The sequence below is a fragment of the Saccopteryx leptura genome, chromosome 1 (genome assembly GCF_036850995.1).
Source record: "Saccopteryx leptura isolate mSacLep1 chromosome 1, mSacLep1_pri_phased_curated, whole genome shotgun sequence".
Taxonomy (NCBI): domain Eukaryota; kingdom Metazoa; phylum Chordata; class Mammalia; order Chiroptera; family Emballonuridae; genus Saccopteryx; species Saccopteryx leptura.
Genome location: NC_089503.1, coordinates 253,198,862 through 253,343,040, shown reverse-complemented (window position 1 = coordinate 253,343,040; position 144,179 = coordinate 253,198,862). Strand labels below are relative to the sequence as shown.

The 144,179-nt window shown below is 39.6% G+C and overlaps 2 protein-coding genes and 1 pseudogene across 2 annotated transcripts; 2 read left to right on the top strand and 1 right to left on the bottom strand.

Annotated features, from left to right (window-relative positions):
* Window positions 1–2,685: 2,685 nt before the first annotated feature.
* LOC136379437 (zinc finger protein 699-like) lies at window positions 2,686–18,263 on the bottom strand. The gene is made up of 6 exons (XM_066346797.1): window positions 17,864–18,263; window positions 14,951–15,003; window positions 13,617–13,749; window positions 10,909–11,007; window positions 10,332–10,521; window positions 2,686–5,170 (listed from the first exon to the last, which is right to left on the bottom strand). The coding sequence occupies exons 1-6, from the start codon at window positions 18,012–18,014 to the stop codon at window positions 3,013–3,015; spliced, it is 2,784 nt and encodes a 927-aa protein (XP_066202894.1). The 5' UTR covers window positions 18,015–18,263; the 3' UTR covers window positions 2,686–3,012.
* A 69,185-nt stretch (window positions 18,264–87,448) lies between these two features.
* Window positions 87,449–107,888, top strand: LOC136379444 (zinc finger protein 699-like). Its single transcript, XM_066346810.1, is given in 7 exon segments — window positions 87,449–87,868; window positions 94,016–94,071; window positions 96,071–96,197; window positions 98,288–98,386; window positions 99,144–99,327; window positions 100,527–102,666; window positions 102,668–107,888. Coding segments are annotated over 6 exon segments (2,697 nt in total). The 5' UTR covers window positions 87,449–87,868; window positions 94,016–94,023; the 3' UTR covers window positions 102,767–107,888.
* On the top strand, window positions 105,318–117,613 carry LOC136388281 (olfactory receptor 7E178-like; annotated as a pseudogene).
* Window positions 117,614–144,179: the final 26,566 nt, after the last annotated feature.

The following is a 144,179-nucleotide window of genomic DNA, read 5'->3' as shown; positions in this document are numbered from 1 at the left end:
ATGATCACTGCACATTTAGCAATGAGTTAATCAGAAACAAAAAATAATAAAAGGACCACCCCTATCTAGCTATGAAGAAACACACGCCCTCACTTAGTGATGGAAATAACATTTACATCTAAAGCAAAATAAAAGCACCACAGAAAAAAATAGAGTGGAAAAGTATTAGAGGTAAATTTAATACCTTAATTATTCATATCAGAAAATACAAACCAGAAACCATTGAACAACTTAGCCAACTTTCCACTTTAAACATGAAACACTGATATTTGCTTCTAGACCAAATTTCTTATACACTTATGTCTTAGGAATTTTTTTGTGTGTGGGACAGAGACAGAGAGGGACAGAAAGGGAGAGAGATGAGAAGCACCAATTATTTGTTGCGGCACTTTAGTTTCTCATTGATTGCTTTCTAATATATGCCTTGACTGGGGGCTATAGCAGACTGAGTGACCCCTTGCTAAAGCTAGCAAACTAGGGCTCAAGCTGGTGAGTCTTGCCCAAACCTGTGTTCAAGCCGGCAACCTCAGGGTACTGAACCTGCATCCTCTGCATCTAAGTCCAACGCTCTATCAACTGTACCACAACTTGGTCCAGCTCTTAGAAATTTTGACTTGTAATAAGCAATATTTTTGAAGATGTTAACACATGGTTTATGTACAAGGGGTTTCTCTCAATTGTGAGTTCTCAGAAGTCTTAAAAAAAATAAGGGAGCCCTGGCCGGTTGGCTCAGCGGTAGAGCGTCGGCCTAGCGTGCGGAGGACCTGGGTTCGATTCCCGGCCAGGGCACACAGGAGAAGCGCCCATTTGCTTCTCCACCCCTCCGCCGCGCTTTCCTCTCTGTCTCTCTCTTCCCCTCCCACAGCCAAGGCTCCATTGGAGCAAAGATGGCCCGGGCGCTGGGGATGGCTCTGTGGCCTCTGCCTCAGGTGCTAGAGTGGCTCTGGTCGCAACATGGCGACGCCCAGGATGGGCAGAGCATCGCCCCCTGGTGGGCAGAGCGTCGCCCCATGGTGGGCGTGCCGGGTGGATCCCGGTCGGGCGCATGCGGGAGTCTGTCTGTCTCTCCCTGTTTCCAGCTTCAGAAAAAAAAATAAATAAATAAGGGAAAGGAAAAGTCAGGCTACAAACTGGAACCAAGGAGAAGGCAGCAGTGGGATCCAAGGGAGTGAGTGGTAATGGGACCGGGCCTGGCAGTAGCACAGGGAGAGAGATGAGGGCCATAGCATAATGGGGACATGGACAAACTGGGCTGGTTGAAAAGCAGCTGTGGGGAGTGCAAGAGGCTGAGGTGCCCTGGGGGCAGGTGGAGGCACAGCTTTCTGCCTGTGTGTGCCACCACGGAGGACCAGGACTGCAAGATGGTACTGAGCACAGCTTTAGAAATATGGTAGTTTGGAGCGAGAACCCCATCTGAAAGACTTTGCAACACTGCCCCCTGGAGGCCAAAGAAGAGGTCTGTGCCCCAGGCTTTTCTTGCAAGATGACAATCAGGGAAGGAGGACTGCAAGGATACTGTTTGAGGAGGCTGAAATGGAATGACTTGAAGAAGCCCACAGCAAAATAAAGCCTGTTGGGAAATCTGCATTATGGCTCTTGCCTCTGGAGCACCAAGGTCCTGGAAAGGGTTGAGTACATTTTTAAATGGAAGTGATCAGGCTCCACAGCAGCCCTGTGATTGCGCCCCATCTAGTGTAGCCATAAACATATAAATAGACAGGGACAGCCCAGTATGATTATAGAAATGACAAAAGAAAGTACAAGAACTGGGAGAGGCCAGGAAAAAATGGCCTCAGAGCTAGCCAAGAGCTTCTCTTTAAAAGAGGAATTTTTTTTTTTTTTTACAGAGACAGAGTCAGAGAGAGGGATAGATAGGGACAGGAACAGAGAGAGATGAGAAGCATTAATCATTAGTTTTTTGTTGCGACACCTTAGTTATTCATTGACTGCTTTCTCATATGTGCCTTGACTGTGGGGCTACAGCAGACTGAGTAACCCCTTGCTCAAGTCAGCGACTTTGGGTCCAAACTTTTGAGCTTTGCTCAAATCAGATGAGCCCACGCTCAAGCTGGCAACCTTGGGGTCTCAAACCTGGGTCCGGAAGAGAGAATATTTGAACTGAGTTTGGCAGAATACGCAAGAGCAAGAAGTTTCCATTTGACTAGAGTAAGGGGAATCAGACAGCAAGAAAACTGCAAGAAGGCTAAGCAATCATCTTCACTCATGAAAAATCTTATGAACACTGGATGGAAGTCAGGACAGAGTTCAAGACTCACTTCCGCCATGAACATGTTTGACCTGAGAAAACACTCTATTTCTGAAGTTCAGACTCAGCATCTGTCTCCCTGCTCTTTAATAGAAATGGGGCAGTGGAGGGAGGAGGAAGGTACTACTGGACTTGATAGGTCTGAACTGCTGCCCCTCAACCCCAAGACAGCTTAACTCAATGACATTTAACCCAAAATTGACCTTTCTGAGCTCTAAAAACATGCAGAAAAATGTAATTTGCATCATTATGGGCTTGAGAAAAACCTTATGATCAGCTTAGGTAGGCTGGGTCTGATTAGCTGAGGGCTAATTCTTTTAAGTTGAGATGCAACCATTTTGCTTTCCTACCTAGGTAATGGGGGCTGACCTCTAGAACAATTATTTTCCTTTCAAAGAAGTATTCACAACAAAATGGTCTGTTCCATGTGTCTCATTTTTTTTATTGAATTTACTGAGGTGACATTGGTTAATAAAATTGTAAATTTCAATGTAAAAAGAGGGAGAATTAACTACTTTGTCAATAGAATGTCTCCACTGTGTGAGATCTCATATGTTGCCTAAGATTTGGAAAGATCTGCAAATGTTCCCATAGTCCTTACATTTGTATGTTTTCTCTTGGGTTAATTTTCATGTGTGTTAGAAAGCAGACAAGCCAAAGGCTTTCCCACACATTCATTGGGCTTCTCCCCAGTGTGTGTCCTCATGTGAATCCTAAGAACTGAGGAACAGATAAAAGGCTTTCCTTCATTTTTTACATTCATGAGGTTTCTGCTCAGTGTGAGTCCGTCTATGCACTGTAAGTTGGGAGGAACTAATAAAGGCTTTCCCACATTCTTTACATTCATAGGGTTTCTCCCCCGTGTGTGTCCTTATGTGAATCCTAAGAGCTGAAGGATAAATAAAGGCCTTCCCACATTTCTTACATTCATGAGGCTTCTCCCCAGTGTGCGTCCATCCATGCACTGTAAGGTGGGAGGAACTAATAAAGGCTTTCCCACATTCCTTGCATTTATAGGGTTTCTCCCCAGTGTGCTTTCTTATGTGTCTTCGAAAGGATGGAAGAGAACTGAAGGCTTTTCCACACTGTAGACAGTCAAAAGGCTTCTCTCCAGTGTGCATTCGGGTGTGTACAGTCAGGCCTGAAGAGTGACAAAAGACTTTCCCACACTCCTTACATTTATATGGTTTCTCCCCTGTGTGTGTCCTTATGTGAGTCCTAAGAGCTGAGGCAGAAATAAAGGCTTTTCCGCATTTCTTACATTCATAAGGTTTCTCGCCACTGTGAGTCCGTCCATGCACTATAAGGTGGGAAGAACTAATAAAGGCTTTCCCACATTCATTGCATTTATAGGGTTTCTCCCCCATGTGGTTTCTTACATGTCTTCGAAAGGATGGAAGAGAACTGAAGGCTTTTCCACACTGTAGACAGTCGAAAGGCTTCTCTCCAGTGTGCATTCGAGCAATGTGTATAGTCAGGCCTGAAGAGAGACTAAAGGCCTTCCCACACTCCTTACACTCATAGGGTTTCTCCCCAGTGTGAATCCGTCCATGCACTGTAAGGTGGGAGAAACTAGTAAAACCTTTCCCACATTCCTTGCATTTATAAGGATTCTCTCCACTGTGCAGTCTCAAGTGTGCAGTGAGAGATGAGCGATGACTAAAGGCCTTCCCACACTCCTTACACTCATATTTTTCATACTTTGTCTTGACAGTATGATCTCTAACATGTGCTCTGAAGGATGAGGGACAGCTAAAGTCTGTTCCACACTCCTTACATTTATAAGGCTTCTCTCTATTTTGATTTTTCACATGCGTCTTAAGGGAACTGAGGAGAGAGAAGGCTTTCCCACATTCCAGACATTCATAGGGTTTCTCTCCTGTGTGTTTTCTCATATGGACACTTAAGGAGGTGGGACAATTGTAGGCCTTCCCACACTCCTTACATTTATAGGGTTTCTCTCCTGTGTGCTTTCTCATGTGGATACTTAAGGAGGAGGGACAATTGTAGGCCTTCCCACACTCTTTACATTTATATGGTTTCTCTCCAGTATGGATTCTTAAATGTATAATGAGGTGAGAGGAAGCACTAAAGGCCTTCCCACACTCCCTACATTTATAAGGCTTCTCTCCAGTATGGATTCTTAAATGTATTTTGAGGTGAGAAGAAGAATTAAAGGACTTCCCACATTCCTTGCATTTGTAAGGCTTATCTCCACTGTGAATTCTTTTATGTTTGGATAGTGAGGAGGGGCAACTCAAGACCTTTCCACATTCCTTGCATTCATAAGGCTTCTCTCCACTGTGAATTCCTTTATGTCTGGACAGTGAGGAGGACCAACTAAAGGCCTTCCCACATTCCTTGCATTTGTAAGGCTTCTCTTCACTGTGAATTCCTTTATGTTTGGATAGTGAGGAGGAGCAACTAAAGGCCTTCCCACATTCCTTGCATTCAAAAGGCTTATCTCCACCGTGAATTCTCTTGTGCTCTGTGAGGGATGAAGAACAGCTGAGGGTTTTGCCACATTGCTCACATTCACAGTTTGTCTGTCCAGAGTGAAGCTTCATATGCGCCCTGAAGAATGAAGAACAGCCGAAGGCTCTGGTACACTGCTGACATTCGTAGGGTTTGTCTTCCACGGGGGTTTTCATATGCTTCCTGAAACAGGAGAGGGAATGGAAAGCCTTCCCACACTCCCTGCACTGGTAGGGTTTGCTTCCCTTGTGCAAACTAACGTGGGTCTTCAGGGAAACGTGATCTGTGAAGACCATTTTACATTCACAGCATTCACAGGATTGTACCTCAGCAGTTCTCTGGAGTACATTATGATTTGAAATTTGGCCAAAGATTTTTCCGCACTGATTTTCTTGGTTACATTTATAGATGTTCTTCATCACATGAATTCTTTTAAAAATAAAAAGCAAAATATTAGTAATAAATACATTTTTTTTTTTTTTTTTTTTTTTTTAAATTTTTAAATTTTTTTTTTTTTTTTTATTCATTTTTAGAGAGGAGATAGAGAGGGAGAGAGAGAGAAGAGAGAGAAGGGGGGGAGGAGCTGGAAGCATCAACTCCCATATGTGCCTTGACCAGGCAAGCCCAGGGTTTCGAACTGGCGACCTCAGCATTTCCAGGTCGACGCTTTATCCACTGCGCCACCACAGGTCAGGCCAATAAATACATTTTTAATGTTTTCAGTAACTGTGTATGTTTTTCACCCTAAGGCCATGGTTCTCAAAGTGTGCGCCCTAGATTTCCAGATGCACCCTATGGTATTCCAGAAAAATATGTGCCTGTTGGAAACCAAAAGAGCAACTGTGTTTTTGGAGTTTAGAATTTGGGGGACAGAGGTGTGGGGAATTGGCTGTAAGCTGACAGGTTGTCTAACCCCCACCTTACTTGCCAACTTAGGTTGCAAAAGGCTCTTAAGCTGTGGTACTAGATTGTTTATACTACCCCCTGTATTTTGTGGAAAGTCTGGAGGCAAGATGCTTTTATCCTTTGTTTGGTGTAAAGTTAAGATGATATGTATGGTGGGGTTTTTCTGCACTCAACACAATAAAGAATAAAAAGAGAGGAATTCTTCAATGTATTGACAAGAAAATGAGAGTCTCCTTTTCAAATATATGCCCAATATTGAAGAAATCACTAGGACACATCCAGTTTATGTTGCTAATTAACATAAGAATAAAAAACTTGACACATTCATGCCTGGACCAGCTGAATTTACTAAATCTTACTAAGAATGTATGTATATATATAAATAGATACCTTTTTTTCATTTTCTTATTTTTTAACCCTTTTTATAAATTTTAAAAAGCATCACTCAAAAAATGTAACATAAAAAAGTTTTTCAATGTCAGAATAAGTTTAATTTTGTCATATTTATTTTGTTTAATTACCATAAAAGCATACGTAGACTTTATTTTTTTCTTTAAGATTTGACTTATTATAACATAGTTCTTAAAAATTTGTATATAGTGTGCCTACAATTATCTGTAAGATTTTAAATGCGCCCCAACTTCAAAAAGTTTGAGAACCACTTGCCCTAAGGGTTTATGAGCTGAAAGTTTTCACAGACAGTTCTACAATAGTATTTATCAACAAGTTTTGTTTTCTTTCATCTTTTAAAATTCTTTTACAAGTGGAAGGATGGGAGATAGACTCCTGCATGCACCCTGACCAGGACCAACCTGGCAAATGTCATCTTGGGTCTATGATTTGCCCATCTGGGGCCATACTCACAATAGGTAGAAATATACTGTGAAAATATGCAGAGTTAGAATAATAATTAGAGACAGCAAAGTGACCTAAGGTGAAAGCTCTTAGTGGATAAGAGTCTAGGTGCCTCTCTGACCCATACTGAAAACTGTTCATGCTGGAGACAGCAAAACAGCAGGATAAGATTCAGTACCAGACAATGTTTAGGCTCTCAGAACAGAGGACAGAAGTCAGCATGTTCTTTGTCCTTTATTTCACCCCCTGGAAACTTTTGCAGTCTGTTTTCTTGAGTTATTTGTACTGGCTAATAAATATCTGAGTAAGGCTGGGGATGGGGCTTTAGCTCTTCAGTCTGTTGATCAGGGCTGTTGCCTCCCCTCAGCCCCTCAGAGAATTTTATCTGGTCTCAGTAGTTTTTGTCACCATGACATGTGGGGCCCTGTGTGAGGAATGGGAACCAAATGACAGGTTTGCTACTCTTGAGTAGTTCATTGTCATCATGACAAGTGGTTCCCCATGTGAAGAAACAGGAGAAACGGCCTCCAAAGCCTGGCAAAGAAAAAGGACATCTGTTCATCCCATTTGGTAAGAAACACAAGCAGCAGGGGAATAGCCATTGAATGCATGTGGTGAGGTCACTTTTAGGGATCAGGCCAGGGGATTTCTCTTTCCCTTCTTCTCTCCTTCCTCATGAGGAATTCCCTTTCTTCTGGGCAGTGGAGTCTTAAGTGACAGCTACAGGGACTTTTTTGAAATGCAGTGTCAGATCCGAACTGAACTGCCCTCTTGCTCACAATAAGAAAACAAAGCCCTTGGTATCTGAAGGAGAGAAGTTTAGACTTAGAAGATTGGAAAAAAGACTTTTACCAAGGGGATGGTTGAAGCAATATGGATGGAATATAAAATGACCCCATAGAATTGGAAAGGGCCTGTAAAAACTGTTCTCACCACCTAGCCCAAACCTCAGACCAGCTGCCCTTAGATACTTCTTCAACTCTAACCAGCAGGAAGGAGCTACAGAAGAAGAGACCTTCACCCTTTTTCCTTAAACAACAAAAAGCTGGAAGGTTAGGTTTGGGTCCAGGGCTCCTTTAAATCTAGAACCTCTTTAAAAGAGTCTCAAATTCCCCTCACCGTCCTTCTTAAGCAACTACCCTCACTCTGGGAAGATTCTGGGAAGAGTCCTTAGGACAATGCCTTCAGGACAGAACTCAGGGTTGGAAAGGGGGACAGTCTGTGACCAAGGCCACAAACCTGTTACAACTGTAGAAAGAAAGATATTTTTAGAAAGATTACAGAAATAGCCTAATAGCAACAATGTAGCCTGGCTTTTGAGTGTGCCCTGAGAGACTAATTAAAACTATATCTAAAAATTCCATTAAAAGTTCCCGCAAAACAGATTTTAAGAAGCAAATCTTACTAATTATTATTCTTGTTTTGTTTATGCAAATTACCAGGCCAAGTTAAAACTGGGGTTAGTACTATAACTAGAAATATCTTAATTTGGCTATTAAAAATGACTATGGGTAATTTTAGGAAGAAGAGAAACCAGGTCATTTAGATATCTTAAAGACCTTTTCTGGAGACCTGGGAACTACTGTAATCACTAGAACAACAGAAAAATGATTAATACTACTGTAAAATATAAAAGTATTCCAAAATTTTTTAACCAGGTGGTCTAGAAATACACTTGATATCACTACTATTTTAAATAATGTGTTTAAAGGTTATAACAAAAAGTGCTTGTTTTGCCTAGGTTTACAAAAGATTCCTGTTATCTGTTATATCTTTAAAAAATATGTTTGTTTGCCAATAAAAGTACTGGTTTCTAAGGGTCTTAAAATATGTTCATAAAAGTAATTTTATACTAATTACTAACTTAGTCCTCATTGAATTTAAGGTTTTTAGAAATTGAGAATTCTGATTAATTAGAAAGAAATTGTATGGTTTTAATGATAAAAGGTATAAGGTTTAGAGATATTTTTAAAAGGAAAAGGAAGAAAGTAAATAAGTTCTGAAAGATAGTTATTTCTGAACAGATAAGAAAGTTTATGAAAGTTGCAGAAGGTATGTGTAATTTGCAGAAGGTTTGTGGAAAATAACCAAAAAGAGAAGGAACTAAAAAAGTAGACATAGGTGAAAAAAGGAAGAAAGGATTTTAAAAGAAGGATTGTTCTGAAAGAAAAATAAAAAGGAACATTAGAACATTCTTAGGGGCTTCGGGAGCTTGAGAAATTCACCGAAACTTTACAGGTATTGCAGAAAGAGCCAATGGCATCCTTAAGCCCAAACTACAGAAACAAAAATCGGGGAGACAGGAGGAGAGACTCACCCCACAAAAACAATTGTATAAGGCTCTTTTTACTCTTAATTTTTAAAACATTTCCTCATCTGGACTTACTGCAGCTGAAAGGCATTTTATACCAAGAAAGCAACAGCCTAAGCCTCTCGTGTTGTACTGGGACATATTAGCTGGCCCTAAGTGGCAGAATCTAGTCAGACTGCTAACATCGGGGTAAGAATATGTTGTAATTTTGTCATCAACAGGTCCTCTTTGGATACCAGTGAGAAATGTGAAGTCTCATCATGAATTAGCATCCACCTGTATAAAGCAACCTGGGTTCCAGAAATTCAGAAGCTGATAGTGAATCCACCTACAAAAATGAACCCAAAAAAGAGGACATCTAACATGCTACCAAGTACTCAGGGCATGCCTGACATCACCTGGGACACTTTGATACATATAATGAGGCATGCTAAAGAACTTTTACAAAATACAGACACAGCTGTGACCCCCAAAAACCTGTTTTTCTCTAAGCTTGGACTTTAACTTCCACTGCAACCACCCAATCATCTTTCTTTATATTAATCTTTACTAAAACAAAAAGGGGGATATATAGCAATTAGAGACAGTGTGGTGCTGTAGGGTAAAAGCTCTTAGTGGAAGAGAGTCTGGCGACCTTTCTGACCATGTACTAGAAACAGTGCATGCTGAAAAAAGTGAAGCAGTAGGATAAGATTCAGTAACAGAAAATGTTTAGGCTCTCTGAACAGAGATTAAAGTTAGCACAGACCTGGTCCTTCACTTCATTCCCTGAAAACTTCTGCTGTATGCTTCCTTGACTTATTTGTACTTTCTGATAAATATCTGAGTAAGGCTGGGGGCTAGGCCTCAGTCCTTTGGTTTGTTGACTAGGACTGCTGTCTCCCCTTGGCCCCTCAGAGCATGTCATCTGGTCTCTGAGTAGTTCATTGTGGCTGCAATACAAACTGAACTATATTTAGTGCCTGATATTGGCTCTGCTGAGCCAACTTCAGGGACCAAGGTTGATGTGCTAGAAGCAATCGAGCTATGGCTGGAGGAGGCAAGAGGCAAAGAAAGAGAGAGAGAGAGAGAAAAGAGAGAGAGAAAAAGAGAGTAGGAAAAGAGGGAATGGAGGAGAAGCAGATAGTTGCTTCTCCTGTGTGCCCTGACCGAGTATCGACCCTGGGACATCCATATGCCTCTATCACTGAGCCAATGGGCCAGGACATTTTTTATTGTTTGTTTTTTTTTAATTCAATGAGGTGACATTAATCACTAAAAGTACATAAATTTCAGTGAACATCTCTATAGCATTTGAACTGCATTATGTATCATTGAGTTTCTGCCTTATGGGAATTTTCTCATAACCGCTTATAACAATTATATCAAATATTGAAAATCGCAGTCTCATTTGTCTAAAAATATCTTATAAAAATTCTTTCTGAAATTATAATTTTTGACAAGTTTTATATACATGTTCTTTACATTTCATGACATTATAAGATAATATAATGAGGCACTACCTCAAATGGAACTCACCTCAAATGTTTCTCATAGTTTTTGTTCTTAGAGTCAATACCATGGTATTCCCAATTCTTGTATAAAATAGATGACTGTGCATCATTTTTCTTGAATCTTAATATTTCCTGTTTATTGGATACTGTTTCTTCATAAATCTCTTGTGAAGTGACTGATCTTAAGTTGAGTGTCTTAAGTTGAGTGTCAAAATCTGAAATGAAAGGCAAAGGCACCTTTGAACAAAGGGCTTTGGGCAGTGTGACTATTTCAAGACTCTGCTTCCGAAAGCACAAGGTCAAATGATAAGAAACTGAATGAAAAATAATTCCATGAGGATTTTGATGGATGGTAATATGAACAGGGTACAATTGGTAGAACAAAACAAAGAGAAACAGGGTAAAATGTACATGACCAAATACCAACTTACAAAAAGAAAAGTCTTTTCAAAAACAATGAAGGTTGTTAATAAAAAGTCAAATAGTAATCAATGGTGTATGTGAAAAATTGTATCTCAGCCAAAACAGCTGTTTTTGGCTTTCATTTGATTTTTTCAAATGAATATCCCTCAACCTAGACAGTTTCTCCCAAGAACACTTGCCTTCCTGGCGCTCCCCCTGGACAGGCCCTCTCTTTGTCATCTCCAGGTCCTCCTCCTGCTTCCACTGGAAGATCAGGCAGGGTGTATGCAGTGCGTACCCTGTTAAACAGAGAGGCATGTCACATGCAGGAAAACAATGAGGAACCACAAACATTTCAGGAGACAAGGCTGACACTTTGGTCTTCTATTCTGCAAACTTAGCACCAAGTGTGACTTTAATTGCAACAGAATGTTTAACAAAAATATGTTTATGGAAGAGAAGTAGCAACAAAGCCTCTGATGTCTAAAACTGATCTGAACCTTGGCCGGATAGCTCAGTTGGCTAGACCATAGCCCCAAAGCACAGGGGTTGCAAGTTTGATCCCTGGTCAGGGCACTTTCTCTCTCTCTTTCTCTGTTTCTCTCTCTCTATTCCACTCTCACTAAAGTCAAAAAGTAAAATTTAAAAACTGATCTGAAATTCATTTCTAATGCTCAGTATTACTAGACTGGTCTAATACTTACAGTCAGGACATTTTCTACTCCTGCTCAACATGAGTAATCTCACAGAATACCAATCTTACACAAGGTTATTCTGAGACCTGGTACAGTGAAAAACAAGGAAAAGGTCCACCCACATGGCCGAACAGTCATTCTCTTTAGAATTTATCCAAAGAAGTTGGAAACATGCCCATACAACACCTGCACACACATTTATAGCAGCTTTATTCAAAATTGCCAAAACTTGCCAGCAGCAAAGATGTCCTTCTGTAGGTGAATGGATAAATAATAATCTAAAAAATTGAATAAAAAGGCATAAAAAAACTTTAAATGTGTTACTAACTGAATGAAACCAATGTGAAAAGGGTACCTACTGTAAGACTTCAAATACATGACTTTCTCAAAAAGAAAAAAATGATGGACACAGTAAAAAGAGCAACAGTTGCCAGGGGATACAAGGGAAGGAGGGATGAGTCAGCCAGACAAAGAGGACTTTTAGGACAGTGAAACTATCTGCATGATATTACAGCAGTGGGTGTACATCATCGCATATTTGTTCAAACAACAAAGGTACAACACCAAGAGTAAAGCCTAATGGAAGCTATGGACTCTAGGTGATGATCATGTGTCAGTGCAGGCTCATCAACTGTGACAAATGCAGGACTCTGGTGGTGTGTGCTGACAGTGGGGAGGCTGTGCATGGGGTGGTAAGGGGTATACGGTAAATCTCTGTATCTTCCATTCAGTTTTACTGTGAACCTAAAACTGCTCTAAAAATAAACAAATATATTTGTTAAAAATTTTATGTCTACCTAGAATTTCAGAATGTTGCTTTATTGGAAATAGGGTCACTGCTGATGTAATCAAGTAAAGATGATGTTACATTGAATTAGGGTGGGCCCTAAATCCAATGACTACTGTCCTACAAAGAGGGAGAGACTTAGAGACAGAGAGAAATCTGTGTAAAGATGGAGGCAGATTTAGAGAAATGCATCTGCAAGTCAAGAATACCAGGACTGCTGGCCACCACCAGAGCTAGGAAGAGACAGGCAGGATGTTTACCATAGAGCTTCAGAAAAAGTATGGTCCTGCTACCATCTTGGTTTCAGACTTCAAAACGATTCTTTTGTATTTGATCATCCAGTTTGCAGTACTTTGTTACAAAAGGCCTCAGAAACTAATACAGCTTGATCCATAGATCCATCCTCCACTCAACCAAAGGTCAAATCCTGTAAAATGTACCAACACCCTCTGTGACACCTCATGGCTTCCTGGGTCATGTGTTTTTCTCACTTGACTGAGTAATAAACCCAACTTCTTTAACTTTTATGTTTTCCTGGTGGTCCTTTGGTAAAGGGCATTGAAGTCAGCAAAATTCTCAAGAAGCCCCAAACCATAAGCCTCACTGTGTCTCGCAGTGACCCCTGAAGTCTATGCCCACACTTTCAACCCTCAATAAGCCTTGAGGCTTTCAATCACAATAAAAAGGCAGTTCAACACACAGATGTTTATTTTCATGGTAAAGCCACTACACTACAAATATTGATTGACTTACAACCTATGCAAGTTATGAACATTTGACTTTATGACCACAATCGCTAGGCATGACTGCTTTGCATCTGGCAGCACAAGCATTATCCAGCTGGGCGTATGACAGTGCAGACCAGCTTCCAGCAGCACTACCATCTATGCATGCAACATTTCAACTGTTATCCCAAACTCGGTACAGCAGTTTGTGTTTTGTGTCTTGGATATTTTTCATCAAACCCCTCCCAAGATGTCTACAGAAGAAATTGTCTTTGCAAATATTAAAGCAGTTGTACTGGTAATGCAGTGTTTTACTTAAACCTGACAAATGTAAAAATAAGAAACAAAATGGTGTAGAGATGATACAAACAGCATAAAATGAACAAAGAAAATTATGATATATAACAATGAAAGATAATTATGATAAAATCTGACTTAAAGATTTTTATAACATCATTTTACAGTACTGTACATATAGCCTACTCAACTTACGACCAAATTGTGTTACGACTGGTCTGTCAGAACCAATTGTGGTTGTAAGTCGAGCACTAGCTGTATATGTTTCTTAGGGTTCCTGACTGTGTCCGTCATATTTACCAATGTATTCTTATCCTTCAGCCCAAATCCTTAAATAAGGAATAAAGTCAATTTGTCAAATTTTATTTCTAAACAACTTAACCTAGAAATGTTGCCTTTCTTACCTAGTGAGGCCAGGTTCCGGAAGGTCTCCAGCATCACATCTCTGTAGAGGCTCCTCTGAGTGAGATCCAGCAAAGCCCACTCCTCCTGGCTGAAGTCCACAGCCACATCCTCAAAGACCAAGACCACTGGGTCCTGAAACATCCCATACACTCTTTTCAGAATCGTACCAATTTCGAGTTCAGATGATACTGACAATACTGGGCACAGTGATTCCATTTACAGGATATTTGAAGATTGTATGGTCTCCTAACATCAACCCCTAGACTTAGCCATCAGATCTCTTTCTCTTTCCCCCACACATGCTCCTGATTGAGCAAATCCTGTATCACAGACATCACAATACTCCTAAGAAACACAATTACTATCCCCAAAATGTGGTGGTCAGCAATTCCAGTCTTATCATGATCCAGAGCAGTCCAGAGCATATAGGAAAAATTAGAGAAAACTATATACATGAAACACAATAGGTCCTCGAATGTCTTCTTTTTGTTACAGTGTTAATGAGATGCTATGGGAACTTTACTCTTATTTATATCAATTAGTCTATATTGAAATTGGTTTTATTATCTGCTGTGTTTATTAAATATACAGAACCTATCGACAATGTTAAGTGAGGACAGAGTTGTAATTTCTACCCTGACACCAACAATTTCTTGTTCCAGAAACAATTTCACCTTCTTCCTTCTCTCTCAGAGCAGTGATTAGTGCAACATGAAACACTGGGTCAAATCTGGATGAGGTTTCAATGAATAAAAACACAGCATGGAATGCATAAGAATGAATTCACAATGAAATAGACACTTAAATATTAGACTTGAAAATTTATTATTCCAGAAGAAAACATAGGCACTAAAATTTTGGTATTTCTTATAGCAGTATATTTTCTGATCTATATTCTTGAGCAAGAAAACAATTTAAAAATGGAACCACATCAATTAAAATGTTTTTCACAGAAAAAAACCACAACAAAATGAAAAGCCAACGTACTGAATGGGAAAATACTTTCGCCAATAATTTAATAAGGGGTTAGTATGCAAAAATTATAGAGAACTTATAAAACTCAACATAAAAAAATAGGCATACAATCCAGTCCTAGCCAGGTGGCTCAGTGGATAAAGAGTCAATGTGGAGTGCCAGATATCACAATTCGACCCCAAGTCTGGGCACATACGACAAGCAATGAATGAGTACACAACTAAATGGAAAAACTAAGTGACATACTTCCTATGTGGACTAACACAGAAGCAGGTTGCAGATCCCTGCTCTAACCAATCAGATCAATTAACTGGTGAAATGAAAATATTCTCTTGGAAAATTATTAGATCTTACTGACCTGTGTCATGTTTTTCTGGAACTTGGCAGTGTTTTTTTTCTCACCCATGTTCCCTTTATGAAGAAAGACAAGATGTTGAGAAGTTACAGCTCAGGTAATAGAGTCATGATCCTCTAGGTCTCCCCACAATTTGCACAATCATGAGCTGCAGCACACTATAAGGAACCACTCCCCTCAAACACCACCATCTCCCCACACACACAATACCCTCACATGCACACACACAAGCCCAAGACACCAAAGCAAACACATACTGCTCCATTAAGAAGGTGGAGAATCTTACCTCATCTAGAACTAGAAAATTATTATCTGGTTCTTGTTAATTTTTTTTTAAGAGTCCCATTTTGCAAGATAAGTTCACTGCAGTCTAAAAGTTTAACTGGCATTTTGCCCATGACATTAAGAAGCATAAAAAGTATCAGGCAATACTTTCAATCTTCAGAATACCCTAAGAATACACACCGTCTCAGACTCAAAAAGCACTGACATAAATACCACTTTTGGATGCTCCACTCCCAATATTACTTCTGCATCTTTTGGTAGGCTAACACACATTACTGCTTAGCTCCAGATTAATGGGCTTCCCCCATGAGCTGCACAGTCCCTGAAACCTGCTTTTTTAAAAAGTGCATCAATTGCCTAAGTTCCACACATAGGAGGCAGAGAAGACTGCCATACTGTAATTCTGCTGCAAAAGTTCACCTCTACAGCAGCAGCAACAGAAGAATACTTAAGTTGGCAATGTGAGTCATCTGAAAGTAATATATACAAATTTCAAATAATAAAAACACAACTGTTCCTTTCACTGCAGTGGATCATGTATTTTAAAGTCAACAAAAACTGTGATATTCTTTACTAATTAATAACATATTCCATTTGAGCAACCATGATGTGAGAATGACTGTGAAGAGATGCCCATACCTTTGCAAAGAAATTACTTATTTTTCATAGGAACTCTGATAATCATATTATTACTATTAATACTTATTGAATCTTACAGTCAACTAACTATACACTCAATGTTACCCAATTAGAGAGACACTCTGTCAGTTGTGTATGCAGGTGTATTTATCTTCAGACCTGAAATGCCCAGTGAGTATATTTTTCTGAACATACACTTATCATTTCAAAGTTAATGAGGATATTATTCCCTAACATTACCAAGGTCTGGCCTAGAACTTTGTTGGGCACACTATGCAGAATAGACAAATGAAGTATTCTATTCAAATGTTTTGTCTTTGAATACCTTCTCTTTACTAAGACCTATCTCTTAAACAAGGTAGCTTCCCTTAAGGCCCCTACCTCCTACTTCTTCATTTCATATTCACTTAGGTAACATCTCCCCTGATCCTACCACATTTAGTCACAGGGGATACAGCACCAAACAAAATAGAAGAACCCTGAAACACATGGACTTCATCATTTCTTGAAGAAAGGCAGTCAATTAACAAACTATCAGGTGGTTGCAGATGCTATATATAGTGAAGCACATTATAGGGATAAGGAACACATATATTTTACTTTAGTAAGTCAGAATTACTCATATGGCAGGACAGAAACAGAAAATTAAAATACTGTAACTGTTTCACATAACACTGGAAATCCACAGCTGGGGTTGTGTACATACATTTATTGGCCTATAAATATCATCAAATCCCAGAGAAGAAAAAGTCAGTAAAAATGAGCTAACCACAGGAGGTTGAGGAAAGAACGGTATAAATGGTTGGGAAAAAAAGTGAAAACAAAGCAGAATTAATGGTACTTTAAAACTAATAAAGAAAATCAGAAAAGCTTTCAATGTGTCCTTTGAAAACTAATGTCATCAACAAACCTGTAGCAATTTTCTTTAGGAACAGAGCCCAGACAAATGGAGATATGAATTAATTATAATTACACATGTTACAGAAAGATTACAACAAAAAAGTTAAGGGAATAGATATGGAAATATACAAGTAATGATCTAATTTTAAGAGAGAGATATACAACTTTATAGCAATGATAAAATAAACACAACACTTTATTATATATAGTCATTAAAGAAAAAAATATTCAGATCTTTAAAACATAGCCACAAAGGAAACAGAAGTTACAAATTGTTTAAGCAGCTGGCTCACCAAAAAAAAATAAATTTCAACATTCCATTTTAGGGGCAAAAACACTGTTTTTCTGAGTATTTCTAAAACCAGAAAAGCACAATTAAGAAAAATTCATACACATTAGTACAAATAATATATTAGTGCAGTCAACAAATGAATAATAAAGATATTAATCACGAACCTCATTCATTTTTTGAGTGGAAATGTGGTTGGAAATAGAATCATCAATTAATATAATTCACTTTATCAACAGAAAAAGATCATATCACTTATCCCCTTAGATACAAAGTAGTTACTGATCTATAATAATGTACATTGGTGATAACAATTTAACCCACCAGAATTAAAAGGGAACACATTTTACTAGAGAAAAAAAAAATCTACAAACACATACAATAAGCATCGTATTTAATGGTAAAATGGTAGAATAATTAATTCCCTCTGGGATCGGGAAGAAGACAAGAATATAAATACTATGCTATTCAACATAAACTGGATGGAGGTCCTGGAAAGTGCACTAAAGAAATATAAGGTACAAGGTAAAAAACTAACAAAAAACAGCTAAAACTGGCAGATGATCATACTTTATGCGTGAAATTCAAAAAAAGATCTACACACAAATGATTAAAATGGATAGCCGCATTTGGCGACGACGCCAAATATACTTAATAATTAGTTCACTTGGATGCATCTGGATATAATGTAGCAAACGGGTGCCCACAGGCAGGGTAACATAAAAATTAACTAGTATCTCCTGCACCAGAAGGGAAGGGGGAGGGGGAAACGTAGTGGAACCCAATGCCAGCCCCTTGCTCACCAAATAACGCGGAAATTCGCAGACTGGCGCAGAGACGACCAGGTGGGGCTCTAGCTCCTGGGATGGAAAAGGCAGGGATGTTTTTCCTTTCTGGAAAGAGAGCAAAGGACGCTTCTAGAGGCGAGTTATAAATATAAGGGTTGTTCTCCATTTCCCTTTGCTCTCACCCGACTGGATCCAGCCTAGAGTAACCGATTTAGGGAGTTGGGGAGGAGCAACAGCCACACGCGGAGCGGCCCAGGGCTCTGTGGTAACGCCCCAGCAATCGGAAACCCTGGGTACATGGTCCTAGTGGCGGCCACCCTCTGATCTCTGGCTTCCCCAAGGTGGAGCTCTCCGCCTCCGCCACCAGACCTGAGGCAGGGCCGACCCAAGCCGAGAAGATGGCGGACCCAGGTGAAAACGGAGCTCAGAGGCAACTGATGGTGCAGCAAGAGCCGGCTCACAATTTGCGCACGCGCAAAAGCACACTTTTGCTTTTGCACCACGCCCAGCGAATGGGGCGGGGCCTCAGGAGTTGCACAATACTGTTATGTCTGCAAGGCGTGGAGGGATCATAAAAGGGGCTATGGAGAGAGGAATGGCTGGCTTCCTCCAGGGAGAGATTCCATTGCATCCTGGGGCCAGGTCAGCACAGTTGAGATTGGATGGATGTGAGATGGGATTAGGGTGGAGGTTTGATTGACTAGTTTTATGGGGCGAGACTTAGTTGAATATTCAGCAAGGCAAGGCTAGGTTGAGGGGTGGAACTCAAGAAAATTGGTGCTACAGGTGGGGTTACACTTAGGGCAGTAATGGGCAATCTTTTGAGCTTGGTGTGTCAAAATTCACCAAAAAACCGAGCGTAACTCGGATGGTGTGTCACTTCAAGAAAAATACCATAATTTTGTGATATTTATAATTTAAATAACAAAAATGTATAATTGTAATATATAACTGTATTTAATAAACCAAAAACTAATTATTTAACTTACCTGCTTAGTGACTTTTTTGTTCATCTGTCAGTTTCTTTTGTTGGTCTTGATATTATTTAACTTGTGTGGGGTGCTGTGAACTAAGATAAGTGAGGGAGAGGGAGAATTCTTGAACTAACCTGCCTATTAGTGACTTTTTTTGTTGCTGAATTTCATTGGCTAAATCTTCACTTAAAGGTTGGTATTTTGTACACTTCAAGCCCAAACAAACGCTACTAACTTTATTGGTCAATCTGTTTCTTTTGTTGGTTTTGATAATATTTAACGCTGAGAATAAGGTCTCACAAAAGTACAAAGAGGGAAAAATTGTGAGTAAAGCCATTGCAATATTTTTCAGGGTGCTAAAAGTATCTGGTAATCCATTCCAGACACTCCAAATTTTCTGTTTGTAGCAGCACTTCTCTTGATTCTCCAAGCAGCATCTTTCCAGATTCTCAAGCTTTGACCTCAAGTCAACAAACACCTGAGCCCAGATGCTGTCTTGAAATTCTGCAAGTTGCATCTTATGTAAATTAAGATGGCTGCTACTATTTCTAATGGCAGGAAATGGCACCCATTGCACAGGCCCTCACCTCTCCCAGTCTCCCCTTTACTTATCTCAGTAATGATGGTCAATTAGAAATCCACGACACCCCAAAACAGTAGATTGAATGATGGTTGCTGTGGTTATGTGGTTTCTGGTAATGGCGATCACAGGGCCCCCAGAGATGCGTCCCTTGCAACATTCCACTGCTCCCTGCTCTGCTGGCCAAATATGAGCTCAAAGATCACCAAATGGCCTAACAGGAAGTCCCAGAACTAGATGCTCTGTGCCAGAGTTCTGTCGTTTTGGCCTACAGACCTCCAGCACAGTGTCTACACTACAGCAAATGTTTTATCCTCGGCTCTTGCACTGCCAGATGCTGGAGCCGAGGATGAAACGTCCTTCTCAGCATGTGGCCCAATACGTCTTTGGTATATGACCGCGTGTCATCAAAAATGTCTACGTGTGTCAGTGCTGACATGCATGTCATAGGTTTGCTATTACAAGCTTAGGGCCGGCCTCCTATATAGGCTCTTAAGAGTCAGAGATCAGACAAAAATTTAAACCTATACCAGTCTCTGAATTCTTTGTTCCATTTACTCAGTGCTTTCATCAGACCTTTAGTGTGCCCTTCCATTGCTTTGTTAAAAACTGCTCAAGTAGAGGAAGGCAATTGATAATTATTTATGTAAGTTTATTCACCTGGAAACCTTGATGACCTCTAATGTTGTCCTTTCCTAAATTTGGACTTAATAAATAAATAAAATGTTCTGTACAGATTTTCTAATATTATGTTTTTTTTCTTGTTTGTGTAGTGTCTCTTCAAGTAAGAAAGAAATAAAGAATTATTTTCTTAGTAAAAATTATCAGTCTATTTGCTTTAGGTTGTGGCCTTTATTAAGTTAATAAAGTCTCTTTTAAATCTGGTTTATGTGTACATGTTATCAATTGTTGATTAATGCTATCAAATGTTTTCGTATCTATTGAATTGATAATTTTGCTCCTTTAACTTACTTTATGATATCGATATAAAATCTTTAATTTTATATAGTCTGAGTCTATACTTTTAAAGGAATGGTTTCTGACCTCCCGTCAAGATGGCAGCATAGGTAGGTACTTGCATCCTCTCACAACCATATCAAAATTACAACTAAACTACAGAACAACCATCATACAGAGTTGCGGATATTTAGCTGAATATAAATCCTACAAGCTCAAATTTAAAATAATAAAAACACAACTGCTCCTTCCACTGCAGTGGATCAAGTATGTATTTTAAAGCCAATAAAAACTGTAATTTTTTTACTATATTAATAACATGTTCCATTTGAGCAACCATGATGTGAGAATGACTGTGAAGAGATGCCCATACCTTTGCAAAGAAATTACTTGTTTTTAATGAGAACTCTAAAAATCATATTACTAGTAGTAATTAAAAATTCAGAAATCTTACAGTCAATTACACACTCAGTGTTACCCAATTACAGAGCCACTCTGTCAGGTGTGTATGCAGATCTGTTTATCTTCAAAGTTGAAATGCACTATGTGATATTTGTGAACACATACTTTTAACTTTACTGTTATTGAGGACTTTATTCCCTAACATTTACCAGATTGTGGCCTAAAAACCTGCTGAGCATACTACAGACAAATGAGTATTCTATTCAAATGTTTTATCTTTGAATACCTTCTCTTGACTAAGACCTATGTCTAGAACAAGGTAGTTTCCTTTAAGGCCCCTACCTTCTTCTCCTTCATTTCATATTCACTTAGGTAAGATTTTCCCTGATTCTGCCACATGCAGTCACAGGATACAGCATTGAACAAACCAGAAGAACCCTGAAACACATGGTCTTTTTCTTTTTTTTCAAGGAGGGCAGTAATTAACAAACTATCAGGTGTTGACAGATGTTATATAAAAATGAAGAACATTATAGGGATATGGAGATGCACACATATTTCTCTTTAGTGAGTCAGAATTACTCATATGGCAGAACAGAAGCAGAAAATTAAAGTAATTGTTTCTTATAACACTGGAAATCCACAGCTGGTGTGGTGTGTATATATTTATAAACTTAAAAATATGCCCTGGCCAGTTGGCTCAGCGGTAGAGCGTTGGCCTGGCATGCGGGGGACCTGGGTTCGATTCCCGGCCAGGGCACATAGGAGAAGTGCCCATTTGCTTCTCCATCCCCCCCCCTTCTTCCTCTCTGTCTCTTTCTCCCCCTCCCACAGCCAAGGCTCCATGGGAGCAAAGATGGCCCGGGCGCTGGGGATGGCTCCTTGGCCTCTGCTGCAGGCACTAGAGTGGCTCTGGTCACGGCAGAGCGACGCCCCGGAGGGGCAGAGCATCGCCCCCTGGTGGGCAGAGCATCGCCCCTGGTTGGCGTGCCGGGTGGATACCGGTCAGGCGCATGCGGAAGTCTGTCTGACTGTCTCTCCCCGTTTCCAGCTTCAGAAAAATACAAAGAAAAAAAAATATCATTAAATCCCAAAGAAAAATATAAGTATCAATGGGGTAACCACTGAAGCTTGAGAAAAGAAAAGCATATAGGGTTAGAAAGAAAAGTAAAAACAAGGCCCAATAAATGACACTTTCAAAACAAAGAAACAGAATCAGAAAAGCCAGCAATGCATCTTTTGAAAACTATTGAGGTCGAGAAACCCATAATAATTTTCTTTAGCAACAGAGCCCTGACAAAAGGAGTTATGAATCAGTCATTATTACACATTACAGAAAGACTGCAACAAAAAAATATGATGGGGATATGGAAATGTACAAGTAATTAATTAATTTTAATTAATTTCAATAGAGAGACAGTACAACTTTCCAGCAATAATCTAAAATAAATACAACACTTGACTATATCCAGTAATTAAAAAAAAAATCTCAGCAGTTTAAAACACACCCACAAAGGAAACAGAAGTTTCAAATTGTTTTATCATGTGGCTCACCAAATAAGTAAAAATTTTAATATTCCATTATAGAGGTGGAAATACTGTTTTCCCAAGTATTTCCAAAAGCAGAAAAGTGCAATTAACAAAAATCTCTTACACATTAGTAATAATATATTATCAGTACAGTCAACAAATGAAGAATAAATATATTAATCACAAACAACATTCATTTTGTCCTAAGAATAAAATATGGTTAAAAATGGAATCAGCCTGACCTGTGGTGGTGCAGTGGATAAAGCGTTGACCTGGAAATGCTGAGGTCGCCGGTTCGAAACCCTGGGCTTGCCTGGTCAAGGCACATATGGGAGTTGATGCTTCCTGCTCCTCCCTCCCTTCTCTCTCGGTCTCTCTCCTCTCTCTCTTTCCCTCTCTCTCTCCTTTCTAAAAAATGAATAAATAAATAAATAATTAAAAACAAAACAAAACAAAACAAAAAAATGGAATCATTAGGTCCTGGCCCATTTGCTCAGCTGTGAAGTGTCGGCCCCACGTGTTGACTTTGGTCAGCACACGGGAGAAGCAACCTGCTTCTCCACCCCTTGACCCCTCCCCTCTTCTCTCTTGCAGCCATTGATCAATAATTAGAGCAAGTTGATCTCCAGTGCTGAGGGTGGCTTCATGGCCTCGTCACAGGCACTAAAATAGCTCGGTTGTCCCATGGAGCAGTGGCCACAGATAAGCAGAGTATCGCTCCTTACTGGTCATGGGTTATGCAGGAGTCTGTTGGTCTGCCTTCCTATCTCTAACTTAATAATAATAAAAAAAAGAAAATGTTATAAAAATGGAATCAATTTATATAATTCACCTTATTAATAGAAAAAGGTCATGACTCATTCCCTTCAATACAAAGTAGTGACTGTCTATATTAATATTCACTGATAATAACAATTTAACTCACCAAAACTAGAAGGGAAAATGTTTTACTGGAAAAAAATATCTACAAACATACAACAAACATTGTATTTTATGGTGAAATGGTAGAATAATTCCTGCTGGGATAAGGAACAAGGCAAGGATGTAAATTCTATGCTATCCAACATGAACTGGATGGAGGTCCTGGAAAGTGCACTAAAGAAATACAAGATACAAGGTAAAAAAAAAAAAAAAACAGCTATAACTGGCAGATAATCATACTTTATGTGTGAAATTCAAAAAAGATCTACACACAAATGATTACAATGTTTAGCTGCATTTGGCGATGACGGTTACAAATATACTTAATAATTAGTACACTTGTATGCATCTGAATATGATGTAGCAAACGTGTGCCCACAGGCAGGGTAACGTAAAGATTAAATAATATTTTGTATGGCCAGTAGTTGGTGCTGTCGTGGCCATGCAGGTGCAGGTTCTCATTGGATTCAGGCTGTTGCAGACTGCAAGTGGCAAAAAGCCTTTGTGAAATCAAGGCTTAGCAAAAGGCTAAGTTTTCCCCCCTCCACCTCCATATTGACTATGATGCTGAGTATTTGCACCCACTTCACTTGCTTGCTTAAGTTGCTGGAAGCAATTTACATGCCCTTCCTCTTACTCTTTGTTTGTTCAGATGTTGGTTTGGTTTTGCTTATGCATGGTGGGTGGATTCCTGTTTATTGCCTTGGGAGAGTTCCTGTTTTTGCCTCAGATGTGTAAGTTTGTATAAAGGACTTTCTTGATTTGCATATGATTATATAATAAAGCAAACTGGGACTATGGGGCACTCAGATATTGCCATCAGCATTGAAGAGGCCTCACGATCACATCCTTTTTTCTTAATAAATCTGTTTTCTTAATCCCACACTGTTCTCGCTCAAGATCCAGAATTACAAACTGTGCTGTTCCATGGCAAGTGGTGTCCAAACAGGGGACTTGAGCATGAGAAAACTAAACTGAAGGCACGTGACAAACTCCCTAAGTTGTGCACAGTGAGTTAAGAAAGTTTTGGGTGAGCCTGACCTGTGGTGGCGTAGTAGATAAAGCGTCAACCTGGAAACGCTGAGGTTGCCGGTTCAAAACCCTGGGCTTGCCTGGTCAAGGCACATATGGGAGTTGATGCTTCCTGCTCCTCCCCCTTCTCTCTTTCTCTTTCTCTCTCTCTCTCTCTCTCTCCTCCCTATAATGAATAATTTTTTTTAAAAAAGAAGAAAGTTTTGGGTGAAAGTATAGTTGGGAATAAAAAATTATGGGACAATTAGGGTCAAACATTTTCATAAGAATAGTTAAGCAGCTAGAATGCTTTTTGCAATATGTTCAGGACGTTTGCCCCTGGTTTCTGGAAGAGGAAATGGTTATTTCTGCTACAGGGGAGCAAGTAGGTAAAGTTCTGAGAAGGCAGTGGTGAAGAGACTATGGTAGGAGGGATAAAAGTGGCAGTCTCTCTGGCAGTTGGTGCTGTACTTTGCAGCTTGGGGGTCAAGGAATGTAGGACAGCATGGCTGCCTCTGGTTCTCTCCAGCTGTTTAGTCTGCTGCTCAGCTGAAGTTGCAGTAGGGGAGAAATCTCAGCATAGTCAACCTGAGCCACCAGTTACAGCAACTATAGAATTTGAGAATGGATAAAAGACTCAGGTATTAGGAAAGTTAAAGCTTTTTCTGTTATGGTCTGATTTTCTTTAATGTTTTAAGTAAAATCTTCTGAACTGTCATTTTGTTTTTTCCTTATTCTTTGCCAGAAAAGAGGGTAAAGTGGGTGCCTGTTTGGATGTTGCTAAACAAAAATCTCATATGGCCATCTTGAGATTTTTTGAGAGAGATTTCTGTTTAGTATTTATCCTTATTAAAATAGCCCATGTAAAATCAAGCAGGCCACGTTTTAATCTCTAAAATTCTGGGTTTCACTCTTGATTTGTGTGATTGTATGTGAGGTCTTTGTTTAAGGTCTAAATATGTCTGTTTTTGAGGCCTGAATTGATTTCTTGCATGCAAAGATTGAAAATTCTGGCTCTAATATTGAAAAAAATAAAATAATTTTAGAACTTATAAGAAATGCTCATTTAAATTTAAATAGAATAAAATATAGATCCTTAAGACTTACTAATTTGGTTAGTGCATTGTGACGTGTGTTGAGAGGAGCCAAATAGCAATTCAAGTATTAAAATTAATCAAAGTTATTTGTTACACTTGTGTTTTTGTGTGTAAATTGTCTTGTTTATCTGTAAGGCTATACTCAGGTAGGTAAAACAAAGGAATGGAGCAAAATTAAGCAGGGCCCTAATAAGTCATTTCAAGAATTTGTCCCAAGCTGCTTCAGGCAGTTAGAGGAATAGTGTAAGGATGCTAATTCTGCTTTTCAGGCCACATCCTGCAAAAGGGACACTGAGAGAATCAGGATTTGGCTCTTCTGATTTTGCCTATTGGATTCAAAAGATAGGTCAGAGATGCCCTGAAATGGAACTAACAAAGCAATGGTGTAAATTTAAAAGACTTTTAGATACCGGAGCTGATGTATCTGTTATTGCTAATCTACACTGGCCTCTTTCTTGGTCCACTTATGCAGCAGCCACAGAATTACAAGGTATAGGGCAGAGTAAATCCCCTCAATAAAGCTCTAGTTTTTTACAATGAGAAAATAAAGAAGGTTATTCTGGAATTTTTAAGCCTTATGTCCTCTTTGGATTGCCAGTTACTTTGTGGGGTAGAGATGTTTTGAAAAATATGGGAGCATTGCTTGTCAGTCCTAATAGTTTAGTCCAGGGGTTGAAAACCTATGGCTCACAAGCTAGATGTGGCTCTTTTGATGGCTGCATCTGGCTTGCAGACAAATCTTTATTTTTATTTCTTTTATAAATAAATTTTTATTTTAATGGGGTGACATCAATAAATCAGGGTACATATATTCAAAGAAAACATGTCCAGGTTATCTTGTCATTCAATTCTGTTGCATACCCATCACCCAAAGTCAGATTGTTCTCCGTCACCTTCTATCTAGTTCTCTTTGTGCCCCTTCCCCACCCCCTCCCCCTTTCCCTCCTTTCCTCCCCCTGTCCTCTGTAACCACCACACTCTTGTCCATGTCTCTTAGTCTCGTTTTTATGTCCCACCAATGTATGGAACCCTGCAGTTCTTGTTTTTTTCTGATTTACTTACTTCACTCCGTATAATGTTATCAAGATCCCACCATTTTGTTGTAAGTGATCGATGTCATCATTTCTTATGGCTGAATAGTATACCATGGTGTATATGTGCCACATTTTCTTTATCCAGTCTTTTATTTTTTTTACAGTGATTAAAGCCTCTAAGCAAACTCTTGGCCAATACAGCAAGAATCCATAAAAAAGTAATGTCCTTAACATGTTCACCAAGTCCAAGTTGGCCCCAACACTATGCCAAATCCCTGAAAAATGCAACCCAACACCAGTTCAGTCTGTTATGAGCTGTCACAAGGAGCAGGAGTCCAGGAAAAGTCCACATCCAGGAAAAGTCCGCATGGCACTGGAAGTGTTGTCACAATTCTATACTTTGCAGCTCATGTCCAAGTCCCAATAACTGCTGCTTCTAGCTGGTAATGATTCAGGTAGACTGGAAAAGCCATCTGCAGCATGTGTGGATATGGAGCTTCTGTTCTCCTCTGCCTGGAGAGATGAGACCAGGTTGCATTTCCCTGGAGCTCTGCGACTGTGGCTTGGTAAAGAGAACATTGGGATACACTAAGTTCCCGCCACGTGAGTCTCTCCCGGCTGCCGTTTGTTCCAGGGAGCTGGGCAGCCCTCTCCGCATTTCCGCTTTTTCTACCAATCTCGGTGTGGTTCTTCAGTGTTCCTTGGTTGAAGGGTCCTCTTAGTTTAGTCAAAAGTTGGTTTTTCCAGATGATAGTTCTTAAAATTAGTTTGTAATCCACTTTGGTTCTGGGAGGTGGATGTTGGTACATCCGCCTACTCCAGCGTCATCTTGTCTTCTCACAGATAAATCTTTAATAAAAAAAATAATAACATTAAAATTATAAAACATTCTCATGTATTACAATCTATTCATTTTCTACTGCTCATGCTCATGGTTGCGGGTGGCTGGAGCCAATCATAGCTGTCCTGCAGGACAACACCAAATTTTTATTGGATAATGCGTACCAGACATGGGTTGTTGTGAGGCCAAGAAGTAAATTTTTCTCCTTTTAATCAAATAGTCAGCTAGCTAATTGCAGAAAACTTTTTGATGAAGAAGATGGCTAAAAGAAAAAAAGATGAGGAGTATCATACTTTTCAGCAGGAATGGATACAGGAATTTACCTTTGTGGAGAGAGCAGGTTCTGCAGTGTGTCTAATATGCAATGATAAAATTGCATTGATGAAATGGTCAAATATAAAGCGGCACTTCAACACACGCCATACTACATTTGAATTGAAATATCCAGTGGAGGACTGCAGGAAGAAAGCATGTCAAGAGCTACTGTGCAGAGTGCAAGATAGCCAGCAGCAACTCCGTGTTTGGACCCAACAAGGTGACTGGAATTCTGCTAGCTTTGCTGGTGCTTTAGCAATTGTGAGAAATGGAAAGCCATTCACAGATGGAAAGTATGCCAAAACATTCATGCTTGATGTTGCCAATGAACTTTTTGACGACTTTTTGATAAAGACAAGATAATCAAATGAATAAAAGACATGCCTCTGTCAGCAAGAACTGTTCAAGATCGTACCATCATGATGACAAATCAAATTGAGGCAACAGAAGTGAAGGACATAAATGCAGCACCATTCTTTTCTCTTGCTTTGGATGAGTCAACAGACGTAACCCATTTATCCCAGTTCAGCATGATTGCAAGGTATACTGTCAGTGACACATTACATGAGGAAAGTCTTGCTGTTTTGCCTATAAAACAGCAAACAAGAGAGGAGGATTTATTCAAGTCTTTCATTGAGTTGGCTAAAAAAAAAAATCCACCAATGAATAAACTTATTTTGGTGTGTGCTAATGGTGCTTTGTGCATGGTGGGGAAAAACAGGGATTTGTAGCACTTTTTAATGAACATGAAAAGAGACCCATCCTAAGTTTTCACCGCATCCTACATCAGGAGGCACTTTGTGCTTAGATGTGCAGTGAGAAGCTTGGTGAGATGACATCACTGGTCACTCAAATGGTCAACTTTATTGTTGCCTGAGCTTTAAATGATCACCACTTTAAACACTTCTGGATGAAGTTGGGAATAATTATCCTGGTCTGCTACTGCACAGCAATGTGCATTGGTTGTCAAGAGGGAAGGTGCTCAGCTGTTTTATAGCTTGTCTAAGCAAAATCTGGACTTTTCTTGAAATGAAAAATATCAAGTTAGCTAACATTGAGTGGCTCCTGAAGTTCTACTATCTCATGGACATGACTAAACATCTGAACCAGCTCAATGTGAAAATGCAAAGCATTGCAAAATACAGTCTTATCCCTTCAACAAGCAGTGTTTGCATTTAAAAACAAGCTGGAACTCTTCATCGCCAACATTGAAACAGGTCGTTTACTACACTTTGAAAAACTGAGAGAGTTTAAAGATGTATGCACAGCGAGTGACCCTGCTCAACATCTTGATCTCCAGCAGCTTGTGGGCTTCACATCTAATCTTCTGTAGTCATTCAAAGTGTGGTTTGGAGAATTTTGTGAGAGCACTCGTCTGTTTAAGTTTATCACCCATCCACATGAATGTGCAGTGAACAGCACCAACCTGAGTTACATCCCCGTTGTCTCCATCAGAGATTTTGAGCTACAAGCTGCTGACCTGAAGGCCTCAGAAATGTGGGTGAATAAGTTCAAGTTACTGAATGGAGATTTGGAAAGACTTGCATGACAGCAAGCAGATTTGGTGAGCAAACACAAGTGGGGAGAAATAAAAAAACTTCAACCCACAGACCAGCTGATTGTCAAAACTTGGAACACGCTTCCCATCACATACCGCACACTGTAGCATGTGAGTATTGCTGTACTGACAATGTTTGACTTTACATATGCATGTGAGCAGTCTTTCTCACATCTAAAGAACATTAAGACCAACCTACTATCACGTTTAACAAATGGAAGTCTCAACACCTGATTGAAGCTTTACCTCACCACGTATCAGCCAGACTACAAAGCCATCAGCAAAACCATGCAGCACCAGACGTCGCATTAATGGTAAAAAGTACTTTATTCATCATTGGTTAGCAACAGCATAACAACATTATTAAAAAGAATTTAGAGATTTATTGTACTTTAAAAGTGTTGGTCTTACATAAAATGCACACATTTACTTGTATTTAGTGTTAAATATATTGTATGGCTCTCATAAAATTACATTTTAAAATATGTGGCATTCATAGCTCTCTCAGCCAAAAAGGTTCCTGACCCCTGGTTTAGTCAATACTCAAGTGCTTAATCAGAAATTTTTGCCCACTAAGGGACTAGGGAAAGAACAGCAGGGAATTCTCACCCCAATCAAAGTGGCACCCAATACTGGAAGGAGTGTATTAGGATATCTAAATTTAGCTTAGGGTACTTCATAGCTCCTGATACCCCAATAATGTTTTGTGCAGACCCAATTACTTGGAAATTAGATAGTCTTGTAGGGGTAGACCAATGGCCCCTTTCTCAGGAGAAACTTAAGGCAGCTGCTCAATTCATACAAGAGCAGTTACAGCTTGGGCATATTGAACCATCTAATAGCCCATGGAATACACCTATATATGTCATTAAAAAATCAGGAAACTAGAGGTTATTACAACATTTGAGAGCAATGAATAAGACTATGGAAATTATGGATTCTCTCCAGCTAGGACTTCCTTCTCCCACTACCACTTCATAAAAATTTCATCTTGTAATTATTGACTTGAAGGATTGCTTTTTTATCATTCCTATAATCCCTCATGATTGCAAGAATTTTGCATTCAGTGTTTCTTTACTTAATTTCCAGGCTCCATTGGAGCGAGGCCAGTGGAAAGTTTTGCCTCAAGGTATGGCTAACAGTTCTACCTTGTGCCAAAAATATGTTTCTCAAGCTATCTCTCTAGTATGAAGGCAGCACCCTAAGGCGTACATAATTTATTATTTGGATAATATTCTTATTGCTCATTCAGATAAAGGCACTGTGTTGACCATTTTGCAACAAATAGAATATTTTTTGAAAGAATCAGGACTTTATATAGCGCCTAAAAAGGTCAGCAATCTTTACCTTTCTCTTATATAGGACAAATTATTGAAGGACAACACATTTGTCCACAAAAAATAGAAATCAGGACAGATTATTTGCAAATTTTAAACAATTTCAAAAAATTATTAGGAGATATTAATTGGCTTAGACCAGGGGTCCCCAAACTACGGCCCGCGGGCCACATGCGGCCCCCTGAGGCCATTTATCTGGCCCCCGCCGCACTTCTGGAAGGGGCACCTCTTTCATTGATGGTCAGTGAGAGGAGCATAGTTCCCATTGAAATACTGGTCAGTTTGTTGATTTAAATTTACTTGGTCTTTATTTTAAATATTGTATTTGTTCCTGTTTTGTTTTTTACTTTAAAATAAGATATGTGCAGTGTGCATAGGGATTTGTTCATAGTTTTTTTTTATAGTCCGGCCCTCCAACTGTCTGAGGGACAGTGAACTGGCTCCCAGTGTAAAAAGTTTGGGGATCCCTGGCTTAGACCTTCCTTGAAATTAACTACTGGGGAACTGAAGCCACTTTTTGATATTCTTAGAGGCTTGGCTGAACCAGCTTCTCCTCAGCTACTTACAGCTGTGGGACAGCAAGCTTTAAAGTTTGCAAAAAAAGGCTTGCAACAAGCACAACTAAAACGCATGAATCTTGAAGAATCAATTGCCTTACTATGTTGTCCCTCATGTTACACTCCAACCGTACTATTGGGGCAAGCTTCAGGTCCTATTGAATAAATTCATTTAGCTGTTACTCCTAAGAAACATATTTTTTCTTCATATTTTCATCTTGTCACCTCCTTGATTATTAGGGACATTGGCAACTCATACAGCTTTTAGGTTTTGAGCCTCAAATTATTGTTTTTCAAAGGATCAACAACAATGGCTCTGGGAAACTTTCACTAAATGGCAAATTGCTTTTGCAAATTTTACAGGATAAAATAGTTCACTTTTTATTAATTACTACATTTGTCTCTCTTAAGACAATTGTTAATTAGCCCATTCCTGAAGCACCTACAGTCTTTACTGATGGTTCCAGCTCAGGAATGACAGGCTTAATAATCGATGGACAAGTTTATACTGAAACAATCGCCTTAAAATCAGCTCAAAGTGTAGAATTACATGTCATTATCATGGTTTTTCAGCATTTGCTATGTTCCTTCTTTAATCTGTATACAGACAGCAAATATTTACTTATGGTTGTTTCCACTATAGAGACTGCTGTCTTAAGGACAACTGCTGATGAAGAACTATTTCAGCAATTTCTCTTTCAAAGAGTTGTACGTCAACATAGAGCTCCATGTTTTATAAGACATATTTAAACTCACTCAATGCTCCTTGAAACTTTAGCACAAGGGAACACCCTTGTTGATCAAGCTACCTAAAAGAAAATTATTGGAGCAACCTTGATAAATTAAGCAATTCAGTCTCATACTATTCATCACCAGAATGCTGCAGCCCTGCATAAACAGTTCAACTTTTTTGGGACGCAGCACAGCATATTGCTAAATCCTGTCTAAGGTGTCCTATACTCCAATCTGTCCCTCCATTTTGGAGTTAACCCTTGAGGACTCCTACCAGGACAGCTTTGGCAAATGGATGTTACTCATATACCTTCATTTGGCAAACAGTCCTTTGTCCACGTTACAGTGGATACTTATTCTGGATTTATAGCAGTCTATGCCAGAACAGGAGAGGCTGCTAGGCATGTTATAACTCATTGTTTGTAAAAATTTTCTATTATTGGACTTCCTAAACTAGTTAAAACTGACAGTGTTCCTACATATATAGGAAAAGCATTTACTACATTTTGTCAAACCTTTCAAATTATGGGTATTTCTTACAATCTTTAAAGTCAAGGTATTACTAAAGTGTACCCAGCAAATATTTAAGGTCAATTTTAAGAAATATAAAAGGGAAAGTCATATCCTGGAATCATGCTTTTTGCTTTAAAATTTTTCTTTTGAATTCTGATATACAGGAGACACCAAATCTTTTTCTCCTGCAAACTTCTACTCTCTTTTATTTGATCCAGCTAATAACGCTGTTTTGTCTTTTTCCAAATAGCTCCAGATATATAGGTCAATAAGGACCCTCAAACCCCTCAGCAAGATCTTCTGAGCATGGCTTTTGAGGTCTATAATGACAAACAGGCAGAAAAAGCCCAAAAGAGATTAGGTAAAATACCAGCTCTTGGCATACACCCTCAAAGGCTCCAATGCCCCAACGGGGCCTCAAAGGACTTCATCTGGGCCCTGCTTTAATAGTGGAAAGGAGCTAAAGCCTGCCAGACTTCTTGGCCCCCCAAAGGACATGACTTTGCTGTGGGAAAAAAGGGACACTGGAAGGTAGGCTTCCTCCTCGCTCCTCTAAGGAAGGGTTCAGTCTCTTCCAGCCCTGCTCCAGCCACCTGTGACCTAACGTTGCCCAGCCTGCTGGGACTTGCCACTGAAGGCTAAAGGTGCCCAGGGCCATTGGCCCCATCTCATGTCTCTGTGAACGAGCCTAGGGTATTTCTTCCAAGTAGCAGGTAAACTGATCTCATTTCTTATGGACACAAGGGCCACTTACTATGTCTTGCCTGAATGTTCGGGTTTTTATTCACCCCCTGGAGATCTCTGTTGTGGGTGTTAATAGTTATATGTTCTGCTGATTTGTTTATCTCCTTTATTTCTCTTGCCTCAATGCCCCATTCATATTTTAGGTTGGAACCTACCTCTAATTTAGAGCTCTTTTCCTCCTTTTTGCCTTCTGTTACAAATTTACTTCTGCCACCCAGCTTAGTATACCCCAGGGTTCTCTTCATGACCCCATGGCTGTAAAGCTCCAGGGAAAGATCCCTTGGGTTCATCTTTCCAGTTTTGAAGAAAACTGAAGCTCCATCTCCACACATGCTGCAAATGGCTTTTCCAGTCTACGTGAATCATTGACCAGCTAGAAGCAGTGGTCATTGAGACTTGGATTCTACCTGCAAAGTGTAGAAATGTGACAACAATTCCAGTGCCATGCAGACTTTTCCTGGACTCCTGCTCCTTGTGACAGCTATTAATAAACTGAACTGGAGTTGGGTTGCATTTGCTGGGATGTGGAATGGTGATGGTGCCAACTTGGACTTGATGAACACATTAAGGACATTCAAAACAGCAAAGACTTTTATAGATCCTGTTATATTGGCTAAGAATTTGCTTAAAAGCTTTAATCCTTGTAATGTATTAGAATACTTCTTTTGGGTATCTGTTAGCATTGGCTATACTAATTTTGTGTATATGTTGTATTTTTTCAGTCTGCCTCCAAATTAGAATCTGGGAAACTAGGAAATCAGATGAGTGCAAATCTCAGCACACAAATTAAAAATAAAAAAGAAAAGGGAAATATGTTGTAGACTGCAAGTGGCAAAAAGCCACCTTTCTGAAATCAAGGCTTAGCAAAAGGCTAAGTTCTCCACCCTCCCCCTTCATATTGGCTATGATGCTGAGTATTTGCCCACACTTCACTTGCTTGGTGAAGTTGCTGGAAGCAATTTACATGCCCTTCCTCTCACCCATTGTTTGTTCAGATATTGGTTGATTTCACTTATGCATGGTGGGAGATTTCTGTTTATTGCCTTGGGACAGTTTCTGTTTTTGCCTCAGATGTGTAACTTATATCAAGGACTTCCTTGATTTGCATATGACTATATAATAAAGCACACTGGGGCAATGGGGCACTCAGATATTGCCATCAGCATTGAAGAGGCCTCCCAATTTCACCCTTTTTTCTTAATAAGTCAGTTTTCTTAATTCCACACCATTCTCACTCAAGACCCAGAATTATGATCCATGCTGGTCTGCAACATCGGGCAGACAGTAAAGAAACAGTGGAGCCAAAAAATGGTGGGCCATTCCTTTACTGAAGACACACCAGCCAATGAGCAACACACACAGCAAAAACACTTTTCTTTCACTCAGGGTTCCCAAAGCCACTGACACATTATCTGGTTCCACAACCAGGAGAATTTTCTCCATTTTCTCCTAGAATCAAAGGCCTCACCAGTCTCAGTGGAGCTCACAAAAGCCCCTCACCTCTGGTTCCCATCTGCCCACCTTCATTCTCTCTGTTCTCACTCTGCAAACATGGCTTCTCCCTCTGCCTCCCCTTCTCTTTCTCCAAAACTTTCTGGTGCAAAAACATCTCCTCCAGCAAACATTAGCAAAACAATGGCCCTTCCCAAGCAGGAAGGTATTTTACAGACCCACATATACCTGTCAATGCCCAGCCCCCAATGCAAGCTATAAGCAAGCAAACATAAAAATTATATTTTAAAAACTTATTTGGCCAATATAACTCCTGCACCAGAAAGGAAGAGGAGGGGACATAGTGGAGGCAAATACCAGCTTCTTGCTCACCAAACATGCTGAAATCCACAGATTGGCACAGAGATGACCAGATGAGGCTCTCATCCCTGGGGATGCAAAAGGCAGGGATGTTTTCCTTTCTGAAGAAAGCAAAGGAAGTATCTAGAGAGGAAATATAAATATAAGGGTTTTTCTCCACTTCCCTTTGCTCTCACTGAACTAGACCCAGCCTAAATCCAGGGAATTGGGGACAAGCAAATTTTGTAAAGTACCCAATCCACAATTCTGCAGGTTTTCATAGAGGCACATAGTCTAAATAAGTTTTTGAAAAGTTTTATTAAAGGAGGAAATTTATTATATATGCTGGCTGCATATAGCTTACATGGGGTCAGTCCCAAATCGTGTGTCTCATTAATATTTTAGGGGTTGGTTATATACTGTTAATTATACATGGGTTGGGAAATAACCTAACATCATGGTGTAAGCCTATACCTTTTGTTTTCTCCCATACAGGTTTGGGAAAAGGATAAACAGAGGGGAATGGGACACAATTCATTAGCAAGTTTTAACATCTGTCTATAGAATTCATAAAAATCGCTTCTACACATTAAAACCTACAAGGCAACATAATGGTAAAAATGTCACTTTACATCAGGGGTCCCCAAACTACATCCCGCAGGCCACATGTGGCCCCCTGAGGCCATTTATCCAGTGCCCGCTTCACTTCCAGAAGGGGCACCTCTTTCAATGGTAGTCAGTGAGAGGAGCATAGTTCCCATTGAAATACTGGTCAGTTTGTTGATTTAAATTTACTTGTTCTTTATTTTAAATATTGTATTTGTTCCCATTTTGTTTTTTTACTTTAAAAATAAGATATGTGCAGTGTGCATAGGGATTTGTTCATAGTTTTTTTTTTATAGTCCAGCCCTCCAATGGTCTGAGGGACAGTGAACTGACCCCTTGTGTAAAAAGTTTGGGGACCCCTGCTTTACATATTAAAAGACATTTCTATAATTTTCTAGTGTTCATCTGCCATTCCTTTGTCCAGAGATACATACATTAACTATATGCTTTCAGGAGAGTAAGGTGGTTTCCATGGGAACAAATGCCTGTAAATGGTCCATTAGTATAAGAAAAGGTTTAATTCAATCCTTTCTCTCCCTACACCTGGCTAGCTATTCATCCATTTCCTTATAGGTATGGGGGAAGGTCAGAGAATTCAAGTCTCTTTTCTCTTTCTGCATTTATAACACAATGTCATTGGCCATCTTGGTTTTATACAGGTACAGATATTATTTACAAAATCTCTCTGTACGCCTAACCCAAATTAATAAAATGTTCTTTAAGCTTCCTAAAATATTAATATTAATTTTGTAGCCTTTGGTACCTTACAACAATCTCCACTGGTTCTATTTCCTAAGTCAAATCCTTGACTTAATTTATTGATGAGCATAAGGCTGTTGTTTAGAAATATTAACTTATAACATGTAACAGATATTTAACAGACAGCATTAATAGCAATACAGTTCATTAAAGAAACAAAAATATTATTGATTAATTTTTTATAGACTGTGCGATTTTCTTTTGCAACTTATATAAAACTAATTGGCTTTTATAATAATTTATTTTTAGTCAGAATTTTTAATTTAAAACCTTTAATTTTTAGTGACAATTAAATTGACTTTATATTTACCATAGCTTCCTTTTTTTCCAAGTCTGATTAAAAAGGAAGTCCTTAGTGAGTTTCTTCATATATTTGCCATACGTAGACAAACCAGCTTCCGGTTTGTGGTTGGAGTAATGCACATAGTCCTTCTTAGAGTTAACTTACAAGGGTTGGTGGAGTCAGTTTCTGTTGTCCATGAGAGTGTCTCCGCTGGGTTTGCAGGCTTCAACCAGCTATAATGGGCCCAGGCAGATATGCCCTCCACCTTGGCAGCAGTGGGAGTTGTTAGGATTGTTGGATTCCATAGGAGTCCGAAAGACCAGAGTAACAGGCTTTATTGAAAGGAAAAAAGTAACCCTGCCGGGAACTTCTCCCAGAGGAGAAGAGCACAAGTTACAGACTAGGGGTGACTTATATAGTGTTTGGAAGAACCTGAGAGGATACTGAGGCAAAAGTTCTGGTATGTCCGGAATGCTTCTCCTTGGGGGGCTTCGAGCATGTGGGTGTTGAATCAAAAGTCCTGGTATGTCTGGAGTTTTCCTTGGGGTGGCTTGTCAGCTTCTTGGAATTCCTGTCTCAGGGGCAATAGTCAAGGGTGATGTCTGACAGATAAGCGGAACATCAAGAGGGCAGTTTGGAATACACATATCTATCATTTCTCAACTCAGTGGTTACATATAAAAGAAAGGCAGTTATTCATTTTATAATATATGGTGAGGGGGTGATGAGGAGAAAGAGGAGAAGAAATTGGAAAATTATTGCTTCTTCTGGAGAGAACTCAAGAAGAGAACCTTGCCAAGCCAAGTCCCCCATCCAGTTAAGCCGGTCGTCAATTTCCGTGCTGTGAGGTCTGAACCAGGCGATGTCCTCAAAAACCTGAGTGAGGAAGTAATAAAATTTTGTGAGGTAATAATTGTTAGTTGCTTGCTGCAAGTGCCAAGTGGACAGAGTGACATGGTGATACATGGTCTCCTGGTTGAGCCTCATGAGACATGCTGGTCTGGTTCCTCTCGAATGGAGAACATGTGGAGATTTTTAAAGACAGGGAATCTGTTGGTATAAGTTTTAGAAGGACTGAATATGTGTGGTTTTTAAAAGGAAGGGGATTTGGAAAACATTCAGGAGGAAAATTCTCAGGCTGAGGGGCGGCTTCTTCCTGCTGTCATCCCTACCTATTTGATATTTCCCTCATAAAGTTCTCCTTGGGGTATTGGGGATAGGAGTGTAGGAGCATTTGATTGTAGGTAATCCTAGAGATTTTTCTCATCCAGGCCTGTAGGAATTTGATAAAGAAGGGGGCAAGTATTTGGAGATCAGGAATGCAGAGATAAGGAGGGTTATATAGTGGGGGTGAAAGTTCTTCCATGGTAAAGTTAGAGATATTTTTTCCTTGAAGCCCTGGAGAGAGCAGTTAGCTTGAGCTAAAAGAAATGTTTCGTGTCCATTTGTAGGCTCTTCTTCAGCCAAGAAGACTTAGTGATCTTGTCCCCTTACTATGTGAAGGATAAAAAGATTGAGAAGTGTTAAGAGGTGAATGTTATTTATTCCCCTAGTTCTTCAGGGATACAGGAGAGCTTTAGGATTAGGGACTTGTAGAGGTTGAAAGATAGGATTTAGGAGGTTTGCTGATATAGGGTTTCAGATTTTTCTGTTTCACAAGGGCAGGTTTAAGGATTGATGTGTAGGGTTAGGTAGATTTTTTCAATTTTCTAATTGGCTAAGGTCTACATGCAGTTCTGTAAGAAACTAGTGAACAAATGTAAGAGGCAGGGTCTAAAAGTTAGAAAAATAAATAGGAGAGTGTGTGGACTAATGAAAGGCAATAGTCAATACACCCAGTTTGTGCGAAACCACTGATTCCATGTTTACAAATTTGCTGGGCTTCAGAGAGAGAGAGAGAGAGAGAGCGCGAGTGAATAAGAATAAGACAGGGAAGTAGCCATTCCCCCTGCCCATAGACCTACTTTTGTAGAGATTTCTAAAGCAATAATAAGAAGAATTACTTGTACAGCTCGTTTGGTTCTTAAATTGATGGGTAATGTACTAGGAATTGAAAGAGGCTCATGAGGTGGGATAGGTTGATATGTGGGGTGAGATAGATTAGGGTACAGGTTTCTGTCCAATTAGTAAGGAGACACATATAGGTGTTGGTCCCACACAAATAAAAAGTTTTTGATTAAGTGAGGCAGGTTGAGAGGTGAATAGAGAATAGAAGGACAAGGGGTCGATTTTGTTTCTCTGTTTCTGAGCTCCAGATGGTCAGGGTGGAGGAAAGAGTCATCCTAATAAGTGGGGAGAGTAGAGGATTGTTAGATAGGGTGACTGATTAAACATTCTTTGAAAACCAGTTTTCTGACTGTACAAATTCATTTTTCTCAGTTCAAACCTCCTACAACCTGCACAAACCTTCTACAACTTACATAAACCTTCAGCTTTTATGTACTTTCTTATCCAGAAATAACTAGCCTTTATAACAACTTGCTTTTTCCTTTTTCTTTCAAAAATATTTCCATACCTTATAACTTCTATTATCAAAACCAAACAATTTCTTTCTAGTCAGAACTCTTGATTTAAAAATTTTTAACCTTTAGTGACAATTAAGTTGGCTTTCTTTTTAACCTAGTTTCCCTTTTCCCAAAGCCTGATTAAAAGAGTCCTTATTTTTTATATATTTGCCATACGTAGACCAACCAGCTTCCAGTTTGTGGTTGGAGTAAGGCATGCCATTTTTCTATTTTAGCAGCAGTGGGAGTTGTCAGGATTATGGTGTGTGGACCTGTCCACATGAAAGTCAGTCCCTGGGTGATGTAATGCTGGAAGTGCCTCTTGGACAGTCTTTGAACAGTTTGCTGAGTAATCTATAAATCCTGAAAGTACTTAGGGAAAGGGTGGTTACATGTCTATACTTTGTAGTTAGAGTTGAAGTCCACTGCTTCTAGCTGAAATTAGCAACAGGTCCCAGCCTATAATAGGCATGGAGCATTGAGATAAGAGGAATAAAGGAGATACTATATATTAAATAAAGTAACAAAATCAGTCTTTCAATACCCACAGTAGAGATCTTTGAGGGATAAATAAAACTTATATATTCAAGCGAGGCAGAGTAGATGGCCCTTGTGTTTACAAGAAATGAGATGAGCTTATCTGCTACTTGGAAGAAATACCTTAGGCTCCTGAACAATGCCCTTGGGGCCTTCAGTGGCAATTCCCAGCATGCTGGGCAAGGTCAGGTCACAGGTAGCTGGAGCAGGGCTAGAAGAGTCTGAACCCTCCCTCCATGGAGCAAGGGGGCAGCTTACCTTCTCGTGTTCCTCTTTCCACAGCAGAGGTGTGTCCCTTGATGGGGCCGGGAAGCCTGGCAGGCTTCAGTTGAATGACCTTTCTTACCACTCTGAAGCAGGGCCCTGATGGATTCCTATGAAACCCTTTAGGGTGCTGGAGCCAAAAGCTGGTATTTCCTGACTTCTTTTGGGCCTTATTTGCTTTTTATGTTACTTCCTTGGTCATTATAGACCTTAAAAGCCATGCTCAGAAGATCTCACTGAGGGGCTTGACTAAGAGAGCAAAATTGGGAATTCACTGTTTAAAGAAGCCTATTAGACTGAGGAAAGAAAAGATTTGATCTGTGGTGGTAGGTGGTTGGAGACTGTGGAGGGTCTGAGTTTGATCTAGGGTGAGACCTCAGGTGGTGCGGGTTAAGGCAATGCCTAGATAGACTAGGAACTGAGAATAAAGTTGAGCCTTAGCAAAGAAGACAGGATATCACTTCATAGTGAGGAAGAAGGGTGGCAGTGCGTCTTCTTGAGGCAGGCAGGGAGGGGCTGCAGAGGAGTAAGTTATTTACATATTGTAAGAGAGTACTAGTTTTGAGATTGCATGCTGCTAAATCCTGAGCTAGTGCCTGCCCAAACAAGTGTGGGCTGTTTTTTGATCCCCTGGGGTAAGACAATCCACATAAATTGCTGGGCTGCATTAGTGTCCAGGTAAAGGCAAACAGAAAGTAAGAGTCAGGGTGTAGAGCAGGGGTCCCCAAACTACGGCCCGCAGGTCATATGCGGCCCCTTGAGTCCATTTATCCAGCCCCCACCACACTTCCGGAAGGGGCACCTCTTTCATTGGTGGTCAGTGAGAGGAGCATAGTTCCCATTGAAATACTGGTCAGTTTCTTGATTTAAATTTACTTGTTCTTTATTTTAAATATTGTATTTGCTCCCATTTTGTTTTTTTACTTTAAAATAAGATTTGTGCAGTGTGCATAGGGATTTGTTCATAGTTTTTTTTATAGTCCAGCCCTCCAACGGTCTGAGGGACAGTGAATTGGCCCCCTGTGTAAAAAGTTTGGGGACCCCTGGTATAGAGGAATGGTAAAGAAGGCATTCTTGAGGTCTAGGACCATGAAGTGAGTGGTGTTTGAGGGAATGTGTGACAGTAACTTGTAGAGATTAGGGATTACTGGGTGGAGGGGAATTACTGCCTCATTAATTAGGAGTAAGGCTTGTACAGGCAATAAGACCCTGAAGGTTTTTGAACAGGAAGGATGGGGGTATTGCAGGGGGAGTTCATGGGGATGAGAAAGTGATGGGTTTAAGAGGTGGGTAATTATTGGTTTAAGGCTTTAGAAACAGACACAGTTACACATTAAACAAGACTTCAGGTACACATTATGAATTAAGGAATTTAAATGAGCATGCTTTACTTGTTTCAATTCAAATTATACTACATATATTTACTGACAAAGAGACAAGATGGATTACTTACTCACATAGATTAATATACAATTCTGCTTTTTAAGTTTTTTGAGATGACAGGGAATTGCCAGCATAGAGGGGAGGAAGAGAGAAAGCAGATGGATGGACAGTGTGAACAGCTGGAAGGAAAGAAGGAGGGTCAGAATCTGCAGGAGGAAGAAGAGGAGGGTAAAGTACTGGTGTGGTGCTACATGGTCAATGGAGTCAAAAAAGATTTAGAGCTTTGAGGAGAGGGGAGGGGGAGGGAGGAAAGAGGTACAGTCACAGTTTGTAAGGAAGGAGGAGGGGTCAGAGAGGAGACAGACAGAACTGCAGTTTGTAAGGAGGGAAGAGAGGTCAGAGATGAGACAGGCACTGCAGCCAGAGCCACAGCTTCTAAGGAGGGGGTAGGAGATGAAGAACACAGTGGAGAAGGGAGAGGCCTCCGGCCAGCAGGAGAGAAGAAAGAGAGACTGGTGAATGAGAAAACAGGATTTAGTGAAGGGAGGGGGCTTTCTGGAGGGAAGAGACTCCAGCAAAAAAGATTTGCTGAGGGACTAGAGAGGGGTCCCAGGAGAGGGGTGCCCCCGGGAGTCAGGCAGGAGGGAGAGAGTTGGGAGTCCACGGAAAAGGAAAGATTAAAAGCAGAGGTTTTAGGTGAGGTTTCTTTGGCCAAAATGGCCTGAGTGTAGAACAGAAGGCACAGAAATTAAGGACAGGAGAGAAAGGAGAAGAAAAGCCTGCATGTAAGGAATTTCTGATGCCCTCCCTGTCTGGTGGCAGAAATGGTCAAGATCTCTTAGGATATTGTAATCAAATGTCCCATTTTCAGGCCAATGGGAGCCATTATCTAATTTGTACTGAGGCCATGCCGTGTTACAGAAGAAAATTAGTTTTTTTGGCTTAAGGACAGAGAGGCCTAACTTAGTGAGTTTTGGGGGAGGGGGGTTTTCTTAGTGAGGTTTTTTATGAGACATTCTAGAGGGGTCTGGTTGGAAGGCTTAGACTCTGAAGAGCCCATAGTGGAGACAGGTGAACAAGAGGGGGTATCCCTGCCTTTTGTCACTGTCTTAGGAGAAGAGAATCTCCGTGTGGGGGAGTCATCCCTGATAGAGGTTGTCACCACCTGTCAGGGAGCTCCGAGGACAAGAAGTCTGAGAGAGTGGAGAGGTTTGGCTAGGCACCTAGTCTTCCGTGCAGTCCACTGAGACTGAAAGTCAAACCCCTCAAAACGTGAGGCGTGTCAGAGAAAACCGTCTGACCAGAAAGGGGTGTTTTTAGAGAGAAATTTAGAGGCCAACCGGGGAAGGGGAAGGGAGAAACTCCTTACCTTTCTGGTCCAGCAGGGGTTCAGGACAGGGTTAGACTGCTGGCTAATCAACTTACAATTACACATCCAAACAGAATCAGGGAGTAAGCCTGGGATGAGCTGCCGCTACCCATTGCTTCTCTGGCTGTAAGTTTAGATGGCAAAGAGGAATTGTCCAGGCAGTCATTACCCTGTCCCAGGTTTTGGCACCAAATGTTGGAATCCATGGGAGTCTGAAAAACCAGAGTAACAGGCTTTATTGAAAGGAACCCTGCCAGGCACTTGTCCTGGGGAGAAGAGCAGCAGTTACAGACTAAAGGCGAGTTATATAGTGTTTGGGAGAGCCTGAGGGGATACTGAGGCAAAAGTTCTGGTATGTCTGGAACACTCCTCCTTGGGGGGCTTTGAGTATGTGGGTGTTGAATCAAAAGTCCTGGTATGTCCAGAGCTTCTCCTTGGGGTGGCTTGTCAGCTTTTTGGAATTTCTCTGTCTCAGGGGCAATAGTCTAGTAAGGGTGAGGTCTGACAGATAAGCAGAACATCAAGAGGGCAGTTTGGAATACACATATCTAACAAGGATTACAGTGTGTGGACCTGTCCGCATGGGAATCAGTCCTTGGATGATGTATTTCTTTACCCAGACTGAGTCCCCAGGCTGAAAAAGATGTACTGGATCTCCTGGCAATGTAGGAAGCACCTCTCACACTGTCCTTTGGACAGCCTGCTGAGTAATCTGCAAACCCTGCAAGTACTTAAGAAGAAGTGGTTACTCAACTCATCTTTTATTTCTTCTCTGAGTTTTGTTAATAAGGGAGGGGGTCTACCAAATATTATTTCAAAGAGCATAACTACTTCTTTATAGGGGGTACACCTTGCCCTAAGTATAACTAGTGGGAGTAAAGTTGGCCAGTTTTCACCAGTTTTAAAAACAAATTTAGTTAAGAGTTTCTTTCGGAGTCCAATTCATATGTTCTACCTGTCCTGAACTTTGGGGCCTGTAGGCACAATGTAATTTTCACTTAATATTTAAGATCTTAGCTAAGTCCTGGGATATTTTGACAATGAATGCCAGCCCATTGTCAGAACCCATGGTGGTAGGGAGGCCAAATCATGGAATTATTTCATGGAGTAATTTTCTAAGTACTGTGGGAACAGTTTCTGACCTAGTAGGGAACACCTCTACCCATCTGGAGAAAGTGTCTTCATAGACTAGGGCAGGTCCCCAAACTATGGCCCACAGGCTGCATGCGGCCCTCTGAGGCCATTTATCTGGCCCCCGCCGCACTTCTGGAAGGGGCACCTCTTTCATTGGTGGTCAGTGAGAGGAGCATAGTTCCCATTGAAATACTGGTCAGTTTCTTGATTTAAATTTACTTGTTCTTTATTTTAAATATTGTATTTGCTCCCATTTTGTTTTTTTACTTTAAAATAAGATATGTGCAGTGTGCATAGGGATTTGTTCATAGTTTTTTTTATAGTCCGGCCCTCCAACTATCTGAGGGACAGTGAACTGGCCCCCAGTGTAAAAAGTTTGGGGATCCCTGGACTAGGGGATACCTGTACCCTGTGTGTGGTGGCTTTATTTCAGTGAAATTAATTTCCCAATGTTCTCCTGGCATGGTCCCCTTTTCTCTAACTGCTAAGGGTGTTCTCCTACCTTGTTTTGCATTGACCTGTGCACAGGCCTGGCAACGTTCTACAATGCTACTCAATATCTGGTCCAGGTGTGGTATAAAATACCTGAATTGGAGCAATTTAGTCATTTTGGATGTGCTGAGGTGGGAGGCTTGATGTATTTGAAGGGCTATTGTCTGCCCTAATGTCTCTTAAATCAAGATTCTTTCATCTGGTAGGATCCACCATCCATCGACATTTTTGGTAGCTTTTTTCTCTTCAGCTAAGGCAGTTTCTTCCTGAGAGTAATAAGGAGTGTTGGGCAACTGCAAAGTCACTAAAACTTGGAGAGGACTTACTGATTTTATAGCTACTGCTTGTGCTTCTGGGTCTGCTGCTCAGTTTCCCTGGGCTTCTCTCGAGTCTCCTTTTTGGTGTCCTTTGCAGTGAATGATTGCTACAGCTGAGGGGAGTTGGATAGCTTCTAGTAATGCTAAGATTTCTTCTTTATTTTTAATATTCTTCGAAGCCAAGGTAAGTAGTCCTCTCTCTTTATAAATGGCACTATGTACATGTGCTGTAGCAAAAGCATACCTACTGTTTGTATAAATGGGAACTGCCTTTCCCATTTGAGGGCCTGGATAAGGGCTATTAGTACTGCCTTTTGCACTGAAGTTCCCCGGCTCAATGCCTGTGACCAAATGACCCAATCCAGGGTCACTACTGCAGCTCCTGCAGACCTGATGCCGTCTTTCATGTAGCTGCTCCCATCTGTGTATAGTACTTTATCAATGTCAGGCAGCTCAGAGTATTTTAAGTCAGTCGAGCAGTCTGTATAATGTTGATTACCTCCTCGCAGTCATGTAGTGAGAGGTATCCAGGTCATCATCTGGGAGTAGGCTCGCAGGGTTTATGGCAGTTGTTTTCTGAAACCTTATCTTGGGTTGACCTGGGAGTAAAGCTTGGAACTGGGTTACTTGAGTGTTAGACATACATCTTTCTGGAGCTCCCCTTAGCACTTCCACTGCATGTGGTGCTGTCAGAGTTAGCTCTTGACCTAATGTGAGCTTGTCAGCCTCTTTAACTAGGATTGCAGTTGCTGCCATGGCCCTTAAGCATGCAGGCCATCCGGCTGCCACAGGGTCCAGTCATTTAGACAGATATGCAATTGGTCTTTCCATGGTCCTAGGGGTTGAGTTAAAACCCTTTTGCAATTCCCCGAACCTCATGAATAAATAGCTGAAAGGGCTTTGAGATGTCAGGTAGGGCAAGAGCAAGGGCCAATACTAGAGCCTTTTTAAGGTTTTCAAAGGCTTTTTGCTCTGTTTCAGTCCAGTTTAGGGGTTGTGACCCACCTGTGCAGGCATAGAGAGGCTTTGCTAGTTTGGCAAAACCTAGAATTTATAGTCTGCAATACCCTACAGCCCCAAGGAATTCTTTTACTTGCCTTTTTGTTGTAGGAGTGGGGACCCGGAGTATGGCCTCAATGCATCCAGAGGACAGAGTTCTCTTCCTTTCTTTGACCCGATAGCCTAAATAAGTAACTTCTGAAGTGCAGAGTTGATCCTTTTTGGCTGACACTCAGTACCCTAATACTTGTAGTGAAGCTAGGAGGTCTCGAGTTGCCTCGAGACAGCGCTCCTGCATAGATGCCACCAGCAGTAAGTCATCTACATACTGGAGTAGGGTACAGTCTTGACGGTCTTGTTGGAAGGCTACCAGGTCTGTACTCGGGGCTTCATCAAAGATAGTAGGAGAGTTTTTGAACCCCGGAGACAGTCTATTCTGCCGGGGTCCAGCCCCTGGGGGGATCCAGGGGTCCCACAGGAAGAGACGGCGTTGGCACGAATCGAGTGAGAGAGCTGAATTCTTTTTTTCTCTTTATTCTCTCATTAGCATTTACTGCCAGGCATCTCTGCCAATGGCTGGTCTAGCTTTATTTTTATACACACACACTAAGTTACAATCACATGATATTTTGAATAGATTGATCAATCATTGTTTTTGTTTCACTATGGTTACATATTTCTAGATAACAGTTAATTCATTTCTATAAGCTATAAATCAGGTGGTAAGTCATTCAAAGTACAGTTATATAATAACTTGAATAGCAATAACAATATTGGTACAAACTTCTAAAAGGTCAGTACTAATTAATAACTCTACCTTACCTAAGATTCTATTGTCTAGTCAAATTTTATTTATTTACTATATTCATACACTAGTTAAGTTCTAACTTTATTCTTCTCAGAGTGTTCCACCACCTGCAGGTCAGGTATGCAAGAAGAAAGGAAAGTTTCTTTACTCTACCACATGAAAAGTCTAGGGAGGTAAAGTGATGAATTAAGTGAAGGCTGTAAAGTGCTCTGTGTATAGTTACTGTTTCTTACCTATTCATAAGTCACAATCTATTTTTTCTTAACATGATTAATAAGAAGAAATTCTCCTACAAACTTAACCCTTTATGAGGGATATCATAACCAGCCTCTTATGTTTATGAGCCCAGTTCAAGGGGCTTACAGGCTTTTCTGTGGAACTCACACCCTCTGTCTCATTTCCAAAGAAATTACTACTAATCTACAAGGAAAGCACGGTACTATTATCCCTATGCCATAAATGATGGCACACACCCAGAAAAGGGGGGATATAAGGCCAGATTAATTCAAAAAGTCAAAGGGGGATGTATCATTGTGCCTTCCCTCTGCAGTGACTTTATCAACCAGCAGCCATTGGTCTTCTCTGCTGTGACTTTGTCAACCAGCAGTTTTTGATCTTCTGCTGTGACTGTCAGCCAGCAGTTGTGGATCTTCTCCTGCTGTGACCCTGTTAGCCAGCATCTGTGGATCAGCTCCCGACACTATTCCATGTTAGTTGGCCAGAGAATTCTCCTGCTGGGTCTATCTACTCAAAGGCAAAAACAGGTTGGCTACTAGGGGCTAGCGGGATACTAAAGAAGGCATCTTTAAGGTCTAGGACTATATAGACCCAATGCTCAGGTTGCAGGAGGCTGAGCAATGTGTACGGGTTAGGGACTGTAGGGTGTATGGTCTCTATCTGTTTGTTAACTTCCTGAAGGTCCTGGACTGGTCAATAATCCTTTGTTCCAGGTTTTAGGACCAATAATAAGGGAGTGTTCCATGGGGATTGGCAATGTACCAAGATTCCTGCTTCCCGGAGATGCCGTATGTGAATAGCTATTTCTTCCTTAACTTCCTGACTCATTGGGTATTGTCTTACCACTGCTGGAGTTGCAGTGGATAGCAATTGTATGACCACAGGTGGCTGATGAACCTCAAGTCTGGGAGTGTTGGTTTCAGTCCATACTTCTGGAAAACTCTTCTGGAGCTGCTGGAGTAAAGACAGGCTATGGGCATCTTCCAATTCAGTTGATTTTTGTAAAAGGTATTCTTCGGAGAGGGGGCAGGTTAGGAGTAGCTGTAACCCAGCATATGGAGTTCCCTTATTGGTTCCTATAGTTAAGGTGGAATTCCCCCCCTTAAAGGAGATTGTGGCCTGGAGTTTTTGTAACAAGTCCAGCCCTATCAGAGGATAGGGGCACTATGGTATGACCAGAAACAAATGGGTGACCATTCCTTGTCCTAGATTTACTGTCCACTGGGTGGTCCATGGGTAGTATGCAGTTTTTCCAGTGGCCCCTTGTATTAAAGTCCTGTGTGTGGTAATGGGTCCCAGGGGCTTAGTTAATACCAAATGTGAAAAATAAGTGGAAACGCCCCTCCCAAGGCCGGGTATGTAACAGCCAAGAACTGGGAGTGACTCGATGTTCTCAAAGAAGTCGAAGGAACCAGAGACCTCCCATGTGTGAGAAGCCGGGGTGAGGCTACAGAATCCCTTTCTTCTGGAACCATGAGCTGCTGTAAGCCTGTGTGCAGCTGTAAGCCCGTGTGCTGCTGTGCGCCTGCCTGTTCCTGCTCCAGTTGTGGGGGCTGTGGCTCCAGCTGCTGTGTGTCCATGTGCAGCTGCAAGCCCGTGTGCAGCTGTGTGCCTGCCTGTTCCTGCTCCAGCTGTGGGGGCTGTGGCTCCAGCTGCTGTGTGCCCATGTGCAGCTGCAAGCCCGTGTGCAGCTGTGTGCCTGCCTGTTCCTGCTCCAGCTGTGAGAAAGGGGGCTGCCAGCCCAGTTGCAGTGCCCCCGTTTGCTGCCAGTGCAAGATCTGAGGCCCTGACCTCACGCCTCCCATGGCTCCCGCTAGTCCAGGTCTCCTGGGCCCTTCTTTGCTGACCCCAACACCATGCTCAAGACCCACCTCCACCCACCACCCCCTGCAGAATGAATCCAGATGTGGCTGCTGTTTCCAAAGAGAGGCCAATTGAACGTCCATGTCTCCTGACAGCTGTCTTTCCGAGCCTCACTTGGGCAAACTGCTCTAGTCCCCTGGCCTTTCTGTGGCCAGTGACTCATAGCATGTGCTCCTGGACCCGCATGTGGGGACCTTAGCGTTGGCTTGTTGCTTGGGACAGGTGAGAGGAAGAGACTTCCTGGAGCTGTTTTGCATTGTCAAAAGCTGTTTTTATCTTAAATTGTTGCTGCAATCCAATAAAAATATCATGCTGACACAGTGTAAAAAAAAAAAAAAAGTAAAAAAAAATTTTAAAAACCCGAATGTGTTGCTCCAGTGTCTATTAGAAAATCTATAGTCCCCCCCCCCCTCATTTCTACTGTTACCATGGGATCCCGAGGGTTTAATAAAAAAAGAGCCTTGGCCCCATCAGTCCTTGAGGTTTAGGACCTGAGAACTTTTCTTGGCTGCTTGAAATATGAGACATTTAATTTTCCAATGTCCCTCTTTTTTGCAATACGCACATTGATTTCTCCCCAACAAAGCCTTAGTTCCCCTCGAATCACTTTCTTTCTCCCCTTGTCTATTTTACTCCCATGGGGACCCCTTATCCTTAGAAGAGTTTGTCTCTTAGAGCACTACTACTACTTTAGCTATTCTTCTATTCTGTTTTACTCAACTGTCTCCCTATTGTGAAAAACTTTCTGAGCTATTGAAATTAACTGGGACTTACTCATGCTCTCAAATTCCTTTAGCTTTTGAAGTTTTTTTTTTTAATAGCTGGGGTTGACTGGGTCTCAAAAGCCAAACTAATAGCCATGCTGTTTTCAGTAGCATTCAGATCTATGGGAGTATACACATGGTATGCTTCACAAAGGTGTTCAAAAAATGCAGCAGGGGATTCCTGAGGATCCTGGATAATTCCAGCAACCGTCAAGAGGCTGATGGGCTTTCAGGCTGCAGCCTTTAGTCCTGCTAAGAGATACCAGTGAAAAGCATCCAATGAGTCTTATCCCTCTTGGGAGTTGTGACCCCGTTTAGATCTAGTGGAGGGGAAAGCTGCCTAGATGCTGTCCCTATTTTTCTCTACTGATCCCCCTCTAGGCCCTAGGACTGCCTTTTTACTTTCCTGTCTGATTCTATCCTTCTCCTCTGAAGTGAAGAGGGTATTTAAAAGTTGCTGGCAGTCTTCCCAGGTAGATCTATGAGTTTGTAAGATAGATTCTAAAAGCCCTATCAGAGCTTAAGGCTTCTCCAAGAATGGGAATTTTGGCTTTTCCAATTATATAGATCACTGGGAGAATAGGACATACACAAGAAAGGGTCTTTCTTCATGGTCAGGGTCAGTTCTTGAAGGTGAGGCTTCACTGAGTGGCAAGATAAAATCCCTTCCCTGCCCCATACTCCGACCCACTCTGAGTGTGGGAAGGGGATGCAATGGAGAAAGTTATAGCCTCTTCCTATAGCTGCTGTGTAGGCTCACGGGCTCTAGCTTTTGACCTGTAGTGGGGTGGCCACTCAGTTTCTTCAGTAGACTCTGTGAGAACAGGAAGCCCCGGGGCATTCTTTATATTCCCTTCTTGCTTTAGACCCAAATCTGGCCTGACTAGAAAGACGTGACACCCTCTCTGCACTGAGCAAGCTTTAACCATTGTGATGATTTTAATGTTAAATTTAGCCATTGATCAATGTATGGAAACTGATCAGGACAGCCTGGATCCTCAGTTACTATATTTCAGACTGCTTTTACTATCTGGGGATTAAAAGTCCCAGCTATTGGCCATTTAACCTTGAAAGCAGGCCATTCTGATTCACAGAGAGTGTGAAGCCTTCTTTTAGACTATTTAATTCCATACCCATGGTTGTCTTCACAAGCTTCTTGAAAGTACTTTAAAAGACAACCTAAAGGGGTTTTCTGTGCCTGACCAGGCAGTGGCACAGTGGATAGAGTGTCAGACTGGGATGCAGAGGACCCAGGTTTGAGACCCCGAGGTCGCCAGCTTGAGCGTGGGCTCATCTGGTTTGAGCAAAAAGCTCACCAGCTTGGACCCAAGGTTGCTGGCTCAAGCAAGGGGTTACTCGGTCTGCTGAAGGCCTGTGGTCAAGGCACATATTAGAAAGCAATCAGTCGAGTAACTGATGATTGATGCTTCTCATCTCTCTCCGTTCCTGTCTGTCCCTATCTATCCCTCTCTCTGATTCTCTCTCTCTCTCTCTGTCCCTGAAAAAAAAAAGAGTAAAAAAAAAGGGGGGGTCTTCTGTGAACTTGTCCCTCCTCCCATATTTAATAGCTAAGGTTACTAATTATAAAATTAAAACTACTTCAGAAAAATACAGAAATTAGTGTACCAATAAAAACAGGAACAATAATACAGATAATTAACTAGCACCTAGAGTAAAAGGTGTTTGACTGAAGGAATATAAATTATTACACAAGACAAGGGAAAGAAGCCAACTGAAGAGAATGATATCTTCAGGGGAGAAATCTAACAGGTTCCCTTGAAGCCAGAGATTCTGAATTCAAGAAAAGATATGGGCCCTGGCCGGTTGGCTCAGTGGTAGAGCATCGGCCTGGTGTGCAGGAGTCCCAAGTTTGATTCCCAGCCAGGGCACACAGGAGAAGCACCCATCTGCTTCTCCACCCCTCCCCCTCTCCTTCCTCTCTGTCTCTCTCTTCCCCTCCCACAGCCAGGGCTCCACTGGAGCAAAGTTTTCCCGGGTGCTGAGGATGGCTCTGTGGCCTCTGCCTCAGGTGCTAGAATGGCTCTGATTGCGGCAGAGCGATGCCCCAAGATGGGCAGAGCATTGCCCTCTGGTGGGTATGCCAGGTGGATCCCAGTCGGGTGCATGCGGGAGTCTGTCTGACTGCCTCCCCATTTCCAGCTTTGGAAAAATACAAAAAGAAAAGAAAAGAAAAGATATGTAGTGGAGCAGGGGAGAGGGGTCCAAACCATGAAATGTCACTAGAGATCTCTTAAAGAAACAAAGGAAATCTGCAGCATATACAAGTCACCATTTGAAATTGCTTTTTAGTCAGAAGCTTCCAGTTTTTTTGTTTGTTTGTTTGTTTGTTTTTTGTATTTTTCCGAAGTTGGAAATGGGTAGGCAGTCAGACAGACTCCCTCATGTGCCCGACCGGGATCCACCCAGCACGCCCACCAGGGGGCGATGCTCTGCCCGTCTGGGGCATTGCTCTGCTGCAACCAGGGCCATTCTAGCGCCTGAGGCAGAGGCCACAGAGCCATCCTCAGTGCCAGGGCCAACTTTGCTTTCATGGAGCCTTGGCTGTGGGAGGGGGAAAGAGGGACAGAGAGGAAGGAGAGGTGGAGGGATGAAGAAGCAGATGGGCACTTCTCCTGTGTGCCCTGGCCAGGAATCGAACCCGGGACTCCCGCACGCTAGGTCGACGCTCTACCACTGAGCCAACCAGCCAGGGCCAGAAGCTTCCAGTTTTAACACAAAAGACTGAAGCCAGGATTTATGTTTTCTCTGAACATATGTACCCTGATTTATCAATGTCACCACATAAAAATTAATAAATTAAAAGTTTAAAAAATCCACACATTTATACATTAAACAAAGGACTTATACACAAACACACTTACACACATACACATACAAGCACACTTTTATAGATGAGGAAAAGCTTCCCCTTGTAGACCCTCAGGTGTACGCAGGCTATGTCCCTGCAAGGACTTTAGACTTTAAACCCAGGAATTTTAAACAAAAAGAAGGAGAACAAAGAAAATGAGATCTCAATAAATACAAAGGTGTCCCTGAAAAATCCTGAGACAGGACTGATTAGCTCAGCATTGACTCAGTCCCTACTCAGGTTTCCTCCTGAGAACATCACCAAACGTGGAAACAAATTTTGAATCAGTAAAGCAGCTGGTCCTACCTACACACCGAAGTTTCAAATCAGTAAAATAAAAGATCCATTCCACTTACACCTCTGGAGTTTCAAATTAGTAAAACAAAGGGTTCATTTTACCTACAGGCTGCCAGAGTTTCAAATCAGCAAAACAGAAGATTTGTTTCACCTACACACCAGAGTTATGAATTAGTAAAAACACAAATCTAGATTGGCCACATATCTAGATTGACCTTACCTACAGGCTACTAGTGTTTCAAATCAGCAAAACAGGAGATCTGCCTACCTATGCACTGGAGTTACAAATTAGTAAGTCACAAGTCTGCTCTACCTACATCTAGTCCCAGACCAGTACCAGTACTAAACAGAAAAGCAAAAGTAAGTATTCAGAGGAAAGCTAGAACATTCAGTAAAGCAAAAAGTTGCTTTACTTACCTCCTCAATTTCTCTGCTGAATTATTCAAATTGTCAAATTTTGGAACTGAGAGGTGTCTACCGGGGAACTGACTGGACCCCACAGAAAAACCAGAAGCCCTGGAAGTCTCAGGTAGCATGCCTCTCCTCGATTTTCAAGTGGACCCCAGGCAGCTCCCCAGAGAGTCCGTTCAATTTAAGGTGCCTCTACTCTGTAACGCGAAAAAATGTAGGCCCCATATTGGGCACCAAATGTTGTAAAGTACCCAATCCACAAGTCCGCGGGTTTTTATAGAGGCATGTGGTCCAAATAAGTTTTTGAAACATTTTATTAAAGGAGGAAATTTATTATATATGCCGTCCACATATAGCTTACATGAGGTCAGTCCCAAATTGTGTGTCTTATTAATATTTTAGGGTTTGGTTATATACCATTAATTATACATGGGTGGGGAAATAACCTGACATCACAGTGCAAGCCTATACCTTTTGTTTTCTCCTATACAGGTTTGGGGAAAGGATAAAGAGAAAGGGATAGGATACAACTCATTAGCAAGTTTATAACATCTGTCTATAGGATTCATAAAAAACGCTTCTACACATTAAAACCTACAAGGCAACATAATGGTAAAAATGGCACTTTACATATTAAAAGGTATTCCTATAATTTTCTAGTGTTCATCTGCCATTCCTTTGTCCAGAGATACATACATTAACTACATGCTTTCAGGAGGGGAGAGGTAGTTTCCATGGGAACAAATGCCTGTAAATGGTCCATTAGTATAAGAAAAGGTTTAATTCAATCTTTTCTCTTTTTACACCTGGCTAGCTATTCACCCATTTCCCCATAGGTATGGGGGAAGGTCAGAGAATCCAAGTCTCCTTTCTCTTTCTGCATTTACAACACAATGTCATTGCCCATCTTGGTTTTATACAGATACAGAGATTATTTACAAAATCTCTCTGCCTGCCTAACCCAAATTAATAAAATGTTCTTTAAGCTTCCTAAAATATTGATATTAATTCTGTAGCCTTTGATACCTTACAACACAAAAGCCACGGGTGGAGCAGGCTAGGGCTATGAGGTAACGTGGCAACAATCTGAGGCCCCAGGTGCAAGGTCTCAGCACAGACCACGCTCTGATCTCTGGCTTCCCCAAGGCTGAGCTCTGCCGCCACCACTGAACCTGAGGCAAGGCCGACGACCCAAGCCAGGAAAATTGCGGACCCAGCTAAATATTGAGCTCAGAAAAAAGTGAGGAGGCAAAAAAACAGAGCCCATGATGCACGCACATGCAAAAACACAGTTTTGCTTCCAGCTTTGGGGTGGTGCTTAGCAAAAGGGGTGGGGCCTCAGGAACTGGACAATGAAGGTACCAGAAATGGGAGGGACAGGGAGGCATGGAGAAACAGGGAGGGGCCGGGGAGCGGGGAAGCAGCCACTTCCAATGTAGAGTGGAGACCTGTTAGTTTCCTCCCGGGAGAGGAAGAGATGATCTGTTGAAATTGCATGAACTTGGGACTGAACTAGGTCAGCCACTGAGGTTTTATTGACCAATCCTATGTGGTGAGACTTATGGAAATATTCAGAGAGGCAAGACTAGGTCGAGGGGCGGGACTCGAGGAGATTGGGGCTACAGGTGTGTTAGGTTTATGGCCTCCTATTCAGGCTGTCAAGAGTTACAGACTGGACACAAAACTTAAGCCTGTGTGAATCCATGAGATTGCTTTTCCATTTACTCAGTCCTTTCCTTAGGCCTTTAGTGTTACCTTTCATTGCTTTATTGATAACTGGTCATGTAGAGGAAGGCTACTGATAATTATTTATGTAGTTTAGTTTAACTCAGCGGTTCTCAACCTGTGGGTCGTGACCCCGGTGGGGTCGAACAACCAAAACTCAGGGGTCTCCTAAAGCCATCGGAAATACATATTTTATTTAAAAATGTATTGTATAATAAATATGTATTTTCCGATTACTTTAGGCGACCCCTGTGTTTTGGTCATTCGACATCCGCTGGGGTCGCGACCCACAGGTTGAGAACCGCTGGTTTAACTGGAAACCTTACTGACCTCTAATGTTCATTCCTAAATTTTGACTTAAAATAAAAATAAAATATTCTGCACATATTTTTTGTTCTAATATTTGTTAGATTGAAAAGAGGAGTGGCCAGTTCACTGGGGAAGGGAAAAGCCTCTTTTTAGCTTCTCTTGGAAACTGGCAGGTTGGTATAAACCTCCGACTGGGTCAGATCTCTGGAATGCCATATCTACTATGAGGTACTGACAGGCTAAACCCCTTCCTGATTCTGTGGGTGGGCACTGTTGCAGAAAGGCAACCCAATGGAGGATAGACTCTCAGATAACTTTATTAGAGGAAAAGAGAATTTATTAAAAAGCCGACGGAGCACACAGGGCTAATAACTGCAAAGACACGTGCCCCCCAAAGTTGATTTTTTTACAGGTTATATACCTTTTACAGAATACAGGTTTTCAAGCATGGGGCTTGTGATCCATTTGTCTTGAGGTGTATGTCACTCTTTTTTTTTAATTAATTTTAATGGGGTGACATTGATAAATCAAGGTACATACGTGCAGATAAAACATCTCTACGTTATTTTGACATTTGATTATGCTGCATTCCCATCACCTAAAGTCCAATTGTCTTCTGTCAACTTCTAACTGGTTTTCTTTATGCCCCTCCCCTCCCGGAACTCTCTCCCTCTCCTCCCCCCCCCCCATCCCTGTATGTCACTCTTATAACTCCAGGATAGATGGGTCAGTTTAGGTGAGGTCAGAGAATAAGCATTGGAAATTGCAAATTAAGGTCTTAAAAACTTTTAAGAAAAGCATAGAGGAAGGGGTTTTTAGATAAATTCTAACTTCCTTTCTCTGTGTAGCAAGTTGCCCCATGTACCTTTTCAGAGAACCATTAGGAAGCAGTTAGTCCCCTGTAGGCTCCTTTCCTCTTGCATTCTTTCTTGTGTTTTCTCCTTTCTTCTCTCTTCAAAACTTTCTGGCTCAAAAGCCTCTCCTCCAACAAACATTAGCAAAATAATGCCCCTTCCCAAGCAGAAAGGTAATTTGCAATTTCACTGACCACATTCACCTGGTGCTGCCCAGCCCCCATTACAAACTATAAGTGAGCAAACAAAAAACCCCATATTTTACAAACTTATTTAGCCAACATTTTACTCCTTTTGCTTGCTTTTTTGTCCACACCACAGGCATTCCTGTGCAGGAAATGAGGTGCATAATACAAACAAACTACAGTAACACTACAAGTCATACAATTTCAACAATTACAAAGATGTCCTTCACGATGTCTCTCTGAGCACTTTGCACAAAATATAAAATGTCATCAGAGCTTCTATCCAACTGGTAGAAAAGCTTCCCAGTGCAGGAGGGCTTTCTTCCCTAGGCTATGTGGAGAGCTGAACTGAAAACACAAATCTGGTTTATTCCAAAGAGAAAGTTTATTTTAAAAATGCCTGTATGCAAGCATACAAGCGGGATGAGACCAACAGTGTCAGCCCTGAACTGTGGAAGTGTTGTAAGGTACCAAAAAGCTGAAAAATTAATATTGATATTCTAGGAGAAAAAGGTCAGGCTTTCCTGTCCTTTCTTTGTAAAATGGAGGAAAAAGAACATAGAAGTCTCCTGATTTACAAGGACAACTAGGGTAATTGGTTTTAAGTTCTTTGAAAGGATTAAATTTATCTGAGGAATTCTGTTTTGCTTTCAATAAGAGACAAAATTGCCCTGGCTGGTTGGCTCAGCGGTAGAGCGTCAGCCTGGTGTGCAGGGGTCCCGGGTTCGATACCCGGCCAGGGCACACAGGAGAGGCGCCCATTTGCTTCTCCACCCTTCCCCCTCTCCTTCCTCTCTGTCTCTCTCTTCTCCTCCCACAGCGAGGCTCCATTGGAGCAAAGATGGCCCAGGCGCTGAGGATGGCTCTGTGGCCTCTGCCTCAGGTGCTAGAATGGCTCTGGATGCAGCAGAGTGATGCCCCAGAGGGGCAAAGCATCGCCCCCTGGTGGGCATGCCAGGTGGATCACGGTCGGGCGCATGCGGGAGTCTGTCTGACTGCCTCCCCATTTCCAGCTTCGGAAAAATGAAAAAAAAAATAAGAGACAAAATTTACATACCACCCTACACTGATCTTCAGTCTCCCTTTCATTCTTGAATCCTGAGATTAATGTGTACCTCTAGGCAAAGGAGGAGCGATAGATATTGAAAGGATTTCTGAATGTCTTTGATTGTATTACCTTGAAAGTTTTAACATTTTCTGTAAATCCCCTAGACAAAAGTTAATCTTGTTAATGTAACATAAATCTTGTTAAATGTTAAGATTGTGGAAGACAAGATGGCGTTGGAGTAGGCGGATGTACCAACATCCACCTCCCAGAACCAAAGTGGATTACAAACTAATTTTAAGAACTATCATCTGGAAAAACCAACTTTGGACTAAACTAAGAGGACTCTGCAACCAAGGAACACTGAAGAAGCTGCACCGAGACTGGTAGAAAAAGAAGAAATACAAAGAGGGCTTCCCAGCTCCCCAGAGCGAACAGCAGCTGGGATAGACTCACATGGAGGGAAGTGAGTTTAGCAGAGAGGGGAGGGTCCCGAGTCCCAGAAACAAAGCCCCAGCCTGCAGCCCCAGAGCCCAGAAGAGGCGTAAGGACAGTATTTAGCTGGAAACAAGTCAGGATACTGTTTGTGAGAAAGAGTCTGATTTCTCAGACCCAGGATTCTTCTTAAAGGGACCATGCAGAACACCTCTCTCACAACCATTCACCCGGGGTTCTGGGGGACGGGGAGAGAGGACTGGAGTAGCAGGAAGAGAGTGTAATCTAGAAAGCACAGGGAGAAATATTTTGAGAGATAGCCACCCTAACCCCTGGAACAAGTCACTCCCCAAATCTGAAGTGAATATTTCCCCCGGAAACAGCAATACCAGCAAAGGGAAGCAGAACACCAGCCAAACAAACTCTCCCGTGGCACTCAGAGCAGAGTCGCTTGGAAGGAGGGAGCTTTTGGGACTACAGTAGGGAGTCTTAGGGTCTGAGCTGCAGTGCCTGCACACCACAGAGCTGAGGGCTCTCCGGAGGGAGGGCGGCAGCGGGACACTGAGGGGCGGTTCTGTCGGCAGGGGTGGAAGCCTGCTGGCCACCACTGGGCTCACGTGTGATCTCAGTCTTGCCCGGCTTGGGAGGAGTAGATGTGTAAAAGCGGTCAAGCCCAGCTGCCAGTAGCCTGTAATCCAGCCTGCAGGAGAAGGGCAGGAACCTTGGAAGGGGTGCAGACAAGCCCTTGAGCAAGGGCGCAGGAGCACAGCCTTGCCCTGCCCATGGAACCAAGGCTTGTAGACTGACTTGGGAGCCAGCGCCTCTCACAACGGTAGAGCAAAAAGCCCAGAACAGGCAAAGTTCTGCTACTGAGCTGAGCGTGGGCACGCAGTCCTGCCCAGCCCGTAGAGCCAAGGCTAGCAGCCATTCCAAAAGTGGGCTCCTCCTGCAAGGGCGAGAAGAAAGCCTGGAAACAGGTGGAGACCTGCAGCTGAGCAAAGGTGCTCTCCAGTGCCCTCAGGACCAAATGTAAAGCCACCCAAGGGGTGGGGCAAAGGCCAAGGCCACCAAGGCTTGTGCACCCGAGCACGTGATCATAGCCACTCCCATGAAGAAGAGGTGGGAACCACAGCAACAGCCCCAGTGGGCAGGCACCAGCAACGCCAAAACCCAAAAGCCCTAGGCAGCAACAGCAGAGGAAGTGGCAGGCCTGCAGATAGAACATACCTAGGGGACAGAGGCCATACCCAGTGGACTCCAGGGGCCAAAACCTTCCTTTACACAGAGAAAATTCGGAAGCAGAGAAATGCAACATAGAAGAACCAAGAGAAACCCCCAGAAAAAAAATAAATGAATCAGATATAACCAAATTACCAGATGCAGAGTTTAAAATAACAATTGTTAGGATGCTCAAAGATATTAGAACAATAATAGATGGTCATTACAAAAACCTAAATAAAGAGATAGCAAATATAAAAAAGGACATTGAAATAATAAAAAAGAATCAGTCAGAAATGACAAATACAATATCTGAAATAAAGAACACAATGGAAGGAATTAAAAGCAGGATGGATGAAGTGGAGAATCAAATCAGTGAGTTAGAGGACACGATAAATAAAGGCACAGGAGCAGAGCAGAAAAAGGAAAAGAGACTCAAAAAGTCTGAGGAAATTCTTAGAGACCTCTATGACAACATGAAGAGAAATAACATCCACATCATAGGAGTTCCTGAAGAAGAAGAGAAAGAACAAGGGATAGAGATTTTGTTCAAGCATATTATAGCTGAAAACTTCCCTCAATTAAGGCAGGAAAACATATCACATGTTTAGGAAGCATAGAGAACTCCATTAAGAAGAAACCCAAAGAAATCAACACCAAGACACATCATAATTAAAATACCAAAGCTAAGTGATAAAGAGAAAATATTAAAAGCTTCTAGAGAAAAAAAGACTATCACCTACAAAGGAGCTTCCATAACGATGACTTCTGACTTCTCAACAGAAACACTTGAGGCCAGAAGGGAATGGCAAGAAATATTCAAAGTAATGCAGAACAAGAGCCTACAACCAAGACTACATTATCCAGCAAGGCTATCCTTTAAAATTGAAGGAGAAATAAAAAGCTTTACAGACAAAAAAAAAAAACAAAACAAAAAACTCAAGGAACTCACTACAACCAAAACAAGGCTACAAGAAATGCTGAGACCTGTTGTAAACAGATCAAAGGAGAAAAAATATATAGCAAAAGAGGAATACAGTTTTAAAGAATACAATGGCAATAAACAATTACATATCAATAATAACCTTCAATGTAAATGGATTAAATGATTAGATCAAAAGACATAGGGTAGCTGCGTGGATAAGAAAACAGGACCCATACATACGCTGTCTTCAAGAGACACACCTTAAATCAAAAGATACACATAGACTGAAGATAAAAGGATAGAAAAAAATATTTCACGCAAAAAAAAAAATTAAAAAAAACCTTGGATAGCAATACTTATATCAGACAAAATGGACTTTAAAACAAAGACTATAATTAGAGATAAAGAAGGTCACTACATAATAATAAAGGGAGCAATCCAAAAGGAAGATATAACCGTTATAAATTTCTATGCACCTAATATAGGAGCACCTAAATATATAAAGCAGACTTCGATAGATTTAAAGGGTGAGATCAACAGCAATACTATAATAGTAGAGGATTTCAATACCCCATTAACATCATTAGATACATCCTCAAGAAAGAAAATTAACAAAGAAACAATAGACTTAAAGGACATATTAAATCAACTCGATTTAATAGATATCTTCAGAACCTTTCACTCTAAAACAACAGAATATACATTCTTTTCAAGCGCTTATGGTACATTCTCTAGAATAGACTATATATTAGGGCACAAAAGCGGTCTCAACAAATTTAAGAAGATTGAAATCATATCGAGCTCTTTCTCTGATCACAATGGCATTAAACTAGAAATCAACCACAGCAGAAAAACTGAAAAAATACTCAAACACTTGGAAACTAAATAGTGTGTTATTAAATAACAAATGGGTAAACAATAAGAACAAAAGAAAAATTTAAAAATTCCTAGAAAAAAATGATAATGAGCATACATCAACTCAAAATTTATGGGACACAGCAAAAGAATTCCTGAGAGAGAAGTTTATAGCATTACAGGCATACCTCAAGAAGCTAGAAAAAGCTCAAATAAATAACTTGAGTCTACATATAAAAGAACTAGAAAAAGAACAGCAAGTAAAGCCGAGAGCTAGTAGAAGGAAGGAAATAATATAAAGATCAGAGCAGAAATAAATGACATAAAGGCTAAAAAAAACAATACAGAGGATCAATGAAACCAGGAACTGGTTCTTTGAAAAGGTAAACAAGATTGATGAACCTTTAACCAGACTCACCAAGAAAAAAAGAGAGAGGAATCAAATAAATAAAATTAGAAACAACAGTGGAGAAATAACAACTGACACAACAGAAATACAAAATATTGTAAGAAAATACAATGAAGAACTGTACGCCAAAAAACTAGACAACCTAGATGAAATGGACAAATTCCTTGAAACATACAATCTTCAAAAAATTAATCTGGAAGAATCAGAAAACCTAAAGAGACCAATTACAACAAATTAGATTTTAACAGCTATCAAAAAACTCCCCCCCCCCCAAAAAAAAAAGTCCTGGGCCTGATGGCTTTACAAGTGAATTCTACCAAATATTCAAAGAAGAACTAACTCCTATCCTTCTCAAGCTATTTCAAAAAATTCAAGAGGAAGAAAGACTCCCAATCTCATTTTTTGAGGCGAGCATAATTCTGATTTCAAAACCAGGCAAAGACAACACAAAGAAAGAAAATTATAGGCCAATATCCCTGATGAATTTAGATGCTAAAATCCTCAACAAAATATTAGCAACCTGGATCCAGCAATATATGAAAAAAATCATACACCATGATCAAGTGGGATTTATTCTTGGGAGGCAAGACTGGTACAATATTCACAAATCAATCAATGTGATTTAACACCTAAACAAAAGGAAGGAGAAAAACCACAGGATAATTTCAATAGATGCAGAAAAAGCATTTGATAAAATCCAGCACCCATTCATGATCAAAACTCTCAGCAAAGTGGGAATACAGGGAACATACCTCAACATGATAAAGGCCATCTATGATGAACCCACAGCCAATATCATACTCAATGGGCAAAAATTAAAAGCTACCCCCTTAAGATCAGGTACAAGGCAGGGGTGCCCCCTTTCACCACTCTAATTCAACATAGTTCTGGAAGTCCTAGCCACAGCAATCCGACAAGAAAAAGAAACAAAAGGCATCCAAATTGGAAAAGAAGAAGTAAAACTATCATTATTTGCAGATGATATGATATTGTATATAGAAAATCCTAAAGCCTCAGTCAAAAAACTACTAGATCTGATAAATGAATTCAGCAAGGTGGCAGGATATAAAATCAATACTCAGAAATCAGAGGCATTTTTATACACTAACAATGAACTGTCAGAAAGAGAAATTAAGGAATCAATCCCCTTTACCATTGCAACAAAAAAAGTAAAGTACCTAGAAATAAATTTAACCAGGGATATTAAAGACTTGTACTTGGAAAATGATAAAACATTGATAAAAGAAACCAGGGAAGATGCAAACAAGTGGAAGCATATTCCGTGCTCATGGAGAGGAAGAATAAACATCATTAAAATATCTATATTACCTAAAGCAATTTATAAATTTAATGCAATACTGATTAAAATACCAATGACTTACTTTAAAGATATAGAACACATAGTCCAAAACTTTATATGGAACCAAAAGAGAACACGAATAGCCTCAGAAATCTTGAAAAGGAAGAATAAAGCAGGAGGTATCACACTTCCGGATATCAAGTTATATTATAAGGCCATTGTACTCAAAACAGCCTGGTACTGGCATAAAAACTGGCATATAGATCAATGGAACAGAACTGAGAACACAGAAATAAACCCACACTTTTATGGACAACTGATATTTGACAAAGGAGGTAAGAGCATACATTGGAGTAAAGACAGCCTCTTCAACAAATGGTGTTGGGAAAATTGGACAGCTACCTGCAAAAAAATGAAACTAGACCACCAACTTACACCATTCACAAAAATAAACTCAAAATGGATAAAAGACTTAAATGTAAGCCATAAAACCATAACTATCTTAGAAGAAAACATAGGCAGTAAGCTCTCTGACATCTCTTGCAGCAATATATTTGCTGATTTGTCTCCACAGGCAAGTGAAATAAAAGACAGGATAAACAAATGGGATTTTATCAAACTAAAAGCTACTGCACAGCTAAAGACAATAAGAACAGAATAAAAAGACAAACTACACAATGGGAGAACATATTTGACAAATCGTCTGATAAGGGGCTAAAAAGCAAAATTTATAGAACTTGTAAAACTTAATACCAGGAAGACAAACAATCCAATCCAAAAATGGGCAAAAGAAATGAATAAACACTTCTCCAAAGAGGACACTCAGATGGCCAATAGGCATATGAAAAAATGCTCAACATTACTAAGTATTAGAGAAATACAAATTAATACCACAATGAGATATCACCTCACACCAGTCAGAATGGCGCTCATCAATAAAACAACACAGAATAAATGCTGGTGAGGATGTGGAGAAAAGGGAACCCTCCTCCACTCTTGGTGGGAATGCAGACTGGTGCAGCCACTGTGGAAAACAGTATGGAGATTCCTGAAGAAATTAAAAATTGAACTGCCTTTTGACCCAGCTATACCACTGTTAGCAATATACCTCAAGAACACCATAGCACTGTTTGAAAAGAAGATATGCACCCCTATGTTTATGGCAGCATTGTTCACAATAGCAAGGACCTGGAAACAGCACAAGTGTCCATCAGAGGATGAGTGGATTAAAAAGCTTTGGTATATATATACTATGGAATACTACTCAGCCATAAGAAATGATGACATTGGATCTTTTACAACAACATGGATGGACCTTGATAACATTATACTGAGCGAAATAAGTAAATCAGAAAAAACTAAGAACGACATGATTCCATACATAGGTGGGACATAAAAATGAGACTCAGAGACATAGACAATAGTGTTGGGTTACAGGGTGTGCGGGAGGAGATGGAGGGGGTTGGGGGAGGGGAGGGGCACTAAGCAAACCAGTTAGAAGGTGACGGAAGACAATTTTATCAATGTCACCTCATCAAAATTAATAACACACACAAAAAAGAATGTGTCTCACGGCTAATTCAGGCAGTTAGAAGAATAGTATAAAAATGGTAATTCTGCTTCTCAGGCCACATCTTGCAAAAGGGGCCCCAAGCAAATTGGTGATTTGGCTCCTCTGATTTTCCAATTGATTTTAAAAAAATAGGTCAGGAACGCCCTGAAATGGAACTAACAATGCATGAGTATAAATTTAAAGGACTTTTAGATACTGGAGCTGATGTATCTGTTATTGCTAAGCTACATCGGCCTTCTTCCTGGCCCACTCATGCAGCAGCCACAGAATTACAAGGTATAGGGCAGAGTAAATCCCCTCAACAATGTTCTAGTTTCCTACATTGGTAAAATTAAGAAGGTCATTCTGGATTTTTTAAGCCTTATGTCTCCCTGGATGGCCAGTTAATTGGTGGGGTAGAGATGTTTTGAAAAATATGGGAGCGTTGCTTGTCAGTCCTAGTGGTTTATTCAGTACTCAGATGCTTAATCGGGGATTTTTGCCCACCAAGGGACTAGGGAAAGAACAGCGAGGAATTCTCACCCCCATAGAAATGGCACCCAATACCAGAAGGTGTGGATTAGGATATCAAAATTTAGCATAGGGGCCTTGGTAGCTCCTGCTACCTTAATAATGCATTGTGTAGACCCAATTACTTGGAAATCAGATAATCCTGTATGGGTAAACCAATGGCTTCTTTCTCAGTAGAAACTTAAGGCAGCTGCTCAATTGGTACAAGAGCAGCTACAGCTTGGGCACATTGAACCATCTAATAGCCCATGGAATACACTTCCATATTTTGATTGTTGCCTCCTGGATTATCAAAGGGCATAGGCGACCCTTACAGCTTATAGGTATTGAGCCTCAAAATTATTGTTTTTCCTTTTTTTCAAAGGATCAACAACAATGGCTCGGTGAAACTTCCACTAAATGGCAAATGGCTCTTGCAAATCAACGGACAACTTTATACTGAAACTGTCAACTTAAAATCAGCTCAAAGTCTAGAATTATATGCCATGATCATGGCTTTTCAGCATTTTCCATATTCCCCCTTTAATCTATATACAGACAGCAAATATTTACTTATGGTTTTTCCACTATAAAGACTGCTGTCTTAGGGAAAAATGCTGATGAACTATTTCAGCAGTTCCTCCTTCTTCAAAGACTTGTATGTCAACATAGAGCTCCATGTGTTATAGGACATACTTGAGCTCACTCCATGCTCCCTGGAGCTTTAGCACAAGGGAATACCCTCTTTTTTGTATTTTTTCCTCTTTTTTTGTATTTTTCTGAAGTTGGAAACAAGGAGGCAGTCAGACAGACTATCCGCATGCGCCTGGCCAGGATCCACCCGGCACGCCTACAAGAGGGGGATGCTCTGCCCATCTGGGGCATTGCTCTGCTTCAACCAAAGCCAATCTAGCACCTGAGTCAGAGGCCACAGAGCCATCCTCAGTGTCCGGGTGAACTTTGCTCCAATGGAGCCATCACTGCAGGAGGAGAGGAGAGAGACAAAGAGGAGGGAGAGGGGGAGGAGTGGAGAAGCAGGTGGGCGCTTCTTCTGTGTGCCCTGGTCAGGAATCAAACCTGGGACTCCTGCACACCACACTGATGCTCTACCACTGAGCCAACCAGCCAGGGCCTAGGAATGCCCTTGTTGATCAAGCTACCCAAAAGAAAATTATTTGGAGCAACCATGACAGATCGAGCAATTCAGTCTCATAACTATTCATCACCAAAACGCTGCAGCCCTGTGTAAACAGTTTCAACTTTCTCGGGAAGCAGCATGGCAGATTGGGAAATCCTGTCCAAGGGGTCCTATACTACAATCTGCCCATTTATTTGGAGTCAACCCTCAAGGACCCATACTATGACAACTTTGGCAAATGGATGTTACTCTTATACCTTCATTTGGCAAACAGTCCTATGTCCATGTTACAGTGGATACATATTCTGGATTTATAGTAACCTCTGTCAGAACAGGAGAGGGTGCTAAGCATGTTATAGCCTATGGTCTGTATGCACTGTTCTATTATTGGATTTCCTAAACTGGTTAAACTGACAATGCTTCTGCATATCGAGCAAAAGCATTTACTGTATTTTGTCATTCTTACAATCTTTAAAGTTAAGATATTATTAAAGTGTACCCAGCAATATTTTAAGGTCAATTTAAAAAAATTTAAAAGGGTGGAGTCATATCCTGGAACTCCTACGGGTCTACCATATCATGTTTTTTACTTTAAAAACTTTTTAATTTGTTTTGAATGCTGATGAACAGGAGACGCCAAATCTTTTTCTCCTGCAAACTACTACCTTCTTTATTTGATCTAGCTAATAACACTGTTTTGTCTTTTTCCAAATACCTCCAGATATATAGAAAAGATTTATATAGGCGGATGGGGATCCTCAAATCCCTCAGCGAGATCTTTTGAGCATGGCCTTTAAGATACCAAGAGGCAGAAAAAACCCAATAGAGATCAGGTGAACTACCAGCTTTTAGGATACACCCTTAAAGGCTCCAACGCCCCAAAGGGGTCTCATAGGATGCCATCTGGGTCCTGCTTCTATAGTGGAAAGGAAGGTCATTGAGCTAAAGCCTGCCAGACTTACATGCCTCTGCTGTGAGAAAACAGGGACACTGGAAGTAGGCTTCTCCCTCACTCCTTTAAGGGAGGATTCAGTCTCTTCCAGCCCTGCTCCAGCCACCTATGACCTAACCTTGCCCAGAATGCTGGGGTTTGCCACTGAAGGTTGAAGGTGCCCAGGGCCATCGGCTGCATCTTCAACACGGTGGACGAGCCTAGGGTATTTCTTCCAAGAAGCAGGTAAACTGATCTCATTTGCACTAGGGCCACTTAACTATGTCTTGCCTGAATAGTCAGGTTTTTTATTCTTCCCTCAAAGATCTGTGTTGTGGGTGTTGATAGTCCTATTTTCTGCTGCTCTGTTCAATATGTAGTGTTTCCTTTATTCCTCCTACCTCAATACCCCACTCATATTTCAGGCTGGGACCTACTCCTAATTTAGAGCTCTCTCTCCCCCTTTTGCCAACTTCTATTATGAATCTACCTTTGCCACCCAGCTTAGTGTACCCCAAGGTTCTCTTTACCAAGCCATAGTTGCAGACCTCCAGGGAAAAGCAACCTGGACTTATCTCTCCAGGCAGAGGAGAACAGAAGCTCCATATCCACACATGCTGCAGATGGCTTTTCCAGTCTACCTGAATCATTACCAGCTAGAAGCAGCGGTCATTGGGACTTGGACATGAGCTGCAAAGTATAGAATTGTGACAACAATTCCAGTGCCATGTGAACTTTTCCTGGATGTGGACTTTTCCTGGACTCCTGCTCCTTGGGACAGCTCCTAACAGGCTGAACTGGGGTTGGATTGCATTTTTCAGGGATTTGGCATGGTGTTGGGACCAACTTGGACTTGGTGAACGTGTTAAGGACACTACTCTTTTATGGATTCTTGCTGTATTGGCCAAGAGTTTGCTTAAAGGCTTTAATCATTGTAAAAAAAAAATAGAAGACTAGATAAAGAATATCTGGCACATATACACCATGGTATACTATTCAGCCATAAGAAATGATGACATCGGATCACTTACAACAAAATGGTGGGATCTTGATAACTTTATACGAAGTGAAATAAGTAAATCAGAAAAAAACAAGAACTGCAGCATACCATACATTGGTGGGACATAAAAACGAGACTAAGAGAGATGGACAAGAGTGTGGTGGTTATGGGGGGCAGAGGGGGGGGGAAGAAGGGAGAGGGGTAGGGGTGGGGGAGAGGCACAAAGAATACTATATAGAAGGTGATGGAGTACAATCTGACTTTGGGTGATGGGTATGCAACAGAATTGAATGGCAAGATAACCTGGACATGTTTTCTTTGAATATATGTACCCTGATTTATTGAGGTCACCCCATTATAATAAAAATTTATTTATATATAAAAAATATTTTTTCATGTGATCATACCCCTCAACCTGTATGTGGTCAGAGGGTATATAACCAGCTCCTGAAATATACTCAGGGTGCACTATTTGTGTCTGCTATGCCCTATGTCAGCCATATGCAGCCAGCATATTTAACAAATTTCTTCCAATAAAACTTTTCAAAATTTATCTGGACTGGGTGTCTCTACATAAACCCAATGGAGTGAGGTACGGTGCCCTTCAGAATCTGGGGTATGGTACTTCATAACATTTCGGGGCTCATCCAGAACAGGGGTCCCCAAATTTTTTACACAGGGGGCCAATTCACTGTCCCTCAGACTGTTGGAGGGCTGGACTATAAAAAAAAAAACTATGAACAAATCCCTATGTACACTGCATGTATCTTATTTTAAAGTAAAAAACCAAAATGGGAACAAATACAATATTTAAAATAAAGAAAAGTAAATTTATATCAGCAAACTGACCAGTATTTCAATGGGAACTATGAGCCTGCTTTTGGCTAATGAGATGCTCAATATGCTCCTCTCACTGACCACCAATGAAAAAGGTGCCCCTTTCAGAAGTGCAGCGGGGGCCGGATAAATGGCCTCATGGGGCCACATGCGGCCAACGGGCCATAGTTTGGGGACCCCTGCTCTAGAAGGACATTAGTGGGAACTGAACTAACCAGGTTATTCAGTTCTGCCTTGAGCCTTCGAAGACGTCTGTTTCTCTAGGGAGACATTAGTGGGGACTTCCATTAGTGGGGACTGCCCAGAACTTCCAGAGGTATCTAGTCTGCTCTCAGTAAAAGACATTAGTGGGGACTTTGTGCTTTAAGAAGACATAGTAGAGATTGAGTCCGTCCAGGATTAGTCAGTCTTGCATCGCACTGAATCAGCGGAGACTGAGCTAACCTGGATTGATTCATCTCACCTCGAACTTCCAGAGACTTCTCTGTGTTTGTTGAAATCTCATTCTTTGCTTTCCTTGTTTCTGTTTAAAACCCTTGGGCTGTGTGGTGTGACTGGGAATCTCTGGTGCCTAAGCCTAAATTCTGGGAACATGGCTAGGAGAACACCTGAAAGACCCCTGAGTGATCAGTGTTTGAATGGGAATCTCTGGTGCCTAAGCCGAAGTTTTAGGAACACGGCTAGGAGAACACCTGAGAGGCCTGAGTGATCAGTGTGAGAGTGGGAATCTCTGGTACCTAAGCCAAAGTTCCAGGAACATGGCTAGGAGAACACTTGAGAATCCTTACTAATTGGTGTGTGAGTGGGGATCTCTGGTACATAAGCCAAAGTTCCAGGAACACATTTAGGAGAACACCTGAGAAGGCCCTCAAAGTGGAACCCCTTCCTTTGTCTATTGAGCTGTGTGAGTAAGTAATCTGTTTTGTCTCTGTCAGAAAATATCTCTAGTGTAATTTTAATTGGAATAAGTAAGGCGCGCACAATCAAATTTCTTGATTTATGTTTGTGTATGTGAAGTCTTTGTTTAATGTGTAATTATGTCTGTTTCTAAGTCCTTAAGAGAATTTTTACATGCAAAATTAGAAATTTCTGGGCAAAAGTAAAAGAAAATTTGTAAAACAAGCCCCCAAAATATAAAATTTTATTTTCTTGGATCCAAAGACCTCTAGCTTCAGGGCACTCTACCTGACTTCTCCCCTGAAGAAATTATTCTCTTCTGTTGGTTCTTACTTCTTGTCTTGTGTCCTCTATAATCAAACACTCTTTCTTTTTTTTTTTTTACAGAGGCAGAGATAGACAGGGACAGACAGACAGGAGAGAGATGAGAAGCATCAATCATTAGTTTCTCATTGCGTGTTGTGACTTTTTTTAGTTGTTCATTGATTGCTTTCTCACATGTGCCTTGACTGCGGGCCTTCAGCAGACTGCGTAACCCCCTGCTGGAGCCAGCGACCTTGGGTCTAAGCTGGTGAGCTCTTTACTCAAGCCAGATGAGCCCGCGCTCAAGCTGGTGACCTCGGGGTCTCGAACCTGGGTCCTTCCACATCCCAGTCCGACGCTCTATCCACTACGCCACCACCTGGTCAGGCTCAAACACTCTTTCATTCCTGGTGCTAGTTAATTGTCTGTCTTATCTCTTCTTGCTTTTATGAGTGTGCTAATTCCTGCCTTCTCTCTGGACAGTTTGAAGTATTTCCCCAGCTTCTGGGGTAAAGGGCTGACAAGTAAGCAATTTGGGTGAAAAAGAGCGGAAAGCAGGGCTGGGATATGCTGTGTGTGGAACAGCGGGGGGAGGGCGCTAGAGTAAATAGACAGGGACAACTAAGGGTGAAGTAAAGTGACTAAAGAAAGTATAGAATAGAAACTAGTTTTAGATATCAACCTACTGACCAAAAGAAGTTTTTCACATTTGGAAAATACAGGGTAAGAATAGTATTAAAAATTGGAACTTTGTTTTAGAAAAATCATAGAAAAAGAAAAAGAAAGGGGCCAGGTAAAAGGATTTAGAAATGAACAAACCATGGGTGTAGATCTTGCTAGTTATTAGTTCTTTGAAATGAATTGCAATTTCAGAATAAGTGATGGGATCATGAGTAATAGGATTATAGAAAATGGAATTATCAGAACAGTCCAGAATGATTGATGGGACCAAGAGTAACAGGATTATAGGGAATGGGATTATCAGAGACAGGCCCTCCAGCTGCTTCTCCCATTCCCCTCCATAGGACATAGGTGTTGCATGGGCCCTCCATGGGTTGGGATTAATATCTTATTGGCCTCCACTGATGTATAAAAAATTATAGAAGGGAAAATAAGTGTAAAGTGAACAAGACTAGCACTGGGAGAAGGGTTCCAACTCTCTTCTGCAGGACCAAAGTGGGTGTAGGGTCCCCTCTAGGTCTTCCCAACCTTTCCCCAGTTCCTTCATGTGGCATGCTTGTTATCTGATATGGGAGGCATGGGATTTAGGGGAGAGACCCACTGTTTTAACAATAATAGTAAAAATAATTTTCAAAGATTGCAGGGAAATTAGAAACCTCATATAGGCTAAAGCAACCCACTATTGGGAAAGTAATTTTGTAAAAATTTGTATTTTAATTTGCTGCTCAATGCAAGGCAGTTAGTTTGCAAGTGGCAGATTGATTCAAGCCCTGCTTCAGAAAAGCTCTATTATCTTCCCAAGGAGCTTGGCTACAGGACAAATAATAGGAAAAAAAAAAGGTAAAAGTGACAGGCTTTTCTCTTCTCACAGCTCCTGGAGCCTGCTGCAATAATCCAAGCCATCCTGCCTCTCATGTTGATGTAATAGTGTAAATTACTGAGAGGCAAAAGAAAGTTCATATCTCTTTGCCAGTTGAGTAGTTTATACCAAGAATCCCTTATTGTGGAAAAAAAAAATTTTTTTTTTGTATTTTTCTATAGCTGGAAATGGGGAGAGACAGTCAGACAGACTCCCGCATGCGCCCGACCGGGATCCACCCAGCATGCCCACCAGGGGCGACACTCTGCTCACCAGGGGGCGATGCTCTGCCCCTCCGGGGGGTTGCTCTGCCGTGACCAGAGCCACTCCAGCGCCTGGGGCAGAAGCCAAAAAGCCATCCCCAGCGCCTGGGCCATCTTTGCTCCAATGGAGCCTTGGCTGCGGGAGGGGAAGAGAGAGACAGAGAGGAAGGAGGGGGGGTGGAGAAGCAAATGGGCGCTTCTCCTATGTGCCCTGGCTGGGAATCGAACCCGGGTCCCCCACACGCCAGGCCGACACTCTACTGCTGAGCCAACTGGCCAGGGCTGGAAAAAATATTTTCCATGTTAAAATGTATGTTATTTCAAAGGCTTTTTGTTAATTCTTTTATTTGCTTTTTTTTTTTTTTTGTATTTTTCTGAAGCTGGGAATGGGGAGGCAGTCAGACAGACTCCGGCATGTGCTCAACCGGGATCCACCTGGCATGTCCACCAGGGGGTGATGTTCTGCCCATCTGGGGCGTTGCTCTGCTGCAACCAGAGCCATTCTAGCACCTGAGGCAGAGGCCACAGAGCCATCCTCAGCGCCTGGGCCAACCTTGCTCCAATGGAGCCTTGGCTGCGGGAGGGGAAGAGAGAGACAGAGAGGAAGGAGAGGGGGAGGGGTGGAGAAGCAGATGGGCGCTTCTCCTGTGTGCCCTGGCTGGGAACTGAACCCGGGACTCCTGCACGCCAGGCTGATGCTTTACCACTGAGCCAACCGACTAGGGCTTATTTGCTGTTTTATAGCCCTATAATATTAAAATCTTAGATTAAATATTAGAAATGGTTAATAATGTCTTTTTATGTAACGTTTAGTTTATTATCACGTGAAACAATATTGTTTAATGCTAGGTAATAGAAGAAAAAGAGTCATATCCTAGAACTCCTGCAAATCTATTTGTATCATGCTTTTGTTAAAATTTCTTTTGAATGCTAATGTACTGAACTATTCAGTAGGGAAGAGACTCTTGAATCAGAAAGGAGATACCAAAACGTGTTTTTTTTTTTTAATTTAATCCAGCTAATAATGCTGTCTTTTGTCTTTATATAAACAAATAAAGACCCTCAAGTCCCTCAGTGAGATCTTCTGCGCGTGGCTTTTAAGGTCTATGATGACCAAGAAAGAAGACAGGGAAGTCAAGTGGAGCCCAAAAGAGATCAGGAAAATACCAGCTTTTGGCATATACCTTTAAAAGCTTCAGCACCCCAAAGGGGCTTCATAAGATTTCATCAGGGCCCTGCTTCAAGAGTGGAAAGAAAGGTCATTGAGCTGAGGCCTGCCAGGCTTCTCAGCCCCACCAGGGGACATATTTTTGCTATGAAAAAAGGAACACAAGAAGGTAAGCTGCCCCCTTGCTCCATGGAGGAAGGATTCAGTCTCTTCCAGCCCTAATCCAGCTACCTGTGATGTGACCTTGCCCAGTCTGCTGGGACTTGTCACTGAAGGCTAAAAGGTGCCCAAGAATGTAGGCCCAATCTCATGACACTGTTTACAAGACTAAGGTATTACTTCCAAGTAGCAGGTAAACTGATCCCATGTCTTGTAAACACAAGGGCCATTTACTATGCCTTGCCTAAATATTTGTTTTATTTATCCCGTGAAGATCTCTACTGGGGGTAATGACAGTCTGATTTTTTTCACTTTATTTAATGTATAGTGTCTCCTTTATTCCTCTTGTCTCAATGTCCCATGCCTATTTTAGGTTGGGACCTGCTCCTAATTCAAGCTAGAAACATTGGTAATTAAGAGTTGGACTCTAGCTGTAAAGTATAGAATGTGACCACAACTCCAATGCCCCAATGCCTTGTGGACCTTTCCTAAATGTGTGTAACTCCTGATCTTTAGGACATTTCTCAGACCGAAATAGAAATTAGGTTATATTTGCAAATAATATAAAACAGCAATAGTATCAACATAGACTTAGTGAAATAAGATTAACATGTTAGAGACATTTGTGACTCTAAAAATTTTATTCTGGATCCTGTTATATTAGTTAGAACTTTGTTCTGTCTAATAATCTAATAGGCTTTAGTCATTTTATTGTATTAGGATACTTGTTATAGCATTTGCTAACATTAGCTATTTGAATTATATTGTTTATTTTGTATTTTTCAGTCTGCCTCAAAATCAGAACATAGTGATTCAAATGAATATATGCCACCCAAAACCAGTGGGGTCTTGGGACACTTATTGCCAAAGTTTTATTCAAAACTAATTAGAAAAATTTTTCCAACAAGAAAGGGATAATTAGAAAATCAAAACTTAGAATCCACTACAAAAGGCAACAATATATGAGTATTTAGTTTGTGTCCAAGTGAATACTAAACAAAATAAGAAAAATATAGAAAGAAACAAGGTGAAAAGGAATTTTCCCAGGTAAACATTTAGAAACAGACTTTAATAAAATAATTGACAATTGTTAGGAAATTGTTATATAGAATTCTATCCAGGTTTAGCTTGCCCATTCTAATGTTGGGCCTACATTTGTATCCACAGTCTCAAAGCTGGTAGGAAAGAAATACAATATTAATTGGAATCTAATTTGAACCTACATTGTGCCTACAGGCATCAAAAGGGACAGGGCAAATAAGAAGCATGAATCAAATTGTAAAGGAAACGTAACTATCCCTTTCCTTAGCACTTGCAAGATTTTTAGGTTTCTCAGCAAGCAGTTCAAAACACTGTCCAAGTGACATCAGAGAAATGGTGCTGTGAGGAGTGCTACCAATACCTCTCCCCAAAATTTTAATAAGTTCTTTAACCAGTGACAGAAAAAATCTATCCTTGGAGCATCTGGAAGTCCCACACACTGAACACAAAGGCAGAGGAAGCAGCAACATCATAGCTGGATCATCAGGCTGCTAATTCAGGAAGGAGAGACTAAAAGGGAGGCTTTAGAAAAACTCTCTCATTGTTGGAGCCTGCAAATGCTAATGAGCCCTGACTACCAACAAGACTGAAGCCTAATATATGACATTGCCATAGACTCATCAACTGCAAATTTCTACCTAAGCATGCCACAGGGGGAGAGTCTGGGGTACAAAGCCACTGACCAGGAAGAGGGAGAGGAAAGAAAAAGAACATAACCTATCAAAATCAAGAAAAATCCACAGACTTTATAACTTTTTCCACCTTTTTTGTTTCTTTCATCTTCTTGTCTTTATTTTTTTTCTTCCACCTTCATCCTTTTATTCTCTGCCTGTCTTATTCTTTTCTCTTCTTGAACTACATTACCCATAACTATTACATTTTTCATTTTCATTCTTTTCTTCTTCCTTTCTCTCTATGAGGGTTGCACTCCAAAACCCTTAACTCTCTCTTTTTATCTTTTTTCTTCTTTTCTTTTTCCCCTTTTTCTTTTTTCTCCTTCTCTATTAGTTTCTTCTTTTCTCTATTACTTTTCCTCCCATTCAATCCTCATTCACGAACAAATTATTTTATTTGGAACTCAAATATTTTCTTTGTGGCATTTTGGGTGCTTTTTACTTCGCTTTTTAACTAATTAGCATTCCCCCCAACCCTGGCTCTCCAATCTATCTAGTTTTTGTTCCACTTAATACAATAGTAATTTTTTTTTATTTTCCTGTTTCTCGCTTATCTCTCTCATTATATCTCTCAGTCGACCATCACTTACAAGAAAATCATTTTATTCTTGATCCAAATTTTTTTCTTTTTTGCATTTTGTGGGTCCCTACCTCTTTTTTGCCCTTTATCACTTCTCCCCAACTCAGGCCCTCTGTTATAGGTAGTTTTTGTTCCATTTAGCACAATATAATTCAAAGTTTATCACAACATTTTCTCAAGGAGGAAGGAAAATGAGAAAAAAAAGAAATAATAATTTTTTTCTTTTTTTTTTACTTTTTATTTTTTATTAATTTTCATTAGTGCTATTAACAAAACCACACACAGATTCCATTAAAAAAAAGAAATTGAATATAATGGATACAAAGAAAGAGATGTAGCACAGACAGATGAGAAAAAATCAATGGAGAAAAAATTTAATATATTGGAAATCTTGGAGCTAAATGAGAGAGAATTTAAAATAAAAATCCTAAAAATACTCAGAGATATACAAGAAAACACATAAAGGCAATTTAGTGAGCTCAAAACACAACTCAACGAACAAAAAGAATATATTACCAAGGAAATTGAAACTATAAAAACAAATCAAACATTTATGAAAAACTCAATTCATGAATGGAAAAACATGAAACAAGCTTAGTTAATAGAATAGGCCAGAGAGAAGGTAGGATCATTGACATAGAAGACAAGCAACCTGAGGCACAACAGAGAGAAGAGAGAAACTCAAAAATTTAAAAAAGCTTGACTGGATGGTGGCACAGTGACTAAGGCATTGGACTTTGATACAGAAGACCCATGTTTGAGACCCCGAGGTTGCCAGCTTGAGCGAGGACTCATCTGGTTTGACCAAAAGCTCACCAGCTTGAGCCCAAAGTTGCTGGCTTGAGCAAGGGGTTATTTGGTCTGCTGAAGGCCTGCGGTCAAGGCACATAAGAGAAAGCAATCAATGAACAATTAAGGTGTTGCAATGCACAACAAAAACTAATGATTGATGCTTCTCATCTCTCGATTCCTGTCTGTCTGTCCCTGTCTATGCCTCCTTCACTCGCTCTCTGTCTCTGAAAAAAAAATTTTTTTAAAAATGAGAAATCCCTACAGGAATTGTCTGACTCCATCAAAAAGAATAACATAAAAATAATAGGTATATCAGAAGGAGAAGAGAGAGAAAATGAAGTGGAGAACATTCAAACAAATAATAGACAAGAACTTCCCAAGCCAGTGGAAAGAACTATAGCCTCAAATTCAAGAAACAAACAGAATACCAAGTTTTTTAAACCACAACAAACCTACTCTAAGGCATATCATAATAAAATTGGCACAAACCCAGGACAAAGAAAAAAATTCTCAAGGCAGCCAGAAAAAGAAGAATACAACATATAAAGGAAGGCCTATTAGATTATCATCGAATTTCTCAGTAGAAACTCTACAAGCTAGAAGAGAGTGGACCCCAATATTTAAAGTCCTGAAAGAAAGGAACTTTCAGCCAAAAATACTATACCCATCAAAGCTATTTTTCAAATATGAAGGAGAAATAAAAACATTCACAGATACAAAAAAGATGAGGGTATTTATCTTCAGAAAACCACCACTCCAGGAAATACTAAAGAAGGTTTTCCAACCAGATACAAAGATCAAAACAAAACAAAACAACAAGTAAATCTCCACCAAGAACACAATAAAACCAAATATAAACTGTGACAAATAAAAGCAAAAAAAGGGGGGGAGAAGACAAAGATTAACAGTAGCAAAGGACGATGGAGTGCAGAAGCACTCATAACATACAATGAACATGGTAAGTATCCTTTTCATTACTTAATGGTAATAACCCCTGAAAAAAACTACCACAAAAGCACATGTCTTAAAAAAGGTAGCAACAGAGGAAAGAAGTATGGAATACAACCAAAAACAAATGATAGAAAAACAAAAGAGAAGAATCAAACATGATACAAAACTAACAGAAAGCAATTTATAAAATGGCAATAGGGAACCCACAAGTGTAATTATTTACAAGTGTCAATAATTACACTAAATGTAAATGGATTAAACTCACCAATAAAAAGGCACAGAGTAGCAGAATGGATTAAAAAAGAAAATCCAACTGTATGCTGCCTACAAGAAACATATCTAAGCAACAAGGATAAAAATAAATTCAAAGTGAAAGGCTGGAAAACAATACTGCAAGCAAATAACATCCCCCCCCCAAAAAAAAGCAGGTGTAGCAATACTCATATCTAATAATGCTGACTACAAGACAGCAAAAGTGCTCAGAGACAGAAATGGTCAATTCATAATGACTAAGGGGACACTGAATAAAGAAGACATAACAATTCTTAATATATATGTACCAAGCCAAGGAGCACCAAAATATATAAGACAGCTACTGACTGACCTAAAAACAAAAACTGACAAAAATACAATCCTACTTGGAGACCTCAATACACCACTGACAGCTCTAGATAGTTCACCCAAACAGAAAATCAATAAAGATATATTGGCCTTAAACAAAACACTAGAGCAATTGGATATGAAGACATCTACAGGACATTTCATCACAAAGCGACAGAGTATACATTTTTCTCTAGTGTACATGGAATATTCTCAAGAATTGACACTACATTGAGCCACAAAAATAACATAAGCAAATTCAGAATAATTGAAATTCTACCAAGCATATTTTCAGATTATAAAGCCTTGAAACTAGAATTCAACTGCAAAAAAGAGGGAAAAAAACCCACAAAAATGTGGAAACTAAACAACATACTTTTAAAAAATGAATGGGTCAAAGAAGAAATAAGAGCTGAGATCAAAAGATATATACAGACAAATGAAAATGACAATACAACATATCAGAGTCTCTGGGATGCAGTAAAAGCAATAATAACAAAGAAGTTGATATCACTTCAGGCCTATATGAACAAACAAGAGAGAGCCCAAGTAAACCAAGTACTTAACTTCACAACTTAAGGAACTAGAAAAAGAAGAACAAAGACAACCCAAAACCAGCCCAAAAAAAGAAAATCATAAAAATCAGAGCAGAAATAAATGAAATAGGGAACAGAAAAACTATAGAAAAATTTAATAAAACAAGGAGTTGTTTCTTTGAAAAGATCAACAAAACTGACAAACCCTTGGTAAGATTCACCAAGGATAAAAGAGAAAGGACTCATATAAACAAAATCCAAAATGAAAGAGGAGAAATCACCACAGATATCATAGATATACAAAGAATTATTGTAGAATACTATGATTAAATATATGCCACCAAAATCAACAATCTAAAAGAAATGAATAAATTCCTAAAACAATACAACCTTCCTAGACTGAGTCACGAAGAAGCAGAAAGCCTAAACAGAACAATTAGCAGGGAGGAAATAGAAAAAACTATTAAAAAATCCCCCAAAATAAAAGTCCAGGCCCAGATGGTTATACTAGTGAATTCTATGAAACATTCAAAGAAGACTTGATTTCTATTCTACTCAACGTCTTCCAAAAAATTGAAGAGCAATACTTCCCAACACATTTTATGAGGCCAACATAACCCTCATACCAAAACCTGGCAAGGACGGCACAAAAAAAGAAAACTACAGACCAATATCTCTAATGAATACAGATTCTAAAATACTAAACAAAATACTAGCAAATCGAATACAACAATATATTAAAAAAATAATACATCATGCTTAAGTGGAATTCATCCCAGCATCTCAAGGATGGTTCAACATATGTAAAACGGTTAACGTAATATACCATATCAACACAACAAAGAACAAAAACCACATGATCTTATCAATAGATGCAGAAAAGGCATTCGATAAAATACAACACAACTTTATGTTTAAGATACTCAACAAAATCGGTATAGAAGGAAAATATCTCAACATGATAAAAACCATATATGATAAACCATCAGCTAACATCATATTAAATGGCAAAAAATGAGGACTTTCCCCCTTAAATCAGGAACAAGACAGGGTTGTCCACTCTCTCCAGTGTTATTTAAGGTGGTGCTAGAAGCTGTAGCCCGAGAAATCATACAAGATAAAGAAATAAAAGTCATCCATATTAGAAACAAAGAAATAAAGGTTTCACTTTTTACAGATGATATGATCCTATAAATCGAAAACCCCAAAAACTCCACAAAAAGATTACTAGAAACAAAAAACCAATACAGTAAGGTCGCAAGATACAAAATTAATATACAAAAGTCCAGAGCCTTTTTATATGTCAACAACAAAACATTAGAAAACAAACTAAAAAAAAATAACCCCCTTCACAATTGCAACAACAAAAAATAAAATACCTAGGAATAAACATTACAAAGAATGTTAAGGACCTATATAATGAAAACTACAAAGCATTATTAAGGGAAATCAAAAAAGATACAATGAAATGGAAAAATATTTCTTGTTCTTGGATAGAAAGAATAAATATAATCAAAATGACCAAATTACCCAAGCAATATACAAATTTAATGCAATTCCATCAAAATTCCCTAATGATATTTTTAAAGAAATGGAACAAAAGATCATCCGATTTATATGAAACTATAAAAAACCCTGAATAGACAAAGCAATCCTAAGGAAAAAAAAACAAAGCTGGGGGCATTACAATACCTGACTTCAAATTATATTATAGAGCCATGACAATCAAAACAGTATGGTATTGGCAGAAAAATAGACACTAAGAGCAATGGAACAGAATAGAAAGTCCAGAAATAAAACCACATATATATGGTCAAACAATTTTCGATAAAGAGGCCAAACACACACAATGGAGAAAAAAAAGCCTCTTCAACAAATGGTACTGGAAAAACTGGAAAGCCACATGCAAAAGAATGAAACTTGACTACAGTTTGTGCCCTTGTACTAAAATTAATTCAAAATGGATCAAAGACCTAAATAAAAGACCTGAAACAATAAAGTACATAGTAGAAAACATAGGTACTAAACTCATGGACCTTGGTTTTGAAGAGCATTTTATGAATTTGACTCCAAAGGCAAGAGAAGTGAAGGCAAAGATAAATAAATGGGTCTACATCAGACTAAGAAGTTTTTGCTCAGCAAGAGAAACTGACAACAAAATAAACAGATAGCAAACTAAATGGGAGATGATATTTTCAAACAACAGCTGAGATAAGGGCCTAATATCCAAAATATACAAAGAACTCATAAAACTCAACAAACAAACAATCCAATAAAAAAATGGGAAGAGGACATAAACAGACACTTCTCTCAGGAAGAAATACAAATGGCCAACAGATATATGAAATGATGCTCATCTTCTTTAGTTATTAGAGAAATGCAAATCAAAACTACAATGGGATACCACCTTACACCTGTTAGATTAGCTATTATCAACAAGACAGGTAATAGCAAGTGTTGGAGTGGCTGTGGAGAAAAAGGAACCCTCATTCACTGTTGATGGGAATGTAAAGTAGTACAACCATTATGGAAGAAAGTATGGTGGTTCCTCAAAAAACTGAAAATAGAACTACCTTATGACCCAGCAATCCCTCTACTGGGTATATACCCCAAAAACTCAGATACATTGATACATAAAGACCATGTAACTCCATGTTCATTGCAGCATTGTTCACAGTGGCCAAGACTTGGAAACAACCATAATACCCCTCAATAGATGACTGGATATAGAATATGTGGCACATATACACTATGGAATACTACTCAGCCATAAGAAATGATGACATCGGATCATTTACAGAAAAATGGTAGGATTTTTTTTAATTTCATTTTTTTAATGGGGCGACATCAATAAATCAGGATACATATATTCAAAGATAACATGTCCAGGTTATCTTGTCATTCACTTATGTTGCATACCCATCACCCAAAGTCAGATTGTCCTCTGTCACCTTCTATCTAGTTTTCTTTGTGCCCCTCCCCCTCCCCCATTCCCTCTCCCTCTCCCCCCTCCCCCCGTAACCACCACACTCTTATCAATGTCTCTTAGTCTCACTTTTATGTCCCACCTACGTATGGAATAATGCAGTTCCTGGTTTTTTCTGATTTACTTATTTCACTTTGTATAATGTTATCCAGATCCCACCATTTTGCTGTAAATGATCCGATGTCATCATTTCTTATGGCTGAGTAGTATTCCATAGTGTATATGTGCCACATCTTCTTTATCCAGTCATCTATTGATGGACTTTTTGGTTGTTTCCATGTCCTGGCCACTGTGAACAATGCTGCAATGAACAAGGGGCTGCATATGTCTTTATGTATCAATGTTTCTGAGTTTTTGGGGTATATACATAGTAGAGGGATTGCTGGGTCATAAGGTAGTTCTATTTTCAGTTTTTTGAGGAACCACCATACTTTCTTCCATAATGGTTGTACTACTTTACATTCCCACCAACAGTGTATGAGGGTTCCGTTTTCTTCACAGCCTCTCCAACATTTGCTATTACCTGTCTTGTTGATAATATCTAATCTAACAGGTGTGAGGTGGTATCTCATTGCAGTTTTGATTTGCATTTCTCTAATAACTAAAGAAGATGAGCATCTTTTCATATATCTGTTGGCCATTTGTATTTCTTCCTGGGAGAAGTGTCTGTTCAGGTCCTCTTCCCATTTTTTTATTGGACTGTTTGTTTGTTTGTTGTTGAGTTTTATGAGTTCTTTGTATATTTTGGATATTAGGCCCTTATCTGAGCTGTTGTTTGAAAATATCATTTCCCACTTAGTTGGCTGTCTGTTTATTTTGTTATCAGTTTCTCTTGCTGAGCAAAAACTTCTTAGTCTAATGTAGTCCCATTCATTAATTTTTGCCTTCACTTCTCTTGCCTTTGGAGTCAAATTCATAAAATGCTCTTTAAAACCCAGGTCCATGAGTTTAGTACCTATGTCTTCTTCTATGTACTTATAATCTTTTAAAAATTAATATGGAAGAATCAGAAAACCTAAAGAGACCAATTACAACAAATGAGATTAAAACAGTTATCAAAAAACTTCCCCCCCCCCAAAAAAAAAGTCCTGGGCCTGATGCCTTCACAGTAAATTCTACCAAATATTCAAAGAACTAACTCCTATTCTTCTCAAGCTATTTCAAAAAATTCAAGAGGAAGGAAGACTTCCAAACTCCTTTTATGAGGTGAGTATAATTCTGATTCCAAAACCAGGCAAAGACAACACAAAGAAAGAAAATTATAGGCCAATATCCCTGATGAACTTAGATGCTAAAATCCTCAACAAAATATTAGCAAACTGGATCCAGCAATATATGAAATAAATCATACACCATGATCAAGTGGGATTTATTCTTGGGAGGCAAGGCTGGTACAATATTCACAAAGCAATCAATGTGATTCATCACATAAACAAAAGGAAGGAGAAAAACCACAGGATAATTTCAATAGATGCAGAAAAAGCATTTGATAAAATCCAGCACCCATTCATGATCAAAACTCTCAGCAAAGTGGGAATACAGGGAACACACCTCAACATGATAAAGGCCATCTATGACAAACCCACAGCCAACATCATACTCAATGGGCAAAAATTAAAAGCAATCTCCTCAAGATCAGGAACAAGGCATGGGTGCCCCCTTTCGCCACTCTTATCAACATAGTTCTGGGAGCCCTAGCCACAGCAATCAGACAAAAAAAAAACAAAAAAAAACAAAAAGAAACAAAAGGCATCCAAATTGGAAAAGAAGAAGTAAAACTATCATTATTTGCAGATGATATGATATTGTATACAGAAAATCCTAAAGCCTCAGTCAAAAAACTACTAGACCTGATAAATGAATTCAGCAAGGTGGCAGGATATAAAATTAATACTCAGAAATTAGAGGCATTTTTATACACTAACAACGTACTGTCATAAAGAGAAATTAAGGAAGCAATCCCCTTTTCTATTTCAACCGAAAAAATAAAGTACCCAGGAATAAATTTAACCAGGGAGATTAAAGACTTGTACTCAGAAAATTATAAAACATTGATAAAAGAAATCAGGGAAGATACAAACAAGTGGAAGCATATACTGTGCTCATGGTTAGGAAGAATAAACATCATTAAAATGTCTATATTACCCAAAGCAATTTATAAATTTAATGCAATACCGATTAAAATATCAGTGACATACTTAAAAGATATAGAACACATATTCCAAAACTTTACGTGGAATCAAAAGAGAACAAGAATAGCCTCAGCAATCTTAAAAAGGAAGGATAAAGTGGGAGGTATCACACTTCTGGATATCAAGTTATACTACAAGGTCACTGTACCCAAAACAGCCTGGTACTGGCATAAGAACAGGCATATAGATCAATGGAACAGAACAGAGAACCCAGAAATAAACCCACAGCTCTATGGACAACTGATATTTGACAAAGGAGGTAAGAGCATACAATGGAATAAAGACAGTCTCTCTAATAAATGGTGTTGGGAAAATTGGACAGCTACCTGCAAAAAAATAAAACTAGACCACCAACTTACATCATTCTAAAAAATAATCTCAAAGTGGATAAGAGACTTTAATGTAACCTGTAAAACCATAAGTATCTTAGAAGAAAACATAGGCAGTAGGCTCTCTAACATCTCTCGCAGCAATACATTTGCCAATTTATCTCCATGGGCAAGTGAAATAAAAGACAGGATAAACAAATGGGACTATATCAGACTAAAAAGCTTCTGCACAGCTAAAGACAATAAGAACAAAATAAAAATACAAACTACACAATGGGAGAATATACTTGACAATACAGCTGATAAGGGGTTAATAACCAAAATTTATAAAGAACTTGTAAAACTCAATACCAGGAAGACAAACAATCCAATCAAAAAATTGGCTTAAGAAATGAATAGACATGTCTCCAAAGAGGACATACAGATGGACAATAGGCATATGAAAAAATGCTCAACACCACTATTCATTAGAGAAATGCAAATTAAACCCACAATGAGATATCTCCTCACACCAGTCAGAATGGTGCTCATCAACAAAACAACACGGAATAAGTGCTGGCAAGGATGTGGAGAAAAGGGAACCCTCCTGCATTGCTGGTGGGAATGCAGACTGGTGCAGCCACTGTGGAAACAGTATGGAGATTCTTCAAGAAATTAAAAATTGAACTGCCTTTTGACCCACAATCCACTTTTAGAAATATACCCCAAGAACACCATAGCACTGTATGAAAAGAAGAAATGCACCCCCATGTTTATGGCAGCATTAATCACAATAGCGAAGATCTGGAAACTGCCCAAGTGTCTGTCAGTTGACGAGTAGATTAAAAAGCTTTGGTACATATATACTATGGAATACTACTCAGCCATAAGAAATGATGACATTGGATCATTCACAACAACATGGATGGACCTTGATAACATTATACTGAGCGAAATAAGTAATTCAGAAAAAACTAAGAACTGTGTGATTCCATACAGAGGTGGGACATAAAAATGAGACTCAGAGACATGGACAAGAGTGTGGGGGTTATGAGGTGGGGGGGAAGGAGAGGGAGGGAGTTGGGGGAGCGGAGGGGCACTAAGAAAACCAGTTAGAAGGTGATGGAAGACAATTGGACTTTGGGTGATGGGAATGCAGCATAATCAAATGTCAAAATAACCTAGAGATGTTTTCTCTGAACATATGTACCCTGATTTATCAATGTCACCCTATTAAAAATAATTAAAAAAATAAAACTCGAATTTCAGGAATATACTTGTAAGTGAAATTATAAGTATTTGGAAATTATTAAATAGATAATGAATTAATAAAATGTGAATTGTGCTTACCTGTCAAAAGAAAATGCAGTAGGAATATATGGGGAGAAAATGAAGTGGCTGGCATCAGCATGGGAACTAGGGTTGGCTTTCTCCCAGACAGAAGTGCTGGCAGCGCCCATTGTTCCTATCACGAACCCTCTCCCCACAGAGATGACAGGCAGGAGCCTTATCTGAGTTTACATCACTCTGGCTGTTACTGTTTATTCCACGTTGGTGATTCCAGGAGACCAAACCTCACCAAACTTGCAGGCCTATCCAAGCTGTTTCCAGTGCCTTTTCCTTATAAATGGCCTCTTGGTTCATGTTTTAGACTTTTCTAAAATGTCATTCAAGCAATATCTGACCTCAGTGTGCCCTATACCTCTTGCTAAGTGGCTCCAGGCCTGACAGTAGCAGCATCCAGTTATGGTTCACAGTGTGGCCTCTCCTGAAGCACTCCAAATTCCAGTACATCTAGCAGCCAGCTTTAGATCACTCTGTACCTCAGGCCAGGTGGCCCTGGACAAAACCCAGACTATTCCTGAATTTGGCCTCTACCTCCCAGGAGCCATGAAAGCCAGCACACCTGGTAGACAGCTTCAGGCCATGTCAAAATGCCACCCACCCACCTCGATAGTGACACAATCAAGGGCTGGTCGCAGAAGGCAGCAGAGCCCACTGAAGTAAGTCATGCTCTGTGGGGGGGACCCCGGCACAGCTGATTTTCCACAGTGGTCAGTGGTCTTAGACAGTACTTGCAACAGATCAGCCTGGGGTTAAGTCCCTATCATTGATGTGCTAACAGCAACCAAGGCTCAACTACAACAGGAGGGTGTACACAGCCCACACAGGGTAGGGGGCACAACTGGAATGCCCAGATTGGGTGATTGGGGAAGCTAAGGCAAAAGACCCTATAGTACACCTACTACTACATTAGACCATTCTACCAGCCAGGAGACAGAGCAGTTCTACCTGATACATAGAAGCAAGCATAGGGACACTGCCAAAATGAAGAGACAAAGAAGCACATCCCAAATGAAAGAACAGAACAAAATTCTAGGAAAAGAACTAAACAAAATGGAAACAAGCAATCTACTACAGTAGATGCAGAGTTCAAAACACTGTTTATAAGAATGCTTAGTGACTTTAAGGGGAAGAGTAGATAAACTTAAGGAGAACTTCAACAGCATGTAAAAGGACATTGAAACCATTATAAATAACCAGTCAGAAATAAAGGATTCTCTAAATAAAATGAAGAATAATTTACAGAAAATCAGCATTAGAGTAGATAAAGCTGAGAATTAAATAAGTAATTTGGAATGTAAGGAAGCAAAACATACCCAGTCACAACAGCAAAAAGTAAAAGGAATAACTTAAAAAATAAAAATAGTGTAAAGAGCCTCTGGGAGAACTTCAAGCATACCAACATTTGTATCATGGGAGTGCTGGAAGGAGAAAAGAGGGAGCAAGAAATTAAAAACGTATTTGAAGACATAATGACAGAAAGCTTCCTTAAGATTGAGAGATTTTAGGAAAATCTGAAGCATGAACCAGGATAGGCCATTTATAAGGAAAAGGTACTGGAAACAGCTTGGATAGGCATGTAAGATTGGTGGGGCTTATTCTCCTGGAATCACCAGAGTGGGGTAAACAGTAATAGTCAGGTTGGTAGAAACTGAGAAATGGCTCCTGCCTGTCATCTCTGTGGGAGAAGGGCTCATTATTGGAACAATGGACTCTGCCAGAACTTCTGTCTGGGAGAAAGCCAAGCCTAGTTCCCACGCTGATGCCAGATACTTCATTTTCTCTCCATATATCCCTGGTGCCTTTTGATTGCTATTGCAACACCAGAGCTCAGCAAGAGTGAGACTCACAGATTAAGTCTGCATGCTGGCCCTTCAAGAGAAACTGCATGGGACTCCAGCAGTCCTCCATCACACTCAGCCATTATCCCTGGAGTTTTTACTATGAAAAGCTATAGAGACTTCCCTTCCAGTTACTGAAGTCCTGGGCTGGGGAGCCTGGCCTGTGGCTGGGACGACTTGCTCCTCAGCAAAAACCTCTGCAGCAGATATATGTCATCCCATTTTAATTAACTACACGTAGGTATCGAACCAGCCCATTTCACATCTCTGTCCCTTCTACCAGTCTTGATGAGCATTATTCTTTAAATCTCTACTCGTAGGATTTCTATTCAGCTAAATATCCGCAGCTCTGCACGATGGTTGTTCTGTAGTTTAGTTGTAATTTTGATATGGTTGTGAGAGGATGCAAGTACTGTGTTTACCTACACTGCCATCTTGATGAGAGGTCAGAAAGCATTCTTTTAATAGTATAGACTCGAACTATATAAAATTAAAGATTTTATACAGATATCATACAGTAAGTTAAAGGAACAAAGTTATCAATTCAATAGATACAAAAACATTTGATAGCATTAATCAACAATTGATAACATGTACATATAAACCAGATTTAAAAGGGTCTTTATTAACTTAATAAAGGCCACAACCTAAAGCAAATAGATTGATAGTTATTACTAAGAAAAGAATCTTTTATTTCTTTCTTACTTTAAGAGACACTGCATAAAAAAGAAAAAACCTTAATATATGAAAAAAAAAATCTGTACAGAACATTTTATTTATTTATTAATTCCAAATTTAGGAAAGGACACCATTAGAGGTCATCAAGGTTTCCAGGTGAATGAGCCTACATAAATAATTAAAAAAAATTTTTTTTTACATAAATAATTTCTAATTGCCTTCCTTTACATGAGCAGTTATCAACAAAGCAATGAAAGGGAACACTAAAGGTCTAATGAAAGAACTGAGTAAATGCAACAGAGATCTCAGAGACTGGTACAGGCTTAAGTGTTTTGTCCAGTCTCTGACTCTATAGGAAGCCCTAAGCCTAACCCCGCCTGTAGCACCAATTTTCTGGAGTTCCACCCCTGGACCTAGCCTTGCCTCACTGAATATTCAACTAAGTCCTGTCCCATAGGACTAGTCCATCAAACCACCGACGTAGTCCTGTCTCACATTCATCCAATCTCAACTGCGCTGACCTGGCCCCAGGACCGAATGGCATCTCTCCCCGAAGAAAGCCAGCGGTTCCCCGTTCCCTCTCCCCTTTTACTGTCCTTCCGAGCCTTGCACCCTTAACTGTATTTCGCAGCTCCTGAGGCCCCGCCCCTTTTGCTGGGCGTGGTGCAAAAAGCAAAGCAAAAGTGTGCTTTTGCGCACGCGCAAGTTGTGAGCCGGCACTTGGTGGCAGCATCTCTTGCCTCTGAGCTCTGTTTTCAACTGTGTCCGCCATCTTCCCACCTTGGGTGGGCCCTGTCTCAGGTCCGGTGCCAGAGGCGGAGAGCTCGGCCTTGGGGAAGCCAGAGAGTAGAGGGTGGCCGCCGCCTGGACCCCGCACCCGGCCTCGGATCGCCAGGCCGTTACCTTAGAGCCCTGGCCCGCTCGGGCGGTGGCTGTTGCTCGTCCCCAACTCCATGAATCGGGCACTCGAGGCTGGGTCCAGTCGGATGAGTGCAAAGGGGAGTGGAGAACAACCCTTGTATTTATAATTTGCTTCTAGAAGCGTCCTCTACTCTCCAGAAAGAAAAAACATCCCTGCCTTCCCCACCCCGGGGACTAGAGAGGCACCTGGTCGTCTCTGCGGCAATCTGCGAATTTCCGCGTTATTTGGTGAGCAAGGGGCTGGCATTCGGCTCCACTACGCCCCCCCCCCCCCCTTCCCTTCTGGTGCAGGAGATACTAGTTAATTTTTATGTTACCTGTGGGCACCCGTTTGCTCTATTATATCTAGATGCATACAAGTGAACTAATTATTAAGTGTATTTGTAACCGTTGTCGCCGAATGCAGCTATCCATTGTAATCATTTGTGTGTAGATCTTTTTTGAATTTCACACATAAAGTATGATCATCTGCCAGATTTAGCTGTTTTTTTTGTTTTTTACCTTGTACCTTGTATTTCTTTAGTGCACTTCCCAGGACCTCCATCCAGTTCATGTTGAATAGCATAGAATTTATATCCTTGCCTTGTTCCCAATCCCAGAGGGAATTATTCTACCATTTTAACAGGAAATAGGATGTTTATTGTATGTGTTTGTAGATTTTTTTTCTCTAGTAAAATGTGTTCCCGTTTTGTTATGGTGGGTTAAGTTGTTATCACCAATGAACATTATTATAGATCAGTCACTACTTTGTATCTAAGGGGATAAGTGATATGATCTTTTACTGTTAATAAAGTGAATTATATTAATTGATGATTCCATTTTTAACCACATTTTATTCTTAGGACAAAATGAATAAGGTTTCTGATTAATATCTTTATTATTCATGTGTGGACTACACTAATATATTATTTGCACTAATGTGTATGAATTTTTTTTAATTGTGCTCTGGTTTTAGAAATACTCTGGAAAACAGTGTTTTCTATAATAGAATGTTAAAATTTTTTTTTTTGGTGAGCTAGCTGGTTAAGCAATTTGTAACTTGTTTTTTTTTTTTGTTTTTTTTTTTGTGGGTTTGTTTTAAAGGTCTGAATATTTTTTTTAAATGACTAGATATAATAAAGTGTTGTGTTTATTTTAGATCATTGCTGGAAAGTTGTATATCTCTCTCTCAAAATTAGTTCATTACTTGTACATTTCCATATTTATTCCCTTAACTATTTTTGTTGTAGTCTTTCTGTAACATGTGTGTAATTATAATTAATTCATATCTCCTTTTGTCTGGGCTCTGTTCCTAAAAAGAATTGCTATAGGTTTGTCGTCTTCATTACTTTTTAAAGGACATATTGCTGTCTTTTCTGATTTTCTTTATTAGTCTTAAAGCATCATTAATTGTACCTTGTTTTCACTTTTCTTTCTAACCATTTATACCATATTTCCCCAACCTTCTGTGGTTAGCCCATTTTTACTGATTTTGTTCTTCTTTGAGATTTGATGATATTTATAGGTCTATAAATGTATGTACACAACCCCAGCTGTGGATTTCCAGTGCTATATGAAACCAGTTACAGTAGTTTAATTTTCTGTTTCTGTCCTGCCATTTGAGTAATTCTGACTCACTAAAGTAAAATATGTGTGCTCCTTATCCCCATAATGTGTTTCACTATATATAGCATTTGCAACCACCTGATAGTTTGTTAATTTACCTCCTTCCTTGAAGAAATGATGAAGTCCCTGTTTTTCAGGGTTCTTCTGTTTTGTTTGGTGCTGTGTCCCCTGTGACTGCATGTGTAGGATCACCGGAAATGTTACCTAAGTGAATATTGAATGAAGAAGTAGGAGGTAGGGGCCTTAAGGGAAGCTACCTTGTTTAAGAGATAGGTCTTAGTAAAGAGAAGGTATTCAAAGATAAAACATTTGAATAGAATACCTCATTTGTCTATTCTGCATAGTGTGCCCAACAAAGTTCTAGGCCAGAACCTGGTAGGTTAGGGAATAAGGTCCTCACTAACTCTGAAATTATAAGTGTATGTTGAGAAATATGCTCACTGGGCATTTCAGCTTTGAAGATAAATAGACCTGCATACACACCTGACAGAGTATCTCTCTAATTGGGTAACATTGAGTGTGTAGTTAATTGACTATCAGATTCCTGAAGTATGTATTAATTATAATTGTTTTTTAAATTGGAGTTAAAGGGCAACGACTCTTGGATTGAACATAACCAGAAGACAGTTAATGTTTTACAAATGTCACTTTTCTATAATTATAATTGTTTTTAAATGTAAAAAAGTATTATCTGATAAAAACAACTTCTTATTTTGTTTTAAGATTGAATCATGGCTTCTTTGAGTAGGCGTAAATGTTAGAATAGTCCTGACTATTCTAACATATATGACATTCTTTCATATATGTGGCTGTTACACACTTCACTATCAAAGGTGCAATATTTCATCATTTTTGCCACGTGCATATATCGCCTATTTTTAAGTTCCTCTTGGCGATCAAGACAAGAATTGGCCTCCTCATATTGTATGTGATAATTGTGAGGAAATGCTTTGTGACTGGACAAAAGGAAAATGCAAAGGAATGCCTTTTGGTATTCCCATGGTTTGGCATGAACCTAAGGACCACAGCAGTGGCTTTTATTTCTGTCTGATTCATACAAAGGGCATTGGCAAGAAAAAACGGCATATGATCACATATTCTAATATTCCTTTAGGAATACAACATATGCCACACTCTGAGACACTCTCTGTTCCAGTTTTCAATGGTTTTATATCTTCTAAGGATGAAGAAAGTGAACATCGTGATCAAGTGTATTTTGATAAGATGCATGAGGAAATGGTTGTAGAATCTAAAAAGTCTTCTTCTGATGCAAAGCAGTCAATAACCCCTCAACAGTTTAGCCAACCCAAATTGAATGACTTAGTAAGAGATTTGAGCCTATCAAAGAAAGCAGCTGAGTTATTAGCCTCCAGGCTTCAAGAAAAGAATGTACTTCACCCGTCAGCTAAAGTATCCCATTTCAGGAAGAGTGAAATTTTTTTCCGGAGACAAACACTTTGTTTACTGTCATGGTATCAGTAGTCTTCTTAGCCAGCTAGGTGTTAACCACTTACAGTCCAACAGAATGGCGGCTATTTCTTGACAGCTCTAAACAGAGTCTGAAATGTGTTCTCCTACACAACAGTAATGTTTATGCAGTGGTTCCAGTTGGTTATTTAACTAATCTGTGAGAAGATTATAATGACATAAACATTGTCCGTGACTTTCTGAAGTATGAGGAGTATAACTGGGTCATTTGTGTGAATCTTTTTCTTTCTTTCTTTTTTTTTTTGTATTTTTCTGAAGTTGGAAACGGGGAGGCAGTCAGACAGACTCCCGCATGCACCCGACCGGGATCCACCCAGCATGCCAACCAGGGGGTGATGCTCTGCCCATCTGGGGCGTTGCTCTGTTGCAACCAGGGCCATTCTAGCACCTGAGGCAGAGGCCATGGAGCCATCCTCAGAGCCCGGGCCAGCTTTGCTCCAATGGAGCCTTGGCTGCAGGAGGGGAAGAGAGAGACAGAGAGGAAAGAGAGAGAGAGAGGTGGAGAAGCAGATGGGCGCTTCTCTTGTGTGCCCTGGCTGGGAATCGAACCCGGGACTCCTGCACACCAGGCCAACCCTCTATCACTTGTGTGAATCTTTTTCTTTTTTTTTTTCATTTTTCTGAAGCTGGAAACGGGGAGGCAGTCAGACAGACTCCTGCATGTGCCCGACCGGGATCCACCCAGCATGCCCACCAGGGGGCGATGCTTTGCCCCTCTGGGGCGTCGCTCTGTTGCGTCCAGAGCCATTCTAGCGCCTGAGGCAGAGGCCACAGAGCCATTCCCAGCGCCTGGGCCATCTTTGCTCCAATGGAGCCTTGGCTGTGGGAGGAGAAGAGAGAGACAGAGAGGAAAGAGAGGGGGAGGGATAGAGAAGCAAATGGGCGCCTCTCCTGTGTGCCCTGGCCGGGAATCAAACCCGGGACTCCTACACGCCAGGCCGACGCTCTACCGCTGAGCCAACCAGCCAGGGCCTCACTTGTGTGAATCTTAAAATGATAAATTTCCTGCCTTTTTATACCTACCGCCCACTTTTGTATCTCTGTTAGTAGTAAAATTTTCTAACCGTCCACCGATTCCACAGTAATGGTGATTTATAAAGTAGGAAAGTAACTACTTTATAAAATTTATAAAGCAGAGTTACAGCCAGTTAAAGCATATAATAATAATTACTTACCAAGTACTTTATGTCAGATTTTTGCTAAGTTTGGCAGAATAAATCTTTATAAAACAACTTAGTATAGTTAAATCTATCTTTTTATTTACACTTGGTTGCTTTGCTACCACCCACCATGAAAGCTTGAACACCTACTAGTGGGCCAGGTTGACTACCACTGTGCTAGGTTAACACATAGGTTTCACTAAGTATCCTTGCTTTCTGTGTTTGTGGGACAGCCAAGTTTGGGAGAAACACTGGACACAGAAGAAATGGCTGAAACGTGAAGCTCTGAAGTAGGGATGCAAAATATTGTGAATGAAGCTGTAGTTAATCAAGACAGGATCATTTTTCCCCCACTTCACATCAAACTTGGCTTAATGAAGCAGTTTGTTTAGGCTTTGAATAGAGAAAGTGAATGCTTTCAACATATTATTTCTGCTTTTTCTTTCTTGTTTTTCCGAGAAGATAAAAGCAGGTGTATTCAATGGACCTTAAATTCAAACCCTCATAGGTGATGAAGAATTTGCCAGGAAGATGAATAAAGAGGAGAAAGCAGCATGGCAGTCTTTTGTGGCAGTTACAAAGAACTTCCTTGACAACCAAAAAATACAGAAAACTATGAATTTGTGGTTCAAAGAATGCGGTTGACTTTCCGTGACATTGGATGAGCATTAAGATTCACACGCTGAACAATCACCTAGATAAGTTTCCCCCAAATTTTGGGGCTGTTAGTGATAAGCAGACTACTGCTGGAGCATCAACAAGTACAGAAACGCAAGAGCTACACATGCAAATTTTTGCCTAAATAGAATTTAAATAAGTTTTAAGCAAATTTCATGATTAAAATAAGTGTTTTAATATGTTCTATTTTGAAATTGCAGACAAATTATGATGCAATCATATCTTGTAGTGTATTAGTGTATTTACTGCATTATATAAATTATTATATTTTCACAAAGATGATGCCCAAGAAGACATTCTACTTCATTATGTTAAACTAAATGTTGAATATTTTACAATAAGATGAAAACCTAAAATCTTGAATTGCAAAAAAACTGTAGCTTACAGAGAAAAACTAATGTCAAATTTGAGATCAGCACACTTGAGTTAGGTAAGAACAAGTGTTTTTGTGGATACAACAAAATATTTTGTTCCCCAGTGTTAGTATACATAGTAATAATATGATTTGCACAGTTTCTATGAAAAATAAGTAATTTCTTTGCAAATGTATGGGCATCTCTTTACAGTCATTCTCACATCATGGTTGCTCAAATGGAACATGTTATTAATATAGTAAAAAATATCACAGTTTTTATTGGCTTTAAAATACATACTTGATCCACTGCAGTGAAAGGAACAGTTTATGTTTTCATTATTTGAAATTTGTGTATATTACTATCAGATGACCTACATTGCTAACTTAAGTATTCTTCTGAACCTGCTTCTGTACTTGTAAACTTTTGCGGCAGAATTACAGCATGGCAGTCTTCTCTGCGTCCTATGTGTGGAATTTAGACAGTTGATGCACTTTTTCAAAAAACAGGTTTCATGGACCCTGAAGCCCATGGGTGAAGCCCATTGATTAGGGGCTGAGCAGTAATGTGTGTTGGCCTGCCAAGGGGTGCAGAAATAAAGAATATTGGGAATGAAGCACCCCAAAATGGTATTTAAGCCAGTGCTTTCTTGGGTTTTAGGCTGTGTGTATTTTCAGTATATTCTGAAGGTTGAAGGTATTGCCTGATACTTTTTATGCTTCTCAATATCATGGGCAAACTGCCACTTAAACTTTTAGACTGCAGTGAACTGAACTTGCAAAATGGGACTCGTAAAAAAATAAAAAAAAAACCTCAACAAGAACCAGATAATAGTTTTCTAGTCCTAGATGAGGTAAGATTACTCCATCTTCTTACAGGAGCAGTGTGTGTTTGCTTTGGTGTCTTGGGCTTGTGTGTGTACATCTGAGGGTATTGTGTGTGTGGGTGGGAGGTGGCGGTATTTGAGGGGATTGGTCCCTTATAGTGTGCTGCAGCATCCAGGCTCATGATTGTGTGAATTGTGGGGAGACCTAGAGGATTATGACTCTCCTGCCTCAGTGTAACTTCCCAACATTCTGTCTTTCTTCAAGAAGAGAACATGGGTGAGGAAAATACCGCTGCCAAGTTCCAGGAAAACATGACACAGGTCAGTAAAAGCTAATAATTTCCCAAGAGAATATTTCTATTTCACCAGTTTGTCGATCTGTTTGTTTAGAGCCGGGATCTGCAACCTGCTTCTGTGTTGTCCACATACAAAGTGTGTCACTTAGGCCCTGGCCGGTTGGCTCAGCGGTAGAGCGTCGGCCTGGCATGCGGGGGACCCGGGTTCGATTCCCAGCCAGGGCACATAGGAGAAGCGCCCATTTGCTTCTCCACCCCCCCCCCTTCCTCTCTGTCTCTCTCTTCCCCTCCCACAGCCAAGGCTCCATTGGAGCAAAGATGGCCCGGGTGCTGGGGATGGCTTCTTGGCCTCTGCCCCAGGCGGCAGAGCGACGCCCCGCCCCAGAGGGGCAAAGCATCGCCCCCTGGTGGGCAGAGTGTAGCCCCTGTCGGGCGTGCCGGGTGGATCCCGGTCGGGCGCATGCGGGAGTCTGTCTGACTATCTCTCTCCGTTTCCAGCTTCAGAAAAATACAAAAAAAAAAAAAAGAGACAAAGTATGTCACTTAGTTTTTCCATTTAGTTGTGTACTCATTTATTGCTTGTCATATGTGCCCAGACTCAGATCAAACTCATGATATCTGGCATTCCACATTGACTCTTTAACCTCTGAGCCATCTGGCTAGGACTGGATTGTATGCCTATTTTTATAAGTTCTCTATAATTTTTGCATATTAATCCCTTATCAAAATTATTGGCAAAAATGTTCTCCCATTCAGTGGGTTAACTTTTTGTTTTGTTTATGGGTTTTTTTGCTGTGAAAAAGTTTTAATTGATGTCCCATTTTTAAATTGTTTTCTTGCTCAAGATTATAGATCAGAAAATATACTGCTATAAGAAATACCCAAGATTTTAGTGCCTGTGTTTTCTTCTGGAATAATAGTGATTTAAGTCTAATATTTAAGTGTTTATTTCATTTTGAATTTATTCTTGTGCATTCCACATTGTGTCTTTTTTTATTAAAACCTCATCCAGATATGACTCAGTATTTCATGTTGCACTAATCACTGCAGAGAGAGAAGGAAGAAGGTGAAATTGTTTCTGGAACAAGGAATTGTTGGTGTCAGGGTAGAAATTACAGCTAAGTCCTTACTTACCATTGTTGATAGGTTCTGTATCTTTAAGAAAAACAGCAGGCCCTGGCTGGTTGGCTCAGCGGTAGAGCGTCGGCCTAGCGTGCGGAGGACCCGGGTTCGATTCCCGGCCAGGGCACATAGGAGAAGCGCCCATTTGCTTCTCCACCCCTCTGCCGCGCTTTCCTCTCTGTCTCTCTCTTCCCCTCCCGCAGCCAAGGCTCCATTGGAGCAAAGATGGCCCGGGCGCTGGGCATGGCTCTGTGGCCTCTGCCTCAGGCGCTAGAGTGGCTCTGATCGCAATATGGCGACGCCCAGGATGGGCAGAGCACCGCCCCTGGTGGGTGTGCCGGGTGGATCCCGGTCGGGCGCATGCGGGAGTCTGTCTGACTGTCTCTCCCTGTTTCCGGCTTCAGAAAAATGAAAAAGAAAAAAAAAAAAATTAAAAAGAAAAAAAAAAAAAAAAGAAAAACAGCAAATAATGAAACCAATTATTACCATAGACTAATTGATATAAATAAGAGGAAAGTTTCCACAGCATCTCATTAACATTGTAACAAAAAGAAGACATTCGAGGACCTGTTATGTTTCATTTATATAGTTTTCTCTAATTTTTCCTATATGCTCTGGACTGCTCTGGATCATGATAAGACTGGAATTGCTGACCACCACATTGTTTAGCTAGAAATTGTGATTTTTAGGAGTGTTGTGATGTCTGTGATACAGGACTTGATCAGTCAGGAGCATGTGTGGGGGAAAGAGAAAGAGATCTGATGACTGAGTCCTGGGATTGATTTTATGAGACCATACAATCTTCAAATATCATGTAAATGGATTCACTGGGCCCTGTATTGTCAGTATTGTCTAAATTTGAAGTTGGTACCATTCTGAAAAGAATGTGTGGGATATTTCAGAACCCAATGCTCTTTGAGGATGTGGCTGTGGACTTCAGCCAGGAGGAGTGGGCTTTGCTTGATCTCGCTCAGAGGAGCCTCTACAGAGATGTGATGCTGGAGACTTTTCAGAACCTGGCCTCCTTAGGTAAGAAAGGCAACTACAATTTTTTGTTCCTAAGGTGAGTTGTTTAGAAAAAAAATCTTAAAAATGAACCTTATTTTTTATTTTAGGATTTGGGCTGAGAAATAAAAATACATTAGTAAATATGACGAACGCAGTCAGGAACCCCAAGAAACATATAGTGTAGTGGCTTGATGATAAAAATAAACAACTGTGTGTTCAACTGCCTTTTTATTGTGATTGAAAGTCTCAAGACTTATTGAGGGTTGAAAGTGTGGGTATAGACTTCAGGGGTCACTGCAGGACACAGGGAGGCTTATGGTTTGGGACCTCTTGAGAATTTTGCTGACTTTAATGCCCTTTACCGAAGGACCATCAGGAAAACATAAAAGTTAAAGAAGTTGGGTTTATTACTCAGTCAAATGAGAAAAACACATGACACAGGGAGCTGTGGTGGGTCACAGTCAGAGGGTGTTGGTACATTTTACAGGATTTGAACTTTGGTTGAGTGATTTCAGGATGGATCTGTGGATCAAGCTGTATTAGTTTCTGAGGCCTTTTGTAACAAGGTACTGCAAACTGGGTGACTCAACACAAAAGAAACTTTTTGAAGTCTGAAACCAAGATGGTAGCAAGGCCATGCTCCTGAAGCTCTTATGAAAAAAATTTTGCCTGTCTTTTCCTAGCTCTGGTGGTGGCCAGCAGTCTTGGTATTCTTGACTTGCAGATGCATTTCTCTAAATCTGCCTCCATCTTCACAGACTTCTCTCTGTCTCTAAGTCTCTCCCTCTTTGTAGGATAGTAGTCATTGGATTTAGGGCCCACCCTAATCCAGTGTAACTTCCTCTTAACTTGATTACATCAGCAATGATCCTATTTCCAAATAAAACAACATTCTGAGATTCTAGGCAGACAAAAAACTTTTAACAAATAAGTTTATTTATTTTTAGAGCAGTTTTAGGTTCACAGCCAAACTGAATGGAAGATACAGAGATTTACCATATACCCCTTACTGCCCCGTGCACAGCCTCCCCACTGTCAGCACACACCACCAGAGTCCTGCATTTGTCACAGTTGATGAGCCTGCACTGACACATGATCATCACCTAGAGTCCATTGCTTCCATTAGGCTTCACTCTTGGTGTTGTACCTTTGTTGTTTGAACAAATATGTGATGAGATACACCCACTGCTGTAATATCATGTAGAGCAATTTCACTGTCCTAAAAGTCCTCTTTGTCTGGCTGACTCATTTCTTCTTCCCTGTATCCCCTGGCAACTATTGCTCTTTTTACTGTGTCCATTGTTTTTTTCTTTTTGAGAAAGTCATGTATTTGAAGTCTTATAGTATGTGCCCTTTTGACATTGGTTTCATTTAGTTAGTAACACATTTAAGGTTCTTTCATACTTTTTATTCAACTTTCTAGATTTTTATTCATCCATTCACCTACAGGAGGACATCTTTTCTGCTGCCAAGTTATGGCAATTTTGAATAAAGCTGCTATAAATTTGTGTGCAGGTGTTGTGTGGGCATGTTTCCAACTTCTTTGGATAAATTCTAAAGAGAATGATTGTTCTGCCATGTGGGTGGACCTTTTCCTTGTTTTTCACTGTACCAGGTCTTAGAGTAACCTTGTGTAAAATTGGTATTCTGTGAGATTACTCATGTTGAGCAGGAGTACAAAATGTCCTGGCTTTAAGTATTAGACCAGTCGAATAATACTGAGCATTAGATATGAATGTCAGATCAGTTTTTAATTTTTACTTATTGACTTTAGCAAAAGTGGAATAGAGAGAGAGATAAAGAGGCAGGAACATCTTATCTATTCCTGTATGTGCCCTGACCGAGGATCAAACTTGCAACCTCTGTCCTTTGGGACTATGGTCTAACCAACTGAGCTATTCAGCCAGGGTTCACATCAGTTTTAGACATCAAAGGTTTGTTGCTACTTCTCTTACATAAACATATTTTTGTTAAACATTTTGTTGCAGTTAAAGTTACACTTGGTGCTAAATTTGCAGTTTCAGAGGACCAAAGTTTCAGCCTTGTCTCCTGGAAATGTTTCTTGTTCCTCATTGTTTTTCTGCATGTGACATGTGTTTCTGCTTTAACAGGGTACACAGTACATACACCCTGGTTGATCTTCCAGTGGAAGCAGGAGGAGGACCTGGAGATGACAAAGAGAGGGCCTGTCCATGGGGAGTGCCAGGAAGGCAAGAGTTCTTGGGAGAAACTGTCTAGGTTGGGGGTATTCATTTGGAAAAATGTAGTGAATGCCAAACACAGCTGTTTTGTCTGATATGATTTTCCTCATACACCATTGATTACTATTTGACTTTTTATTAACAAACTTCCTTGTTTTTGAAAAGACTTTTTTTGTTTCCTTTTTGTAAGTTTGTATTTGGTCATGACCATTTTACCCTGTTTCTGTTTTTTGTAGTTTTCTGAAGTGAGAAGCAGCGGGGAGGTAGACAGACGGACTCCCGCATGCGACTGACTGGGGTCTACCTGGCATGCCCATAAGGGGGCAATGCTCAGCCATTCTGGGGTATTGCTCTGATGCAATCAGAGGCATTCTAGCACCTGAGGTGGAGGCCATGGAGCCATCCTCAGTGCCTGGCCAACATTGCTCCAATGGAGATTTGGCTGCGGGAAGAAAAGAGAGACATAGAGAGAAAGGGGAAGGGTGCAGAAGCAGATGGTGCTTCTACTTTGTTCCATGGCTGGGAATCAAACTTGGGACTTCCACATGCCGAGCCAGTGCTCCACTGTTGAGCCAACTGGCAAGAACCTGTTCCTGTTTGATTTGTTTTTCCAATAATACCTTGTTGTTTTTACCATTCATCAAAATCTTCATGGAATTATTTCTCATTCAGTTGATTATTGTTTGACCCTGTTCTTGAAAGCAGTCTTGAAATAACCACACTGTGAAAGCTCTTTGTTCAAAGGTAACTTTCCCTTTTGTTTCAGATTTTGACACTCAACCTAAGACTATTGAATCAGTCACTTTAAAAGATATTTATGAAGAAACAGTATCCAATGAACAGAAAATTGTAAGATTAAAGAGGAATGATGCACAGTCATCTATTTTATACAAAAAGTGGAAACACCCTGGTATTGACTGTAAGAACAAAAACCGTGAGAGACATTTGAGGTGAGTTCCATTCATATAAAAGTAAAAAGTGCCCCAGAAGAGCGTCTTAAAATGTCACAAAGTAGAAAGAACACATATATAAAACTTTTCAAAAGTTGTGATTTCATAAAGAATTTTTACCAGATATTTTCTTCTACAAATGAGACTGTGTTTTGTTTTGTTTTTCCCACAGAGACAGAGTCAGAGAGAGGGATAGACAGGGACAGACAGACAGGAACAGAGAGATGAGAAGCGTCAATCATTACTTTTCTGTTGCGCGTTGCAACACCTTAATTGTTCATTGATTGCTTTTTTAGATGTGCCTTGATTGCGGGCCTTCAGCAGACTGAGTAACCCCTTGCTCGAGCCAGCGACCTTGGGCTCAAGCTGGTGAGCTTTTGCTCAAACCAGATGAGCCCTTGCTCAAGCTGGCGACCTTGGGGTCTCAAACCTGGGTCTTCCGCATCCCAGTCTGACACTGTATCCACTGTATCACTGTCTGGTCAGGCGAGACTGTAATCTTCAATGTTTGATATAATTCTGTTGTAAGCAGTTATGAGAAAAATCCAGTAAGTCAAAAAGTCACCGGTACATAATGCAATTCACAATTAAAATGCTATAGAGATGTTTAGTGAAACCTATGTGTCTATTGATCAGTTTCACCTCATTAAATTTAATTAAAGAAAAATAAAAAAATCCCTGGCCTTTTGGTGTTCTGGTCGAGTGTCAGCCTGGTGTATGGATGTCCTAGGTTTAATCCCCCATCATGGCACACAAGAGAAGCAAAAATATTCTTCTGAATTAGTCCCTGTCTTTTCCTCTCTTTTTCTCTCTCTCTTTCTCTTTCTCAGACTCCTGTAGCTATGGCTCCATTGGTTTGAGTGCATCACCCCTGGGAAGTGATGTGACTCTGTGGAGCCTCTACCTCAGGTGCTAAAATAGCTCAGTTGCAAACATGGCTCCTGATTGGCAATGCATCAGCCACAGATTCGGGTTGCCTGGTGAATCCCAGTCAAGGCACATGCAGGAGTCTGTCTATTCTTGTTCTCTTACTTGGAAAAGAATTTTAAAAAACCAACCAACTCTGATAAATACCAGCTATTGTAGAGCCCCCTGTGAGGAGTTTCAGCTTATAACACCAGAGGGTGCAAAACATGTACAGTTACTGTTAATGGTAAAAATATATTTATTACTAATATTGTGCTTTTTATTTTTAAAAGAATTCATGTGGTGGAGAACATCTATAAATGTAATCAAGAAAACAAGTCTGGAAAAAACGTATGCCAAATTCCAAATCTTAACGTACTCCAGAGAACTGCTGAGGTACAATCCTATGAATGCTGTGAATGTAAAAAAGTCTTCATGGATCATGTTTCCCTGAAGACCCACATCAGTTCACACACGGGATGCAAACCCTACCAGTGCAGGGAGTGTGGGAAGGCTTTCCATTCCCTCTCCTGTTTTAGGAAGCATATGAAAACCCCTGTGGAAGACATTCGCTACGAATGTCAGCAGTGTACCAGAGCCTTCGGCTGTTCTTCATTCTTCAGGGCGCATATGAAGCTTCACCCTGGACAGACAAGCTGTGAATGTGAGCAGTGTGGCAAAACCTTCAGCTGTTCTTCATTTTTCACAGAGCACAAGAAAATTCACAGTGGAGATAAGCCTTACAAATGCAAGGAGTGTGGGAAGGCCTTGAGTTGCTCCTTCTCACTATCCAAACATAAGAAAATTCACAGTGGAGATAAGCCTTATGAATGTAAGGAGTGTGGCAAGGTCTTCAGTGACTCCTTGAAACTCACTGTACAAGTCCGAACACATACTGGAAAGAAACTCTATAAATGTAAGGAGTGTGGGAAGGCCTACAATGGTCCCTCCTCCTTAAGTATACATATGAGAAAGCACACTGGAGAGAAACTCTATGAATGTCTTGAATGTGGGAAAGCCTCTCTTCTGACTTCTCTTAATATGCATGTGAAAAATCAAAGTAGAGAGAATCCCTATGAATGTAAGGAGTGTGGAACAGCCTTTAGCTGTCCCTCATCCTTCAGAGCTCATGTGAGAGATCATACTGTCAAGACAAAATATGAGTGTAAAGAATGTGGGAAGGCCTTTAGTTGTCCCTCATCTCTCACTGCACACTTGAAACTGCACAGTGGAGAGAATTCTTATAAATGCAAGGAATGTGGGAAAGCTTTTACTTGTTTCTCCCAACTTACAGTGCATGGACGGATTCACACTGGGGAAAAACCCTATGAATGTAAGGAGTGTAGGAAAACCTTTCATCACTCTTCAGCCCTGAGTGTACACATCGCCCGAATGCACACTGGAGAGAAGCCTTTCAACTGTCTACAGTGTGGGAAAGCCTTTAGTTGTCTGAAATCCTTTCGAAGACATGTAAGAAACCACACTGGGGAGAAACCTTATAAATGCAAGGAGTGTGGGAAAACCTTTCATCACTCTTCAGCCCTGAATGTGCACATTGCCCGAATGCACACTGGAGAGAAGGCTTTTGACTGTCTACAGTGTGGGGAAGCATTCAGTTGTCACTTATCCTTTCAAAGACACATAAGAAGCCACACTGGGGAGAAGACTTATAAATGCAAGGAATGTGGAAAAGCCTTTTTTAGTTCTTCTTACCTTACAGTGCATGGACGAACTCATAGTGGGGAGAAACCTCATGAATGTAAGAAATGCGGAAAAGCCTTTACTTATGCCTCAGTTCTTAGAACTCACATGAGGACACACACAGGAGAGAAACCCTATGTATGTAAGGAATGTGGGAAAGCCTTTATTAGTTCTTCCCACCTCACAGTGCATGGACGGACTCACACTGGGGAGAAACCCTATAAATGCAAGGAATGTGGGAAGGCCTTTAGTCTCTCTTCAGGCCTGACTTTACACGTCGCCCGAATACACACTGGAGAGAAGCCTTTTGACTGTCTACAGTGTGGGAAAGCCTTCAGTTCTCTCCCATCCTTTCGAAGACACATTAAAAGCCATACTGGGGAGAAACCCTATAAATGCAAGGAATGTGGGAAAGCTTTTACTAGTTCCTCCTACCTTACAGTGCATGGACGAGCTCACACTGGGGAGAAGCCTCATCAATGTAAGAAATGTGGAAAAGCCTTTACTTATGCCTCAGTTCTTAGGACTCACATGAGGACACACACAGGGGAGAAACCCTATGAATGTAAGGAATGTGGGAAAGCCTTTATTAGTTCCTCCATTCTTACAGTGCATGGACGGACTCACACTGGAGAGAAGCCTTTCGACTGTCCACAGTGTGGGAAAGCCTTCAGTTGTCTCTCATCCTTTCGAAGACACATAAGAAGCCACACTAAGGAGAAACCCTATAAATAAATGTAAGGAATGTGGAAAAGCCTTTATTAGTTTCTCCCACCTTACAGTGCATGGATGTACTCACACTGGGGAGAAACCTTATGAATGTAAGAAATGAGGGAAAGCCTTTTATTTGTTCCTCAGTTCTTATGATTCACATGAAGATGCACACTGGGGAGAAGCCGTATGAATGTGTGGGAAAGCCTTTGTCTTGTCTCCTTTCTAACACACATAAAAATGAACCCAAGAGAAAACATACAAATATTAGGACTATGGGAACATCTGGAAAGCTTTTCAAATCATAGGCAACATGTGAGATCTCACACAGTGGAGGCATCCTATGACTTTAACAAAGTAGTTAATTCTCCCTCATTTTTTGAAGACTCCTGAGAACTCACAATTGAGAGAAACCCATTGTACATAAACCATGTGGTAATATCTTCAAAAATATTGCTTATTGCAACTCAAAATTCCTAAGAGCTTGACCAGGTGGAGGCACAGAATATAGATCATTGGACTGGGATGCGGAGGACCCAGGTCTGATACCCTGAGGTTGCTGGCTTGAGCACAGGTTTATATGGTTTGAGCTTGGCTCACCAGCTTCAGCCCTAGTTCGCTGGCTTGAGCAAGTTGTCAGTCAGTCTGCTATAGCCCCCCAGTCAAGCACATACGAGAAATCAATCAATGAGAAATTAAGATGCCGCAATGAAAAATTGATGCTTCTCATCTCTCTCCCTTCCTGTCTGTCCCTCTCTGTTCCTCTCTCTGTCTCTGTCATACACACACAAAAAATTCTTAAGAAGTAAGTGTATAAGAAAATTTGCTCTAAAAGCAAATATTAGTGTTTCACCTTTAAAGTGGAAAGTTGGCTCAGTGGTTTCTGGTTTGTATTTTCTCATGAATAATTAAGGTGATAAATTTTTCTCTAATACTTTTCCACTATTTTATTCTGCGGTGCTCTTTTTTTTTGGGTTTAGATGTAAATGTTATTTCCATCACTAAGTGAGGGAATGTGTTGTCTCATATCCAGGAAGTAGTAGTTCTTTATTTATTTTTGTTTTTGATTAACTCATTGCTAAGTGTGCAGTGATCATGGTATGGACACGAGTATTTTTAATCGCCTTTGTAATGGTCATTTCAGTTTGACCTAGTATGGCTGATACTGGAAATTGCATACTAAATATTATTCACCCCTTTTATTCTTTTTGAAGTTATCAGTTTTTACTATTCAAAGCTTTACCTGTGTAATAAGTAATTTCAGCAGAAGTTGTTAAGTGTATAGGTCTTCAGGAATTGTCTAGTCTGATGTTTTGTATTTCATTCTTTGTCCTTGCTCTTGGCTGATAATGGAACACCTAGTGTTTTGAGAGTCAAAAAGATCTTGTGAAAAGAAAGCTAGAATAAAGTCATTTTACTTCTGTGTGTTGATTTGGGCATGGCTGGGACTCCATTTTCCAGAAGCAATTTTTTATACACTTCCTGATTAGAGTTGTCTAAAATAGAGTTTGTAGGTGAATTGGAAGGCAGAGGATAGAATCCCATCTTTGAGTAAGGGAGCAATGGCTACAGATGAGAACATTGCCCCATAGAGGGTCGGCAGATTAGATCTCAGTTGGAGCTCATGTAGGAGTCTCTCTGCCACTTCACCTGTCACTTAATAAAAAATAAAATAACCGTGGCAGGGTTGCTCAGTTTTAGAACATCAGCCCGGCGTGTGGAAGTCCAGGGTTCAATTCCCAAGCAGGGCACACAGGAGAAGTGCCCATCTGCTTCTTACCCTTCCCACTCTTTCTCTCTGTTTGCCTTCCAGAGCCAAGGCTCCACTGTAGCAAAGTTGACCCAGGTGCTGAGAACGACTCCATGCCTCCACTTAAGGCACTAGCATGATTCCTGCAAAAACAAAGTGATTCCCAGATGGGCAGAGCATTGCCTCTTGGTGGGCATGCCCGGTGGATCTTGGTCTGGCGCATGCAGGAGTTTGTCAGACTGCCTCCCCATTTCTAACTTCGGAAAAATACAAAGAAAAAAAAATAAAAAACTTAGTTATATGTTCACTGGTTGCTTCTTGCACATGCCAAAACTGGGGGAAAACCCACAACCTTGGTGTATCAGGAAATGTTTCACCCGACTGAGCTACTTGGCCATGGCTGAATCTTTTAAATTTCTGATTTCTCAGAGCCTATAACTTTGCACAGGGTAGGCAACAAAAAGAAAAACAAAACTTTAACATTAAATAGTCCCTTTATTCACACAGAGTAGGCAATAGGCTTCCACCCTGGGCTGCTTTTCTCCCTGTCCTTTCATCCCTTCCAGCAATATTTCACAGGAGTACAGAAAAGATGCAAAGGGGATTATGTGCATCTATGACGAACTTCCTCTGCACCTCTTTCTTTTTATAAGACATGCATCATTCATTTTGAAAGAATTGTGTTAATTTTAAATAATAAAAACTTTAAAGGATGGAAGAAGGCAGGATCAATCTGACTTCCTGGACTGACAATTTTAGGATTTCACATTCAGAATGTCATGTCATTTCATGTTCAAGTTCCCTGGGACAGGGAAGGCTTTGATCTCTCTGCCATGTAATTATATAGAAGTCATCAAATATTTCCTGAAGTTAAATTTATCAATAAATGGTTACTTCAATACAATTTAATTTTTATTACAATATGGTAACAATTGGTATCTATAAAAGGTAACGATGTTAATTACCAAATTTGGGGGATATTTTCTCCCCATTTCCAGGTAAAAATGTCATCAGAAAGAGGCTGTGATATTTATACACATTCTATATTTGCTGTGTGAAAGATCTAGGACTCAAATGTTTATCCCCTGAGTCTTGATCCAGGACTCTGTTTCTCAACTAGAGCTGATCAATTTTTTTTCATGCCTCCTTTGTCCTTTATCAGGAAACAGAGGCAGTTTTATTGGTTCCTTCTATTGGGATTCAGTAAGGTCACTATAAATAAGGGAACAAAACAAGTGATTTACAAGAGCCTTTCTGAAATAAAAATTTTAGTTTGTAGGATTTTTTATAAATAGTATGTTTTTCCATCTTACTGGAAATCTGATGTGTGCAAGCAATATTTCCTCTACAAATTGAGACATTAGTGAGCTATCATGACATGACTATTACTAGACAGACTTCAAGGAAATCCTGGTTCTAGATCTCAGCAATAAGAACAGGTTATTGATTGTATCTGATTTTTTGGAGAAAAATTTAGGTAAATAATAGTAAAATTTAATGTGCACTAATTTTTACAATATAAACAACTGTACCTCACATATGTCTTACTGACATTCTCACTTGTGTGATAAGGAGACATAAAAGTTTGCGTAGAATTGTCAGTATAATGAATTAAAAAATAATCTCTATCCCTCTGTCAATTTTATGCAGCAGCTTAAAGGTTTCAAAAAGATGCATATACTTTATTGAAAAAAATAAAAATTTAAAGTTTTAATGAAAACATTTCAAAAGAACGTGTAGTATTACAGTTAAATTTTCATGAAAGTTACTTAAGAGTACAAAGTCAATCCTAACACCATAAAAGTATAAGCTGAAAAATATCCCCACCAAATTTCCTGACAGTGGTTGACTCTGTGGGACAGGGATAGCAACAAAACAAATTTTATTGACAATATTGCAAATCTCTATAAAAATATAAGTTCTGCAAAAATATTACTGAAAGATCACTTTAAATATGATGAGTGGATGTCAATGATAATAATAGATATTATCAATGAGACTTCCTCTAAGTTCCTGGGAGTGTTCTAAAGCAATGACTCTCAGCTCTGGCTGCATATTAGATCACCATCAGACTCACATGTAGAAAGTCTGTTATAACTGGTTCTAGGCTGTGGCTAAGATAGTGGTTCTCAAAGTGTGCACCAGGGTGCACTGGTGTGCCCTAGAAGATTTCCAGGTGCACCCAATGGTATTCCAGGAAAATATGTGCCTGTTGGGGGCCAAAAAACCAACAGGGTTTTGGAGTTTAGATTTTTGGGGGACAGAGGTGTGGGAATTTGCTGTAAGCTAACTCTTTGCCCAACACCCCCACCTCAATTCACTGATTAGGTTGTGAAGGGCTGTTAAGCTGTGGTCCTGGATTGTTTACACTACCCCTATGTTCTCCAGACAGACTGGAGGCAAGTTTCTTCTATCCTTTGGTTTAAAGTTAAGATGATATGTATGGTAGGGGTTTTCAGCACTTGGTAAAATTTTTGGGTTGCCTTAGAAACATGATCAAAGATCTCATTGATTTGCTAATGGCCCACTTTACCTATAAATATAGTAATATATAGTTTTTGGGTGTGCTTTGTTCTTGTCAGCAGTAATTATAGGGCCCTCCCAACCCTGTATTTTCTTAATTCTGCAGCATTCCCACTTGGTACCTGAAATTACTAGCTGCACTGGTTTGTGGCATGTGCTTAGATATAAAAATAAATATAGTTACTCTATTATACCATTTCATTACAGAAATATCACTTTTTGTTAACACATCATTATTATATTTATTATTAACACTTCATTATATTGTTTTTGGATAAATACACCCAAGTAAAATGGATACATTTCTTAAATAGAAGCATGATATTGAAGAATCTGATTCTGAAAGTGAGCAAAAATTAAGTGTAAATAAAATAGGACTTGAAGTCTGAAGGGCAGAATTTAATTTATAGCCTTTTCCATTACATAACACTAAACAATACAATTGGATTGGATACCTATTCATGGAAGCTTCAAGTGATTTTGGTTTAATATTAACAGAAAAAGAAGAACTGGCAGCTATATTCACTGATCATGGATTGATGATGAAACATAAGAAATTGTTTCTTGAAGCCTTTTGGATTTCTATAAAATAAGAATATGTGACAATATCTAAAAAAGCTTTGAACATTTTACTACAATTTTCACCATCCTATTTATGTGAATTAAAATTTTCTACCCTCAACACAATTAAGAGTGAAAAGGAAGGAATTCTTCAAAGCATTGAAGAGGAAATGAGAGTTTGCCTTTCAAATATATGCCCAAACATTGAAGAAATTACTAGCACACATCAGGCTCATGTTTCTCATAAACACAAGAATGAAAAAAACTTAACACATTCATGCCGGGACCTGCAGAATTTACTAAATCTTACTGAGAATGTATCTACATATATATATATAAAACTTTTTTTTATTTTAACCCCCCTTTTTTATGAACTCTAAAAAGCATAACTCAAAAAATGTAACAAAAATATTTTTAATGTCAGAATAAATTTAGTTTTGTCATATTTAGCTAATTATTATAAAAGCACGCTTGGACTTTATATATTTTTAATATTTAACTTTATTTTTATAACATTTCTCAAAATTTTGTATATAGTGCACCTACAATTATTTGTAGTATTTTAAATGCTCCCTGGCTTCAAAAAATTTAAGAACCACTGGGCTAAGAGCATCAGATTTTTTTTAAATCTGCAGGTGATTATAACGGCCAATAAGGAGTGATAGTTACTGGTTTATATTTATTTTCATTTATTTTTTTTCAACAATTCTGTAAAGTAGGTTTTATTTTTATCCATTTTAATGATATAGAAATTGTCCAAGCTTTTTTTATATTATTTCCTGTGCTTTCCTCCTTTGCATTTTCTCAAATTAATTCCCATTGCTTTCTGCCAGGGAAAAGGAAGTCTCAAGTTGTCCTCAGGCACCTGGTGTACAGAGAACCAAAATTCCTGTTAATTGGCAGGTTTGACATAAAACATTTTAACTAGGCTTAAGGAGACTGGGTTTCAGACATCCCTTTGGGTTTTGGTTTTAAAACTTCAACTGTAAATAATGTGGTTGATTTAATGAAGAAACAATGCTTCACAAATCTTAGGATGAGGAGCATGTTTAAACACTAATGAAGCCACTACACAAAAGAAAAGCAAAGAACAGTTTCCAACACAAAGACTCTGAGATTTTAGAATGTTGCTATGAATAACCCTGTATAAAAAGCCCAGGATTTAATGAATATCTAAAAAGATTTTTAAAAGAAAGCTTAAATATTTGAGAGAGCATTTGTTAGCATTTGGGATGAATATTGGAGAAATCAAATAAGAATAAAAATCCAGAAATGTAACAGTTACATAAAGATTCTAATTGATTAAGTATAACAAGCTTTAACTTAGAGTACAGTTATCTTAGGAACACGTATAAATATTCCAAATCAAAGAAACTTTGTGCATTGGATTTAGGTAAATTAAAGTGTATTTGCTTTTTGTGTATTTTAACTGGAATGATCTTTTTAAATGAAGAAAAGATATTTTTTAATCCATACATTTTTTCAAGAGAGGAAAATAATATTTACTGTGTTTATGACTTTATTAATTTTATTAACTTAGTGTCTCTATAGTAGATATATATAGAAACAGGTAAATAGCCAAAAAATCTATAAGAAAATAGTCCTCTGAGGTTGTTCTTATTCAAGAAATACTGCCGATTTCCTGGAGTATGTGTTCCATAATCCAAAATACAGGCTCAGTGATAACTGCCTGTTCAGTTGTTTCATCTATTCTAAGCCCCTTTTCTTTTTCAGCAGGTATCTCAACCCCATAGAAATAAAGAATCTAACATGTGTCAACTTGGTTGGGCCATGATGCCCAGATATTTGGACAAACATTATTCTAGATGTTTTTCTGTTAGTGATTTTATTTTATTGAGATTAACATTTGGATCAGCGGACTTTGAGTAAAGCTGATTGCCCTCTATAATGTGGGTGGGTTTCACTTAATCAGTTCAAGGCCTTACTAGAACAACAACTGACCTAGGGGGAGCAAGAAGCCTAATAGCAGACTGCATTTGGACTTGAGCTGCAACTTTTCCCCAGTAAAATTTGGACCTAACAAGTCTCCACAATTGAGTGAACCAATTATTAAAAGATATTTCTATATATAAACATACACATATCTTTTTTCTGTTTCTCTAAAGAACAGTAATAAATACAGTAATATTGTCTTTAAAATTATTTAATTAAAATTATTTACAATTAGGAATAAACTAAATGACCATTGACAGTTAAATAAATAAAACTGGGATTAATATAAATAAAAATACTATTTATTTAGAAGAAAGAAAATTGTGCCATTTTTAACAATATGGGTGAAGTTCAACGACATTATGATAAATGAAATGGGCCAATCACAGAATGACAAATACTGCATGACTTCACCTCTGTGATGTATCTCAGAAAGTCAACTTCATAGAATCACACACACTGCAGTGGTGGTGGCTGCCATGGGTGGAGGGAGGGGTATATGGAGAATTACTAATCATAAGGCATAAAGTTTCAGGCAGGGAAGGTAAGAAGCCTTTGAGACCTGCTGTCCAGCATTGTACCTAGAGTCCACAATCATATATAAAGACTTCAAAATTTGTTAAGAAGGCAAGTCTCATGCAAAATGTTCTTTTACAATAAAAAGCTGTCCTGAGAGACACAAGTATTAACTAAAAAATGGAAATGCTATTAGATTCTTGTTATAGAAGACTTCTCTTTAAATTACATAGTCATTTGAATGCATTTTATGATGAAAAACTCACATTTTGACTTATGTTAATTTAAAAAGTAAGTCTGAATTGTTCACTAGGATTTATAATACTTGAAAGTCTAATAAAGGTGTACAGGTAAGATTCTTACAGAGAAGTGGAGGGACTCAGACCCTTCAAAAGACATTTACTTTTCCTATGACCCTATTTTATTAATATTAACAGGTTTCCAGAGACTGAGATGACATGGACCAATCTGGCTAGTGATGAGCTCAGTGTATTGTGCTCTCAAGCACAAAGAACTCCTAATTAACAGCCTGTGCTCTGCAACTGTTCACTTTATTGGTCCTATACTGCTGGATCTATTTATGTGTCTTCTTTCAGATAGTCAATGTGTACATCTAGGGGTCCATGCCCAACTCTGTCTTCCTGCAGTCCTGATGACACAGCCTGAGCCTTTGTCACTCACCAGGCATAAGGAGATTGATGGATCATCATGTCTCTGACATTTTTCTGCATGGAAGCAGTGTAGTGCTGTGAGTGCTATTGGAGATACTGGATACAGGAGGGATAGAATAATGATTGTTTTTCATCATCGGAACAAGCAAAATAATTGAGTACCCTAATAATATATACCAATATACAGTTTTAGCTCAGAGGCCTATGAAGTTTATGTTCTTGGTTCTGTTGGCGGTATAAAGGTTCTGATTCAATTTCTGCTGTTTTTCCACACTGGGTCTATGTCCTGTAGGCATCTTTCTCACCAGACCTGAAAAATAAGTTTCTCTAAATTACCTCCTACATATGCTAAACTGATTACAATGGTGATGATGAAGATAAATGTCCAATTAATGCCAGATGACCATATGCATAAAATCATGAACCTTTGGCCCTGGCTGGCTGGCTTCACAGTAGAGTGTCAGCCTCGTGAGTGGAAGTTTGAGGTCAACTCCCGGGCAGAACACACAGAAAAAAGGACCATATGTTTCTCTATCTTTTTCTCTCTACCTCTCTCCACCTCCCACTGCCATGGCTTTAATAGTTTGAGCAGTTTGGCCTAGGGCATTAAGAATGAGACCATGCCCTTGCCTCAGTTGCCAAGTGAGGGAGTAATGACCCCATATGGACAAAACATTGCTCCTTAATGGGTTTACAAGTAGGTTTTGATTGGGGTGCATGCAGGAGTCTTGTCTCTCTGCCTCCCCACCTCTCTCACTATCACAAATATTCATAAACTTTTTAAAAATTAATTTCAATGGGGTGATATTGACAAATCAGGGTACATATGTGCAGAGAAAACATCTCTAGGTTATTTTGACATTTGATTATGCTGCATTCCCATCACCCAAAGTCCAATTGTCTTCCATCACCTTCTAACTGGTTTTCTTTGTGCCCCTGCCCTCCCTCAACCCCTTCCCTCTCCACCCCGTAACCCTCACACTCTTGTCCATGTCTCTGAGTCTCATTTTTATGTCCCACCTATGTATGGAATCATATAGTTCTTAGTTTTTTCTGATTTACTTATGTCGCTCAGTATAATGTTATCAAGGTCTATCTATGTTGTTGTAAATGATCCAATGTCATCATTTCCTATGGCTGAGTAGTATTCCATAGTATATATGTACCAAAGCTTTTTAATCCACTTGTCCACTGACGGACACTTGGGCTGTTTTCAGATCTTTGCTATTGTGAACAATGCTGCCATAAATATGGAGGTGCATTTCATCTTTTCAAACAGTGCTATGGTGTTCCTGGGGTATATTCCTAAAAGTGGTATAGCTGGGTCAAAAGGCAGTTTGATCTTTAATTTCTTGAGGAATCTTTATACTGTTTTCCACAGTGGCTGCACAAGTCTGCATTCCCAAAAGCAGTGCAGGAGGGTTCCCTTTTCTCCACATCCTCGCCAGCACTTATTCTGTGTTGTTTTGTTGATGAGCGCCATTCTGACTGGTGTGAGGTGATATCTCATTGTGGTTTTAATTTGCATTTCTCTAATGATTAGTGATGTTGAGCATTTTTTCATATGCCTATTGGCCATCTGTATGTCCTCCTTGGAGAAGTGTCTGTTCATTTCTTTTGCCCATTTTTTAATTGAATTGTAAACTTTATTATTTTTCTCATTTTAGAGAGGAAAGCAAGAGAGAAGGAGGGAGAGAGAGGAAAAGGAAAGAGCAGGAAGCATCAACTCCCATAGTGGCCTTGATGAGGCAAGCTCAGGGTTTTGAACTGGTGACCTCAGCCTTCCAGGTTGATGCTTTATCCACTGTGCCACCACAGGTCAGGCCATCATAAACCTTTACTCAATATTTCCAAGTGAGAAGGTCTGAATCAAGTGCTAAGTAGATTGTCTTTTTCTGTATTGTCACATATTATTGTTTTTCTATAAAAGATAAAAAGATTATCGTCTTTTAATTTAACTTGTAGCAGATCATAGAATAAGATGGAATAAAGTCAGGTTTCAATCAGCCTAACTCCATACATAGGGAACCTGCCTAGTAGTCTCCCTTTGTCAACTGAATAGCCATTTCACTTCTCTGTCATTCAACACAGACATCCTCTGCTCACTGTGTTTTTCTTTTTGTAGGTTATTGGTAGACCACAGAGGAGAGCCATATGTGGCCATTACTGATTTAACTATAAGAAGGATGGTTGAGATCAGATACAGTGATCACAAAAAGAGCCATCTCATGACTTTTAGGGTAGATCTCTCTCTTGCCCCTACTCCTGCACTTTATCTCAACTGTCTGCTTCCACTTCTAATCTGTTAATTCAGTCCATTTTCATGTCAAAGGGAGACATAACATCAATATGTCAGTTTCCATCTATACTCAGAAAAACAGTAACTATTTAAAGATATATCATGTGTGTTTCATTGGTTAAGACCTGTCGATTTCTGCTTTAAACTTTCTAAATTTTAATAGAGGAAATGTTATCTTCATGTGCTTCAGAGATTCATAATATAATTTAGAGTTCTATATGCTGTACTTATCATCTAATTCAATAGAGCAAGTTCTTAGTGTCTCTGAGCCTCAACAGTGTCAACTGAGTTGATGTTTAGTTCGTACAATTCCATTGAGTAAAGACTAAATAGAGAACAGATACTAGCTATGTGATTAAAGGTGATGATATGTATAGATAATCAATGGATATTAAACTTCTTAGAATTGCATTTTGTGAATAAATTCACTATTCCATAAATTTAATTTCTGGTTAAAAAACAATAAACAAATATCTGAGACAACAATTTCTTTTGTCCTTATACAAATACTGATAACTTGGAAGGAAAGAACAAAGTCACATTGTATTCTGGATCCCCAGAGCTTAGATCATTTCTGGCACAGAGGAGTCCAAGCAATAACAAAACTAAATACTTTACCTTATGATAAATACTAAATAAAACCTATCTTGGTTCCCAGAAACAGAACATATTTATGTGGCACTCACACACTGGTGATTTTTTTTCTGTGGTTTCATCTATTTCAGGGATGTCCCATTGGACAAGAGACAGGATAAAACTGCACTTGTTTGTGTGTATGTCATAGGCTTTCAATGGGACCTATTATTTCTCATTCAGAAGCATCTATAATATCTACATATTCAAAAACCATCATGATAATTTTCATAAATATAGGGAAGAAGAGGTATAATGAGAAGGAGAAGATAAATTTTATTGTGTGAGCTGAGACAAATTTTTGGATTTGAAGTCATTCTATGCTCTAGTGCCTCAGACAAGACAGCCTTTAGATTCTCTGCCTTCTAATAAAATCATAGGTGATTAAAACTTTCTTAAGCTTGCATTTTATGAGTAAACCCACTCTTACAATATATCAATTTCTGGTTATAATACAATAAACAAATATTTATTAATAAAAAATAGGGATTAATTTCTACCTCCCTTGGACGCCACATGTTTCTGAAGATTGCTGTTGTTCTGTTCTATCCCAGATAAGGAACGCCAGTATAGAGAGGAGGGGGGATTCCACACACCTCTGGAATCATGGCCTTAACATAGGGATTATAGCATTTTTCATAAATAGTAATGCTCTTTACATTCCATTTTGGAAATCTGAAATACAGAAATATTATCCCTATTATATAATATAAGAATTTCATGGAATGACTATACTTAAATTATTCAGAAATATTTCCAAAAGTAGTACATAATTGACAGCAACTAATTTTTCTATAGAAAAAGCAAAGTTAGTAAGTAAGAGGTGAAATTTAACTTGCAATGATTTTTATAACATAAATAGTCATCACAATGGACATATCATATAGAAATTTTTACTTGTAAAATAAGAAGAGAGGCAAAAGAATATTCATAGAATGCTCAAATAAAGCATTGATGAATAAAAAAAAATTTTAGGTAATGCTGTGTATCAGTTAAAGTGTTGTCTAAATGTGTGTACTTCAAAGAAATATCTAAACAGATTATTGTAGCAAACAAGCACATTTTAGAGCGAATGTGTGCAGTTAAGAACTATTTATGCAAATATTTGAAAAGCTCTAGAAACACATAAATAAACACTGACAGTATGAAAACACAGACAGAAAATACACCCACAAAATTAATGACAGTGTTTGCTCTTGAGGGACAGGTGTGCAGGGCAATGGGATCATGTAGGGATTTAAAAAACACATATTTTATTGTTAATATTACAAATTTCTATAAAATATAAATTTAAAGGCAAATTTTAGTTAATATTTTTGTTGTTATATTGATTATAAGTATAATAGGTAATGTTATTTGAACATTTTCTAAGTGCTTGGCCATATTCTAAGGCAGTGTTACCACCACTGAAAACCATGCATGGAGCGATTATTATTTAATTGATTATAGGCTGTGGTTAGGTCATCATACATTTTACAATATTTATAGGAAGCATGATAATCAACATAATAATAATAACTTGTCTGACTAATGTATTTTTAATTCTATTTAATTTCATAGAACACCTTTTATTAATGTGGAAACTTTCGAGGTGTTTGTTACATTAATCTCTATACTTTTCTCTTTTGTATTTTTTTCCAAATTTAAAATACAATATGTACTTTCAAGAGAAATAAAAATCAGAGTTGGTTCCAGAAGTTAATGTAAGAAGAACTGTATTTAAGGAGAATTGATTTACAATAGAATTAGTTTAAAAAGAAGGCATAAGAATGCTGGGTTGATCTGAACAAAAGCATTACAATGTTTACATATAGAAATACATATAATTACAAAGTCATCAAAAGGGAGAGAAATAAATCAAAAAGTAGGGTCAGGCCCTGGCTGGTTGGCTCAGTGGTAGAGCGTCGGCCTGGCGTGTGGAGGACCCGGGTTTGATTCCCGGCCAGGGCACATAGGAGAAGCGCCCATTTGCTTCTCCACCCCCCCCCTCCTTCCTCTCTGTCTCTCTCTTTCCCTCCCGCAGCCACGGCTCCATTGGAGCAAAGATGGCCCGGGCACTGGGGATGGCTCCTTGGCCTCTGCCCCAGGCGCTAGTGGGTCTGGTCATGGCAGAGTGATGCCCCGGAGGGGCAGAGCATCGCCCCCTGGTGGGCAGAGCATCGCTCCTGGTGGGCGTGCCGGGTGGATCCCGGTCGGGCGCATGCGGGAGTCTGTCTGACTGTCTCTCCCCGTTTCCAGCTTCAGAAAAATACAAAAAATAAAAATAAAAATAAAAAATAAAAAAAAAGCAGGGTCAAACCCCAGTTGTTTCCCTGAGTTTCTCTGGAACTGATATGTTAGCTTGTCTAAGGTGAGATATAGGAAGCAAGTTTTTATTTTTAGAGTTAATTCTTGTTTAATGATTGATAGCTGTGTGGTGCACTAATACCATGAGTAGGGGTCAATGATGCTCTAAGACTTTGTGTATTTAACTAAAGTATACTTAACAAAATTTGAAGTCTACCAGGTCAAGGTTGGGAGTGATATTTGATAAGGCTTTTTAAAGACAACCCATATGTCTGAGCGAGCACATATTTCATTAGAGGAGGAAAGTCAGAAATCCAAAATGGTAATAAGAACTCATGAAGATATCTGGCTCATAAAAAGCTGCCTTGTGATTATGAACATTGACTTTAATGTAGAGAGCAGATAATATAGCTCTAGCAATAATACAGCTTATCAGTATTTTTGCATTTCCTGCACTGTGTCTAAATATTTAGAGCTGCTTCTAAGTGTTATTTAAGAAGAATATTTTTTTTCTTAGAGGGAGAATATTTTTATTCAGCACTTTATCTAAAAAAGTAGGTTGCATTGAGATGTTTAAGGATATGCTATTTCTAAATGTGTTTATTTTTTTAACATTTCTAAAGGAAGTGTCTCTAATTTAAGTCTGTATAAAAATGGGTGAATAATATGTAAACCAATGAGTAAACACTTCTAAAAAACAGAAATTAAGACACTGAGAAATATTGTTGAAGGCACTGGGGTGGATAAACTCAAGTGTAAAGACTTTACTTGTGAACTGCTTGGATCTAAACTATGGGCATGGCACTGGGTGTTCATTATCATGTTTGTGGGTTTTTTTTTACTACTGTATTTTCTTTTCGTAAAGTTACCCAGGCTACATTGAACCACAAAATATAACATGTGTATCACAGTTCTTCCTCATGGGTCTGTCAGATGATCTGGAACCCTTTGCTCTCTGGGTTCTTCCTGTCCAGGTACCTGGTCACCATGTTGGGGAACCTGCTCATCATTCTGGCTCTCAACTCAGACTACCAGGTGCACACACACATGTACTTCTTCCTATTGTCCTTGGCTGACATTGGTTTCATTTCAAAAACTATCCCGAAGATGATTGTGAACATCCAGACTCTCAGCAGAGTCATTTCCTATGGGGTCTGTCTGACTCAAATGTCAATTTTTATGTTTTTTGGATGTATAGATGATTTCCTTTTGACTGTGATGGCTTATGACCCATTTGAGGCCATCTGTTATCCTCTGCACTACTTGGTTACTATGAAGCCATGTCTCTATGGCTTGTTGGTTTTGTCATTTTTCATCAGACTTTTGGACTCCCAGTTGCATTACTTGATTGTGTCACAACTTACCTGCTTTATGAATGTGGAAATACCACATTTCTTCTGTGACCCTTCTCAGCTCTTCAACCTTGCCTGTTTTGAACTCCTCACCAATAACATATTTATTTATTCTATTGGTGCCATATTTGGTAGTGTTTTCTCTTAGGGATTATTTTCTCTTACTATAACATTATTTGCTCCATTCTGAGAATCCTGTTGACAGATGAGAAGTATAAAGCCTTGTCCACCTGTCACTCTCACATGTCATTTTTTTTGTTTATTTTATGGAAGAGCCCTTGGAGTGTACCTCAGTTCAGCTGTCTCATCCTCTCCTAGACAGTGTGCAGTGGCCTTGGTGGTGTACACTGTGATTACCTTCATACAGTTTAAGAAAAGAAACATCAAAAGGGCCACAAAGAAGCTTCTCAGAAACACAATCTGATCTCAGTGCTCATGGATGCATTTGAGGTGTAAATGGAAAAATGCAGCAGAACTAAGCATCAAGACCTGAAAATTCCACCTCTCTCATCACATCATTTATGTAGCTCTCATGACTTTCACTCTTTTCCCTGTTTATCATCTGAATATCACTTCTTTTTTTTTTTTTTTTTGTATTTTTCTGAAGCTGGAAATGGGGAGAGTCAGTCAGACAGACGCCTGCATGCACCCGACCAGGATCCACCCGGCATGCCCACCAGGGGTGACGCTCTGCCCACCAGGGGCGACGCTCTGCCCACCAGGGGGCGATGCTCTGCCCATCCGGGGCATCACTCTGCCGCAACCAGAGCCACTCTAGCGCCTGGGGCAGCGGCCAAGGAGCCATCCCCAGTGCCTGGGCCATCTTTGCTCCAATGGAGCCTTGGCTGCGGGAGGGGAAGAGAGAGACAGAGAGGAAGGAGGGGGGGTGGAGAAGCAAATGGGCGCTTCTCCTATGTGCCCTGGCCAGGAATCGAACCCGGGTCCCCCGCACACCAGGCTGACGCTCTACCGCTGAGCCAACTGGCCAGGGCTGAATATCACTTCTTTTGGTATGTCTGTAATGGACTGGGGTATATCCTGGGATCCTTTGTGTATCATCATCACTGCCTGATTGAATATTATAACATCACTGGAGACTTCTGTAGTTTAACATTGATGACCCAAGCATCTTAGACTGATAAATAACACTTTATATGTTTAACTAAAATTTACATCCTTTTGACAGCTCTTTGAATTTTTTATACAATTTATTATCTATCAGCTTTCTTTATGCAGGTATGTGTGAGTTGATTGTTTCTGTTTCTAAACATTGGTTTTTATTGAAATCATCTGCAAAGCTTACAAATACTAACACTGGGTCCCATCACCATGTATTCTGATTTCATGAGACTGAAATATAGTCTGATCATGAGGATTTTAAAGAGCCTCCTGGTGGTTGTAGTGTACAGCCAGGTTTGAGAACTACTGATTGAAGTCAGATCTTTCCTTCAAAAATGGCCTAATGACTTGTGTCTACCTGCTCATAAATAAATGCTGAAAAATCTGAAGAAAATCAGAGGTAAAAGGTGGAAAAACATAGCGCCATGGTAGCAATAGGCAATGTGTTTTCCTAGTTATTACTGACAATGTTTCTTCAAGTACCCTCTTTATACTGTACAGCTGGGCAGATGCGTTTATGTTGAAACTCTATTGCCTCTCTTCTCCAAACTCACATGAATGCTTTGTGATGTTGGGATGGGACTCAAAATCACTACTGTATTTTCCATCTTTTGTCCATCTTACATACAGTAGTTCCTTGTCTATAATGGGGGTTAGGTTCCAGAACTTCCCACAATAGGTGAAAATTTACAAAGTAGCGGCCTTATATTTATTTTATTATTTATATATATTTTTAAGGCTTTATTTTTATTTAATATTCTTATAATATGTTTTAATTAATTTTTATTGTTTTCATTTTTTAGGCTAGAAAATGCTTATTTTGCCACAAAAATAATTAAAATAATAAATATTAAAAAACCTATATACCACAAAATCCCACAATATAGCAAAAAATCCATGATACAAAATTAGATATATATAATAAAAAATTCAAAATACAGTGAGACAATAAAAAGTGAACCACGATATGGTAAGGGATGACTGTACTGTCAATAGTGGTAACAAAGTCATTATGTTCTACAATAAAAACTCAACTTTTCTCTTAACATTCCTTGAGAAGTGGTGGTATCTTTTTTATTCACTTATACTTGCTATGTTACTGGTTTGTTCTTTGCATTTTAGTCTTTCAGTAATTGTTTAAGTAATGTCTTTTTTAAAATTTGTTCATCAAGGTGACTAATTGTTTTATCTTTTCATGACTGAGCTCTGACTGGTATTACGATATAGGGTAGAAACATTTTTTGTTAGGTGTCAGCAACAGGAAGGTTGCATAATAAGTTCAAGAAGAAAGTGTTTGTAAATGATGTGTATTGACCATAAGTATAGAATTGTAAAATCAGTGGTAGATTGTATTTATAGTTTCTGTGTTCTCTAATGATGCTTGAGGATCATGAAGTCACTGGTCATCACATGAAATTGCCCTTCTTTTTTTTTTTTTGTATTTTTCTGAAGTTGGAAACGGGGAGGCAGTCAGACAGACTCCTGCATGCACCCGACCAGGATCCACTCGGCATGCCCACCAGGGGGCAATGCTCTGTTGCTACCAGAGCCATTCTAGCACCCAAGGCAGAGGACATGGAGCCATCCTCAGCACCCAGGCCAACTTTGCTCCAATGGAGCCTCGGCTGCAGGAGGGGAAGAGAGAGACAGAGAGGAAGGAGAGGGGGAGGGGTGGAGAAGCAGATGGGTGCTTCTCCTGTGTGCCCTGGCTGGGAATCAAACCTGGGACTCCTACACACCAGGCCGATGCTCTACCACTGAGCCAATGGGCCAGGATGAAATTGCCCTTCTTTTATATTACTCTAGAAATGCCAAGGAGCATGTATGCAGCAAAAGGGTATTCTTTTCTCTCACTAGTGATAGTCTGGTTAAGACTTCATTTTATTACCATGCTTCCCTGTCTTCTGTTATGATAACTGAACCTTTGGGATCCTTTTGAGTTCTACACAATTGTATGTACAGGATTTTCTATATCATTTAGTGACAAACCAACCTCCACGTCCCTCTGACTCAGGAAGCATGGATGGTTAGTATTTAGAAGGTTATAGTATGCAACTAACCAATGCAACATTCCAATTTATTTATGAGAAAAAAAGATTCATCCAAACCATATTTTATTATACTGTTTAAGATGAGAGAAAACAAAAAAATATATAAAATATATATTCTAAATTGAGTTCATTCCTTCCTTGATTTCAAAGTTCAGAATTGCTGGGGACATTTATTAAATTTAGCTGTGGAATGGCTTAAGACCAGCCTGATGTTGATGGAGGAGCCCTTCTGGCATAACAGAGACCAAGTGGTCTCCTTGATTCTTTACGACCAGAAGTGGTATAATAAGGTTTGCAGAAGTTACCAATGGGGAGGAAGTTCTACCCACTTACCAGGTTGTCTCTGGTGAATATCTGTTGAGTTTTTGTTGTGTGATGAATTGAGACAATGCTGCAAAGCAGATAGACATGATTTGAATCTTGAAGAGACTAAACACTATAAAGCCAGTAGCCATGGCCACCATCACAGCTGTCTGGCCCACGCAGGTTCACATTTGATTTGGACAGATGGTAATGAAGCAACAAAGCCAAGAACTGGTGGGCCATTACCTTTAGTCCTAGTTTGCACTGGGTGGGTGAGAAATACAGTGGGAAAACATTTCCCTTTCCATTCAAGGCTCCAAAAGCCACTGACTTATCAGAGTATTCCTAGATTCAAAAGTTTCTACCTCACCAGCCTTATTCACTTCTGTTCCCTATCTCATTCTCTTTGCACAAACTGGCTTCTCCTTCAGCACTCTGCCATCTTGGCTGCCTCTCCTTGCAATACTAATTTCAGGAAGCAAGAGAGAGAAAGCCCCTGATGTATCTCATTTTATAGTGTAGAAATCCAAACCTTTAAGCCAATATGCGAGTGATATCAGAGAAATTGTGCCGTGAGGAGCGCTCCTGATACCTCTCCCTAAAATTTCAATAAGTTCTTCAACCAGTGACAGAAAAATCTATCCTTGGATCATCTGGAAGTCCCACACACTGAACATGAAGGTATGATTGAGCCAAAAATTGACTAAATATATAATCAACCCTGTAAGAAAGGGCTGCTTTCACTAGAAAATGAGAGACAGTGGGGGCTGGGAGCATGGAGGGAAGCAGCCTATGGCACAGGCATCCAAGCTGAGGAAAGAGTGTGCCTGCAGCAACTCAGCCCACTTGAGCCAATGCTTGTGCTGACCTCAGCAAAGGTGGGTGAGCGGTGGCCACCATTATCCCTGATATCCTGGTTGGTGAGTGCAGACAGTGTGCGAGAGGTTTCTCCTAGTGCCCAGGGAGTGAACACCCATGTTCCTGGACAGAGAGGCAGGGTCAGAGGCCTCTGCATGGGCTGTGACCAGTCTCGGTGTGGTTTCAGCCCTCCCAGCAGTGCACAGGGAGTGTGAGAAAGCAAACTTTCCTATGCACAAATTTCTCTGGGCGGTAGGGGTGCCTCACTCAGCCTATCAGGCTAACATCCCAGGGAAGAAAAAATACAGAAGCACTAGGGGCAGGGGTGCACAAGCAGCTTGCAGTCTGTCTCTGGAGCAGATCTGTGGATCCAATTGCTGAAATTAGCTTAACTCACAGTATGCTCACCTCCCAACTGACTTATGCAGCTCTAACTGACAAAGTCTCTCTCAAATCAGCGATCTAAGACAAGAGATGTGATATTTTTAGTGCCTCTTGCTATGCACGTAGGGGCAGGGGCAACTTCCTGTCATCCAATACAAAGTGAAAAACACATTCCTATGGAACAAACCTCAGAGAACACTGCAGAAGTTAGACAGGCTAGGCTGTAGGCTTTTTAACAGGAAAGAAGCCTGCAGAAAACAATTGCATGAAACATTAAGGCAAGTTTAACTAGATATACATGGGGAACTAAACAGAAGTCAACAAGCCCCCCTACCTGCTTAAGCTGGTAGCTCTGAATGGCAGAGCTTTCATACTCAGAGCTGTACATTAAAAAGAGGGACTTGGCAGCTTTTAAGACCTCCTGTTTTAAAGGCAGTGACTAAGGCATCTTCTTCCCAGCCAGAACAGGTTACAAAGTGCAAAAGGCCTGGGGAGACTGGTCCCACAGAGTGCTGAGGCATACTGGACATGCCTAGAGGCTCATAGAAAGGCATCTTGAGAGCAACTGGTTCTCAGCCCTGCTTGATTATGCTGGAGACTCTGACTGACAGAGCCTTACCCAGAGGCCTGCGCTGAGTGGGGATAGAGTGGGGATTTGCCAGCTCTTTGAGCCTCTTACTCTCCATGGAGAGGCAGCAGCCACCTCATAGCTGGATCATTAGGCTGCTAATTCAGGAAGGAGAGAATAGAAGAGAGACTCCAGGAAAACAAACTCTCCCATTGTTGGAGCCTGAAAATGCTAACAAGCCCCGACTACTAACGAGACTGAAGCCTAGTATATGACATCACCATAGAGACTCATCAACTGCAAATCTCTACCTAAGCATGCCACAAGAACAGAGCCTGGGGCACAGAGCCACTGACCAGGAAGAGAGAGAGGAAAGAGAAAGAAAGAAGATAACCTCTCAAAGTCAAGAAAAACCTACACTTCATAACTTTTACCACTATTTTTTGTTTCCTTTATCTTCTTGTCTTTATTATTATTATTTTTCCACCTTGGTTCTTTTATTCTCTGCTTGTCTTATTCTTTTCTCTTCATCTTAAACTACATTACCCATAAGTGTTATATTTCCCATTTTTTTCTTTTCTTCTTCCTTTCTCTCTATGAGAATTACACTCCAAAACCCTCAACTCTCTCTTCTCTTTTTTTACTTTTTTTCTTTTTCTTTTTTCTCCCTCTCTCTTAGTTTCTTCTTTTCTCCTTTACTTTTCTTCTCATTGGATACTCACTCATGAACAAATTATTTTATTTCAGACTCAATTTTTTTCTTTGTGGCATTTTGTGTGCTTTTTTACTTTGCTTTTTAACTCATTAGCATTTCCCCCAACCTCAGCTCTCCATTCTATGTAGTTTTTGTTCCACTTAATATAATAGTATTTTTTTCTTTTCCTTTTCTCTCTTATCCCTTTCATTATATCTCTCAGTCAACCATCATTTATAAGCAAATCATTTTATACTTGACCCAAATTTTTTTTGCATTTTGTGGGTCCCTACCTCCTTCTTTGCCCCCTTATCACTTTTCCCCAACTCAGGCCTTCTGTTATAGGTATGTTATGTTCCATTTAGCACAATATAATTCACAGTGTTTCACAATATTTTCTCAAGGAGGAAGGGAAAAAGAGAAAAGAAAAAAGTAATAAATTTTTTTCTTTTTTACTTTTTTTTACTTTTTATTCTTTATTATTCTCATTAGTGCTATTATCAAGACCACTGTCAGATGCCATTAAGAAAAAGGAAATAAAATATTATGGATACAAAAGACAGAGATGTAGCACAGATAGATGAGAAGAAAATTTATGTAAAAAATTTTAATAAATTGGAAACCTTGGAGTTAAATGACAGAGAAGTTAAAATAAAAATCCTAAAAATACTCAGAGATATTCAAGAAAACACAGAAAGGTAATTTAGGGAACTCAAAAAACAACTCAATGAACACAAAGAATATATTACCAAGGATATTGAAAATATAAAAACAAATCAAACAGAGATAAAAAAAAAACTCAATTCATGAACAGAAAAATGAGGTAACAAGCTTAGCTAATAGGACAGGCCAAATAGTCTATGGCCATATCACCCTGAATGTGCCCAATCTCGTGTGGTCTTGGAAACTAAACAGAGTCGGGCCTGGTTAGTACTTGGATGGGAGAACAGGCCAGATAGAAGATAGAATTAGTGACATAAAAAACAAGCAACTTGAGGCACAACAGAGAGAAGAAGAGACAGACTCAAAAATTTAAAAAAATGAGAAAGCCCTTTAGGAATTGTTTGATTCCATCAAAAAGACTAACATAAGAATAATAGGTATATCTGAAGGACAAGAGAGATAAAATGGAATGGAGAACATATTCAAAGAAAAAATAGATGAGAAATTCCCGAGCCCGTGGAAAGAACTAAAGCCTCAAATTCAAGCCTGACCTATGGTGGCGCAGTGGATAAAGCGTTGACCTGGAAATGCTGAGGTTGCTGGTTCGAAACCCTGGGCTTGCCTGGTCAAGGCACATATGGGAGTTGATGCTTCCAGCTCCTCCCCCCTTCTCTCTCTCTCTGTCTCTTTCTCCTCTGTCTCTCTCCTCTCTAAAAATAAATAAATTAATTAAAAAAATAAATTAAAAAGAATAAAAAAAAATAAAGCCTCAAATTCAAGAAGCAAACAGAATACTGAGTTTTCATAACCCAAATGAACTAGTCCAAGCCACATCATAATGAAATTGGTACAAACCAATGACAAAGAAAAAACTCTCAAGGCAGCCAGGAAAAAAAAGAATACAACATATAAAGGAAGGCCCATTACATTATCATCAGATTTCTCAGCAGAAACTCTAAAAGCTAGAAGAGATTGGACCCCAATATTTAAAGTTCTCAAAAAGAGAAACTTCCAGCCAAGAATACTATAACCATCAAAGCTATCCTATAAATACAAAAAAGAAATAAAAATATTCACAGTTACAAAAAAGATGAGGAAATATATCATCAGAAAAACCCCACTTCAGGAAATACTAAAGGTGGTTTTCCAACCAGATACAAAGAACAAAACCACAAGTAAAAGCTCTACGAAGAACACAATAAAACCAAATTTAAACCATGACACCAAAAACAAAAAAAAAGAGGAGAGGACAGAGTTTAACAGTAGCAAAGAACGATGGAGTGCAGAAGCACTCATAAGACAGTGTACTACAATGAACATGGTAGCTACCCTTTTTATTACTTAATGGTAACCACCCCTGAAAAAACCAACCACAGAAACACATGACTTAAAAAAGGTAGTAACAGAGGAAAGAAGTATGGATTACAACCAAAGAAAAACAATTGATAGAAAAGCAAAAGAGAAGAATCAAACAAGATACAAAACTAACAGAAAAAAATTTATAAAATGGCAATAGGGAACCCTCTAGTGTAAATAATTAAACTAAATGTAAATAGATTAAACTCACCAGTAAAAAGAAACAGAGTAGCAGAATGAATTAAAAAAAATCCAACTGTATGCTGCCTACAAGAACCACATCTAAGCTACAAGGATAAAAACAAATTCAAAGTGAAAGGCTGGAAAACAATACTCCAAGCAAATAACATCCCAAAGAAAGCAGATGTAGCAATACTCATATCTAACAATGCTGACTACAAGACAGCAAAAGTAATCAAAGACAAAAATGGTCATTTCATAATAATTAAGGGGACACTGAATCAAGAAGACATAACAATTCTTAATATATATGCATCAAACCAAGGAGCATCAAAATATATAGGACAGCTACTGACTGACCTAAAAACAAAAACTGACAAAAATACAATCATATTTGGAGACCTCAATACACTGCTGATGGCTCTAGATCGGTCATCCAAATTAAAAAATTAATAAAGAAATATTGGCCTTAAATGAAACACTATAGCAATTGGATAAGACAAACATGTACAGGACATTTCATCCCAAAGTGACAGAGTATACATTTTTCTCTAGTGTACATGGAACATTATCAAGAATTGACCATATGTTGGGTCACAAAAATAACATCAGCAAATTCAGAAAAATTAAAATTGTACCAAGCATATTTTCTGATCATAAAGCCTTGAAACTAGAATTTAACTGCAAAAAAGTAAACAAACCCCAAAAATGTGAATACTAAACAACATACTTCTAAAAAATGAGTGGACTAAAGAAGAAATGAAAGCAGAGATCAGAAGATACATATAGACAAATGAAAATGACAATACGATATATCAGAATCTCTGGGATGCAGCAAAAGCAGTAATAAAAGGGAAATTCATATCACTTCAGGCCTATATTAACAAACAAGAGAGAGCCCAAGTAAACCACTTAACTTCACATCTTAAGGAACTAGAAGAAGAAGAACAAAGACAACCTAAAACCAGCCAAAGAAAGAAAATAATAAAAATCAGAGCAGAAATAAATGAAATAGAGAACAGAAAATGTATAGAAAAATTAATAAAACAAAGAGCTGGTTCTTTTAAAAGATCAACAAAATTGACAAACTCTTGGCAAAACTCACCAAGGAAAAAAGAGAAAGGACTCATATAAACAAAATCCCAAATGAAAGAGGAGAAATCACCACAGACATTATAGATATACAAAGAATTATTGTAGAATACTATGAAAAACTATATGCCATCAAATTCAACAATCTAGAAGAAATGGATAAATTTCTAGAACAATACAACCTTTCTAGACTGAGTCATGAAGAAGCAGAAAGCCTAAACAGACCAATTTGCAGGGAAGAAATAGAAAAAACTCCCCCAAATTAAAAGTCCAGGCCCAGATGGCTATACTAGTGAATTCTATCAAACATTCAAAGAAGACTTCGTTTCTATTCTACTCAAAGTCTTCCAAAAAATTGAAGAAGAAGCAATACTTCCAAACACATTTTTGGAAGGCCAACATAACCCTCATAACAAAACCTAGCAAGGATGGCACAAAAAAAGAGAACTACAGACCAATATCTATAATAAATATAGATGCTAAAATACTAAACAAAATACTAGCAAATCAAATACAACAACATATTAAAAAATAATACATCATGATTAAGTGGGATTTATCCCAGAATCTCAATGGTTCAACATATGTAAAACGGTTAACGTGATACACCATATCAACAAAACAAAGAACAAAAAGCCACATGATCTTATCAATAGATGCAGAAAAGGCATTTGATAAAATACAACACAACTTTATGTTTAAGACACTCAACAAAACGGGTATAGAAGGAAAATATTTCAACATGATAAAGGCCATAAAACTGATAAGCCATAAAACTGAGGACTTTCCCCCTTAAAACAGGAACAAGACAGGGTTGTCCAGTCTCTCCACTCTTATTTAACGTGGTGCTAGAAGTTGTAGCCCAAGGAATCGACAAGATAAAAAAATAAAAGGCATCCATAGTGGAAACAAAGAAGTAAAGGTATCACTTTTTGCAGATGATATGATCCTATACATCAAAAACCCCAAAGACTCCACAAAAAGACTACTAGAAACAATAAACCAATACAGTAAGGTCACAGGATACAATAATAATATAGAAAAGCCTTTCTATATGTCAACAACAAACATTAGAAAACAAACTAAAAAAAATAATACCATTCACGATTGCAACAAAAGAAATAAAATACCTAGGAATAAACATAACAAAGAATGTGAAGGACCTATATAATGAAAACTACAAAGCATTGTTAAGGGAAATCAAAAAAGATACAATGAAATGGAAAAATATTCCTTGTTCTTAAATAGGAAGAATAAATATAATCAAAATGACCATATTACCTAAAGCAATATAGAAATTTAATGCAATTTCCATCAAAATTCCAATGACATTTTTTAAAGAAATGGAACAAAAGATCATCAGATTTATATGAAACTATAAAAAACACCGAATAGCAAAAGCAGTCCTAAGGAAAAAAGAACAAAGCTGGGGGCATTACAATACCTGACTTCAAATTATATTATAGAGCCACAACAATCAAAACAGTAAGGTATTGGCAGAAAAATAGACACTAAGAGCAATGGAACAGAATAGAAAGTCCAGAAATAAAACCACATATATATGGTCAAATAATTTTCGATAAAGGGGCCAAAACACACAATGGAGAAAAAAAAGCCTCTTCAACAAATGGTGCTGGGAAAACTGGAAAGCTACATGCAAAAGAATGAAACTCAACTACAGTTTGTCCACTTGTACTAAAATTAATTCAAAATGGATCAAAGACCTAAATATAAGACCTGAAACAATAAAGTACATAGAAGAAAATATAGGTGCTCTAAACTCATGGACCTTGGTTTTAAAGACCATTTTATGAATTTGACTCCAAAAGCAAGAGAAGTGAAGGCAAAGATAAATGAATGGAACTACATCAGACTAAGAAGTTTTTGCTCAGCAAGAGAAACTGACAACAAAATAAACAGACAGCCAACTAAATGGGAAATGATATTTTCAAACAACAGCTGAGATAAGGGCCTAATATCCAAAATATAGAAAGATCTTATAAAACTCAACAACAAACAATCAAACAACCCAAAGAAAAATGGGAAGAGACCTGATCAGGCGGTGGCGCAGTGAACAGAGCATCAGACTGGGGTATGGCAGACCCAGGTTCGAGACCCAGAAGTCGCCAGCTTGAGCGTGGGCTCATCTGGTTTGAGTAAAAATTCACCAGCTTGGACCCAAGATCGCTGGCTCAAGCAAGGGGTTACTCGGTCTGCTGAAGGCCCATGGTCAAGGCACATATGAGAAAGCAATCAATGAACAACTAAGCTGTTGCAATGCGCAACGAAAAACTAATGATCGATGCTTCTCATTTCTCCATTTCTGTCTGTCTGTCCCTGTCTATCCCTCACTCGGACTCTCTGTCTCTGTAAAAAAAAAACCCTGGCATGTGCTGAGAATACAGAAATAAACTTTAAAAAAAAATGGGAAGAGGATATGAACAGACACTTCTTCCAGGAAGAAATACAAATGGCCAACAGATATATGAAAAGATGCTCATCTTTATTAGTTATTAGAGAAATGCAAACCAAAACTGCAATGAGATACCACTTTATACCTGTTAGATTAGTTATTATTAAGACAAGTAATAGCAAGTGTTGGAGAGGTTGTGGAGAAAAAGGAACTTTCATCCACTGTTGGTAGGAATGCAAAGTAGTACAACCATTATGGAAGAAAGTATGGTCGTTTCTCAAAAAATTGAAAATGGAACTACCATATGACCCAGCAATCCCTCTACTGGGTATATACCCCCAAAACTCAGAGATATTGATACGTAAAGACACATGTAGCCCCATGTTCATTGCACCATTGTTCACAGTGGCCAAGACATGGAAATAACCACAAAGCCCTTCAATAGATGACTGGATAAAGAAGATATGGTACATATACACTATGGATTACTACTCAGCCATAAGAAATGATGATTTAGGATTAATTACAACAAAATGGATGGATCTTGATAACATTATACAGAGTGAAATAAGTAAATCAGAAAAAACTATGAACTGCCTGATTTCATACATAGATGGGACATAAAAACGAGACTAATAGACATGGACAAGAGTGTGGTGGTTAATGGGGGGGTGGAGGAGAGAGAAGGAGAGGGACAGGAGGAGGGGGAGGGGCATAAAGAATACTAGATAGAAGATGACAGAGGATAATCTGGCTTTGGGTGATGGGTATGCAACATAATTGACAAGATAACCTGGAGATGTTTTCTTTGAATGTATGTACCCTGATTTCTTGATGTCACTCCATTAAAATTAATAAAAATTTATAATAAAAGAAAGCCAATATGCAAATATTCAAAGTTTCTGATACAAATTTACTTATCTCAGGCATAATAGGATTCCTCAGGATTCCTCATAAGAGTGCATCACCCCACATCATGCAACAGTCAAGGGTGTGGAGGAAAGCTTAATTTTGAAAAGATCTTAGTATTGAAAGGCAGAAAGGCTTAGTCTTAATACTAAGCCTTACCAGGGGTCCCCAAACTTTTTGCACAAGGGGCCAGTTCACTCTCCTTCAGACCATTGGAGGGCCGCCACATACAGTGCTCCTCTCACTGACCACCAATGAAAGAGGTGCCCCTTTTGGAAGTGTGGTGGGGGGGCCAGATAAATGGCCTCAGGGGGCTGCATGTGGCCCATGGGCCATAGTTTGGGGATGCCTGCTAGACTATAAGAATCCAGCCTGCTTACAGCTTGTCTACCACACCCAATGCAAAGTATAAGTGAGCAAACATGTATATAATATTTAAAAACTTATTTGACCAACAAACACAAAGCCCTTAGGGAGATAAGGCCATTGGTGTGCTGTATCTGAGGTGTTCCCACTGATTCTCAACTTCTCGTTTCCATGCCCATGTGTATTTCCAGAGTTTGAGCTGCAGATAGTGCCTTGCTTCCAACAATGAACATTGGGTAAAAATGATGAGAATTCATTTCTGAAAATAGAGTGAAAGAAATCTGGCATTTTCTTGTTGTCCCTCTTTTTTTCCCCAGGACTGATGTACCCCAATATTCACATTGTGACCTGCTCCATCAGGAGGCCCATGTGTCAAAAAACTGAGGAAGTTTTCTGGCCAATAGCTTCCAAACATATGACACCTACCAACAGCCTTGTAAGTGAACTTGGAAGTGGGCCTCTGACAGTCAGGCCTTGAGATGACTGCTGCCCTGGGTGACACCTGATAGTACCTTGTGAGAAGTTCTGGAAGTAGGTAAGTATCATTTATATTATTTACCAAATAAATATATAAAATATATACAAATCAAAAGTTTTAAAAAATACAATTGTAATTCATTTTAAAAATGTAGAACAGAAATCTCATTCATAATAGCAAAAGTAAATAAATAGAAAAACCTGTAAATCTTTAAAATACAAAATTCCAACCCAACAACATGTAAGGAAATAAAAATAAAAAGTTACATTTAGAGACAACTATAAATTGATAACATAGACATAATATCACATTATTTGGTATAGCTTTAAATGAATATCACATTCTTTGTATTGAAGACTTATTTCTATATAGACTTTATGATTAATAGAAAGAATTACAGATATCAAAGTCATTCATTTAATGGTTAAGTTGAAAAGATTAATTTTAACTTTTGTGTTGAGATCTTTCAAGTCGGAAGTAAAAAGCAAAGAATGCAGATAACATTCTGTGCTGTGCAGGAGGCATAACACAAAGTTGCAATTACTCACAGATGGATTTTAGAAGAAAATTTACTGTGATTAATAAAAATAAAAGATAAGGCAAAATCAAAATGTTTTGAAGTTATGTAACCTGAAGTAGAAGAAAAAGAACCAACACAACAATAAGCTACACATCACCGGATGAAGAAACATCACCTTGAGTTCTTGAGTCATAGCCGGTTGAAGCAATAGACTAAGAAAAAGAGAATAATGAGTATGTACAAATCTCACCAAACCATCAACAGACTGAGAAGCATCAGCCTGGGCTCCAAATTTACTCCTCTCCCCTCCCAGTCCCCCACCCCCTGTGTGCATCAATGAGGAGAAGGTCTCTAGAGCTTCAGGAGTGGTCTGAGACCCTATTTTCCTATAGAAAATATTTTCCTATATTTATATACTTATAAATATAGGAAAATTTTGTCTGGAGGCTGTAACATGTGGGCCCTTCCTGCATAACTTCTAGAAACAAAGAAAGGTCACTACATTCTAAAATAATTAACTTAGGCCAGCAATTAAGAGATAAGAACATCCTCCCTGGCTTCAGTGGAAATTGCCACAGGACGTCTTATCCCACCTTAAGTAAATAACTCAGTCATTTCTGAAACCACTTTTTTTTGCAATGGTTATTGTTCATGTTCAATTGAGTTCAAAATTATATATATATGATTTTGTATATAATATATAACACACTGTTCCTCCACACCTTTCTTATCAGGAGAGAAAAATCTAGGACCCTTCAAGGACATTAAGTTTTTCCTCACCCCTTTTCATTAATATTAGCCAACTTCCAGAGACTGGACAGCATGGACCAGATGGCTAATAAGGAGATTTGTGCATTGAGCTCCTGAGGTCATACCATTGTACATAATTGTCTGATGCCTCCAGCCCTTAGGATTTTTAGTTCTACTACAGTGGCTCCATATTTCTGAGTTGCCTTTCTTTGCAGGCTTATGTATCAGAAGGTCCCAGCCAGTCTTCCTTCGTGCCAGTCTTTCTTCGTGCCAAGCCCTCATCACACACAAGGCAAGAGAGGGACTGTTGCAGGAAAACAACCCTGATGGAGGAGTCACTCAGACAACTTAATTAATAGAAAAAGGAGACATTATTAGTAGCCAGTGGAGCACGTAAGGCTAATAGCATCAAAGCATTAGCTCTCCAAATTAGATTTTTTTATAGGTTATATACCTTTACAGTATTAAAGCAAAGGGTGTGTGATTTCCTTGTTTAAGGTTTCCTAAGACTCAAGAAGAGGGGATGGGGAGATTCAGTGGGGTCAGGAAGGGGAACGGGGTTTCCAGATCACTGGTTGTAGCTACATACAGATCCTGCATTTTTTGTTTTGTGTTGCAAGTGGCTCCAAGCAACCATTTAGAGAACTATGGGATGTAGTTAATTTCAAACTGCTGACTCAGTTATCACTGCTGGCTCCTCTCCCTTGTATTCTTCTGGTTTCTTCTCTCTCAAAGCAGAAGGGAAGCTTTCTTCCTCCTCATTACCTTCTTTGACATTCCAGAAATTTATTTTATGCTGGAGCCTCACATTCTTTATCTAAGTCTTGGGAGTATGCCTGATTGTGGTGGGTAAAGTATATATGGACCATAGTTCACTGCTGTATTGTGATCTCAGTCATGTTCCTTATTCTGTTCATTAACAGTGGCAACAAACATGGACCTATAAGTCAGATTTCTAGGAGCAGTAGAACTGCTCCTATTAGATTTTATTTATTTATTTATTTTATTTTTTTGAAGTGAGAAGCAGGGAGCCAGAGACAGACTCCCGCATACACCTGACCAGGAACCACCTATTAAATCCAGTTGACCTAGTGTATCCCTTAATTCTGTTGTTTCTTTGTTAATTTTCTTTCTTGAGGATTTATCCATCAATGTTAGTGGGGTAATAAAATCCCCCTACTATTATAGTGTTGCTATTGATCTCACCTTTATATCCATCAAAGTCTGCTTTATATATTTAGGTGCTCCTATATTAGGTACATAGATATATCTTTCTGTTGGATTGCTCCCTTTATCATTATGTAGTGACCTTCTTTATCCCTTACTATAGCATTTGTTTTAAAGTCTATTTTGTCTTATATAAGTATTGCTACTTTAGCTTTTCTTCATCTCCATTTGCATGAAATATTTCTTTCCATTCTTTTACATTTAGACTATTTGTATCTTTGTTTTTAGGTGTGTCTCTTGTAGACAGTATATGTATGGGTCCTGTTTTCTTATCCATACAGTTACTCTATGTCTTTTGATTGGATCATTTAATTCATTTACATTTAAGATTATTATTGATATGTAGTTGTTTATTGCCATTTTGTTCTTTAATGCTATATTTCCTTTTTGCTGTATTTTTCCTCTTTGTTCTGTTTACAACAGGCCCCTTAACATTTCTTGCAGCCTTGGTTTGGTTGTAATAAATTTTGTGAGTTTCTTTTTGTCTGGGAAGCTTTTTATTTCTCTTTCAATTTTAAATGATAACCTTGCTGAATAAAGTAGTCTTGGTTGAGGGTTCTTGTTCTGCATTACTTTGAATATTTCTTGCCATTCCCTTCTGGCCTCAAGTGTTTCTGTTGAGAAGTCAGATGTCATCCTTATGGGGGCTCCTTTGTAGGTGATAGCCTTTTTTTTCTCTAGCAGCTTTTAATATTTTCTCTTTATCACTTAGCCTTGGTATTTTAATTATAATGTGTCTTGGTGTAGATTTCTTTAGGTTTCTCTTTAATGGAGTTCTCTGTGCTTCTTGAACTTGTGAGAGTTTTTCCTGCATTAATTTGGGGAAGTTTTCAGCTATGATATGATTGAACAAAGTCTCTATCTTTTGTTCTTTCTCTTCTTCTTCAGGAATTCCTATGATACGGATGTTATCTCTCTTCATATTGTCACAGAGCTCTCTTAGAGTTTCCTCAGTTTTTTTATTCTTTTTTTTTTCTGCTGCTCTGCTTCTGTGTTTTCATTTATCTTGTCTTCTAAATCACTGATTCAATTCTCTGCTTCATCCAGCCTGCTTTTAATTGCTTCTAGTGTAGTCTTCATTTCAGATATTGTATGTCATTTCTAACTGTTTATTTTATTATTTCAATGTCCTTTTTAATACTTGTTACTTCTTTATTTATGTGTTCACTGTGACCATCCATTGTTGTTCTAAGATCTTTCAGCATTCTAATAATCATTATTCTAAACTTTGCCTCTGGTAGTTTGCTTATATACATCTCACTCAGTTCTTGTTCTGAGGGTTTCTCTTGTTGAGTCATTTGGATTGCAATTCTCTGTCTTCCCATTTTGTCTGTGTTGCCCTGGACTTCCCTGGTTGGGGCCTGGGGTAGGTCAGTGGGGATCACTGCCTGTGACTGGTTCTTATACACTTTTTGGGAGCTACAGGTTATCTATATCTTGTGGGTGCCTCTGCTGGGTCCAGCTGCCATTGTAAATATCAGCTGCACTGCTAGGCTTGCTTTTATCTACTTTTGGCCTGGGAGAAGTTACTTTAAAAGGTCAAGTTCCCCTAAATCAGCTTTCTGTTTTCTTTTATTGATGGCTACTTTTTGGGCTCAGTATTGTAATTCAGTAATTAGGTATGGTATTAGATGTGGCCTACTTCTTTGCTTCAGATGTTTTTCTCTCTAGACATTTTAGCTCCCATTTTGTTGTCTCTCTACCAGGCCACTGCTGCTATTGCTGCCCAGAGCTTTTGGGCTCAGGTGCTGCTGGCTCCAGCCAAACTCCATGACCACTGCTGCCCTGGTTGGGCTCATGCGTGCCCACATGCCTCTTTGGACCTCTTCCAGGACTGCCTTCATAAGCTCAGATCTCAGCAGCTGCCTCAGGGGTCACACCCACCCTCTCAAATCTCTGCTGAGGTAGCCCATGCTGAGGGGATGTCCACACCTTGAGCAGATTTGCGCACTGCCTAGGATCCTGCAGTAGCTAGCGTGACTTCCGCTGTCACTGGTGGACTTGCGTGTGCACCAGCGCTTTCCCACTCAGTTGCCACTGGGGCTCTGCCTCCACTCAGATCACTGCCAAGGGCATGCCCAGCCCTGGGCCAGTTTGAGCACCAGCCAGGCTCCTTGCAGCTGCCAGGCTACTTCCGCCTTTGCTGGCTAGCTGGTGCATGCCTGCGTGTTATCCTTTTGTTGATTCTTGGGCCTCTGCGTCTGCCTAGGGCAGGCCACTCAGGGAGCAGGGGTGTGTGTGAGCCCAGGCTTTCCCAGCAGCAACCGCAGTCCTGGGCTCTGTGGGCCAGCTTGTGTATGCTCTTTTGAACCTCCGCAGATGAGCCCTGTCGCCTCTAGCCTGTCTGCCCTGGGCAAGCACTCAGAAGTGCAGTGGGTAGTTTAGTTTAGACCTCTGTACTACCTATTTGTGTCCCTAACGTGATGTCTGGCATTAAGCACCTTTTTTTTTTTAAGCAAGGGGAAGGGAGCCTTCGGTGGATGGGGCACTTTTTTTCCTTTGCTGGTGTTGTTGGTTCACTTTAAATCTGGGGAGTGACTCAGCCCAGGGGTTAGGGTGGCCTCCTGGAGCCCCGGGAAAGTGGCTGTGAGTGAGGCTATCCGTGCAGTTTTTTTAATACAGAGCCTAGGTTAGAGAGTCCTGCCTCCTTCTCTCAAACCATGTCTTGGCTTTTTTCTCAGCCAAATATAGTCCATCAGCCCCCTCCCATCTCCAGGGCTCTAGGCTGGGATTCTGGTTTGGGGAATAAGGACCCGCAACTAGCTGGAAAGCCCTCCCCTTTGTGAAAATTCCTCCCAGGCTCTGCTCCCCAGTCCCTGCTTCCTGGTACCAGGAGCACGGTAGCCTTCTCTGTGTCTCCACCACTCCTACCAGACTCAGTGTTGGTTCTTTGGTGGTCCTTGGTTGTAGAATTCTCCTAGTTAAGTCCAAAATTTGTCTTTCACAATGAGTGTTCTCAGATTTAAGTTATAATCCACCTTGGTTCTGGGAAGTAGGAGTTGGTGCATCTGCCTACTCTGTGGCCATCTTGGTTCACCATTGTTGGTCTTATCCATTTTTTCCATCCTCCTGCTACTATTTTTATTTCAAGTACTATTGTGGTAGGAGAATCTGCAGGATTATAACAGACATAGGACTGGTTATCCCCTGGATCACACACTGAATATTGAGTTGGATTATAGGTATAGGTCCCATCCTGAGTTCCCTTACACTCAATAGAAAAGCAAGGTGGTGATCTTTTTACCTTTCTTGGTGATAAGAATACATAGTTTACAGTCCTCTGCCCTCATTTCCTTCTCTCCCCAGAGTTCAATTATAAGGAGCCCATGATGAAGTTCCTCAGGCTTCAGTTGTACATGGACCAGCCAGCTTCTGGTTTGTGGCTGCAGCAGGGAATGTTGTCTTTCTCAGGGTCAACTTACAAGGGTTGGTGGGGTCTGTCTCTGCTGCCCATGAGGGCACCTCCACAGGAGCCACAGGCTTCATTAGGTTGTGGTGAATCCAGACAGGTATGTCTTCTAATTTGGCAGCAGTAGGAGTGGTCAGGATCACAGTGTAGGGTCCTTTCTACCTGGGTCAGAGAGGAGCTGGATTCCAATCCTTGACCCACACCTGGTCTCCTGGGGAAAAAGAATAAACAGAAGCAAACAAACTGTTCAGAGCCCTTTCTAGTACTCACTTAGATATGGTCCAGGCTACTTTGCCTAAAGCCTCTAATTGCCTGTATAGTTCTGTTTCTCCTAGTTCTCAGAGTCCCTGGCAAACTACATAATATTGAGGGAGGTCTACTGTATAATATCTCATAAGGTGAGTACCCAGTGTTCTTGGAGGGCTTTAGCTGAATTTTGAGCAGAATTAAAGGTAACACTTGCACCTATTTAAGACCTGTGTCTGACATAATTTGCTAAGCCCTAACTTTAAAGGTTTTTTTTTTAACTTTAAAGTTTTAATTATGCATTTTACCTTTTCTGGACTTTGAGGTCTGTATGCTGCGTAAAGTTTCCATGTGATGTTCATGGCTTTATCCACTGCGCCACCACAGGTCAATGTTCATGGCTTTAGCAGTCTCTTGGACTACTTTAGCCATAAAAGCGGGACTTTTGTCAGAGCCTATCTGAAGTGGCAGTCCAAATCTTGGAATAACTTCTCTGAGTAATGTCCTGGTTACTCCCTTAGCCTTTTCAGTCTGAGTGGGTTAGATTTCTACCCACCCTAATTAGGTGCATATCAACACCAGCAGGTACTGGTAGCCTTGACTTTTGGGAATCTTGATGAAGTCTATGTGTACATACTCAAAGGGGCCTGCCCCATAAGACTGGATACAGGGGGGCAATGAAGGTCCTTGTTTGCATTGTTCTAGTGGCAGGTTGGGCATCACAGGCCGACTTTCTTTGCTAAGGTTGCTAGAAGAGGGATGTAGAATACTTCCCTAGAATTTTTCTTTGTCTTTTTCTGTCCCAGATTGGTGGTAGTGTTTAAAGCCTGGACTACTACTGGTCCCAATAGGTGGGGGATGACAACTCTACTACCTGGCAGCTGCATCCAGCCATCTTTTAATTCTTCTGTCCCTTTTCTTTTTTCATCTACTTTTTCTCTCCCTCAGAATATTTGGATGCAGGATCTGGGGCCCATGGCATGAGAGGGGTTATTGCACCCTTGTGGTAGGGCAGGGTAGAAGTCCTCTTTGCCTCTGCATCTGCTCTGGCAATTCCCTGGGCTTCTTACCATTCCTCCCTTCTAGTGTTCTTGGCAGTGGATCACTGCTACTTGTTTTGGCTTTCAGCAGCTGGAGAATTTCTCCTGTATATTTAAGATTCTTGCCCCCAGCAGTTAAGAGTCATCTCTATTTTTAAGTTGCCCCATGTACTTGAGAGTGAGAAAGGCAAAACAGGAATCTGTAAAAATATGTACTTTTTTTTCCCTGAGCTCCAAGGCTCAAGTCAAGACAATCAGTTCTGCCTGCTAAGCAGTGGTACCTTGGGGTAGAGGACGTGCCACTATAGTCTCTGTTATAGTAACTACAGCTTATCCCACCTGTCTTTCTCCCCTTCAGTTGATGGAGCTGCTTCCATCTACATACAGGTTCCTGTTGTGCTCCCTTAGGGAATGATCTAGTAAGTCCAGTCTGACTAGAGTATACTGAATCAAGCAATTTTAAGCAACTTGCTGCAGCTTTTCCTCCTTCACTGGGAGCATGGTTGCTGCATTTAAAGTGGTACACACCTCTATTACTAGTCTTGGGTTTTTACATAATAGGATCTGGTACTTGGTGAGGAGAGCTTATTGAGCCAGTGATGTCCTTTGGTGTTTATTAGCATCACTAAAGCATACAGCACCCACACTTTTAAGTCTTGTCCCAAAATTAATTTGTCTGCTTCTTGTACCAGCATAGCTGTGGGTGTTAGGGCACTCAATGGTGGTCAGCCCTTTACAACCCATCTAGTTGTTTGGAGTCTTGCTTTAATAACCCTACTGTTGTCTTGCGTTTCTTTGAGACATATAGTACAAAATGTTTTGCTAGGTTAGGAAGACCTAGCACTAGGACAACTTGTAATTACATTTTAAGGGTCTGAATAGCACAGTCTTATTCCGGCCCCTACTCCATGGGCTCTTTTTCTCCCCCCTTTGTGACTTAATGGAGGGTTTTGGCCATACTGCAAAGTTGTGGATCTACAAATGGCAGAATGCTACTGCACCCAGGAACTCTCTAACTTGACTCATCGTGGGGCCTGGGATGTTCTGAATAACCTGTTTCTGTTTCACTCCTTGCCTCCTCTGTCCCTGCTGAAGAATGAATCTCAAGTCTTTTACTTGCCTTTGGCATATCTGGACCTTCTTCTTCAAGACCTTGTATTATTCTTCTTTAAATGATTTAGAAGCTCATTTATTCCTCGAGCACATCTTTGGAAAGCCTTGTGACTCAGCAACAGGTCATCCACATACTGAAGGAGGACACATTTAATGTTCTGTGCAGGAAACCACTAAAGATCCTAAGATAGTGCCTCCCCCAAAATGGTGGGTGAGTTCTTGAACCTCTGCAGGAGCCTAGTGCAGGTATACTTCACCTTTGTCACTGTGGCTGGGTCCTCCCATTGAAAGGCAAACAGCTCCCAGCTTTCAGGGGCCAGTCTTATAATAAAAAAGGCATTTTTTCAAGTCTAAGCAAGGGAAACAGAAGACTTGGGCAGGGAGAAGGCTTAGGAGAGTGTAGAGGTTTTGTGTTGTCGGGTGCAGAGTCACTGCTGCCTCATTTATTACTCTTAAGTTATGCTTTCTCTTATTGTTAAGGCTAACTTGCTTTACTTAGCTTTTTAGTCCCAGAGCTTAGGTTTTATTCTAGTTAGTGGTCTTTACTCACTAGGTGTGGCCATTTTAAAATTTACATTTAATTTCTAAGTAATTAATTTATAAGGTAATTAACTCTCCAGGTAGATTATCATTAAATTCTCTTGGCCTCAGCAATGTTTGTTTCCATTCACTTCTCAGCTTCTCAGTGGCAGCTATCTCCTAAGCTGAGACTCTTCTTGTGAATGAGAAACTCTGTCAAATGCCTATTGAAACATTCATGCAGGCTCATTGTGGCAGCCTTTGCATTTTCCTCATATCCAGGTGCCTCCATAACAAACTTCAGTTGTTTCAGTGGCAGTGTCTAACTTTATTCTCTACCACTTCAACTGAAGGCATCCACTATTTTCTGCTTGCACTCCACTCTACTTGCTGTGGGCCAGAGAGTAGCCCAAGGAAGAAAGTCAGAATGAACATGAGCCTCGTCAGTGGTGTTACCCTTTTGCCATGGAGTATAGTCTTGAGCAACCTTTGGCTAGAAACTGAAAACAAAAATATATCCTTAATTACTTCATCAAAGTTTATTTTTACTCATAATTAAAAAGTTAATTTAGAATGCACTACTGTATGCTGGAAAGACTTTTATATGTAGATTTTAAAGGTAAATTTTTATAGAGTTTCTGATTAAAAATGGACAATTTTGAGTAAAAAAAACTATTAACTATACAAAAATTTACAAAACTAAATAAGTTTAAAATGACTTTACATAATAAAATATCCCAATGACACTTTGTAAAGTAGAAACATTTTTGTTGTAAAGTCATTAAAACTTAACACTGCACTAAAATTTTTGAATCTCTTTCTGCACACACACACACACACACACACACACTCATACACACACACACACACATTGTTTTAAATACATATATACATAAATACATATATGCACATATCCATGCCTGTCTTTAAACAAGGAACAAATTAACATTTTATAACAGAGTTAAAAACTACAATTTTGATATCTGGATAATAATACAAAACATAATGTAAAATAAATTTTATTTTTTTAAGACTACTGCACATTGACGATTTTAATGTTTACTTGGTATACTTATTAAAAAACAAAGAGAACTGGTAGCAGCTCTAATCTAGTATAATTTGTTACTATATAAACTTTTCATATGTATCTATAATTTTTTAATGTTTAAGAAAATGATGTTTTTGTTTTCTGGAAATGCATTGGCTACAAATTTAAATATAGGATGTTTGCATTTGTTTAATGTTAATAACTACATGTATATTCTTCAAATTACTATAACTTTCTAAACTGTCATGTTATCATTTTACAAGTAAAAGTAATAAATAATAGCTAAGATATTATTTGTCATATTAAATGAGGTAATAAATGTGAAAATGCCTGTTAGAGTGGCTGGTACAAATGGGAATGTTTAATTATTTTATCTTTATATTGTGACAAATAAAATTATTATTTTTTATGTTATAATTTTTCATAAGTAGAACATAGCTTTGAGAATGTCTCACTTTTATTTTTTATTGGTCACCATCTGCAATGGTTGAAAACTGCTATTAGTTTTAAATGTATAACATAATTTTCTTAAAATATCCATTCTTATTGTTGGTCAACTTGGTAAATGTCCTTAAAAAGTCATTGAGAAGAATCAGTGGAGTTCCAGAGTTGTAATGAAACAGTGATTCACTTTGTGTATAGCAATTCATTGAAAATCAGTGGGAAAGTAAACTATTGTTGATAGTGGAAATTATGACCATGTCTATGTACTTTATGCCACAATATACTTTTTCTGATGCTATTTTATATTATTCAATATAAACATAGGCATATCTCTGAGAATCTAAAGTGATAAATTTAAATAAATCTATGTTGCACAGTTTATGTCAGAGCTAGAATTTGGATATAGACCTGGAGTTTAGATTTCAATTTTTTCATTTCTTTGTATTCCATGATTTATAGTAATAGATATTAACAACTCTGAGACACATGAACAATCACTAAAAATAAAACAATGCAATTGAATATACTGATGAATAATCAATATTTTAGATATCTAAGACATTTGTGTTCAACATATATTTAGAGGTTTAGGTGATGTGATAACTACAACTTGAGAAATAAATTCTCTCTTTCCTGATATCAAAAACTTTTGAAACTGAAAATAGAACTACCTTATGACCCAGCAATCCCTCTACTGGGTATATACCCCAAAAACTCAGAAACATTGATACGTAAAGACACATGCAGCCCCATGTTCATTGCAGCATTGTTCACAGTGGCCAGGACATGGAAACAACCAAAAAACCCATCAATAGACGACTGGATAAAGAAGATGTGGCACATATACACTATGGAATACTACTCAGCCATAAGAAATGATGACATCGGACCATTTACAGCAAAATGGTGGGATCTTGATAACATTATATGAAGTAAAATAAGTAAATCAGAAAAAACCAGGAACTGCATTATTCCATACATAGGTGGGACATAAAAGTGAAACTAAGGGACATTGATAAAAGTGTGGTGGTTACGGGGGGAGGGGGGAAAGGGAGAGGGAAAGGGGGAGGGGGAGGGGCACAAAGAAAACTAGATAGAAGGTGACAGAGGACAATCTGACTTTGGGTGATGGGTATGCAACATAATTGAAAGACAAGATAACCTGGACTTGTTGATCTTTGAATATATGTAACCTGATTTATTGATGTTGCCCCATTAAAAAAATAAAATTATAATTAAAAAAAAAACTTTTGAAACAACTTCCTTTTAATGCAATAGCAAAACAAATAAGACTGTCTCATGCTATATTTATTTTTTATTTACACAGCACAGTGTCTCATAGGTAGTAACTAATAGTTGGGACAGGTAAGAATTTTTCTTTGTTGTAAGGTTTAGTTACCCCAAGATTTTTACAGTCATCCCAAAGTTTGTTTTCTTCCAAATAATTTTTTATAAAAATAATATACATTTTATACTATAACTAAAATTTTTAATTTTTTTGAGGACTTTCTGTACAGTTTTCCACAATAGCTGCACAAATCTGCATTTCAGCCAAAAGTGTGTGAGGGTCTCTTTTTTCAGCATGCTTGCTAGCACTTTTTTTTGTGGATTTATTGATGGCAGCCATTCTGAGAGGTGTGAGGTGGTACTATACTGTGCTTTGAATTTACATTTTCTGCTGATTATTGGTGTTAAGCATATTTTCATGTGTCTGGTGACCATCTATATGTCCTCTTTGGAGATGTGCCTATTCGGGTCCTTTGATTTTTAATTAAATTGTTTGGGGATTTTTTTGGTTAGTAGGTTATTGTTTTGTTGTGTTGATGGCTTTCTTTGCTATATAAAATTTTTAGTTAGATATGGCTTTATTTGATTATTTTTCTTTTGTTTCCCTTCCCTGAAATAATATAGCAAAAAATATTGTTAAAAGTAATGTCAGATAGACTCTCAAGATGGCAGTGGAATAGGCAGACACACAGACTCCCAGCTTACACTATCAAACTGGATTACAAATTAATTTAGAAACAATCAGCATGTAAAACCAACTTTGGATTAAAACAGCAGGTCTCAAAAACTAAGGAGCAAAGAAGAAGCCATACCAAGCCTGGTAGGGAGCTCGAAGCTATTATAGGGAGGGGCTCTCCTGCTTCCAGGAGTAAAGATGAGGTGAGACTGAGAGCCCAGAAGGGCTCTCATTAGAAAGAGAAGAGTAGAAAATATTGCTCACAGCCACTAGCCTGGGGACCTGGGAATGAGGTGTGCTGAGAGGGCTGGCTTGTAGTCCAAAAGGAAAGTGGGGAGAGAGAGACAGATAGTGATGGGCAGAGGAATTCATGAAATAATCTGAGAAGCTGATTCTTCCAGTGCGGAGGTGACTATAACTGGAGGAGGTGTTGAACCCTCAACAAAACACAAGCCTAAAGTGGTTTGGGGTGACTGACCTCCAGAAAGCTCTCCAGCTCCAATCAGAGGCAAGAAGACACAGCTGAAAACAGGAAGTGGGGAGGAGGGGCAGTAACTCAGGTCCCCATGGAGTTCTGAAATACACCTCCCCAAACTGAAACAGAGAAAGCACCCCATCCCCGGAGAAAAGCTGGCCTTCAATGTCTCAAGTTACACCCACCACATTTCTGTATACAGTTTCAAATAAGCCCCCTGCTGAGATCAGTAAACAAGACTACCACTGAGTTAAGAAAACTGAGAAGAAAACAAGCACATGAAGACATCAAAGAGGCCCTACTAGGTAAGGAGATTACAGCTGGAAGAAGCCTACAAGTCATAGAGAATAATGTGTAGGCAGAAAAGCATAAGCCATATGCTTCAACAAGATAAATTTTCTAATAAAGTCTTGGACAAATCAAAAGTAATCAAATTACTGGATGCAAAGTATAAAATAATAATTTTTAGAATGCGTAAAGATTTCAAAGCTACAATGGATAGACTTAATGAACACTTCAGTAAATAAATAGAAAGCATCAAAAAAGACACAGAAATTATAAAAAAGAACCAGACAGAAATGACAAACACAATATGAGAAATGAAGACTACACTGGAAAGAATTAAAAGCAAGCTGGATGAAGCAGTGGATTGAGTCAGTGATTTAGAGAACAAGATAAGTAAAAGCATAAAAGCAGAGCAGTAAAAAGAAAAGAGACTGAAAAATCTGAGAAAACTCTAAGAAAGCTCTGTTACAATCTAAAGAGAAACAACATCTGCATCATAGGGGTTTCTGAAGAAGAG

Bases quoted from the DNA above. Each gene is read 5' to 3' on its own strand.
- LOC136379437 (XM_066346797.1), bottom strand. From the start codon at position 18,014: ATGGAGAACAACCCTTATATTTATAACTCGCCTCTAGAAGCGTCCTTT. The intron at 11,008-13,616 runs GTAAGAAAGGCA...TCTGTTTAACAG, and splicing joins CCGGAACCTGGCCTCACTAG to GGTACGCACTGCATACACCC. The intron at 10,522-10,908 runs GCAAGTGTTCTT...CTTTCATTTCAG, and splicing joins CCAGGGGGAGCGCCAGGAAG to ATTTTGACACTCAACTTAAG.